The following is a 142,217-nucleotide window of genomic DNA, read 5'->3' as shown; positions in this document are numbered from 1 at the left end:
TTCACCCATAGCAACACTTCATCCATAGCAACGCTTCACCCATAGCAACACTTCACCCATAGCAACGCATCATCCATAGCAACACTTCACCCATAGCAACGCTTCACCCATAGCAACACTTCACCCATAGCAACGCTTCACCCATGGCAACGCTTCAGCCATAGCAACACTTCACCCATAGCAACGCATCATCCATAGCAACACTTCACCCATAGCAACGCTTCACCCATAGCAACACTTCACCCATAGCAACGCTTCACCCATAGCAACGCTTCACCCATAGCAACACTTCACCCATAGCAACGCATCACCCATAGCAACGCTTCACCCATAGCAACGCTTCACCCATAGCAACACTTCACCCATAGCAACGCATCACCCATAGCAACGCATCACCCATAGCAACGCTTCACCCATAGCAGCGCTTCACCCATAGCAACACTTCACCCATAGCAACACTTCACCCATAGCAACGCTTCACCCATAGCAACGCTTCACCCATAGCAACGCATCACACATAGCAACACTTCACTCATAGCAACGCTTCACCCATAGCAACGCTTCACCCATAGCAACGCTTCACCCATAGCAACACTTCACCCATAGCAACGCATCACCCATAGCAACACTTCACCCATAGCAACGCTTCACCCATAGCAACACTTCACCCATAGCAACGCTTCACCCATAGCAACGCTTCACCCATAGCAACACTTCACCCATAGCAACACTTCACCCATAGCAACGCTTCACCCATAGCAACACTTCACCCATAGCAACACTTCACACATAGCAACACTTCACCTATAGCAACACTTCACCCATAGCAACGCTTCACCCATAGCAACGCATTACCCATAGCAACGCTTCACCCATAGCAACGCTTCACCCATAGCAACACTTCACCCATAGCAACGCTTCACCCATAGCAACGCATCACCCATAGCAACGCTTCACCCATAGCAACGCATTACCCATAGCAACGCTTCACCCATAGCAACGCTTCACCCATAGCAACGCTTCACCCATAGCAACACTTCACCCATAGCAACACTTCACCCATAGCAACACTTCACCCATAGCAACGCTTCACCCATAGCAACGCATTACCCATAGCAACGCTTCACCCATAGCAACGCTTCACCCATAGCAACGCTTCACCCATAGCAACACTTCACCCATAGCAACGCTTCACCCATAGCAACACTTCACCCATAGCAACGCTTCACCCATAGCAATACTTCACCCATAGCAACGCTTCACCCATAGCAACGCTTCACCCATAGCAACACTTCACCCATAGCAACGCTTCACCCATAGCAACACTTCACCCATAGCAACGCTTCACCCATAGCAATGCTTCACCCATAGCAATACTTCACCCATAGCAACGCATCACCCATAGCAACGCTTCACACATAGCAATACTTCACCCATAGCAACGCTTCACTCATAGCAACGCATCACCCATAGCAACACTTCACCCATAGCAACGCTTCACCCATAGCAACACTTCACTCATAGCAACGCATCACCCATAGCAACACTTCACCCATAGCAACACTTCACACATAGCAACACTTCACCCATAGCAACGCATCACCCATAGCAACGCTTCACCCATGGCAATACTTCACCCATAGCAACGCTTCACCCATAGCAACGCATCACCCATAGCAACACGTCACCCATAGCAACGCATCACCCATAGCAACGCATCACCCATAGCAACACTTCACACATAGCAACACTTCACACATAGCAACACTTCACCCATAGCAACGCATCACCCATAGCAACGCTTCACCCATGGCAATACTTCACCCATAGCAACGCTTCACCCATAGCAACGCATCACCCATAGCAACGCATCACCCATAGCAACACTTCACTCATAGCAACGCTTCACCCATAGCAACACTTCACACATAGCAACACTTCACCCATAGCAACGCACCACCCATAGCAACGCATCACCCATAGCAACACTTCACTCATAGCAACGCTTCACCCATAGCAACACTTCACCCATAGCAACACTTCACCCATAGCAACGCCTCACCCATAGCAACGCTTCACCCATAGCAACGCTTCACCCATAGCAACACTTCACCCATAGCAACGCCTCACCCATAGCAACGCATCACCCATAGCAACGCATCACCCATAGCAACACTTCACTCATAGCAACGCTTCACCCATAGCAACACTTCACACATAGCAACACTTCACCCATAGCAACGCACCACCCATAGCAACGCTTCACCCTTAGCAACACTTCACCCATAGCAACGCTTCACCCATAGCAACGCTTCACTCATAGCAACACTTCACCCATAGCAACACTTCACCCATAGCAACGCCTCACCCATAGCAACGCTTCACCCATAGCAACGCTTCACACATAGCAACACTTCACTCATAGCAACACTTCACCCATAGCAACGCCTCACCCATAGCAACGCTTCACCCATAGCAACGCTTCACCCATAGCAACACTTCACCCATAGCAACGCCTCACCCATAGCAACGCTTCACCCATAGCAACGCTTCACTCATAGCAACACTTCACTCATAGCAACACTTCACTCATAGCAACACTTCACCCATAGCAACGCCTCACCCATAGCAACGCCTCACCCATAGCAACGCTTCACCCATAGCAACACTTCACCCATAGCAACGCCTCACCCATAGCAACGCTTCACCCATAGCAACGCTTCACACATAGCAACACTTCACTCATAGCAACACTTCACCCATAGCAACGCCTCACCCATAGCAACGCTTCACCCATAGCAACACTTCACACATAGCAACGCTTCACCCATAGCAACGCACCACCCATAGCAACGCTTCACCCATAGCAACGCTTCACCCATAGCAACGCATCACCCTTAGCAATACTTCACCCATAGCAACGCTTCACCCATAGCAACGCTTCACACATAGCAACACTTCACACATAGCAACACTTCACTCATAGCAACACTTCACCCATAGCAACGCTTCACCCATAGCAACGCTTCACACATAGCAACACTTCACTCATAGCAACACTTCACCCATAGCAACGCTTCACCCATAGCAACGCTTCACCCATAGCAACGCTTCACACATAGCAACACTTCACTCATAGCAACACTTCACCCATAGCAACGCCTCACCCATAGCAACGCTTCACCCATAGCAACACTTCACACATAGCAACGCTTCACCCATAGCAACACTTCACCCATAGCAACGCATCACCCTTAGCAATACTTCACCCATAGCAACGCTTCACCCATAGCAACGCTTCACACATAGCAACACTTCACTCATAACAACACTTCACCCATAGCAACGCACCACCCATAGCAACGCTTCACCCATAGCAACGCACCACCCATAGCAACGCACCACCCATAGCAACGCTTCACCCATAGCAACGCTTCACCCATAGCAACGCATCACCCTTAGCAATACTTCACCCATAGCAACGCTTCACCCATAGCAACGCTTCACACATAGCAACGCTTCACACATAGCAACACTTCACCCATAGCAACACTTCACCCATAGCAACGCACCACCCATAGCAACGCTTCACCCATAGCAACGCACCACCCATAGCAACGCTTCACACATAGCAACACTTCACCCATAGCAACGCTTCACCCATAGCAACGCTTCACCCATAGCAACGCTTCACTCATAGAAACACTTCACCCATAGCAACGCCTCACCCATAGCAAACGCTTCACCCATAGCAACACTTCACCCATAGCAACGCACCACCCATAGCAACGCACCACCCATAGCAACGCTTCACACATAGCAACACTTCACCCATAGCAACGCTTCACCCATAGCAACGCTTCACCCATAGCAACGCTTCACCCATAGCAACACTTCACCCATAGCATCGCTTCACCCATAGCAACGCTTCACCCATAGCAACACTTCACCCATAGCAACGCTTCACCCATAGCAACACTTCACCCATAGCAACGCATCACCCATAGCAACGCTTCACCCATAGCAACGCATCACCCATAGCAACGCATCATCCATAGCAACGCATCACCCATAGCAACACTTCACCCATAGCAACGCTTCACCCATAGCCATGCTTCACCCATAGCAACGCTTCACCCATAGCAACGCTTCACCCATAGCAACGCATCACCCATAGCAACACTTCACCCATAGCAACGCTTCACCCATAGCAACGCATCACCCATAGCAACGCTTCACCCATAGCAACACTTCAACAACGCTTTACCCATAGCAATGCTTCACCCATAGCAATACTTCACCCATAGCAACACTTCACCTATAGCAACGCTTCACCCATAGCAATACTTCACCCATAGCAATACTTCACCCATAGCAACGCTTCACCCATAGCAACGCTTCACCCATAGCAATACTTCACCCTTAGCAACGCTTCACCCTTAGCAACGCTTCACCCATAGCAACACTTTACCCATAGCAACACTTCACCCATAGCAACACTTCACCCATAGCAACGCTTCACCCATAGCAACACTTCACCCATAGCAACGCATCACCCATAGCAACACTTCACACATAGCAACACTTCACCTATAGCAACGCTTCACCCATAGCAATACTTCACCCATAGCAATACTTCACCCATAGCAACGCTTCACCCATAGCAACGCTTCACCCATAGCAACGCTTCACCCATAGCAATACTTCACCCATAGCAATACTTCACCCATAGCAACGCTTCACCCATAGCAACGCATCACCCATAGCAACGCTTCACCCATAGCAACGCTTCACCCATGGCAACGCTTCACCCATGGCAACACTTCACCCATAGCAACGCTTCACACATAGCAACGCTTCACCCATAGCAACCCTTCACCCATAGCAACACTTCACCCATAGCAACGCTTCACCCATAGCAACACTTCACCCATAGCAACAAATCACCCATGGGAACGCTTCACCCATAGCAACGCTTCACCCATAGCAACACTTCACCCATAGCAACAAATCACCCATGGCAACGCTTCACCCATAGCAACGCTTCACCCATAGCAATGCTTCACCCATAGCAACGCTTCACCAATAGCAACGCTTCACCCATAGCAACGCATCACCCACAGCAACACTTCACCCATAGCAACGCATCACCCATAGCAACACTTCACCCATAGCAACGCATCACCCATAGCAACACTTCACCCATAGCAACGCTTCACCCATAGCAATACTTCACCCATAGCAACGCGTCACCCATAGCAACGCTTCACCCATAGCAACACTTCACCCATAGCAACACTTCACCCATAGCAACGCTTCACCCATAGCAACGCTTCACCCATAGCAACACTTCACCCATAGCAACACTTCACACATAGCAACACTTCACCTATAGCAACGCTTCACCCATAGCAACGCTTCACCCATAGCAACACTTCACCCATAGCAACGCATTACCCATAGCAACACTTCACCCATAGCAACGCTTCACCCATAGCAACGCTTCACCCATAGCAACACTTCACCCATAGCAACACTTCACCCATAGCAACGCTTCACCCATAGCAACACTTCACCCATAGCAACGCTTCACCCATAGCAATGCTTCACCCATAGCAATGCTTCACCCATAGCAACGCATCACCCATAGCAACGCTTCACACATAGCAATACTTCACCCATAGCAATGCTTCACTCATAGCAACACTTCACCCATAGCAACGCATCACCCATAGCAACACTTCACCCATAGCATTCTTCCGTCTGTAGGGAGGAATGGTGGGAAGCGGTTGGTTGTCACGGACAATGAGGTGGGGACCTCCACAGGGCGGATCCAAACCTGGGGGGGGGGGGTCACAACGTCATGTCTGCGTCATCACCGATGTGTTGAGTCTCCTGGGTTGGGTTTTCGGGGTTGGGTCTCCCGGGTTGGGTCTCCCAGGTTGAGTCTCCCATGTTGCGTCTCCTGGGTTGAGTCTCCTGGGTCAGGGTCTCCTGGGTCGGGTCTTCTAGGGTTGCTTCTAGGGTTGCGCCTCCCGGGTTGAGTCTCCCGGGTTGAGTCTCCCGGGTTGCATCTCCTGGGTTGGGTCTCCCAGGTTGAGTCTCCCATGTTGAGTCTCCCATGTTGCGTCTCCTAGGTTGAGTCTCCTGGGTTGGGTCTCCTGGTTTGGGTCTCCTAGGTCGGGGTCTCCTGGGTCGGGGTCTCCTGGGTCGGGGTCTCCCGGGTTGGGTCTCCTGGGTTGGGTCTCCTGGGTTGAGTCTCCTGGGTTGAGTCTCCTGGGTTGGGTCTCCTGGGTTGGGTCTCCTAGGTCGGGGTCTCCTGGGTCGGGGTCTCCTGGGTCGGGGTCTCCCGGGTTGGGTCTCCTGGGTTGAGTCTCCTGGGTTGGGTCTCCTGGGTTGGGTCTCCTGGGTTGGGTCTCCCGGGTTGCATCTCCTGCGTTGCGCCTTCTGGGTTGGGTCTTCTGTGTTGATTTTTCTGGGTTGGGTCTCCTGCGTTGCACCTCCTGGGTTGCGTCTCCCGGTTTGGGTCCCCCCCGGGTTGGGTCTTCTGGGTTGCGCCTCCCGGGTTGAGTCTCCCGGGTTGCATCTCCTGGGTTGGGTCTCCTGGGTTGAGCCTCCCGGGTTGAGTCTCCCGGGTTGCATCTCCTGGGTTGGGTCTCCTGGGTTGAGCCTCCCGGGTTAAGTTTCCCGGGTTGCATCTCCCAGGTTGGGTCTCCCAGATTGGGTCTCTCGGGTTGAGTCTCCCAGGTTGGGTCTCCCAGATTGTTGAGTCTCCCTCTCTCTGGGGGCAATGTGGATCAGTCTCTCTCTCTGGGGGGGGGGGGGAAGGGACAATGTGGAGCAGTCTCTCTCTCTGGGGGGGTGGCAATGTGAAGCAGTCTCTCTCTCTCGGGGGGGGGGGCAATGTGGAGCAGTCTCTATCTCTGGGGGGGGGGCAATGTGGAGCAGTCTCTATCTCTGAGGGGGAAGCAATGTGGAGCAGTCTCTCGCTCTTTTTGGGGTGGAATGCAGATTAGTCTCTGTCTGGGGGGAATGTGGATCACTCTCTCTCTGGGGGCAATGTGGATCGGTCTCTCTCTCCCTAGGGTCTGATCCACTGAGACACGGTGGCCGATGAGACCCCCAGGCCTTCCTATGGGCCAGTCACTGACAAACAGTGAGTTTGACCTCCGAAAACTGAGTTGTACCAAGCCCAAGGAAAGCAAGCAACCTCCTGGAATGCAACGGCCGAGGACACAAGGATGAAGCACAATGTCCACATTCTGATAAAAAGGCCGAAACAAACCTCGGGTAGACACAAGGCTGCGAACGCAGCACAGCCTCACCCTTTAGGATGACTAAGTGGGGAGACTTGCAAGACAAGGCCGCCACTCAAAGACCCCCTGGAACAGGTAACATCCACCCGAAAGCTACTTACCAAGAGAGTGCCATCAGGCACTCAATGTACCTTAAAAAAGGTGGTTTCTGAAAACACCCAGGGTACCAGATTCAATCCCACAAAGGCAGCAGTGATTGAACCGGAGGGGCCACACGTGGAACCCCTTGGACAACGTACCCACCAGTGAATGAGCCACCAAGGGTCGCGGAAAAAAACAGCCAAGGTTGACATCCGCCCCTCAATGGAGCGAAAAGCAAAGTCTTTCAATCACTCCACGTTGCCAAAAAAACAGCAGGATCCTGGAAGCCGAATACGTACGTGAACGCCAGTCCATCTCCACACCTAGAGATGTAGGCTCTTCAAGTGCGACGGTAATACATCCGAAAGATGACTTCCGTGCCCTCAGCATGGTGGAAGCACCGAACCGACGGGCAATAGTCACTTAGTATCCATTTGTCAACAGCCCTGTCGTGAAGGCCAGTGACTGCAAGCAGGATGAAATGTATGACCTTGCGATAAAAGGTCCTATCGCATTGGCAGCCGCCAAGGAACATCTGCCACCAGTCGCACCAAAGCGGCGTACCAGGGACGCCGGAAACAAACTGGGGCAAGTAGACTTCTCGGATCCCCTCGGCCACTACTCTGTGAGCAGATGATGTAATCAGGCAATCCGCCAGAGCATCCTTGGACGTCCGGTCCGCAGACCAGCATTTTAGTCAAATCATGCGGCGTAGCCCCACCGCAGATACTGATGTACTGGACAGCCAGGGAGCAGTATCTAAGGCCGGATTGCAGACATACGTGAGGTCATGCACCAACTGGTCCGCTGTCATGCAGACCGGGGAATCCTGTTGCTATTCCAAACACGGTGCAGCAATCTTTTCCCATTAAGGGAGCATCGGTGACACCAGGGTCGGGGCCAACAGTGGCCGCAACGCTGACCACAATACCGAGAACAAGGCCACCGCCTCGGTCCTCCTGTCTGCAGGGTCCTTAAAGAACAGGGGTCCCTCGTGTTAATTCCCTGGATATCGAGGGCCCCATCGAAGTAGATGTCCATTTTCAGGGAAACACTCCAAGGGATAACGGACAGCCATGCGATATTTTGGAACGCTGCAGCCGTTCCCAGTTTTAGTATATAACTTACCAAATAAGCTAGGTAGGGAAACCTAGCGGTGCAGGCTGGCCTGTGGGACCCAGAAGAGACCGGCACCTTAACAGATGCCCTCGCCGTATCCACTATTTTATTGGGGTCCCGCAAGTGGTGATAAGTGCTCCGCCAGCACCTTTTTGCGCTGACCCGGACACGGAAGAAGCAAGGGAGCCGTTCCGCACTGTCCGAAAGGGTCCTGGTCCGCATCTTCTGGCATGTCAGAGCAGGAGATATATGTCACAGCAAGACCTGAGTCAGAATCAGAACTTCTCCCAGAAGATGGTGGGGGGAGGGGGCATTTTTTACCCCCTGCGCGCCAGCACAACGCTTCCACCCTGGCAATATAGGATGTGACGAGATCCTTTCTCGCCCAGTTCTGCTCTCCCAACACTCCTCTGCTTCTATTGGATCAGCTTGCAGATTGCAACGTCTGATGGTCCAGTCATCCAAGGTTCCGGGATCCGAATTACAGCTATGTGCCATTCGGACCCATTAAGAACAAACACCAGGCAGGCTGTATGTAAGTTCCAACAGGACTCTTTATTTTCAAGTACACAGCACACTTTTATACAGAATTTTGGAACATCCCACTCCCAACAACCGCTTTTCTATTGGTCAATTGTAAAGTATATGCAGTCTTCACTCAGGTCCTCCTTGACCATGCAAATGAGGACTTGAAATAGTCAACAGGGATTGGTCCAATAGCTTGGATAGAAAGACTTGTGTATTGAGACAGAAGCCCCAGGGGGTAATCAATGTACACAATAACCCGGTCTACTTAATTACTACCTCTGAGAGGTTACATTCCTTTTAGACAATAGAATGCTAATTCAATACAGCTGACAGGCTTCTGACCTTTAGAACAATACAAAGTCTTTTAGCGTAAACACATACATCTTCAAACATACATAATAGATTCAATTAGCCTTCAATCCCCAATTCTAGCCAGACGGACTGTCTCCGACACCCACTCTTAACCTGCAGAACACAATAAAAGGTATTTCACAAGCTGGTTCCACTTAGCATTTCAAAAGCCGGTGTCCTTGCATTGAATGTCCCTCTCCTGTGTAACAGATGTCAAGTAGAAACACTTTAATATCTCAAGATCCATGACATAGGAATTCCAGGATCACTTACAAGGTGTCCATAGGCACTGCAAGTGTAGGGGGACTGGTTGTCACCACAGGGATTGCAGACACACTTGCCTGACCTCCATAGGGACCAAGGCAAGGCACACAAAAAAATCCCACTCACCTAGCTGCTCCGACTGAGGGCCCCCCCCCAGAGGACTCACCGCACCAACCCAGGTAACTGCACAGCGCCGCCGTCCGCTCTCCCCACATGCTGCCCATCTGGTATGGCTGCAGTGTCTTCCCATGGCTGAGGTGTCCTGTGTTGTTCACGCCGTACAGAAAGACCACTTCCACCGCTAGAGACAAAAACTAAGCTGGCGACTACAAGAAAATGGCCGCCAGGTGCCCTTGTATAAAAACTGCGCGGACCACAAGAAAAATAGGGTATTATCCTCCTTCCTGGGAGATTGACTAGGCAGAAAAACAGCATGTTAAGTGTTAAACACTCCACACAGTACAGTACCTCCCAGGGGGCGGTTCCCCCGGGTACATCCCCCACTCTCTGCTCTGCAGCCTCAGTTCGTAAACAAACAGTACACACAAAAGAGAGGTGGGTGCTGTGTCCGTCCATGAACTAAGAAATGGATTTTACGGGTGGGAAAAACACAGCAAACCAACTTCCCCCAAACAAACCAGAGCTCCTCAACGGAGGAACTTCAACCTTAAACAGCTGCCTGCAAAACCTTGTGGCCGAAGGAGGCATCCGAAGATGCACTCACATCCACCTTGTAAAACTTTGAGAAGGTGTGGACTGACGACCAAGTCGCTGCCTTACACACCTATAAAACAGATGCCTGATGGCGGAAAGCCCAAGAGGCACCAATTGCCCTGGTTGAATGCGCCGTAACCGGGAAGGGGGGGGCGCCCGCCCCTTTAGGGCATAGGCCTGAAGCACGACCTGCCTGATCCACCTAGAAGTGGTGGCCGACGAGACCGCCAGACCCTTCTTAGGACCAGACAGCGACACGAACAGTGAATCCGACCTCCGAAACGGAGCCATAGCAGATAGGTACACCGCAGTGCTTGAACCACGTTCAAGGAATGCAAAACAGCCTCCTTTGGGTTCGCCGGCCGAGGACATAAGGATGGAAGGACAATGTCCTCATTAATGTGAAAGGCCGAAACAACCTTAGGAAGGAACAACGGATGTGGCTGCAGCACCACCTTATCCATGTGGATGACCAAGTAAGGAGCCTTGCAAGACAAGGCCGCTAATTCAGAAACCCTTCTGACCAATGTAATTGCCACCAGAAAAACCACCTTCTGGGAAAGAGTCAATAAAGGAATCTCCCTAATGTTCTCAAACGTAGGCTGTTAAAGCACTGAGAGGACTAAATTCAAGTCCCACGGAAGCAATGAAGGACGCACAGGTGGGGGCCACATGCCGAACCCCCTGCACAAACGTACGCACCAGAGAGTGCGCCGCCAAAGGTGGCTAAAGGAAAACAGCCAAGGCCGAAATCTGCTCCTTAATCGTACTTAAGGCGAGAGCCTAATCCACTCCACGCTGTAAAAACAGCAGAATCCGGGACATCACGTATGTTCGAGGGTGCCACTTCAACTCCTCACACATAGAGATGTAGGCCTTTCACGTACGATGGTAAATCTTCCGGGAAGTAGACTTCAGCGCCCACAGCATGGTAGAGATTACCGAATCCGACAGACCCGGTCCCTCAGCACCTGGCTCTCAATAGCCACGCCTTTTAACCACTTCCCGCCCGGTCTATAGGAAATAGACGTCCGGGAAGTGGTTACCAAATCCTGACAGGACGTTCTCGAACGTCCTGCAGGATAATGCCTAGCGCGCGCCCGCGGGGGCGCGCAGCTCGGTGATCGGGGACGGCGTGTGTCCCTCGGACACAGCGCTTCCCCGATCACGGTAAACAGCCAATTTCATTGGCTGTTTACCACGTGATCAGCTGTGTCAAAGACGCAGCTGATCACATGTCAAAACAAACTCGGCGGCGTGCTCCGTGCGCGGCGCCAGAGGCTTGCAGAGCGGGGATCGGGGAAGGCGCGTGTCCCATGGACACAGCGCTTCCCCGATCAGGGTAAACAGCCAATGAAATTGGCTGTTTACCACGTGACCGGCTGTGTCCAATCACAGACGGTCACAAATGTAAACAGACAGGGCAGTTAGTACCTGATCTCTGATCTCTCCTCACACACCGATTTGTGAGGAGAGAGCAGGGATCAGTAAGTGAGATCAGTGTAGTTTGTTACTGTAGTTTACTGTAGCACAACACAGTAGCACAACACAGCCCCCCCTCCCCCCCACCAATAAAGAGGACCTGACACAGCCCACCTGTCAATCAGCCCTCTGTCAATCAGCCCACCATTCAATCAGCCCACCTGTCAATCAGCCAATCTGTCAATCAGCGGTACCACCGCCATCAGTACCACCACCACCCGTACCGCCATCGGTACCGCCGCCACCCATACTGCCACCACCCGTACCGCTGCCACCCTTACCGCCATCTGTACCGCTGCCACCCTTACCGCCATCTGTACCGCTGCCACCCGTACCGCCATCGGTACCCGCCGCCACCTGTACCGCCGCCACCCGTACCACCACCACCCCTACCACCGCCATCGGTACCACCACCCGTACCACAACCATCGGTACCAACACCACTCGTACCACCGCCATCGGTACCACCACACATTCCTGCCACTAATACCTCCATTGATACCGCCACACAGGCTACCAGTACCGCCATCTGTACCACCACCACCCGTACCAACACCACCACCCGTACCACCGACACCGGTACCACCACCCATACCGCCATCGGTACCACCACCCGTGCCACCACCCATACCGCCAACGGTACCACCACCACCACCCAAACCGCCATCGGTACCACCACCACCCGTACCGCCATCGGTACCACCACCACCCGTACCGCCATCGGTACCACCACCACCCGTACCGCCATCGGTACCGGTACCACCACCACCCGTACCAACACCACCACCCGTACCACCGCCATCGGTACCGCCACCACCCGTACCGCCATCGGTACCACCACCACCCGTACCGCCATCGGTACAACCACCATCCGTACCAACACCACCACCTGTACCACCGACATCGGTACCACCACCCATACCGCCAACGGTACCACCACCACCACCACCCAAACCGCCATCGGTACCACCACCACCCGTACCGCCATCGGTACCACCACCACCCGTACCGCCATCGGTACCACCACCACCACCCATACCCGCCACTAATACCTTTATCGGTACCACCACACAGGCCACCAGCAGTACTATTACGCAGGCCCAACAATAAGTACTGCCATACTGCCATAATGTCCAAAAGGCATTACACAACCGAGGAGGCATTTGTCATTATTTCCACCATGTCGGATAACAGCGAGGAGCTCTCATTATCCGATTCTGATTCGGAATACGAGCCAGTGGAGGATACTGGCTCAGAGTCAGAGTCAGAGTATGAGTCCCCGGAGGAAACCGTCCCTCCCAAAAGAATGCGATCGGGACCAAGTTCAGGACCAAGTTCAGGACCAAGTTCAGGACCAAGTTCAGGACCAAGATCAGGACCAAGTTCAGGACCAAGTTCAGGACCAAGTTCAGGACCAAGTTCAGGACCAAGATCAGGACCAAGATCAGGACCAAGATCAGGACCAAGATCAGGACCAAGATCTGCAGATCTGCCCAGCACCAGCAGCGCCATACCCCAGGAAGAGGAGCCCAGTACAAATAATGGCAATACACGCCCAACTCGAAGAATCCTGCCCCAGTCCTACCTTCCCGATGCCCTGGCAAACCCCTTATGGTTGCCTGCCAACTCAGGATCCGCTATCATCCCCCCTTTCACCGCACAGCCAGGTGTGCAGCCCGACACTACAGATTTTTCTCAATTTGATTATTTTTGTTTATTTTTCCCAGAAGATTTTATGCAGAATATAGTGGATCAAACCAATATATATGCATCCCAATTTATTGCCGCCAACCCCAATTCTTCCTACGCCCGCATGTTCCAGTGGCGGCGTCTAACATTGGAAGAATTTAAAATGTTTTTGGGCCTTATGTTCAATATGGGACTTACAAAGAAGAATGAAGGCCATTCATATTGGTCTACACGCCCCATTGAACACATGCCTATATTTTCCTCTGTCATGTCCAGGACAAGATACGACATGATAATGCGTTTTCTCCACTTTAATGACAATTCACAGTGCCCTCCCCGAGATCATCCCCACTACGATAAATTATACAAAATACGCCCCCTAATCAATGCCTTTTCCCAGAGATTTGCAGAAGTTTTCATCCCAGACCAAAACATTTGTGTGGACGAGTCCCTCATCCATTTCACTGGCCGACTGCACTTCAAGCAGTACATCCCAAACAAGAGAGCCAGGTATGGATTAAAATTAAATAAATTATGCGATCGAGCCACTGGATATGTGTTCACATTCAGGATCTACGAAGGCAAAGACTCCCAGCTCCAGCCCCGTGATTGCCCCACATATATTGGAACCAGTGGGAAAATTGTCTGGGAGTTGGCATACCCCCTGTTCGGAAAAGGCTATCATTTATATGTTGATAATTATTATACCAGCCTGCCCCTTTTTCGTCACCTTTACAGCAAGCAAACCCCGGCCTGCGGTACCTTCAAAAAAAACCGGAAGGGATTCCCACAAAATTTGTTGACCAAAAATTTGAAAACTGGAGAATCGTCATTCATGAGGAACGAGGAGGTGTTGGCCATGAAGTGGAGGGACAAGAAAGATGTCCACATCCTCTCTACCATCCACAATGACACCATGGTGGAGATCCAAAGACGACACGGCCCTATTACAAAGCCCGAATGTGTTCACGATTACAATTTGTACATGGGTGGGGTGGATTTAAATGACCAGATGTTACAGCCCTACTTATCAACAAGAAAGTCCTATTTTTGGCACAAAAAAGTTGCGTTTCACTTGTTTCACATGGCCCTTTATAATTCCTTTGTCTGCTACCAAAAAGCCAATCGGCCAACTCAAAACCCACAAATCTCCTACCTCAGATATATCAAGGATATCATTGAAGCTCTCATTTATCAACAAGATCCCGTCCCAGGAAGCATTCGCTCTGATTGTGTGAGTCGTCTTCACGAGCGACACTTTCCCTTTAGCATCCCCCACACAGAATCTGGAAGAAAACGCCAAAAAAAATGCCGTGTATGCAGCAGAGCAGGAATAAGAAGAGACACCACCTGTTACTGTCCTGATTGTCCCTCCCAACCTGGCCTGTGCCTGGGACAGTGCTTCAAAACGTATCATACATCCATCCAATATTAGTTCCCCTTATTATTAACAGACTGCCATTTCCCCATTTGCCTGCTACCATGTAACTACCTTCCATGTTAATTAACTGACCCTGGCCTGTTTACCGACGATGTCTTTGCTTGCCGATTTAAACCACGTTTCTGACCTCCACGTGCACCAACCTCAGCCTGTTTACCGACGATGTCTTTGCTTGCCGATTTAAACCACGTTTCTGACCTCCATGTGTACCAACCTCAGCCTGTTTACCGACGATGCCTCTGCCTGCCGATTTAAACCACGTTTCTGACTTCCACGTGCACCGACCTTGGCCTGTTAATCTACCACGTTTTTGCCTGCCACTTGGACTGATCTTTTGGCCATTTACTTTTAGTACACAGGGGTCTCACATATGTGAGGGGCTTCAGAAAAGCGTTCTGAGTAGAGAAAACCAGTTTTTAGTTTTCTGTGCTCCCAGAACAGGGTCTGGTTGCCCGGAGGCTTCAAAGCGATTTGGGTGGGAGAAGCCTCTACCCCTGTCCCCCTGGCCCTAAGCTTGACGGTCCTTCCTGCTGCCTGGACCAATGCTTTGGCTGTGCTGACCATATTACTGCCTGTAATGACCCATGACATTATGGACCATGTTTCTTCCTGCTGCTTGGACTAATACTTTGGCTGTGTTGATCATATATCTGCCTGCTGCCTCTACTGACTTTGCACAGTATTTCTGCTGGGACACCTCTGCCTGCTACCTGGACCTGTGCTTTTGGCGGTGCTTTGGCTGTGCTTTGGCTGTGCTCTGGCTGTGCTGACAGTTTCTCTGCCTGTACGAACTATGGACAGTATTCCTGCCTGCTGCCTGAATGATTGCTTTTGTTGTCGCTGACCTCATCCCTGTCTGCTGCCTGGACTGATGCTCTCCTCTGTGGACCACTGCACTTCTAAAACCACAGGTAATCTTTTGTTATTTGGTATGTACCTGCTATGTGTTAGATATATGAAGGGCCTTCAAAAATGTGATCGGTAGTCAGAAAATGATATGTGCAATTAATGCTGCTAGAATGCCTGGAAGTGTTACTTAGATGTTGGGCCTCTGTATGTGGTCAGGCTGTGTAAAAGTCCCACACATTTGGTATCGCCATACTCAGGAGGAGTAGCGGAATGCATTTTGGGGTGTCATGTTTGCTATGTATATGCTATGTGTTAGAAATATCTTATAAATGGACAACTTTGTGTAAAAAAAAAGCATTTTCATTTTTTTTCCACCTTTCCCAAAAAATTCTGGAAAAAAATGAACCGTTTAAAAGACTCATAATGCTTCATAGATTATACGTTGGGGTGTTAGCTTTCCAAAATGGGGTCATTTTGTGGGTAATTCCATTGTCCTGGTGTTCCAGGGCCTTCAAAAGTGTAATAGGTTGTCAACTAGTTAGATGTGCAATTTATGCTCCTAAAACCCCTGATGGCGCTCCCTGCATGTTGGGCATCGGTATGTGGCCAGGCAGTGAAAAAGTCTCACACATGGGGTATCGTTTTACTCAGGAGGAGTAGCAGAATGTATTTTGGGGTGTCATTTTTGCTATGTACATGCTATGTGTTGGAAATATCTTATCAATGGACAACTTTGTGTAAAAAATATGCGATTTCATTTTTTTTCCACATATTCCAAAAAATTCTGGAAAAAAATGAACCGTTCAAAAGACTCATTATGCCTCATAGATTATACGTTGGGGTGTTAGCTTTCCAAAATGGGGTCATTTTGTGGGTAATTCCATTGTCCTGGTGTTCCAGGGCCTTCTAAATTGTAATAGGTTGTCAACTAGTTAGATGTGCAATTTATGCTCCTAAAACCCCTGATGGCGCTCCCTGCATGTTGGGCATCGGTATGTGGCCAGGCAGTGAAAAAGTCTCACACATGGGGTATCGTTTTACTCAGGAGGAATAGCAGAATGTATTTTGGGGTGTCATTTGTGGTATGCACATGCTATGTGTTGGAAATATCTTATCAATGGACAACTTTGTGTAAAAAAAATGTGTTTTCATTTTTTTTCCACATATTCCAAAAACTTCTGGAAAAAAATTAACCGTTCAAAAGACTCATTATGCCTCATAGATTATACGTTAGGGTGTTAGCTTTCCAAAATGGGGTCATTTTGTGGGTAATTCCATTGTCCTGGTGTTCCAGGGCCTTCTAAATTGTAATAGGTTGTCAACTAGTTAGATGTGCAATTTATGCTCCTAAAACCCCTGATGGCGCTCCCTGCATGTTGGGCATCGGTATGTGGCCAGGCAGTGAAAAAGTCTCACACATGGGGTATCGTTTTACTCAGGAGGAGCAGCAGAATGTATTTTGGGGTGTCATTTGTGGTATGCACATGCCATGTGAGAGAAATAAGCTATTACAATGAAACTTTTGTGAAATTTTTTAAATAAAAAATAAAAATCTTAATTTTGCAAAGTGTTTTGGGAAAAAATTACAACTTCAAATAACTCACCATGCCTCTTACTAAATACCTTGGGATGTCTACTTTCCAAAAAGGGGTTATTTGGGGGGCATTTGTACTTTCCTGGCTTGTTAGGGTCTCAAGAAATGAGATAGGCCTTCAATACATCAGGTGTGATCATATGTGATAATTTATTATGATTTGCACTATAGCTTGTAGACTCTAAAACTTTCACACAGACCAAATAATTTCCAAAAAATTTGGGTTATTTTTATCAAAGACATGTAGCAGTATAAATTGTGGCCAAAATTTATGAAGAAAAATTAATATTTTGCAAAATTTTATCACAGAAACTAAGAAAAAAACATTTTTTTTCAAAAATTTCGGTCTTTTTTCATTAATAGCGCAAAAAATAAAAAACCCAGAGGTGATCAAATACCACCAAAAGGAAGCTCTATTTGTGGGAAAAAAAGGACAAAAAAATCATTTGGGTACAGTGTTGCATGACTGAGTAATTGTCATTCAAAGTGTGAGAGCCCTGAAAGCTGAAAATTGGTCTGGTAAGGAGAGTGTTTAAGTGCCCAGTATGGAAGTGGTTAAACCAACGACTGTAAAGCAGTATGAAAGATAGGACCCTACGACAGAAGATCCTCTCGCAGTGGCAGGTGCCACGGAACATCTGCCACCAGACGCACCAGATCTGCGTACCAGGGACGGCGAGGCCAATCCGGAGCAATTAGGATTGTTGGAATCCCCTCGGCTTCCATTCTGCATAGCAGACGAGGAAGAAGCTTCAGAGGAGGGAAGGCGTAGATTAGGCGATAGTGACCCCACGGTGCCACCAACGCGTCTGACGTGTCCGCCCACGGGTCTCTTGACCTGGCCACAAACCGTGACACCTTCCGATTTAGTCGGGATGCCAGAAGATCCACGTCTGGAGTGCCCCATTTCAGACTCTGAAACACATCCGGGTGTAACGACCATTCTCCTTGGTCTAGCGTTTGGCGACTTAGGTAGTCCGCCTGCCAGTTCTTTACACCCGGAATGTAAACGGCTGAAAGAGCCGGAACGTTCTGTTTGGCCCACCGGAGGATGTGAGCGACTTCCGCCGCTGCAGCCGAGCTCCTTGTGCCCCCTTGATGATTGACATACACTACAGCCGTGGCGTTGTCCGACTGAATCCACTTTGGGTCGCCAACAGCCGCACCGCAGTTTGCAGTGTCTGTAGTTTCTCCGTGGGAAGAAAAACTCTCATCTCCGAGGAATCCAGGGCCAACCCCAGGTATTCCAGGCGCTGAGACGTTACCAACACCGAATTCTGAACATTTAGCAGCCAACCGAATTCCCGGAGGGTCTGGCAGGCGATAGACACATCCACCTCTAACTCTGAGCTTGAAGAAGATCTCAGGAGAAGATCATCCACGTATCCTACAATAGCGATCCCACGCTGCCTCAGCAGGGCCAGAATCGGAGCGAGCACCTTGGTGAAAACCCTTGGCGCAGAAGCCAGGCCGAAAGGGAGGGCCACAAATTGATGATTTTTGAAATCATCAGCAGCCAAAAGCTGCTCTACCACTCTTATGCGGATGACACACAATTGTACTTTCGCATCTGCAACAAAAAGGATCATCATCTCAATCTAGAGAAATGCCTTTCTTTGATAGAGAACTGGATGACAAAGAGTTATCTTAAACTCAACGGTTCGAAAACAGAACTTTTCCTGTTTCACGCCTATCGAAAGAATCAACCGGCAACAACCTGGACACCTCCGCCCATTCTGGGCAAAATCATCACCCCTAGCACCAAAGTCAAAAGTCTCGGAGTCATCTTCGACACCTACATGACAATGGATGCACAAATAGGGTCAGTAGTCAGCGGATCTCACCATCTGCTGTGCCTACTACGCAGACTTATTCCATTTATTCCCAAAGAAGACATAGCAGTCGTGGTGGGAACAATTGTTAACTCCAGACTTGACTATGCAAATGCCCTCTATCTTGGACTCCCAAAGTACCAAATCACTCGCCTGCAGGTTGTTCAGAATACGGCCGCGCGACTAGTGACTTGGAAAAAACCTTGGGAAGCAATCTCACCCTCACTGAGAAGCCTTCACTGGCTGCCAGTGAAAGACACAATCACTTTCAAAGCACTCTGTCTGAGGCCCCATACACACCATAGAATCTATCCGCAGATAAATCCCATCAAATGGGTTTCTGCGGATAGATCCTATGGTGTGTACACTCCGTCGGATATCTATCCGCAGATAAATCTCCCCTGGAATGGATTTCCAGCAGATAAATATTTGTCGACATGCACAGAATATCTATCTGCTGGAATCCATTCCAACGGATGGATCCGCTCGTCTGTACAGACTTACCGGATCCATCCGTCCAAAGGGATTCCCCGCACGCGCCGTAATGAATAGACGCATGCGTGGAATTCCTTATATGACAGTGTCGCGCCCGTCGCCGCGTCATAATAGCGGCGACGGCGCGACACGTCATCGGCAGAGGATTTCAGCGCGGATTTCAATGCGATGGTGTGTACACGCCATCGCATTGAAATCCTCTGAAATCTTAGAGAGGATTTATCCGCGGATACGGTCCGCTGAACCGTATCTGCGGATAAATTCTATCGTGTGTATGGGGCCTGACGCATAAATGTATTTTGGGAAATGCCCCCAAATATCTATGCGAAAAACTAAAGGCTTACAACCCCGATCGCGTTCTGCGATCCTCCAACCAAAATCTACTCCAAATCCCCAAAACCAGATACAAGTCCAAAGGAGAAAGAAGATTTGCTGTCCAAGGCCCTCGACTTTGGAACACTTTACCAACCTCCATTCGGTTGGAGAACCACTTGGCCTTCAGGAGCAAGATCAAAACCCATCTCTTTTGAGGTCAAAGGAGAAATGGTCAAACAAGCGCCCAGAGGCGATTCAGTTCGCATGTGCAGCGCTATATAAGTTTTTCACTCACTCACTCCCCGACCGCAAAACGCAGAAATCGCTGGTGCTTTGCGCATATGTGGATATGCAAGTACGCATCCATGATATCCAAGGACGCCAGGAAGTCCCCTTGATGGAGTGCCGCTACCACAGAGCGAACCGACTCCATCCTGAACTTTTGACAAAACAGTTGAGGGCATTGAGATCCAGGATTGGATGGACCCCTTCCTTCTTAGGGATTACAAACAGATTGGAGTAAAACCCCTGAAACCGTTCCAGTAAGGGAACCGGCACGATCACCCCCCCTGACCAGCAGATCCTGAACAGCCCTTAACAGGGCCTGTCGACGACCCGGAGGAAGATGGAGGTTGGAAGGAAAAAATTTGTTTGGTGGACAAGAGAAAAACTTTATCTTGTACCCCGAGGAAACTACTTCGCAAACCCACCGGTCATAAAGAAGAGACAGCCACCGAGCCGCGAATTCAAGAAGCCGGCCCCCCACCCGAGAGACGGGCGGGGGCAGACCTTCATGCGGAAGCAGGTTTTTCCGCAGGCTTGTTGAGCTTGCGGAACCAGGGGCACTTCTACCCTTCAGTGGGCGCCTTAGCGCCCTGGGAACGTTTACCTGCAGCACCGTGCGGACACAAAAAATGCTTGGGGGCGGTAACGGAGGCCCCTGCCTATGGCGAGGCTCCATACCTTTACCAGATTGTGGGAGCAGAGTGCTCTTACCTCCCGTGGCATCTTTTATTATGTCATCTAGAGAAGCCCCAAAAAGCCTTTCACCCTTAAAGGGTAAGTCCACCAAGGCCTTCTTAGAAGACTAGTCCGCAGACCAACACTTCAGCCAGACAAGGCGGCACAACACCACCGCGTAGGCCGAGGTCCTGGAGAGCAAGGGAAGCGTATCCAGGGCTGACTCACAGACAAATTATAGGCCCTGCACCAACTGGTCGGCCAGCGCCACACAATCAGGAGGGGCATGATGCTCCTCCAACTCCTGAAGCAACAACTTTGCCCGTTCAGTAAGTTTCTGTGACACTAGAGCCCCGGCCAAGACCGGTCTCACCGCCGACCCCACCACCGTGAACATGGAGCGGGCCACAGCCTCATCTCTCCTATCTGCGGGGTCCTTGAAAGCGGGAGCCCCTTCCACAGGCAAAGTGGTAGCTTTGTTCAGTCTGGACACAGGGGGTCCACTGACGGAGGAGAGGTCCACTTTTTCAGGAAGTCCTCCTCAAAAGGATAACGGACCGCAAAGCATTTTGGAACAGAAAAAACTTTTTGCGGCCGATCCCATTCCTTGTACAAAAACTTTTCCAGATGAGGAACACAAGTAAACACTTTCGCAGTGCGGGCCGGCTTGCGGAACCCAAAAGGGACCGACATCTCTGATGTCTTCGCCAAATCCTCCATTTTCGGAGTATCCCGCACCGCAGTGATAAGAGCTCCCACTAGCGCCCTATCATGCGCTGACCCTGAGGCAGAGTCATACTCACTGTCCGTGTGGACTAGGCCTGCATCCTCTGACACCTCAGAACCAGGGCCGGGAGTAGTAGCAGGGCCCGATTCTGTGTCAGAGGCATCACCCGGAAGAAGGCGGGGGCGCTTTTTACCCCCCTCTGGCCACGCACCACTTCAATCCTGGTAACAAACGCCTCTAGGACTGCCGCCATAGCATCCGCAGAGGCCGCAGGTACAGGGGCACTAAGGGTCAACTCTGGCATGTCTGGGGGAGAAGCATCCGGTTTGGACGCCATGCTGACCCACCCTTTTGCCACCCTTGGAATGCAAGGCAAGACCCACAGGCCACCCTCCCGGCCGCAGCAGAGAACAGGGGACCCCCCAGAGGACTCACCACCCGACCAGGCCTGTACTGCTGCTGTCTGCCCCAGAGCGCTGCTCCGTGCTGTGCCGTCCCTCAGGAAGTTTGCTGGAGTCGTTCGTGCCGATTTATCAGCCACTAGAGGCAAAAACCCATTCGCAAATGGCCACCCACATGCAAAAAGAGCATGTGGGCTACAAGAAAATGGCCGCCGAACTCCAATAAAGGCTCCCCGCGTCGCCAAAATGGCGGCCGCGATTGTAATAAAAAAACACACATACAGCAGCAAAAACACCATGGACATCCCCCCCCCCACACACACGGCAGCAAAACAGCACCCCCTAAGCAGACACAGCCCCCAGCCACTGGATGGAGCCCCCCAGGCAGACCCCCCACCTCACGGCCGACCCCGCCACTCAGAACGTGGGGAAAGGAGGGAGAGAGAAAAGAAGGGCGGACCCCCGATAGACCTCCCCAGGAATGCACCAGCCTGCCAAAGCAAGGGGACTGCTACTTACCTGTCCTGCGACCACCGTCTGGAGGCATCCCGGACAGAACCAACATCCGCGCAGTTACGGCATGGCTGTCGGCCCGGCACACTGTGACACGGACATAGAGCCCGGTCATATGTGTGCCCTGGAGCGTATAGCTCACCGGCCACCCCTGGAGCAACGGGGCATGTCGTGGATGGCCCAGCGCGTAGCTAAAGGCCGGCACACGCTCGATGGTCGAACTTGGGGGGACTACAAGGATCGAGGATCCAGCCTGTCACCCAGTCGGCAGTTGATTGTAGATCTCAGGATTCAAAAATGCAGGAAAACAAAAAGGAAAAGCAAGAGAATTGCAAAGAAAATCCCCAGAGCACATTGGCCCAGAGGAGCCATGTCATTCTCCTTTGCTAGGCAGAAAAAAACTGAGGCTGCAGAGCAGAGAGTGTGGGATGTACCCAGGGAACCGCCCCCTGGGAGGTACTGTACTGTGTGGAGTGTTTAACACTTAACATGCTGTTTTTCTGCCTAGTCAATATCCTAGAAAGGAGGATAATACTGCTGCTGTGTCCGTCCGTGGACGGAGGAGAAATGGCGCCGGGCGCCGCCAAAATGGCCGCCGAAGCGTGGCTGAAAGAAAAGAAACAATGGCTGCGAACATGCTGGGCCTCAGCGCGGAGGCCCCCCCATGGCACCAGACAACCCCCACATGGAGAGCGGACCCAGACACCCAGCACAGCCCCCCGCCAAGACACGGAGCTCCCCAGAGGACCCCCGGTCAGTACACAGCAGGCCCAGCTACCACAGAGCATGGGAAGGAGGGAAGAACAGGGAGAGAAGAAAGGAAGGGCAGGAACCCCCTATTCGACCTCCCCGGAAATGCCCAGCTTGTTCCATCCTGCCAGAGCAGGGGGAACTGCTACTTACCCGTCCTGCGTGGACCAGCTGAACGCATCCCAGACAGAACCAACGTCCGCGCGGTTACGGCATGGCTGTTGGCCCGGCACACATGGACATAGAGCCCGGTCATATGTGTGCCCTGGAGCATATAGCTCACAGGCCACCCCTGGAGCAACGGGGCATGTCGCGTACGGCCCATCGCGTAGCTAAAAAGGCTGGCACGCGCTCGATGGCCGAACTGGGGGGACTACAGGGATCGAGGATCCAGCCTGTCACCCAGTCGGCAGTTGATAGATCTCAGGATCCAAAGTGCAGAAAAAATAAAATAAAAAAATCTTTAAAAATCCCCAGGCCACATGGGCCCAAAGGGAGCCATGTCATTCTCCTGTGCTAGGCAGAAAAAAAAACTGAGGCTGCATGATGCAAGGAGAGGGGTTGTACCTACTGTACAGTTTTGATGTATGTTTAACTCTTAACATGCTTTCCTGCCTAGTCCTCTCCTGAAAGAAAGGCTAATACCCTAATGTCAAGAATAAGACGCTGTGTCCGTCCATGAACGGAAGAGAAAAGTTGACAGTGCCAGTAAATTTCTGGTGTTGGTGTCAGTAAATTTCACTTTGGTAGGTTGACAATCCTGGTGGCCACGTATGTGCAGATTCATGCCAAGACCCCCCACTGTGGTGTGATGCTCCACCTGAAAAAACAGCCCCTCAGCACAAGGAACACCAAAGGGGACAGACTGCCACCTGCACCACCTATCCCAAAGAAACCCACCTGTCCCTGTAGCAGAGTCAGTAGACCCAATTTTCACCCATAATGATGTGTGCCCGCTCCCCGCATGGCCTTCAGGGATTTCACTTGCGCTCCTCTGGATCATTGCCCCCGGACTTGTGGAGCCCCCTGCCAGTGAGTTCACCAGGTATACAATACCCCAGAGATCACTGCTCCCAGGATCCAGCAGCCTTATAGGCCGTCCTGGCTCTTGCAGGTGGGGCCTGCTGGCTGTAGCGACTGATCCGGATGAAGCCCCCACCCCCCAGAAGGGGTGTGAGGAACAGGCCAGGAATTATCCCCATAACACCCCTGAATAAAGCCCATGAAGTCAGTCTTCAGAGAGACAAAGATCCATCCATCACCTAAGAGCTGAGCTGGGAGGGGCTATACCTAGCTGGGGAGTCCCACCTCTTTTGGCCAGTGCTCATTCACCTGAAGCTGGCAGCAAACCCAAGTAGTCATGAATATGAAGCCCCCTGGGCCCTGTGGCGGTATGTAGTGTCAGGGCGGTCAGTGAGTGGTATGTAGTGTCAGGTGCGGTCAGTGAGCGGTATGTAGTGTTAGGGCGGTCAGTGAGCGGTATGTAGTGTCAGGGCGGTCAGTGAGCGGTATGTAGTGTCAGGGAAGTCAGTGAGCGGTATGTAGTGTCCGGGCGGTCAGTGAGCGGTATGTAGTGTCAGGGAGGTCAGTGAGCGGTATGTAGTGTCAGGGAGGTCAGTGAGCGGTGTAACGGCTACCCAGATAGTGAGAGGGTCTCAGCCGTTGGAGAAGTCCTTTTCCCTGGCAAGCTGCGATATGCAGGTCCCGCCGGTATATCCCATCGAACGCCCTTCCAAGAAACGAGACGGGCTACGTTTGCAGAGTCAAGCAGGACTGACTTTTAATGCCACATTTTACCTCCTTATATCTGGTTACAAACTGTACAGAAACAAATGACACCCCCCCCCCACCCAGGGGGCCTTCAATACACATACTTTGAAATAATGACATTCCCTTGAGCCAATCAGTCGCTAGATGTTTTGGCTCCTAACCTTAGCTTGATCAGACAATAGAATTCATTTAACCTTTAAAACAATTATCACTCACACATAATCCCCATCAGCAAACACCTCACAGGAGGCTGTTACCTACACAAAAGAGAGTTCATTAGCTATGCAAAGGGAACATTAGCATTCAGCAGTGAAAGAGACCATTGTCCAATTAACCCTTTGAGCTCAGAATACAATGTGGTACATCCAATTGTGACAAGCCATGCAGTTCCTTGTAGTCCTCCCTGCATGAAGATTATCGATGTCCAGGCCGCATGCATAGGTCCGTTACACTACTCCCCTTTTGTGGAACACTCCGGCAGACCCGGATTGATCCTTTTCGGGTCAACTTGGGGATGTCCGGTCTGCTGTTAAGGTAAAAGTTCCGTTTGCCTGGACAGTCCGTCGGCCTTCCCATTGGCTTACCAGGTCGGTAGCTGATGGTGACGGTGAATAATAGAATTCAGTTCTGGAAGAGTCACTTGCTTTGCTCTCAATGGCTCCCAAAACCTGTTGCTGATGCTCTTGGGACAGATACGGCACCACCTGGATGCAAATCCCATTTAATCTTTTGACAATTTCCGCCTGTTTGTGCATTTCAATGTTCAAGCCACGGGACATCTCATAATACATGACATAGTGTCGGTGCATCTCTGATTTTTCGCTGGCCAACTTGTCACATTCCCATTTTAGACTTTGATATTGTGCCGGATCTACAGTACATGTCGGGGAAGGTAGTCTTACCTGGTTCTCAGCAGCAAGCGGGTTGATTCCAGCAACGCGGGTGGTCACGGGACAAGCAGCAGTAGGTGTAGGTAAATAAGCCGAAGTCAGAGGGCCAATGTCGTTGCCCAGCACCACCTCGGCAGGTAGGTTGTCCATGATACCAACTGTGGTCTTTCCAGACCCGGCTCCCCAGTCTAAGTGCACCCGGGCGGTGGGTACGCGAAATACAGCACCCCCTGCAACCCGGACGGCAACTGTGCGAGTGGACACGTTCTCTGGCTTTACCAGATGTTTTTGAATCAGAGTGATAGTAGTCCCGGAATCTCTTAGGCCTTGTGCTACTTGTCCATTCACCCGTACCTCCTGACGGTGATGCTGACGGTTATCCGGAGAGGCCACTTGTATTGGGTCTGCCTCATACCAAATTCCCAGACATTCCTCAGGGCCCCCCTCGGTCTCCAGGCAGTGGGCCGCAGAGGGACGTGATGGAGTGACCTCTGTGTTGGGTGCTGTGCGTCTCCAGTTGTTATTTGTAGCTCTCAAAGGGCAATAACGAGCAATATGTCCCGTGTCGCTGCAGTGATGGCACGTCACCCTAGGCGAATCTTGGGGGTAGTTGTTAGGCCCCTGAAGACGTGGTGGGACTGGAGCCCGAAACTCTGGGCGTGGGGTGACGGTTGGAGTACGCGGTTCTACCTTCTGAGCCAGCCGCGTAGTACCCTGGCTTACTTTCCTTGTTTCCGCATACTCATCTGCTAGCCGAGCCGCCTCGTTTAAGTTAGCGGGACGGCGATCTCGTACCCAGTCTTGTATGTCTGCGGCCAGGTCTTGGAAGAAATGTTCCATTAGGAACAGCTGCAATACTTCCTCCCCGGTGTTGGCCTTGCACCCTTGGACCCAAAGGGATGCCACCCTTTGTAACTGGTTGGCCCATTCCATGTGGGAGTCCACAGCCTTCTTCTTGGACTCCCGGAAGCGCCGGCGGTAGGCTTCTGGCGTTACGGCATATCGGGTTAGCAGCGCCTTTTTAACTTGCTGATATTGTAAAATATCCTCTGGCGCGAGAGCCCGAAAGGCTTCATTGGCTTTGCCCGACAATTTCCCCGACAAAATAGTGACCCATTGGTCTGGTGGTACCTGGTGTAGTGAGCACTGCCTCTCAAAGTCCGCCAAATATCCATCGATTTCCTCCTCACTTTCTACAAAAGCTTTAAATGCAGTGAACGGTATTTTCTTTCCTGTAGCAGCAGGTGGGGGGGTAGGAACTGCATGTGTAATGGGCTGTTTCGCTCTTACCAGTTCCAGTTCTTGTCCCCTCTTCGTTTGTATCTCTTCCCTTGCTTCCCGGAACAGCTGGTTGATTAGTTCCACGGACGTTTCTGGATACAAGGATAATCTCCGCTGTACAATCCCAGTAATTACATCTTCTTTGCTGACCGGTGCAAGGGGCTCAGTTCCTTCCATGGATCCATCCATTTCGTCCAGCTCCAGCAGGTCAGCTATCAGCTCCCTCCGTGGTCTGTTGCTGGCGCTCCTACCACGACTCTCCAATAGATCTTTTAGTGTGGATCTTTTCAGTCTGGCGTACTGCGACTCCATTCAGCACTTGCTCTTTGGATAAAAGGACCATCCCGCTGCTCCCAACCAATGTAACGGCTACCCACTGGTAGTGAGGGGTCTCAGCCGTTGGAGAAGTCCTTTTCCCTGGCAAGCTGCGATATGCAGGTACCGCCGGTATATCCCATCGAACGCCCTTCCAAGAAACGAGACGGGCTGCGTTTGCAGAGTCAAGCAGGACTGACTTTTAATGCCACATTTTACCTCCTTATATCTGGTTACAAACTGTACAGAAATAAATGACACTTCCCCCCCACCCAGGGGGGGCTTCAATACACATACTTTGAAATAATGACATTCCCTTGAGCCAACAGCCGCTAGACGTTTTGGCTCCTAACCTTAGCTTGATCAGACAATAGAATTCAATTAACCTTTAAAACAATTATCACTCACGCCGGAAGAAGAAGCTTCACCAGAGTTTTGTAATATTTTATCAAATTATTTTAATGAAAAGATAGAAATTATTAGGAATAATATCAAAGTAGTAGATATTGAGGAATATTGTCCCATCTATGAAGGTACAAGATTCTCTAGTTTTGTGGACGTCTCTACTTTAGATATTCTGAATATCCTCAAGTCTCTTAGAGCCTCGTCCTCATCATTTGATCCTTGCATTGCGCAACTAGTGAAGGACGCCGCAGAGACATTAGCCCCCTTTATTGCCGACATTGTAAATACTTCCTTCTCCACTGGAACAGTGCCGGGTATTCTGAAGCGGGCAGTGATTATCCCCCTGCTGAAGAAAGCTAACCTGGCACGCTCCGTGTTGAGCAATAATCGTCCCATTTCAACTCTACCATTTCTGGCAAAAATCATGGAACGAGCCGCAGTGTGGCAAATTCAGCCCCATCTCGAGTCCAATTCCATTCTCGATGATTTTCAATCTGGATTCCGACCAGGAAGAGGTCCTGAAACCGCCTTGACCAAAGTCCAGGATGATCTACTCTGGGCCCTGGACAGAAATGAGGCTTCGGCCTTGGTAATGCTGGATCTGTCGGCAGCATTCGATACCATGGATCATTCTAGACTGCTTGATAGATTAGGGACTGTGGCAGGCATTGATGGTATAGCATTGGCATGGATGACCTCATTTCTGCTGGACAGGGTTCAGAGAGTAAGGCTGGGACTGCACTGCTCTTCTGATAGTCCCCTGTTCTGTGGAGTCCCTCAAGGGTCGGCGTTATCGCCGCTCCTGTTCAACATCTATCTGAGGCCTCTGCTATATATCATCCGCCGCCACAACCTATCTTTTCATGTCTACGCTGACGACACCCAGTTCTACATTCCTCTGCCCAGGGATGGGGGGGCACAGATAACTCTGGCCACCTGCCTGGAGGAAATTCAAGCCTGGATGGGGGCCAATTATCTTATGCTCAATGGCTCCAAGACTGAGTGCATGGTTTTATGCAATCAGCCATGGTCGGGCGGTTTCCCTACCTGGCCGGACTCGTTTTCATCGGTCCCAGTGCCAGTCACCCAGGTCAGGGATTTGGGAATCATCTTGGACGAGAGATTGACGCTACGACCACAGGTAAACCAGGTGGTGAGTTCTTGTCACATCCACTTGAAACTCCTGAGGTCGACTTTTCGCTTCATTGAAGAATCGCATAAGATCTCCATGGTCAATGCCATTATTGGAAGTCGATTAGATTATTGTAATGCTTTGTACCTGGGTTTACCTAATAACATCATGCACAAATTACAGCTTATTCAGAATGCCGCTGCGAGGCTACTCACGGGTGTTGGTCGTCGTGACCACATCACGCCATCGCTGAGAGCCCTGCATTGGCTACCCGTGAAGGAACGGGTTCTGTTTAAGACTGGATGCATGGTGCACAGGGCTACCCATGGCAAGGGGCCAGTGTACCTGCAGGAAAAATTCACCAAGTATGTGCCCAACCGTACCTTAAGGTCGGCTAATTTGGAAACTTTGGTGATTCCTAAATTTCGTAAGAAAAAATGCGGAGGGAGGACGAGTGCGGTCCAGGGAGCACAGTTTTGGAACTCCCTGCCTCTAAAATTAAGGCTTGAGAATGATCTTTTTAAGTTCAGGAAGCTTTTAAAAACTGAGCTTTTCAGTCTAGCCTATGGAATTACATAGGTTTTTATAGTTCTTTGATCTGCTACTATTTTAAATTTGATCTGTTCCGCTGCCTGTGTGTGTTTTTTTGGTTGTTGCTGTATTGTTGTTCTCGGCGCATCGAGGCCTACGGGTAACTGACTGCGTTTTGTACTTTTTTTGTACTTTTAAGAATTTTAATAAATAAATAAATAAATACACATAATCCCCATCAGCAAACACCCCACTGGAGGCTGTTACCTACACAAAAGAGAGTTCATTAGCTATGCAAAGGGAACATTAGCATTCAGCAGTGAAAGAGACCCTTGTCCAATTAACCCTTTGAGCTCAGAATACAATGTGGTACATCCAATTGTGACAAGCCATGCAGTTCCTTGTAGTCCTTCCTGCATGAAGATTATCGATGTCCAGGCAGCATGCATAGGTCCGTTACAAGCGGTATGTAGTGTCAGGGTGGTCAGTGAGCGGTATGTAGTGTCAGGGAGGTCAGTGAGCGGTATGTAGTGTCAGGGAGGTCAGTGAGCGGTATGTAGTGTCAGGGAGGTCAGTGAGCGGTATGTAGTGTCAGGGTGGTCAGTGAGCGGTATGTAGTGTCAGGGTGGTCAGTGAGCGGTATGTAGTGTCAGGGTGGTCAGTGAGCGGTATGTAGTGTCGGGGAGGTAAGTGAGCGGTATGTAGTGTCGGGGAGGTAAGTGAGCGGTATGTAGTGTCGGGGTGGTCAGTGAGCGGTATGTAGTGTCGGGGTGGTCAGTGAGCGGTATGTAGTGTCGGGGTGGTCAGTGAGCGGTATGTAGTGTCGGGGTGGTCAGTGAGCGGTATGTAGTGTCGGGGCGGCCAGTGAGCGGTATGTAGTGTCAGGGAGGTCAGTGAGCGGTATGTAGTGTCGGGGAGGTCAGTGAGCGGTATGTAGTGTCAGGGAGGTCAGTGAGCGGTATGTAGTGTCAGGGAGGTCAGTGAGCGGTATGTAGTGTCAGGGAGGTCAGTGAGCGGTATGTAGTGTCAGGGTGGTCAGTGAGCGGTATGTAGTGTCGGGGAGGTCAGTGAGCGGTATGTAGTGTCGGGGAGGTCAGTGAGCGGTATGTAGTGTCAGGGAGGTCAGTGAGCGGTATGTAGTGTCAGGGAGGTCAGTGAGCGGTATGTAGTGTCAGGGAGGTCAGTGAGCGGTATGTAGTGTCAGGGTGGTCAGTGAGCGGTATGTAGTGTCGGGGAGGTCAGTGAGCGGTATGTATTGTCAGAGGAGGAGTAAAGGCGCCACCACTCGCTCTTCTATGGCTCCTCCACCCTGACCAGGACACAAAGTGAGACGCTCTGGTAAGGCACAGTACCGGGGTAAACCTCTCAGGCAGTGGAATCAGAGGAGGTTACAAGACGGATGATAATCGCTATTATACTCTAAAAAGGATCCTAAAAATCAGTCTGACACCAAAAATGATAAACAGATTTTATTTTATTACAGCAAAGATGCCACAGGCGGGTTCCATGACTCTGCATCAATTACACTCAGTTAGCTGGAGATCATAAACTTCTTATTTTATATAAAACATAAATTCTTTCCATCACACACAAACTATTCCATACAACTATTTACACAGGAAAGCTGGCAATGAAACGCAAAGTATGGAAGGAAAGAAAACATGTGGCGATGATACTGGGACTAGGATGGAAAACATGGAGGGAGGAAGGACAGAGGGAACATGTGGGATGGAGATCTGAGGAAGGGAGGACAGAGGTGTCGGGTCAGATGGAGATCTGAGGAAGGGAGGACAGGGGTGTCGGGTCAGATGGAGATCTGAGGAAGGGGGGACAGAGGGTGTCGGGTCAGATGGAGATCTGAGGAAGGCAGGACAGAGGGGTCGGGTCAGATGGAGATCTAAGGAAGGGAGGACAGAGGTGTCGGGTCAGATGGAGATCTGAGGAAGGGAGGACAGAGGGAACATGTGAGATGGAGATCTGAGGAAGGGAGGACAGAGGTGTCGGGTCAGATGGAGATCTGAGGAAGGCAGGACAGAGGGAACATGTGAGATGGAGATCTGAGGAAGGGAGGACAGAGGTGTCGGGTCAGATGGAGATCTGAGGAAGGGGGGACAGAGGGTGTCGGGTCAGATGGAGATCTGAGGAAGGGAGGACAGAGGGGTCGGGTCAGATGGAGATCTGAGGAATGGAGGACAGAGGGAACATGTGAGATGGAGATCTGAGGAAGGGAGGACAGAGGTGTCGGGTCAGATGGAGATCTGAGGAAGGGAGGACAGAGGGAACATGTGAGATGGAGATCTGAGGAAGGGAGGACAGAGGGGTCGGGTGAGATGGAGATCTGAGGAAGGCAGGACAGGGGTGTCGGGTCAGATGGAGATCTGAGGAAGGCAGGACAGAGGGGTCGGGTGAGATGGAGATCTGAGGAAGGCAGGACAGGGGTGTCGGGTCAGATGGAGATCTGAGGAAGGCAGGACAGGGGTGTCGGGTCAGATGGAGATCTGAGGAAGGCAGGACAGAGGGGTCGGGTCAGATGGAAATCTGAGGAAGGCAGGACAGGGGTGTCGGGTAAGATGGAGATCTGAGGAAGGGAGGACAGAGGAGTCAGGTCAGATGGAAATCTGAGGAAGGCAGGACAGGGGTGTCGGGTCAGATGGAGATCTGAGGAAGGGAGGACAGAGGGGTCGGGTCAGATGGAAATCTGAGGAAGGCAGGACAGAGGTGTCGGGTCAGATGGAGATCTGAGGAAGGCAGGACAGAGGTGTCGGGTCAGATGGAGATCTGAGGAAGGCAGGACAGAGGTGTCGGGTCAGATGGAGATCTGAGGAAGGCAGGACAGAGGTGTCGGGTCAGATGGAGATCCGAGGAAGGGAGGACAGAGGGGTCGGGTCAGATGGAGATCCGAGGAAGGGAGGACAGAGGTGTCGGGTCAGATGGAGATCTGAGGAAGGCAGGACAGGGGTGTCGGGTCAGATGGAGATCTGAGGAAGGCAGGACAGGGGTGTCGGGTCAGATGGAGATCTGAGGAAGGGAGGACAGAGGCGTCGGGTCAGATGGAGATCTGAGGAAGGGAGGACAGAGGCGTCGGGTCAGATGGAGATCTGAGGAAGGGAGGACAGAGGCGTCGGGTCAGATGGAGATCTGAGGAAGGGGAGGACAGAGGTGTCGGGTCAGATGGAGATCTGAGGAAGGCAGGACAGAGGTGTCGGGTCAGATGGAGATCTGAGGAAGGCAGGACAGAGGGAACATGCGAGATGGAGATCTGAGGAAGGCAGGACAGGGGTGTCGGGTCAGATGGAGATCTGAGGAAGGCAGGACAGAGGTGTCGGGTCAGATGGAGATCTGAGGAAGGCAGGACAGAGGTGTCGGGTCAGATGGAGATCTGAGGAAGGCAGGACAGAGGTGTCGGGTCAGATGGAGATCTGAGGAAGGGAGGACAGAGGTGTCGGGTCAGATGGAGATCTGAGGAAGGCAGGACAGAGGGAACATGTGAGATGGAGATCTGAGGAAGGCAGGACAGGGGTGTCGGGTCAGATGGAGATCTGAGGAAGGGGGGACAGAGGGGTCGGGTCAGATGGAGATCTAAGGAAGGGAGGACAGAGGTGTAGGGTCAGATGGAGATCTAAGGAAGGGAGGACAGAGGTGTCGGGTCAGATGGAGATCTGAGGAAGGGAGGACAGAGGTGTCGGGTCAGATGGAGATCTAAGGAAGGGAGGACAGAGGGGGTCGGGTCAGATGGAGATCTGAGGAAGGGAGGACAGAGGTGTCGGGTCAGATGGAGATCTAAGGAAGGGAGGACAGAGGGGGTCGGGTCAGATGGAGATCTGAGGAAGGCAGGACAGAGGTGTCGGGTCAAAGTATAAGAAGCCTCATTGAGTAACGGGTCTAAATATGAACTGTATGTACTGCCCCACACCAACCAATTTGATGAAGAATTTTACACTCCAACACCCTTTCCAGTGCTGGCCTCCATCTGACCGCAGTATGGGCCGTGCGTACAGCCGATGTCATTTGAGAGGAAGCAGTACGGAGCTTTAGGTGAGACTGTCGAAGAATTTCTAAGTAGTGAGAGGAGGAAGAATATTTACAATCCGGCTTTAATCTTATTAGAAAACCAATCTCGTCAGTAATAAGAGACCCCGATGATTTATTTGTGGTAGAAGCGCTGGTTCTGTCCATGCTGCATGAATGGAAGACGGGGTGTTTGCTGAGGGGAGGCCTGAAATCCAGACTGAGGAAATAAAGCAGAGAAAAAACACCAATCAAAGAAATCCTGGAAAAAAAATCAAAAAACATTAAAGTTTAGGCTGGAGAGGTTCCTTACTGTGTGGGGCTGCTGAGGTGGAGTCCCGTGGCTGTACCCTCCAGGAGAAGCAGACCTTGAAGGGTGGGTGTAAGACAAGGCAGACTGCAAAAAAAGCACAAACACATGAAAAGAGATGGTGAGGAGGAGAAAGATGAGAGATGGGGAGGGGGTGAGGAAGAGAGAGACGGAGAGGGGGGTGAGGAAGAGAGACGGAGAGGGGGGTGAGGAAGAGAGACGGAGAGGGGGGTGAGGAAGAGAGACGGAGAGGGGGGGTGAGGAAGAGAGACGGAGAGGGGGGGTGAGGAAGAGAGACGGAGAGGGGGGTGAGGAAGAGAGACGGAGAGGGGGTGAGGAAGAGAGACGGAGAGGGGGGTGAGGAAGAGAGACGGAGAGGGGGTGAGGAAGAGAGACGGAGAGGGGGTGAGGAAGAGAGACGGAGGGGGGTGAGGAAGAGAGACGGAGAGGGGTGAGGAAGAGAGACGGAGAGGGGGTGAGGAAGAGAGACGGAGAGGGGGTGAGGAAGAGAGACGGAGAGGGGGTGAGGAAGAGAGACGGAGAGGGGGTGAGACGGAGAGGGGGTGAGGAAGAGAGACGGAGAGGGGGTGAGACGGAGAGGGGGTGAGGAAGAGAGACGGAGAGGGGGTGAGGATGAGAGACGGAGAGGGGTGAGGAAGAGAGACGGAGAGGGGTGAGGAAGAGAGACGGAGAGGGGTGAAGAGTGAGAAGAAAGATGAAGAGAGATGAGGAGAAAGATGAAAAGGGGGGGAGGGGGAAGAAAGATGAAAAGGGGGGGAGGGGGAAGAAAGATGAAGAGGGGAGGTGTCAGGAAGAGAAAGAGCAATTCCAATTTTTGCTTTATCTGTACATCACATTCATGGCCGGTTGGGTTATGGTGCGACCTTCCGGTGACTTGACACTGGTTAGAGGAGTGGAGCGATATCTCTGTGTCCCGTGATGTACGGCAAGAAAAGGATTTGGCAGGTAAACCAAGAATCCTAATTTCTTAATCGTACATCACTGGAAACGAGGGGTCTTCATATTCATAACTACTTGAGATGTCCCTAAAGAAAAAGGGAACCCTACTACAGAGACACCTGCAAGACCTTCGACCCAAAACTGGTGTCCACAGAGCCACGAACATCTACCTGGTGGACCTTGGTAAACGTGTGCAGAGAAGGCCGGGTAGAAGCCTTACAAACTTGAATAACAGAAGCTCGGTGCTATAGGCCAGGAAGCAAAGACACTCCTCCATTAGGAGGGGAGGAACCTTGCTCTTGAGGTCATAGGCCTGAAAAACGAGATGACAAATCCACCTAGAAATAGTGAGGAGTAACCCAACCCTTGCAAGGGCATTGAGGTAGAACAGGGACTCGGACTCCTGAAAGAAAACCGTAGACTTCAGAGAAATCCGGACAACGTTCAATGAGTGAAGAAGAACCTTCTACTAGGGATGAGGAAAAAAGAGGACCACACAATGTCCTGATTCAGGTGGAACAAGGAAACCACCTTTGGTGAAAAGAGATGCCCAAGGCCTCTGCACCACCTTATACTTGTGAAGAATCAGGAAAGACAACATTACGGAGTAAGAAGCACCAAAAGAATCTTTCACAGAGGCTCCAATGGAAAAGTCTGTAGAACAGACAAGGCCAAATGAGATCCCCCCCTCCCCTCCCCGGGTGATCGATATAGGTCTCAGAAATTTGCCCAAAATCAGACTCAGTGAGACAAAACCAGTGAGCCAATCACACAAGCAGGAAATAAGTCAGGTGCTTCACCTGCAGGGCTCTAACGAGGAAAGTGGCAGGGTCCGCATCCCTTTAGACCCGGATTTCCCTTTAGAAGTATCTCACCGAAAATGACATTTGTGTTGCAGGGGATGCCCAAAAACTGAATAACATTCCTGGGGGGGCGTTCTGTATACTATTTGTGTACAGAAGCCTCCAGGTGGCCATATTGGATTTCACAGAAAATTACAGGGGCTGCAGAGTGAAAAGGAAAGGTCGTTTTTAATAACAATTACAATATGACTTGTGTAGCGATTGTATACAATAAAATTTAAATAACAACCATGTTATACTTATCTTCTCTGTGCAAGGATTTTGCACAGAGTGACCCCGATCCTTTTTTTCTGGGGTCCCCCAGCGGCGCTCCTGGCTCTTTCTCTTCATCGAGTGCCCCCCATGTAGAGCTGGTTTCCATGGGGGCACTCGTGGGGGTAAACAGCAGGACTCGTCCCTGACCCTCGGGTCAGTTGATTTGATAGACAGCAGCGGGAGCCAATGAGGACCAGAGATCTTAATGCATAGAATAAAAGGTCCCAATCTTTTTTTAACATACGAGGAAGAAGCTGCAGGGGAGGAAAGGCATAGAGATCAGGGACAACTGATGCCAAGGAGTCACCACGGCATCCACCCCAAAATGCCTGAGGATCCCTGGTCCAGGACACAAACCCGTCCAGCTTGTTGCGGAATATTTACGCCAAGAGATCTTCATCTCCACTTCAACATCTCCAAGTGAAGGGCCCATTCTCCTGGATTCAGTTGTGGAAGGCAAAGGAAGTCCTACCGGGCAATTTTCCACCCCAAGAATGTGTACAGAGGGGGCCAGAACATGAAGCCCAGGACAAGATCAGATCCACTTCTTGTGCAGCCCAACGTCTTGATGGTTGATGTATGCTACCACCATGGCATTGTCCGACCGCACCCAGACAGGGAGACCCCCAAGGTAGACAGAGCAGTGTAGGAGAGCCAGCCAAATCACTAAGAAAGGCAATAGACATCCCCTCACCGAGTGGGGGCGTCCCTTTACTATGAAGTGGATCTGCCTCTGAACCCCAAAGACATGGGATTCCAGTTCTTCTTCTCAAGGAACTGGAATGTAGGCTTCCACTCAAAGCTTTCTGCTTACAAAAGGAGGTCTTGGATTACAAAGGGGGAACCAGTTTCTGATTTGTTAATTTTGTCTTCTTCTAGACTTGAGTAAGAGCATTCAGTTCCTCAAAGTCACCTTCTGAATGAAGGCATTAAACGGGCAGGCTCTCAAGTTGCTTCTCGAAGAGAAATTCTACCAACCAGCACTTGAACCATTGGATCCTACTCATATGGGACAGACATGGTGCCCAACCTGGAAAGCTGCCATATGGAGCCTTCCAACGGCCTCTCAGAAAATCCTCCAGGAATCGCCAAATGGCAGGATCCCCTGAGTTCCGATTCTCTGAAACAAAGCCTATGCTTTGCCCAAACTTTGAGGGCTTGACAGACTCCCACCTTCAGCTGCAGAGCTACTCCTACAAGATGAAAGGACCCCTTACTGGTTCCTGACCGGCTCACGCAGATATACTGCAACAGAATGGCTCTCCTGGGTGAAATCCTGTATAAATATATGGCTTCACCCAGAAGAGCCACCAGAGGGCATGTGAGCGCCACCAGAGAACTTGATGCGCGTGGCCGGCGGGCGCGATCGCGTGCACGAGCAGGAGCACAGGGTTTGTGTGAGTGTAAACACACAAATGCCCATGCTGTCTGAGGAGAGGACAGATCGTGTCTTCCTACAAAAACGATCTGTCATTTCCTATAGTCAGTCCCCTTCCCCCCCACAGTTAGAACACACAATAGAGAACACAGTTAACCCCATTGATTGCCCACTAGTGTTAACCCCTTCCCTTGTGAGCCCAATGAGCATACATTAGTTCCTACAAATAAGGACGCACATGAAAAGATCTGGGATTTGTAGACTGCCACCATCTAGTGTCTATGTGAGAGAAGGACTTGTAAGCTGTTGTCCTTTGCATCTGAAACGGCCCGGACCCCGAGACTCCTCCTGAAAAGACTCATCCAAAGAAGACTCTCAAACCTCAACATCTGTCTACTCATCCAGAAGATGTTCCTCCGGCACCTCATAACCCACAAAAGGAGGGGGAGGGGAAGAAAAGCACCCACATCTACACCCCAGGCATCCCAATCCAGTTCTGCCCTGGACTTCTATAACACCATGCCAGTGAGGTCACCAGATACTGGTTACCCCAGAGATGGCTGTCTGCAGAATTCAATGCCAAACTGCAACAGGCCATCCCTGTTCTTGCATGCAGGGTCAAGGTACCGTCCCTCCGGGGCCACCAGAGCTGTAGGTGACCGATCAGGATTAAGCCTTTCCCTTTCCCCAGCAAGGGTATGCAGAATAGGCCATGAAAACAGGGGGACTAACAGAGGAACATCCATCACTTTGGGATCCAAAAACTGCAGGAATCACGCCTTTTTTAGTCAGTGTCCATTCACCTGAAGGTGGCAGCATAACCCAAGTAGTCGTGAATATCTAAGACACCCGGTACCCTGAGGTGTAGGGTTAGAGAAGATGGACACAGGAGGTGGAAGGGGGGATGATAGAGACGTAAGGAGAAGAAAGATGAAGATAGACGGGAGAGGTGAAGAAGAGAGGAGAGAGACGAAGGGCAGAGGGGAGGAGAGAGACGAAGGGCAGAGGGGAGGAGAGAGACGAAGGGCAGAGGGGAGGAGAGAGACGAAGGGCAGAGGGGAGGAGAGAGACGAAGGGCAGAGGGGAGGAGAGAGACGAAGGGCAGAGGGGAGGAGAGAGACGAAGGGCAGAGGGGAGGAGAGAGACGAAGGGCAGAGGGGAGGAGAGAGACGAAGGGCAGAGGGGAGGAGAGAGACGAAGGGCAGAGGGGAGGAGAGAGACGAAAGGGAGGAGAGAGACGAAGGGTAGACGGGAGGAGAGCGACGAAGGGTAGACGGGAGGAGAGCGACGAAGGGTAGACGGGAGGAGAGCGACGAAGGGTAGACGGGAGGAGAGAGACGAAGGGTAGACGGGAGGAGAGAGACGAAGGGTAGACGGGAGGAGAGAGACGAAGGGTAGACGGGAGGAGAGAGACGAAGGGTAGACGGGAGGAGAGAGACGGAGGGTAGACGGGAGGAGAGACACGAAGGGCAGAGGGGAGGAGAGAGACGAAGGGTAGACGGGAGGAGAGAGACGAAGGGTAGACGGGAGAAGAGAGACGAAGGGTAGAGGGGAGGAGAGCGACGAAGGGTAGACGGGAGGAGAGCGACGAAGGGTAGACGGGAGGAGAGCGGCGAAGGGTAGACGGGAGGAGAGAGGCGAAGGGTAGACGGGAGGAGAGAGACGAAGGGCAGAGGGGAGGAGAGAGACGAAGGGCAGACGGGAGGAGAGAGACGAAGGGTAGACGGGAGGAGAGAGACGAAAGGGAGGAGAGAGACGAAGGGTAGACGGGAGGAGAGCGACGAAGGGTAGACGGGAGGAGAGCGACGAAGGGTAGACGGGAGGAGAGCGACGAAGGGTAGAGGGGAAGAGAGACGAAGGGTAGACGGGAGGAGAGAGACGAAGGGTAGACGGGAGGAGAGAGACGAAGGGTAGACGGGAGGAGAGAGACGAAGGGTAGACGGGAGGAGAGAGACGGAGGGTAGACGGGAGGAGAGACACGAAGGGCAGAGGGGAGGAGAGAGACGAAGGGTAGACGGGAGGAGAGAGACGAAGGGTAGACGGGAGAAGAGAGACGAAGGGTAGAGGGGAGGAGAGCGACGAAGGGTAGACGGGAGGAGAGCGACGAAGGGTAGACGGGAGGAGAGAGACGAAGGGTAGAGGGGAGGAGAGAGGCGAAGGGTAGACGGGAGGAGAGAGGCGAAGGGTAGACGGGAGGAGAGAGACGAAGGGCAGAGGGGAGGAGAGAGACGAAGGGCAGACGGGAGGAGAGAGACGAAGGGTAGACGGGAGGAGAGAGACGAAGGGTAGACGGGAGGAGAGAGACGAAGGGTAGACGGGAGGAGAGAGACGAAGGGTAGACGGGAGGAGAGAGACGAAGGGTAGACGGGAGGAGAGAGACGGAGGGTAGACGGGAGGAGAGAGACGAAGGGCAGACGGATGGGAGGAGAGAGACGAAGGGCAGACGGGAGGAGAGAGACGAAGGGTAGACGGGAGGAGAGAGACGAAGGGTAGACGGGAGGAGAGAGACGAAGGGTAGACGGGAGAAGAGAGACGAAGGGTAGACGGGGAGGAGAGAGACGGAGGGTAGACGGGAGGAGAGAGACGAAGGGTAGACGGGAGGAGAGAGACGAAGGGTAGACGGGAGGAGAGCGACGAAGGGTAGACGGGAGGAGAGCGACGAAGGGTAGATGGGAGGAGAGCGACGAAGGGTAGACGGGAGGAGAGCGACGAAGGGTAGACGGGAGGAGAGAGACGAAGGGTAGAGACGGAGGGTAGACGGTAGGAGAGAGATGAGGATAGGTGTGAGAAGAGAGATGAGGATAGGTGTGAGAGGTGAGAAGAGAGATGAGGATAGATCAGAGAGGTGAAGAAGAGAGATGAGCATATGTAGGAGAGATGAGGAGAAGAGAGATAAGAATAGGTAGGAGAGGTGACAAGAGAGATGAGGATAGACCAGAGAGATGAGGATTGGTAGGAAGAGAGATGAGAGAAGGAGGAGACGAGTACAGGGAAAACACCTGCGGGTGGCGTGTCGATTGGCTTTTGCAGAATCTTACCTTGGCAGTTTGCATGGGCACAGCTATCTGAGGTGCGGTGAGGAGAGTCTGGGTGGGGTGCAGAGCCTGGGGGTGCATAGGGCGGAGGGTAGACTACAATAAAACAGAAGCTGGTCAGGGCACATCCTCATCCAGACATCCTTCACAAGTATGAAAAAGCTATGAATAAAATATGACTCCGCCCTGTGAGGACGGCGATGTACCCCCCCCCCCCCCGCGTACTATCCTCCAGCATTTTCCAATGGCTGTGCTTATCACTGGGGGAAACAGAGATGTGCCCTCCCTATCTCATCAATATCCCCTACTACTGACCTCAGACCAAACGACTACCACCACCCCGGGGCAATCCTCCTCCGGCAGGAAACCCATTGGGGTTTGTGGAGATAATACACTGCACTCAATGTCTTAGTTTATCTGTTCATTTCCACCACAAAGGTTCCAGTGAAACCCCCCGAGATGTCACCACAGGATGGATGTGTAGGATAAGGCCAAGGGTCATGTGACCCCCCCTAGTGCTACTTGTGTGCCACCAAGTGTATACCCCACCATGCCACCAATACACTTGTTGGCTAACAACCTGCGCATACCTGACCAATGCCAGACAGTTGTCTTGTTACCTTGTAAGATCCGAGAGAAGTGAAGCTCACCCATATGAGATCATGAGCTTACTGGACCTTACAGACACCTGATGGAGTATTACCAGGACCCTTCACTGGAGACACCTGATGAAGTATTACCAGGACCCTTCACTGGAGACACCTGATGAAGAATTTCCAGGAAACTTCACTGGAGACACCTGACAAAGTATTACCAGGACCCTTCACTGGAGACACATGATGGACCCTTCACTGGAGACACCTGATGGACCCTTCACTGGACCCGATGGAGTATTACCAGGACCCTTCACTGGAGACACCTGATGGAGTATTACCAGGACCCTTCACTGGAGACACCTGATGGAGTATTACCAGGAAACTTCACTGGAGACACCTGATGGATCCTTCACTGGACCTGATGAAGCATTACCAGGACCCTTCACTGGAGACACCTGATGGACCCTTCACTGGAGACACCTGATGGAGTATTACCAGGACCCTTCACTGGAGACACCTGATGGACCCTTCACTGGAGACACCTGATGGAGTATTACCAGGACCCTTCACTGGAGACACCTGATGGACCCTTCACTGGAGACACCTGATGAAGTATTACCAGGACCCTTCACTGGAGACACCTGATGGACCCTTCACTGGAGACACCTGATGGAGTATTACCAGGACCCTTCACTGGAGACACCTGATGAAGTATTACCAGGACCCTTCACTGGAGACACCTGATGAAGTATTACCAGGACCCTTCACTGGAGACACCTGATGAAGTATTACCAGGACCCTTCACTGGAGACACCTGATGGAGTATTACCAGGACCCTTCACTGGAAACACCTGATCAAGTATTACCAGGAAACTTTAAGGGAGACATCTGATGAAGTATTACCAGGACCCTTCACTGGAGACACCTGATAAAGTATTACCAGGACCCTTCACTGGAGACACCTGATGGACCCTTCACTGGAGACACCTGATGAAGTATTACCAGGACCCTTCACTGGAGACACCTGATGGACCCTTCACTGGAGACACCTGATGGAGTATTACCAGGACCCTTCACTGGAGACACCTGACGAAGTATTACCAGGAGCCTTCACTGGAGACACCTGATAAAGTATTACCAGGAGCCTTCACTGGAGACACCTGACAAAGTATTACCAGGAGCCTTCACTGGAGACACCTGACAAAGTATTACCAGGACCCTTCACTGGAGACACCTGATGGAGTATTACCAGGAGCCTTCACTGGAGACACCTGATGAAGTATTACCAGGACAGTTCACTATAGGCACCTGATGAAGTATTGACAGGAGCCTTCACTGGAGACATCTAATGGACCCTTCACTGGACCTGATGAAGCATTACCAGGACCCTTCACTAGAGACACCTGATGAAGTATTATCAGGACAGTTCACTAGAGACACCTGATAAAGTATTGACAGGAGCCTTCACTGAAGAAACCTGACAAAGTATTACCAGGAGCCTTCACTGAAGAAACCTGACAAAGTATTACCAGGAGCCTTCACTGGAGACACCTGATGAAGTATTATCAGGACAGTTCACTATAGGCACCTGATGAAGTATTACCGGGACCCTTCACTAGAGACACCTGATAAAGTATTGACAGGACACTTCACTGGAGACATCTGATGGACCCTTCACTGGACCTGATGAAGCATTACCAGGGCCCTTCACTGGAGACACCTGATGGAGTATTACAGCACACTTCACTAGAGACACCCGAACTCCATCATTTGGAAGGGGGGTTTACATACTTTTAGCCATATAATGGGTGCGATGGTCAGGTGACACCATACTTCGGATCATATAATGGTTACGATGGTCATGTGACACCATACTTTGGATCATATAATGGGTACGATGGTCAGGTGACCCCATACTTTGGATCATATAATGGTTACGATGGTCAGGTGACCCCATACTCTTGGCCATATAATGGGTACGATGGTCAGGTGACCCCATACTTTGGATCATATAATGGTTACGATGGTCAGGTGACCCCATACTCTTGGCCATATAATGGTTACGATGGTCATGTGACCCCATACATTGGATCATATAATGGGTACGATGGTCATGTGACCCCATACTTTGGATCATATAATGGTTACGATGGTCATGTGACCCCATACTTTGGATCATATAATGGTTACGATGGTCAGGTGACCCCATACTCTTGGCCATATAATGGGTACGATGGTCAGGTGACCCCATACTTTGGATCATATAATGGGTGCGATGGTCATGTGACCCCATACTCTTGGCCATATAATGGGTACGATGGTCATGTGACCCCATACTCTTGGCCATATAATAGTTACGATGGTCATGTGACCCCATACATTGTATCATATAATGGGTACGATGGTCATGTGACCCCATACATTGGATCATATAATGGGTACGATGGTCATGTGACCCCATACTTTGGATCATATAATGGGTACGATGGTCAGGTGACCCCATACTTTGGATCATATAATGGGTACGATGGTTATGTGACCCCATACTTTGGATCATATAATGGGTGCGATGGTCATGTGACCCCATACTCTTGGCCATATAATAGTTACGATGGTCATGTGACCCCATACTTTGGATCATATAATGGGTACGATGGTTATGTGACCCCATACTTTGGATCATATAATGGTTACGATGGTCAGGTGACCCCATACTTTGGATCATATAATGGGTACGATGGTTATGTGACCCCATACTTTGGATCATATAATGGGTGCGATGGTCAGGTGACCCCATACTTTGGATCATATAATGGGTGCGATGGTCAGGTGACCCCATACTCTTGGCCATATAATGGGAGCGATGGTCATGTGACCCCATACTTTGGATCATATAATGGGTACGATGGTCATGTGACCCCATACTTTGGATCATATAATGGGTACGATGGTCAGGTGACCCCATACTTTGGATCATATAATGGGTACGATGGTCAGGTGACCCCATACTCTTGGCCATATAATGGGAGCGATGGTCAGGTGACCCCATACTTTGGATCATATAATGGGTACGATGGTCATGTGACCCCATACTTTGGATCATATAATGGGTACGATGGTCAGGTGACCCCATACTTTGGATCATATAATGGGTACGATGGTCAGGTGACCCCATACTCTTGGCCATATAATGGGAGCGATGGTCAGGTGACCCCATACTTTGGATCATATAATGGGTACGATGGTCATGTGACCCCATACTTTGGATCATATAATGGGTGCGATGGTCATGTGACCCCATACTTTGGATCATATAATGGGTGCGATGGTCATGTGACCCCATACTTTGGATCATATAATGGGTACGATGGTCATGTGACCCCATACTCTTGGCCATATAGTGGTTACGATGGTCATGTGACCCCATACTTTGGATCATATAATGGGTGCGATGGTCATGTGACCCCATACTCTTGGCCATATAGTGAATATATATTCATATTGAATTGTGATTATTGGTCACCTGCTGGGGGCCACAGTTCAGCCAAGACATGAACAGATATGGGCTACTCACAGAGTCGGTGAAGCCAGACTGCTGGTTGGCGTGTTCAAGCTGCTTCTGGAGAGGAATGCCGCTGCTGGGAGGGATGAACCCTGAGGAGGAGGAGGAGGACACAGAGGGGAACAGTCAGCCTGATTTCTGCATGCAGCAGTACAAAGAATGAAATCACACATTCGCAGGGCGAGATACTAAACACAAAACAGATCTTTCCATACACTCTGCTGCTCGTGTTCTGGAGTCAGGGAGATCAGAGTCTGAGGGATCGGAGCTAGGGGATCGGAGTCTAAGTGAGCAGGGTCCAGGGGATTTGCCTTTAAGGGATCAGAGTCTGAGGGACAGGTCGATGAGATCATATTTTAAAGGATCAGGAGTATAAGATTTTGGAGTCTAGTAGATTAAAGAAATGAGATTCTAAGAGAGACTGAAGTCTCAGGGCTGGGATTCTAAGAGAGACTGGAGTCTCAGGGCTGGGATTCTAAGAGAGACTGGAGTCTCAGGGCTGGGATTCTAAGAGAGACTGGAGTCTCGGGGCTGAGATTCTAAGAGACTGAAGTCTCAGGGCTGGGATTCTAAGAGAGACTGGAGTCTCAGGGCTGGGATTCTAAGAGAGACTGGAGTCTCAGGGCTGGGATTCTAAGAGACTGGAGTCTCGGGGCTCAAGTCTGCAGGATCAGAGACTACGGGCCTCAAGTCTGCAGGATCGGAGACTACGGGCCTCAAGTCTGCAGGATCGGAGACTACGGGCCTCAAGTCTGCAGGATCGGAGACTACGGGCCTCAAGTCTGCAGGATCGGAGACTACGGGCCTCAAGTCTGCAGGATCGGAGACTACGGGCCTCAAGTCTGCAGGATCGGAGACTAAGGGATGAGAATATAAGGGGAACAAAATCTAGGGATCAAAGTCTCAAGGATTGGAGTCTAAGGTAATGGGCTCTAACAGATCAAAGGGATCAGAGCTTAAGAAATCAAAGTCCAGGAGACGGAGGTCCAGCGGATCAGAGTCTAAGGCCGGGTACACACGACCAAACATGTATGGTGAAAGCGGTCCGTCGGGCCGTTTTCACCATACATGTCTGCCAGAGGGCTTCTGTACGATGGTTGTACACACCATCGTACAGAAGTCCGCGCGTAAACAATACGCGGGGCGTGTCCGCGGTGTCGCCGCGCCGATGACGCGGTGTCGCCGCGACAATGACGCGGCGACGTGGGCGGCCCGCCTTTAAAATGCTTCCACGCATGCGTCGAAGTCATTCGATGCATGCGAGGGACGGCAGGCGCCTGGACATGTACGGTAGGTCTGTACTAGGGGTGCAAAGGATCGTCATTGATCCGTGATCCGAACCGAAAAAGATTGATCCGAACCGCACACACGTGATCCGAGGATTGTTTTCTAAAAAAAATAAAATAATTTGCGCATGTTCAGTCCACACACAGCGTGGTCATGGCAAACGGTAATGCTTGAATGCCCCGCGTCATTTAAATCCCCTGTATGGGAGCATTTTGGCTTCCATGTCAAATATAATGATGCAGGAAAGAGGTTAGTGGATAAAACCGTGACGGTGTGTAGGCACTGTGGCACAAGAATGCCATATGACAGTGGGAGCACATCAAGTATTGTCACTAGGGGTGCAACTGATCCTCACTGATCCGTACGGATCAGCACCTTCGGGTCGGGACACACGGAGATCCACGGGCCTCCCGGTCCATAGGAAAGGCCGCGGCTTCGGCCTAGCTACCGAAGCGGCGGCCATCGAGGTCCACCCGGTGCGGGGGATGCAGGCTGCTCCTGGGAAGTTTGTGGGCACTTGAGCTCAATATGTCATTGACTCCTAACAGCCCAGCGATGAGCTCCATGCTGCACCTTGAGAAATCCACACGGGGAGCCGCTGCCGCCGCCGCACCGGGCGTCCTGCTGCTTGCCAGAGAAGAGAGAGGAGGCGATCGGGGGGATCTGTATGGACTGAGCACGTAGGGGGGATTTTCACTAGACACTCAGCCCGCCGATCAATGACACTAAAGGGATCTGATGATTGGGATAGTTCAGGTCACAGTAGGGAACTGGTGACACCACTTTCGTACATGGGGCTGCGACTTCCACTTGGCTGCACATATAAGTATTGCGAGATGCAGTTATTTCAACACAAAACAGAGCTTATACGCTTAAATACAGTATTTGTAAATCCGACGGACTGTTTAAATGTGAAAATCAGAGGTGTTCTGTCACATTAGCAATAAACAGTCTGTCGGATTTCCAAACACTGTATTTAAGCACATAAGCCCCGTTTTGTGTTGAGAAGAACTGTGAAATCTAAAACTCTGGTGGGTGTAACAAGATTTGTCTTTTTTTTTTTTGCTGATCCGAAAATGATCCGATCCGTGACTCCTGATCCGAGGATCGATCCGATCCGTGAGTTTTTTGATCCGTTGCACCCCTAGTCTGTACTGACGACCGTACATGTCCGAGCGGGCAGGATTCCAGCGGACTGTTTTAAAACAAGTCCAGGAATATTTATCCGCTGGGAAAAGGCCCGGCGGGCAAATGTTTGCTGGAATTCGGCCCGCTCGCGCCCACACACGACCAAACATGTCTGCTGAAACTGGCCCGCGGACCAGTTTCAGCAGACATGTTTGGTCGTGAGTATGGGGCCTAAGAGATCTTAGTCTGGGAGACGGGGGTCCAGGGGATCAGAGCCTAAGAAGTCGAAGTCTGGGAGACGGAAGTCCAGGGGATCAGAGCTTAAGAAGTCGAAGTCTGGGAGATGGGAGTCCAGGGGATCAGAGCTTAAGAAGTCGAAGTCTGGGAGACGGAAGTCCAGGGGATCAGAGCTTAAGAAGTCGAAGTCTGGGAGATGGGAGTCCAGGGGATCAGAGTCTAAGAGATCTAAGTCTGGGAGACGGGAGTCCAGGGGATCAGAGCCTAAGAAGTCGAAGTCTGGGAGACGGAAGTCCAGGGGATCAGAGCTTAAGAAGTCGAAGTCTGGGAGATGGGAGTCCAGGGGATCAGAGTCTAAGAGATCTAAGTCTGGGAGACAGGAGTCCAGGGGATCAGAGCTTAAGAGATCGAAGTCTGGGAGACGGGGGTCCAGGGGATCAGAGCTTAAGAGATCGAAGTCTGGGAGACGGAAGTCCAGGGGATCAGAGCTTAAGAGATCGAAGTCTGAGAGACGGTGGTCCAGGGGATCAGAGTCGAAGAGATCGAAGTCTGGGGTCCAGGGGATCAGAGCTTAAGAGATCGAAGTCTGGGGAGACGGAGGTCCAGGGGATCAGGGCTTAAGAGATCGAAGTCTGGGGAGACGGAGGTCCAGGGGATCAGAGCTTAAGAGATCGAAGTCTGGGGAGACGGAGGTCCAGGGGATCAGAGCTTAAGAGATCGAAGTCTGGGGAGACGGAGGTCCAGGGGATCAGAGCTTAAGAGATCGAAGTCTGGGAGACGGAGGTCCAGGGGATCAGAGTCGAAGAGATCGAAGTCTGGGGTCCAGGGGATCAGAGTCTAAGAGATCATAGTCTGGGAGACGGGGGTCCAGGGGATCAAAGTCGAAGAGATCGAAGTTTGGGGTCCAGGGGATCAGAGTCGAAGAGATCGAAGTCTGGGAGACAGAGGTCCAGGGGATCAGAGTCTAGGAAGTCAAAGTCTGGGAGACGGGAGTCCAGGGGATCAGAGTCTAAGAGATCGAAGTCTGGGGTCCAGGGGATCAGAGTCTAAGAGATCAGAGTCTAAGAGATCATAGTCTGGGAGACAGGGGTCCAGGGGATCAAAGTCGAAGAGATCGAAGTTTGGGGTCCAGGGGATCAGAGTCTAAGATCGAAGTCGCGGAGACGGGGGTCCAGGGGATCAGAGCCTAAGAAGTCGAAGTCTGGGAGACGAGAGTCCAGGGGATCAGAGTCTAAGAGACCTCCGTCAATGGCAATGAGACTGAGAATGAATGGCACGGGCATTGAGGCTGGGGATGGGGGTCTTGATGCATAGAAAGTGAGACGTTCGAACCTGCATGAGCTCCAGTATAATGGCCGTGGACCGCATATCCTTGCTGCTGGTGGGACAAGTACTGCATGGTGGGGAAAGCAGAAGGACCTACAAGAGAAAAGGATCGGAATTAGAATAGCGGAATACAATTCACAGAGTTTTCCATGTCAGCTGAAAGCCGTTCTGACCTCTGATAGGCTGGCTGCCTGTATAGCTGACCGCTCCAGCCTGGGCTGCTCCAAAGCTGTGCTGTGACTGGCTGACGGTATAGGGGCTGTGACCTGATTGGCTGGTCTGGTACTGGCCGTGTTCTGCCGCAGTGGGACTGAAGGACGGCTGTGTCGAATAATGACGGCCCTGGGAGGAAGTTAGAGCAATGAGATGAAATTCTGAGGCAGAGGACTATGACAACAACCACCACCACCACAACAACCAACCACAACCACCATCACCCAACCAACAACAACCACCCAACAACCAACAACCACAACCCAACAACAACAACCACAACCAACCAACCAACCAACCAACCAACAACAACCACCACCACCAACCAACCGCAACAATAACAACCACAACCACCAACCAACCACCACCCAACAAACAACAACCACAACCACCAACCAACCACCACCCAACAAACAACAACCACAACCACCCCCACCACCAACCAACCGCAACAATAACAACCACAACCACCAACCAACAACAACCACCACCACCACAACCCAACAACAACCACCACCACCACAACCCAACAACAACCACCACCACCACCAACCACAACAACCAACAACCACCACCACCCAACAACAACCACCACCACCAACCACAACAATAACAATAACAACCACCAACCAACCACCACCACCACCAACCAACCACCACCGCCAACCAACCACCACCAACCAACCACCACCACCGCCAACCAACCACCACCGCCAACCAACCACCACCCAACAACAACCACCACCACCACCACCCAACAACAACCACCACCACCAACCACAACAATAACAATCACAACCACCAACCAACCACCACCCAACAAACAACCACCACCACCACCACCAAACAAACAACCAGCACCACCACCACCAAACAACCACCAACCAACCACCACCGCCAACCAACCACCACCGCCGCCAACCAACCACCACCACCGCCGCCAACCAACCACCACCACCGCCAACCACCAACAACACCACCAACCAACAACAACCACCACCAAACAACAACCACCACCAAACAACAACAGAACAGAAAACGATACTCACAGTTATAATGGGAGGACCAAACATCTGCTTGGCCCGATCGGCCATAAGAGAGCTGTGCCGAGAATGACCTCCAGGGCTCCCTGTAAAAAGAAGGATAGAAGAAGAGGACATTCAGGAGGTTCATTTCTACACACCCTTACAAGACCATTCCTCCCTCACATCCAACACCATGGAGATCTCCAGAGATCTACTGAGGCTACAGCAACATGGACCACTGGCTCCTATACTCAGCCTAGTCCTCAGGAGGACAATCGGAGATGGGGGCAGTCAGGAAAAGGACACCTTGTGATGTATACTAGAACTTGGGGTGTCAATTCCTGTGTGTGGTTAGGACTGGTCTTGTGTGATGTGACTTCCTGTGTGTGGTTAGGACTGGTCTTGTGAGATGTCACTTCCTGTGTGTGGTTAGGACTGGTCCTGTGCGATGTCACTTCCTGTGTGTGGTTAGGACTGGTCCTGTGCGATGTCACTTCCTGTGTGTGGTTAGGACTGGTCCTGTGCGATGTCACTTCCTGTGTGTGGTTAGGACTGGTCCTGTGCGATGTCACTTCCTGTGTGTGGTTAGGACTGGTCCTGTGCGATGTCACTTCCTGTGTGTGGTTAGGACTGGTCCTGTGCGATGTCACTTCCTGTGTGTGGTTAGGACTGGTCCTGTGCGATGTCACTTCCTGTGTGTGGTTAGGACTGGTCCTGTGCGATGTCACTTCCTGTGTGTGGTTAGGACTGGTCCTGTGCGATGTCACTTCCTGTGTGTGGTTAGGACTGGTTTTGTGCGATGTCACTTCCTGTGTGTGGTTAGGACTGGTCCTGTGCGATGTCACTTCCTGTGTGTGGTTAGGACTGGTCCTGTGCGATGTCACTTCCTGTGTGTGGTTAGGACTGGTCCTGTGCGATGTCACTTCCTGTGTGTGGTTAGGACTGGTCCTGTGCGATGTCACTTCCTGTGTGTGGTTAGGACTGGTCCTGTGCGATGTCACTTCCTGTGTGTGGTTAGGACTGGTCCTGTGCGATGTCACTTCCTGTGTGTGGTTAGGACTGGTCCTGTGTGTGATGTCACTTCCTGTGTGTGGTTAGGACTGGTCCTGTGTGATGTCACTTCCTGTGTGTGGTTAGGACTGGTCCTGTGTGTGATGTCACTTCCTGTGTGTGGTTAGGACTGGTCCTGTGCGATGTCACTTCCTGTGTGTGGTTAGGACTGGTCCTGTGCCATGTCACTTCCTGTGTGTGGTTAGGACTGGTCCTGTGTGATGTCACTTCCTGTGTGTGGTTAGGACTGGTCCTGTGTGATGTCACTTCCTGTGTGTGGTTAGGACTGGTCCTGTGTGATGTCACTTCCTGTGTGTGGTTAGGACTGGTCCTGTGTGATGTCACTTCCTGTGTGTGGTTAGGACTGGTCCTGTGCGATGTCGTAGCAGAGATAAGACCCTCCTCATACACTGTACATCAGGAAGATCAATGTCATGTGACAGGCTGTCCAGGAGACATCTTACCCTGCATGTTGAGGAGATGAGCCCCGGCGTGCATTACCATGCCCTGCGGGTAGTTGGCAGATGTCAGAGTGCCGAGGTCACTGCGGGAGGAAGAGAGACAATACAGAGTCTGAGCACACACACAATGCCAACCCTCGGGATGTACGGCGCGAGGAGGAGGAAGAGAAAGAGGAGGAGAAAGAGAAGGAAGAAGAAGGAAGAAGGAAGAAGGAGGAAGGAGGAAGAAGGAGGAAGAAGGAAGAAGGAAGAAGGAAGGAAGAAGGAAGAAGGAAGGAAGAAGAAGGAAGAAGGAAGAAGAAGGAAGAAGGAAGGAAGAAGGAAGGAAGAAGGAAGAAGGAGGAAGAAGAAGGAAGAAGAAGGAAGAAGGAAGGAAGAAGGAAGGAAGAAGGAAGAAGGAAGAAGGAAGAAGGAAGAAGAAGGAAGAAGAAGAAGGAAGAAGAAGGAAGAAGGAAGGAAGAAGGAAGGAAGAAGGAAGAAGGAAGAAGGAAGAAGGAAGAAGAAGGAAGAAGGAAGAAGGAAGAAGGAAGAAGAAGAAGGAAGAAGGAAGAAGGAAGAAGAAGGAAGAAGGAAGGAAGAAGGAAGGAAGAAGGAAGAAGGAAGAAGAAGAAGAAGAAGAAGAAGAAAGAAGAAGATAAATCCACTTACCTGCCGAGGTCCTTCAAATACTGCGTGCAAGTGTCCCTAGAAGAAGGCAAAGAGGGTCACCCCAAATATTCATCACCGCACGACGCAACTCCCCTCCAATCACACAGAACTCCCCTCCAATCACCGCGCGCAACTCCCCCCCAATCACAGAGAACTCCCCTCCAATCACTGCACGCAACTCCCCTCCAATCACCGCGCGCAACTCCCCCCCAATCACAGAGAACTCCCCTCCAATCACTGCACGCAACTCCCCCCCAATCACAGAGAACTCCCCTCCAATCACTGCACGCAACTCCCCCCCAATCACAGAGAACTCCCCTCCAATCACTGCACGCAACTCCCCTCCAATCACAGAGAACTCCCGGCCTCATCTACCGTGTGTGTGGGCCCCGCCCGGCCTCATCTACCGTGTGTGTGGGCCCCGCCCGGCCTCATCTACCGTGTGTGGGCCTCATCTCCCGTGCATGGGCTCTGTGTAGCCTCACCTTTGCTCCTTCCTTCTCCTCTTTTCCTCTTCATGGAGAACCTTCTTCAGCTGTAGGAAGAGTTGATGTTTTTCCTCCTGTAACTTGTTCAGCTTCTCCTGGAGCTTCATGATCTGTAAAAGGAGTGCGGAGTTCAGAGAAATACGGGACCATGAGGACCTCCGGGGAAAGGGAGGAGCCGCTCCAGGTGGGAACCCAGACCAACATCCTCCGGGGGAAAGGGAGGAGCCGCTCCAGGTGGGAACCCAGACCAACATCCTCGGGGGAAAGGGAGGAGCCGCTCCAGGTGGGAACCCAGACCAACATCCTCGGGGGAAAGGGAGGAGCCGCTCCAGGTGGGAACCCAGACCAACATCCTCCGGGGGGAAGGGAGGAGCCGCTCCAGGTGGGAACCCAGACCAACATCCTCCGGGGGAAAGGGAGGAGCCGCTCCAGGTGGGAACCCAGACCAACATCCTCGGGGGAAAGGGAGGAGCCGCTCCAGGTGGGAACCCAGACCAACATCCTCGGGGGGAAGGGAGGAGCCGCTCCAGGTGGGAACCCAGACCAACATCCTCCGGGGGAAGGGAGGAGCCGCTCCAGGTGGGAACCCAGACCAACATCCTCGGGGGAAAGGGAGGAGCCGCTCCAGGTGGGAACCCAGACCAACAACCTCGGGGGAAAGGGAGGAGCCGCTCCAGGTGGGAACCCAGACCAACATCCTCCGGGGGAAGGGAGGAGCCGCTCCAGGTGGGAACCCAGACCAACATCCTCGGGGGAAAGGGAGGAGCCGCTCCAGGTGGGAACCCAGACCAACATCCTCCGGGGGAAAGGGAGGAGCCGCTCCAGGTGGGAACCCAGACCAACATCCTCGGGGGAAAGGGAGGAGCCGCTCCAGGTGGGAACCCAGACCAACATCCTCGGGGGAAAGGGAGGAGCCGCTCCAGGTGGGAACCCAGACCAACATCCTCCGGGGGAAGGGAGGAGCCGCTCCAGGTGGGAACCCAGACCAACATCCTCCGGGGGAAAGGGAGGAGCCGCTCCAGGTGGGAACCCAGACCAACATCCTCGGGGGAAAGGGAGGAGCCGCTCCAGGTGGGAACCCAGACCAACATCCTCGGGGGGAAGGGAGGAGCCGCTCCAGGTGGGAACCCAGACCAACATCCTCCGGGGGAAGGGAGGAGCCGCTCCAGGTGGGAACCCAGACCAACATCCTCGGGGGAAAGGGAGGAGCCGCTCCAGGTGGGAACCCAGACCAACATCCTCGGGGGAAAGGGAGGAGCCGCTCCAGGTGGGAACCCAGACCAACATCCTCCGGGGGAAGGGAGGAGCCGCTCCAGGTGGGAACCCAGACCAACATCCTCGGGGGAAAGGGAGGAGCCGCTCCAGGTGGGAACCCAGACCAACATCCTCGGGGGAAAGGGAGGAGCCGCTCCAGGTGGGAACCCAGACCAACATCCTCCGGGGGAAGGGAGGAGCCGCTCCAGGTGGGAACCCAGACCAACATCCTCGGGGAAAGGGAGGAGCCGCTCCAGGTGGGAACCCAGACCAACATCCTCGGGGGAAAGGGAGGAGCCGCTCCAGGTGGGAACCCAGACCAACATCCTCCGGGGGAAGGGAGGAGCCGCTCCAGGTGGGAACCCAGACCAACATCCTCGGGGGAAAGGGAGGAGCCGCTCCAGGTGGGAACCCAGACCAACATCCTCCGCTGCAGACAAATAGGACTAAGCACTAGTTTCCGTGCGAAACGCGTCAGCGCTTTACTTTGCTGGGACTTGTAGTGCGGTCCTTCTAATAAAGGCTACAATTTGTCCAGAGACAACCTTTGTTCCTCCTCTTTCCTGCCCTCGCCCCTCATTGGACGATACCATTGGACGGATAGAAACGTTTACCTGTTCCCGGGTCTCCTCCAGGGACATCCTCTCCTCCATTTCCTTCTTCCTCCTCCTCTCTTGTTCATCTCGCATCTTCTGCTCCATCATCTTGTCCACCTCCTCCTCCTCTGTGGAAAACACAAGACAGAGATGGACCTCGCCTGCAGATTGGATAGAATGTGTGGGCCCTTCCATCCGCCAATAGGGAGCCTTACCTTGTCGCTTGCGTTCCCGCTCCATCATAACGTGCCGATGGAGGGCGCGGGCCATGGTGTTGGTCAGCTTGGGTCTCTCCAGAAGAGCCGGCATGATGAAGAGCACACTACGAGAGGGAACAAGAATCAAAGCAGCCAGTCAGAGGAGACATTTCATCTAGGGACCCAACATGGAAGATCACTGCCAACATGGAAGAACACTGAGGTCTGAAGACCAAGGACCCAACATGGAAGATCACCGAGGCCTGAAGACCCAACATGGAAGAACACTGAGGTCTGAAGACCAAGGACCCAACATGGAAGATCACCGAGGTCTGAAGACCCAACATGGAAGAACACTGAGGTCTGAAGACCAAGGACCCAACATGGAAGATCACCGAGGTCTGAAGACCCAACATGGAAGATCACCGAGGTCTGAAGACCCAACATGGAAGATCACCGAGGTCTGAAGACCCAACATGGAAGATCACCGAGGTCTGAAGACCCAACATGGAAGATCACTGAGGTCTGAAGAACCCAACATGGAAGATCACTGAGGTCTGAAGACCATAGAAGAAGATTGGGGGAGGAGTGACAGTTGGGGCCCTCTGATGGGGGGAGGAGTGACAGTTGGGGCCCTCTGATTGGGGGGAGGAGTGACAGTTGGGGCCCTCTGATTGGGGGGAGGAGTGACAGTTGGGGCCCTCTGATTGGGGGAGGAGTGACAGTTGGGGCCCTCTGATTGGGGGAGGAGTGACAGTTGGGGCCCTCTGATTGGGGGAGGAGTGACAGTTGGGGCCCTCTGATTGGGGGAGGAGTGACAGTTGGGGCCCTCTGATTGGGGGAGGAGTGACAGTTGGGGCCCTCTGATTGGGGGAGGAGTGACAGTTGGGGCCCTCTGATTGGGGGAGGAGTGACAGTTGGGGCCCTCTGATTAAGGGAGGAGTGACAGTTGGGGCCCTCTGATTGGGGGAGGAGTGACAGTTGGGGCCCTCTGATTGGGGGAGGAGTGACAGTTGGGGCCCTCTGATTGGGGGAGAAGTGACAGTTGGGGCCCTCTGATTGGGGGAGGAGTGACAGTTGGGGCCCTCTGATTGGGGGAGGAGTGACAGTTGGGGCCCTCTGATTGGGGGAGGAGTGACAGTTGGGGCCCTCTGATTGGGGAGGAGTGACAGTTGGGGCCCTCTGATTGGGGGAGGAGTGACAGTTGGGGCCCTCTGATTGGGGGAGGAGTGACAGTTGGGGCCCTCTGATTGGGGGAGGAGTGACAGTTGGGGCCCTCTGATTGGGGGGAGGAGTGACAGTTGGGGCCCTCTGATTGGGGGAGGAGTGACAGTTGGGGCCCTCTGATTGGGGGAGGAGTGACAGTTGGGGCCCTCTGATTGGGGGGAGGAGTGACAGTTGGGGCCCTCTGATTGGGGGAGGAGTGACAGTTGGGGCCCTCTGATTGGGGGGAGGAGTGACAGTTGGGGCCCTCTGATGGGGGGAGGAGTGACAGTTGGGGCCCTCTGATTGGGGGAGGAGTGACAGTTGGGGCCCTCTGATTGGGGGAGGAGTGACAGTTGGGGCCCTCTGATTGGGGGAGGAGTGACAGTTGGGGCCCTCTGATTGGGGGAGGAGTGACATTTGGGGCCCTCTGATTGGGGGAGGAGTGACAGTTGGGGCCCTCTGATTGGGGGAGGAGTGACAGTTGGGGCCCTCTGATTGGGGGAGAAGTGACAGTTGGGGCCCTCTGATTGGGGGAGGAGTGACAGTTGGGCCCTCTGATTGGGGGAGGAGTGACAGTTGGGGCCCTCTGATTGGGGGAGGAGTGACAGTTGGGGCCCTCTGATTGGGGGAGGAGTGACAGTTGGGGCCCTCTGATTGGGGGAGGAGTGACAGTTGGGGCCCTCTGATTGGGGGGAGGAGTGACAGTTGGGCCCTCTGATTGGGGGAGGAGTGACAGTTGGGCCCTCTGATTGGGGGAGGAGTGACAGTTGGGGCCCTCTGATTGGGGGAGGAGTGACATTTGGGGCCCTCTGATTGGGGGGAGGAGTGACAGTTGGGGCCCTCTGATTGGGGGAGGAGTGACAGTTGGGGCCCTCTGATTGGGGGAGGAGTGACAGTTGGGGCCCCTCTGATTGGGGGAGGAGTGACAGTTGGGGCCCCTCTGATTGGGGGAGGAGTGACAGTTGGGGCCCCTCTGATTGGGGGAGGAGTGACAGTTGGGGCCCTCTGATTGGGGGAGGAGTGACATTTGGGGCCCTCTGATTGGGGGAGGAGTGACAGTTGGGGCCCCTCTGATTGGGGGAGGAGTGACAGTTGGGCCCCTCTGATTGGGGGAGGAGTGACATTTGGGGCCCTCTGATTGGGGGAGGAGTGACAGTTGGGGCCCCTCTGATTGGGGGAGGAGTGACAGTTGGGCCCCTCTGATTGGGGGAGGAGTGACAGTTGGGCCCCTCTGATTGGGGGAGGGGTGACAGTTGGGGCCCTCTGATTGGGGGAGGAGTGACAGTTGGGGCCCCTCTGATTGGGGGAGGAGTGACAGTTGGGGCCCCTCTGATTGGGGGAGGGGTGACAGTTGGGGCCCCTCTGATTGGGGGAGGGGTGACAGTTGGGGCCCCTCTGATTGGGGGAGGAGTGACAGTTGGGGCCCCTCTGATTGGGGGAGGAGTGACAGTTGGGCCCTCTGATTGGGGGAGGAGTGACAGTTGGGCCCCTCTGATTGGGGGAGGAGTGACAGTTGGGGCCCCTCTGATTGGGGGAGGAGTGACAGTTGGGGCCCTCTGATTGGGGGAGGAGTGACAGTTGGGCCCCTCTGATTGGGGGAGGAGTGACAGTTGGGGCCCTCTGATTGGGGGAGGAGTGACAGTTGGGGCCCTCTGATTGGGGGAGGAGTGACAGTTGGGGCCCTCTGGGGGAGGAGTGACAGTTGGGGCCCTCTGATTGGGGGAGGAGTGACAGTTGGGGCCCTCTGATTGGGGGAGGAGTGACAGTTGGGGCCCTCTGGGGGAGGAGTGACAGTTGGGCCCCTCTGATTAGGGGAGGAGTGACAGTTGGGGCCCTCTGATTGGGGGAGGAGTGACAGTTGGGGCCCTCTGATTGGGGGAGGAGTGACAGTTGGGGCCCCTCTGATTGGGGGAGGAGTGACAGTTGGGGCCCTCTGATTGGGGGAGGAGTGACAGTTGGGGCCCTCTGATTGGGGGAGGAGTGACAGTTGGGGCCCTCTGGGGGAGGAGTGACAGTTGGGGCCCTCTGATTGGGGGAGGAGTGACAGTTGGGGCCCTCTGATTGGGGGAGGAGTGACAGTTGGGGCCCTCTGATTGGGGGAGGAGTGACAGTTGGGGCCCTCTGATTGGGGGAGGAGTGACAGTTGGGGCCCTCTGGGGGAGGAGTGACAGTTGGGCCCCTCTGATTAGGGGAGGAGTGACAGTTGGGGCCCTCTGATTGGGGGAGGAGTGACAGTTGGGGCCCTCTGATTGGGGGAGGAGTGACAGTTGGGGCCCTCTGATTGGGGGGAGGAGTGACAGTTGGGGCCCCTCTGATTGGGGGAGGGGTGACATTTGGGGCCCTCATGTTATGGGGAGGAGCCCCCCGGTTGGGGGCGGACTCCGGTGGAGGGAGGGGTCACCTGTCTCCGGTGTCTCTCGGTTCCGGTGCGCTCAGAAGGCGGGAAGCTCCTCTCCCGATTCTCCGTACCTCTCACTTCCGGCGGCGCTCCGATACACCCGCGTCACTTCCGGGAACCACCAACCACACTTCCACTACGTCACGTCCGGCGTTCATAAGCCCGACTTCCGCCAACCGTAGCGACGCTTCCGCCCTCCGCGCCCTGAACTTCCGGCGTAGCCTGTCAGACTCGTCTCCCTGGTGACGTCGTAAAGCGCCGGGGCTGCGGCCGTAAAGCGGCTGTCATGGCGGAGCTTCATCCCCGCACCGGCAAGCTGGTGATCCTGAGCAACCAGAACCGGACCGCCACCCGAAAACAGCCGGCCCAGGAGTTCAACCAAGGCCTGGTCCTGAGCGGGAGGCCGCTGTGCCCCGGAGAGGTCTTCACCGTCCGCCTGGACCGCAAGGTGTGTGTGAGGAGGGGGGTCCCTGGGGGACGGGTACCAAACAACAGATCCACCCCCGCCCTGTGTGACTCCTCCCCCCTCCACTGTACTGACCCTCCCCCTACTGATTCCCCCCCCCCACACTTTACTATTCTAAAAGGTGAGGGGTCCTTGGGGGACGGGTACCAAACGGATCCACCCCTGCCATGTATGACTCCTCCCCCCTCCACTCTACTGACCCTCCCCCTACTGATTCCCCCACCCCCACACACTTTACTGTCCTAGGTGGTGGGGTCCCTGGGGGACGGGTACCAAACAACGGATCCACCCCCGCCCTGTGTGACTCCTCCCCCCTCCACTGTACTGACCCTCCCCCTACTGATCCCCCCCCACACTTTACTATCCTAAAAGGTGGGGGGCTCCCTGGGGGACGGGTACCAAACAACGGATCCACCCCCGCCCTGTGTGACTCCTCCCCCCTCCACTCTACTGACCCTCCCCCTACTGATCCCCCCCCCACACGTTACTTTCCTAAAAGGTGGGGGTGTCCCTGGGGGACGGGTACCAAACAACGGATCCACCCCCGCCCTGTGTGACTCCTCCCCCCTCCACTGTACTGACCCTCCCCCTACTGATTCCCCCCCCCACACTTTACTATCCTAAAGGGTGGGGGTGTCCCTGGGGGACGGGTACCAAACAACGGATCCACCCCCGCCCTGTGTGACTCCTCCCCCCTCCACTGTACTGATTCCCCCCCCCCACACTTTACTATCCTAAAAGGTGGGGGTGTCCCTGGGGGACGGGTACCAAACAATGGATCCACCCCCGCCCTGTGTTACTCCTCCCCCCACACTTTACTGATCCCCACCCACACTTTACTATCCTAAAATGTGGGGGGGTCCCTCGGGGACGGGTACCAAACTGATCCACCCCCGCCCTGTGTGACTCCTCCCCCCACACTCTACTGAGTTCTGATTTGCCACCTCATAGTAGAGACTAATCAATGAGATCAGATTTGCTAGCTCAGGGGAGGGACTAATTATTTGGACAAGCCAGGAAGTTTTGATCTGCCACCTTGGGGGAGGAACTATTCAATGGGGAAAAAATCATGTCTGCCCCCCTCAGAGGAGGGACTAAGCAATTGGTGAAAAGTCAATGAGATTGGATCTTCCACCTTGGGGGGGGGGGGGTGGTACTAAGCATTGGGGGGGGGGGGAGCTATTGAGAGCAGATCTGACACCTCCTCAGGGGAGGGGCTAAGCAATGAGGGCAAGGTTAATCAGATCTGGCAATTCGGGGGAGGAACTATGTATTGGGGGGGGGGGGAAGCCAACGAGATTAAATTTGACACCTCGGGAGGGGCTAATCATTGGGGGGGGCAATGAGATTATATCTGATGCCTCAGGGGAGGGATTAATCTTTGGGAAATAACCAATAAGACCAACTTGGGAACATTCTGTTCCTCAGTTCCCATCAATCCCCCCCCATGTATCCAATCACATTGACTATCTTTTGTCCCCCCCTTTTGTGGTGTCTCCCCCCCCCTTTTGTGGTGTCTCCCCCCCCCTTTTGTGCTGTCTCCCCCCCTTTTGTGGTGTCTCCCCCCCCTTTTGTGGTGTCTCCCTTCCCCCTGTACAATCACTGGTATGTCTCTGCTGTCTCCCCCCCCCCCCCTTTGTGGTGTCTCCCCCCCCCCCCTTTGTGGTGTCTCCCCCCCCCTTTGTGGTGTGCCCCTTCCCCCCCCCTGTACAATCACTGGTATGTTTCTGCTGTCTCCCCCCCCCCCTCTGTGGTGTCTCCCTTCCCCCCCCTTGTACAATCACTGGTATGTTTCTGCTGTCTCCCCCCCCCTTTGTGGTGTCTCCCCCCCCCCCCCTTTGTGGTGTGCCCCTTCCCCCCCCCTGTACAATCACTGGTATGTTTCTGCTGTCTCCCCCCCAGATGAACTCATGGAGCGGCTCTATGGAGATCGGCCTGACCTCACAAGACCCCTCCCTCCTGGACTTCCCCAGCAGTGCCACGGGTCTGAAGGGCGGTTCCTGGATTGTGTCGGGGTGTTCGGTGCTGGAGGACGGGCGTTCCATCATGGAGGAGTACGGACAAGATCTGGACCAATTGGGTGAGGGGGATCGGGTGGGAGTTCAGCGCACTCTGTCTGGAGAGCTCCACCTATGGGTGAACGGAAGAGACTGCGGAGTCGCCGCCAGCGGGATCCCCCCAGGAGTGTGGGCCGTGGTGGACCTGTACGGGAAATGCACTCAGATCACCGCCCTGTCCTGCCAGCCTCCCCCGCATGAGAACGACGAGGAGGAGGAGGAGGAGGAAGAGGAAGAGGAGGAGAACAGTGCAGGTGAGGAACCCCCTCCCCCTTTATTGGATCTCTTCAGAGGTCACCCCCCCAAATATCGTGTGAGGGGATTGGCTACTCATCTTCACACCATTGTATGGAAGTACCGCCCATAAATCTGGCCCCTCCTCCCGTTACTTCCATTGCACCGGAAAAACACGCCCCCTCTTCTATCCCCTGAGGGGCCAACTGCATGTAGCTACAGGTCCTGTCTGATCAGACCACGCCCCCTGATCACATGACTGACCCCCCCTCCCCCGCCTTGTGTCTGATCACATGACTGTCCCGCCATCCTTCTCTCCCACCCCCCTTCATTCTCTGTATGTCTCTCCCCGCTCCTCTTCCCCTCTGCCCTCTCTCCCACACCCCCCTTTCACTTTGGTCTCCTCCCACATACCCCACCCCTTTCACTTTGTTCTCCTCCCACAACCCCCCCCCTTTCACTTTGGTCTCCTCCCACACCCCCCCCCCTTTCACTTTGGTCTCCTCCCACAACCCCCCCTTTCACTTTGGTCTCCTCCCACAACCCCCCCTTTCACTTTGGTCTCCTCCCACACCCCCCACCCTTTCACTTTGGTCTCCTCCCACAACCCCCCCTTTCACTTTGGTCTCCTCCCACACCCCCCACCCTTTCACTTTGGTCTCCTCCCACACCCCCCCTTTCACTTTGGTCTCCTCCCACACCCCCCCCTTTCACTTTGGTCTCCTCCCACAACCCCCCCTTTCACTTTGGTCTCCTCCCACAACCCCCCCTTTCACTTTGGTCTCCTCCCACACCCCCCACCCTTTCACTTTGGTCTCCTCCCACACCCCCCCTTTTCACTTTGGTCTCCTCCCACACCCCCCACCCTTTCACTTTGGTCTCCTCCCACACCCCACCCTTTCACTTTGGTCTCCTCCCACCCCCCCTTTCACTTTGGTCTCCTCCCACACCCCCCCTTTTCACTTTGGTCTCCTCCCACACCCCACCCTTTCACTTTGGTCTCCTCCCACACCCCACCCTTTCACTTTGGTCTCCTCCCACACCCCCCCCCCCCCTTTCACTTTGGTTTCTTTTTTTTTGTTTCTTTCTTTTTTCTCTCTCCCCCCCCCCCCTTTCACTTTGGTCTCCCTGCTCCTTTTCTCCTCTGCCCTCTCCCCCTCCTTTCACCTTGGTCTCCTCCCTCCTCTTCTCCCCCCCCTTTTTTACCTCGGTCTCCTCCCTCTTCTCCTCTGCTCCCCCCCCCCCCCTTTCACCTCGGTCTCCTCCCTCCTCTGCTCCCCCCCTTTCACCTCGGTCTCCTCCTTCCTCTGCTCCCCCCCCCTTTCACTTTGGTCTCCCTGCTCCTTTTCTCCTCTGCCCTCTCCCCCCCCCCCCTTTTCACCTCGGTCGCCCCCATCTTCTCCTCTGCCCTCTCCCCCCCCCCCCCCCTTTCACCTCGGTCTCCCCCCCCCCCCTTTTTCACCTCGGTCTCCTCCCCCCCCCCCCTTTTTCACCTCGGTCTCCTCCCCCCCCCCCTTTTTCACCTCGGTCTCCTCCCTCCTCTTATCCTCTCCCCCCCCCCCTTTTCTCCTTCTCTCCCATTGTCTAGGTTCCCTGGTCTCTGCTGGACATCCTCGTCCTGACAAGTTCCCCAGTAGTCTGGACACAGAGAACGGTCAGTTTTGGGGTGCGGGGAACACAAATAATTGTCAGTTTTGGCACAATGTGTGGGGGGGGGGGCATGTACTGGTGGTGTGGGAAAGGAAGGGTGGGTGCTCTGTCATTGTCGGGGGGGGGGGGGTGCTCTGTCATTGTCGGGGGGGGGGGTGCTCTGTCATTGTCGGAGGTTTGGTTTTGCACTATTAATCATTAAATTGTGATCTCAATTTCTCCTTCATATAAGAAGTGCAGAGAGTCTGCCGAGATCATCACACTATTGTCTGTGCCGGGAGATCAATGGAATGAACTTCTGTCTGTAGATGAGGGACGTTTAACCACTTGGAGACAAAACCTTTTTCTGACTTGTTCCTTACAAAGATAAAATCAGTATTTTTTTTTATAGAAAATTACTCGGGAGGGGGGTGTTGCTTTGTCACGTCGGGGAGGGGGGTTGCTCTAGGGGGGGGTTGCTCTGTCTGGGAGGGGGGTTGCTCTGGGGGGGAGGGGGGTGTTGCTCTGTCACGCTGCGGGAGGGGGGCTTGCTCTGTTGCGAGAGGGGGGGGCGTTTCTCTATGACGGAGGGGATGTCCATCTAACGGTCGGAGTTCACACACTCTCTCTCTGCGTTCTCCAGGGTTGCCCGGCACGGAGCTCCCGGCTGTGGTCAGTAACGCCATCTTGTCGGCTTATCACGGGAGTCTCCTGAGCGTCAATCTGGGGTCTCCTCCCCCTTCCGCTGACCAGTCTCCGCCCACCTCCAATGACGCTCTTCTCTTCCATGAGAAGTGCGGCACGCTCATCAAGCTCAGTAACGGCAACAAGACGGCGGAGAGGAGGCGGCCTCTGGACGAGTTCAACAATGGCGTGGTGATGACCAACAGGCCTCTGAAGGACGGGGAGATGTTTGAGGTGAGGGGGGGGGCGCCGCTCGCTTGTTTGGTTTTTCCTGGTCTGCCGCGCTGTGCCGAGATTCAATGTCCTTCCCGTCCACAGATCCGCATCGATAAGCTGGTGGATAAATGGTCGGGGTCCATTGAAATCGGGGTCACCACCCACAATCCCAACAGCCTGGAGTACCCTGCAACCATGACCAACCTGAGATCAGGTGAGAGACTTCTCTGTCCTCTACTAGGACTGCCCCCAGGGGGAGGGCCATTTCCTGACCCCTCCCTTAAGGTCTTCTGATTCTCTCCCCCCCCCCCCCAAATGGATGGCAGGCTCCTCCTGGGCCTGAGGGGGGGGTATCCTTCTCTGACCCCTCCCTTAAGGTCTTCTGACCCCCCCCCCAATGGATGGCAGGCTCCTCCTGGGCCTGAGGGGGGGTATCCTTCTCTGACCCCTCTTCTAATGTATGACGGCCTGCAGGGCCTGGGCCACCCTAACGCCCCTATCTCCATATCCCGATGTCCTCCTCCAGTTACTGTGTCTGATCTGGTGGTTTTCATTGTTCTTCTCCTGGCAGGGACCATCATGATGAGCGGCTGTGGGATTCTGACTAACGGGAAGGGGACACGGAGGGAGTACTGCGAGTTCAGTCTGGACGAGCTACAGGTCAGGAACCAATCCGTGTGTCTTTATTGTTATGACCTATGACCTGGGGATGATCTGTGCATGTATGGCGTGTTCAGCTCCTCCAAGAAGACACGTCTGCAAGGTTATTAAGGTTGTATATATATTTGATATCATTTGTTGTATTCTTTTAGCTATGACTAAGCACTAGTCTCCGTGCGAAACGCGTCGGCAGTCGGGTTTTATTTTATGTTGCTGTGACTTGTAGTGCTGTCCTTTTTTTAAAGTGCGGCTGTCCAGAAACAATTTTTGTTCCTACGTCTGCAAGGTTGCCCGGGGGCTGGGGAGTAGGCCCTTACTGTCTATGAGAAAGTCCCTCTGGGTGTCTGGGGAGTAGGCCCCTACTGTCTAGGAGAAAATCCCTCTGGGTGTCTGGGGAGGAGGCCCCTACTGTCTTGGAGAAAGCCCCTCTGGGTGTCTGGGGAGGAGGCCCCTACTGTCTTGGAGAAAGCCCCTCTTAGTGCCAGGGGAGGAGGCCTCTACTGTCTATGAGAAAGTCCATCCCGGTGTCTGGGAAAGAGGCCCCTACTGTTTAGGAGAAAGTCCCTCTGGGTGTCTGGGGAGGAGCCCCTACTGTCTAGGAGAAAGTCCCTCTGGGTGTCTGGGGAGGAGGCCTCTACTGTTTAGGAGAAAGTCCCTCTGGGTGTCTGGGGAGGAGGCCTCTACTGTCTAGGAGAAAGTCCCTCTGGGTGTCTGGGGAGGAGGCCTCTACTGTTTAGGAGAAAGTCCCTCTGGGTGTCTGGGGAGGAGGTCTCTACTGTCTAGGAGAAAGTCCCTCTGTGTGTCTGGGGAGGAGGCCTCTGCGGTTTAGGAGAAAGTCCCTCTGGCTGTCTGGGGAGGAGGCCTCTACTGTCTAGGAGAAAGTCCCTCTGGGTGTCTGGGGAGGAGGCCCCTACTGTCTAGGAGAAAGTCCCTCTGGGTGTCTGGGGAGGAGGCCTCTACTGTTTAGGAGAAAGTCCCTCTGTGTGTCTGGGGAGGAGGCCTCTGCGGTTTAGGAGAAAGTCCCTCTGGCTGTCTGGGGAGGAGGCCTCTACTGTCTATGAGAAAGTCCATCCTGGTGTCTGGGAAGGAGGCCCCTACTGTCTATGAGAAAGTCCATCCCGGTGTCTGGGAAGAAGGCCCCTACTGTTTAGGAGAAAGCCCCTCTTAGTACCAGAGAAGGAGGCCTCTACTGTCTATGAGAAAGTCCCTCCTGATGTCTGGGGAGGAGGCCTCTACTGTCTATGAGAAAGTCCATCCCGGTGTCTGGGAAGGAGGCCCAACTGTTTAGGAGAAAGTCCCTCTGGGTGTCTGGGAAGATGGCCCCTACTGTTTAGGAGAAAGTCCCTCTGGGTGTCTGGGGAGAAGGCCCCTACTGTCTAGGAGAAAGTCCCTCTGGGTGTCTGGGGAGGAGGCCCCTACTGTCTAGGAGAAAGTCCCTCTGGGTGTCTGGGGAGGAGGCCCCTACTGTTTAGGAGAAAGTCCCTCCTGGTGTCTGGGGAGGAGGCCCCTACTGTTTAGGAGAAAGTCCCTCCCGATGTCTGGGGAGGAGGCCCCTACTGTTTAGGAGAGAGTCCCTCCCGATGTCTGGGGAGGAGGCCCCTACTGTCTAGGAGAAAGTCCTTCCCGATGTATGGGGAGGAGGCCCTTGTCACACTGGTGTTTCAGAGGAAGGTCCCGGTGTCTGAGAATCAGGTCCCCAATGGCTATCTTCTCTTACCCGTGGGGGGAGGGTGAACTTTGACCCCTGATATCGGGGAGGAGGAAGACTTTGTGTTGTATCCATCATTAATGGTGATTCTTCTTCTCTTACCAGGAGGGCGACCACATCGGACTCACCAGGAAATCCAGTGGAGCTCTCCACTTCTACATCAATGGCATGGACCAAGGTGAGACCCTCTACTTCTCTATGTACTGTTGTGGGGGAGGGGCTCAGTATAATTGCGGCCGCGATTTTACTGTTCAAATCGCGGCCGCCATGTTGGCGGCGCCGGGCGTCTTTATTAGAGTTCGGCAGCCAGTTTTTTTTTTTTTTTTTTGTATCCCACATGCTCTTTTTGCATGTCGGTGGCCATTTTGGAATTGGTTTTTGCCTCTATTGGCTAAAATAACGTCGCAAACGGTTCCAGCACACTTCCTGAGGGACGGCACAGCACGGAGCAGCGCTCTGGGACGGACAGCAGCATACAGGCCTGGTCGGGTGGTGAGTCCTCTGGGGGGTCCCCTGTTCTCTTCTGCGGCCGGGAGGGTTGCCTGTGGGTCTTGCCTTGCAGTCCAAGGGCGGCAATTGGGTGGGTCAGCATGGTGTCAGAACCGGATGCTTGTCCCCCAGACATGCCGGAGTTAACCCTTAGTGCCCCTGTACCTGCGGCCTCTGGATGCTATGACGGCAGTCCTTGAGGCATTTGTTGCCAGGATTGAAGTGGCGCGTGGCCAGAGGAGGGGTAAAAAGCGCCCCCTCCCCCCACCTTCTTCTGGGGATGCCTCTGACATGGAATCGGGCCCAGCTACTGGGGGCTCCCGCTTTCAAGGACCCCGCAGATAGGAGAGCTGAGGCTGTGGCCCGCTCCATGTTCATGGTGGTGGGGTCGGCGGTGAGACCGGTCTTGGCCGGGGCTCTAGTGTCACAGACACTTACTGAACGGGCAAAGTTGTTGCTTCAGGAGTTGGAGGAGCATGATGCCTCTCCAGACTGTGTGGCGCTGGCCGAGCAGTTGGTGCAGGGCCTAAAATTTGTCTGTGAGTCAGCCCTGGATACGCTTCCCTTGCTCTCCAGGGCCTCGGCCTACGCGGTGGTGTTGCGCCGCCTTGTCTGGCAGAAGTGCTGGTCTGCGGACCAGTCTTCTAAGAAGGCCTTGGTGGACTTGCCCTTTAAGGGTTAGCGGCTTTTTGGGGCTTCTCTAGATGACATCATAAAAGATGCCACGGGAGGTAAGAGCACTCTGCTCCCACAATCGGGGAAAGATAAGGAGCTTCGCCGTAGGCAAGGGCCCTCCTTTATCGCCCCCAAGCGGTTTTTCGTCCACCCGGTGCGGCAGGAAAACGTTTCCAGGGTGCTAAGGCGCCCGCTGAAGGGCAGAAGCGCCCCTGGTTCCGCAAGCCCAACAAGCCTGCTTCCGCATGAAGGTCTGCCCCCGCCCGTCTCTCGGTTGGGGGGCCAGCTTCGCGAATTTGCGGCTCGGGGGAGGTCTCTTCTTTCCGACCGGTGGGTTTGCGAAGTAGTTTCCTCGGGATACAAGATATAGACTTTCTCTCTTGTCCGCCAAACAGATTTTTTCCTTCCAACCTCCTCCGGAACGTCGGGAGGCCCTGTCAGGGGCTGTTCAGGATCTGCTGGTCAGGGGGGTGGTTGTGCCGGTTCCCTCACAGGAACGGTTTCAGGGGTTTTTCTCCAATCTGTTTGTGGTCCCCAAGAAGGAAGGGGTCCGTCCAATCCTGGACCTCAAGGCCCTCAACTGTTTTGTCAAAGTGCAAAAGTTCATGATGGAGTCGGTTCGCTCTGTAGTGGCGGCGCTCCATCAGGGGGATTTTCTGGCGTCCTTGGATAACATGGACGCGTACCTGCATATCCCCATATGCGGGAAGCACCAGAGATTTCTGCGTTTTGTGATCGGAGAGGACCACTTTCAATTTGTAGCCCTCCCTTTCGGTGCCACAGGTTTTCACCAAGGTGCTCGCTCCGATTCTGGCCCTGCTGAGGCAGCGCGGGATCGCTATTGTAGGATACCTGGACGACCTTCTCCTGAGAGCTTCTTCAGGGTCAGAGTTAGAGATGAACGTGTCTATCACCTGCCAGACCCTCCGGGAATTCGGTTGGCTGCTGAATGTCCAGAAGTCAGTGTTGGTACCGTCTCAGCGTCTGGAATGCCTGGGGTTGGTCCTGGATTCCTCGGAGGCGAGAGTTTTCCTTCCCACGGAGAAACTACAGACACTGCAAACTGCGGTGTAGCGGTTGGCGACCCAGAAGTGGTTGTTTCGCTTTTGCATGCGAGTTCTGGGTCTGATGGTGGCCTCTTTCGAGGCGGTTCCGTATGGCCAATTCCACACTCGAGTGTTACAGAGAGAAATTCTGTCGCGTTGGGACAAGCTCCCGTCTTCTCTGGATTACCAAGTCCGGTTGAGCCGCCTGGTCAGGTCCTCCCTGGTGTGGTGGCTGACAGCTCCGGTACTTGGGGCCGGGAAATTGTTTCTGCCGTGTCATTGGACGGTGGTCACGACGGATGCCAGTCTCTCTGGCTGGGGAGGAGTCTGGGGTGTTCAGTCAGCCCAGGGGCGCTGGCCTCGGGAAGAGTCTCACCTGCCAATCAATGTCCTGGAACTCCGGCCGATCAGGCTGTGCCTCTCCAAGTGGTCTCTGGGTCTGCAGGGCCGACCGGTCAGGATCCAGTCCAACAACGCCACGGCTGTGGCGTATGTCAATCATCAGGGGGGCACACAGAGCTTGGCGGCAGGAAGTCGCTCACATTCTCCGGTGGACCGAAAAGTATGTTCCGGCTCTGTCGGCCGTGTACATTCTGGGGGTACAGAACTGTCAGGCGGTCTTCCTAAGTCGCTAAACGCTAGACCAAGGAGAATGGTCGCTACACCCGAAGGTGTTTCAGAGCCTGTGTCTAAAATAGGGCACTCCAGACGTGGATCTTCTGGCGTCCCGTCTCAATCGGAAGGTGCCACGGTTCGTGACCAGGTCAAGAGACCCGTGGGCGGATGCGTCAGACGCTTTTGTGGCATCGTAGGGTCAATACTGCCTAATCTACGCCTTCCCTCCTCTGAAGCTTCTTCCTCGCCTGCTGCGCAAAGTGGAAGCCGAGGGGATACCAACAATCCTAATTGCTCCGGATTGGCCTCGCCGCCCCTGGTACGCAGATCTGGTGCGTCTGGTGGCAGACGTTCCTTGGCGCCTGCCACTGCGAGGGGATCTTCTGTCGCAGGGTCCTATCTTCCACCCTGCTTTACAGTCGTTGGCTTTAATGGCGTGGCTGTTGAGATCCAGGTGCTGAAGGATCGAGGTCTGTCAGGCTCGGTGATCTCTACCATGCTACGAGCGCGGAAGTCTACTTTACGGAAGATTTACCATCGTACGTGGAAAGCCTACATCTCTGTGTGAGGAGATGAATTGGCACCCCCGTACATACGTGATGTCCCGGATTCTGCTGTTCTTACAGCGTGGAGTGGATCAGGCTCTCGCCTTGAGTACGGTGAAGAGTCAGATTTCGGCCTTGGCTGTTTACTTTCAGCGACCCTTGGCGTCGCACTCCTTGGTGCGCACGTTTGTGCAGGGGGTCCGCCATGTGGCCCCTCCTGTGCGTCCTCCACTGCCTCCGTGGGACTTGAATTTAGTCCTCTCGGTGCTTCAACATTCTCCGTTTGAGGACATTCGGAAAATCCCCTTGTTGACTCAGAAGGTGGTTTTTCTGGTGGCAATTACATCGGTCAGACGGGTTTCTGAACTGGCGGCCTTGTCTTGCAAGGCTCCTTACTTGGTCATCCATGAGGATAGTGGTGCTGCGGCCGCAGCCTTCTTTTCTCCCAATGGTCGTTTCGGCTTTTCACATTAATGAGGATATTGTTCTTCCATCCTTATGTCCTCAGCCGAAGAACCCAAAGGAGGCCACTTTACATTCCCTGGACGTGGTTCGGGCCCTACGGGTGTACTTGTTTTCTACGGCTCGGTTTCGGAGGTCGGACTCACTGTTCGTGTCGGTGACTGGTCCTAAGAAGGATCTGGCGGTCTCGTCGGCCACCATTTCTAGGTGGATCAGACAGGTCGTGCTCCAGGCCTATGCCCTAAAGGGGCGGGCGCCTCCCTTTCCGGTTACGGCGCATTCGACCAGGGCGATTGGTGCCTCTTGGGCTTTCCGCCATCAAGCGTCTGTTTTACAGATGTGTAAGGCAGCGACCTGGTCGTCAGTCCACACCTTCTCAAAGTTTTACAAGGTGGATGTGAGTGCATCTTCGGATGCCTCCTTTGGCCGCTGGTGTTACAGGCGGCAGTTTAAGGTTGGAGTTCCTCCGTTGAGTAACTCCGGTTTGTTTGGGGTGAAGTTTGGTTTGCTGTGTTTTCCCACCCCTCGATTTTTGACACTGCTTGGGGACGTCCCTAAGGTCAATGCTGCTGTGTCCGTCCATGAACGGAAGAGAAAATAGGATTTTTGTACTCACCGTAAAATCCATTTCTCTCAGTTCATAGACGGACACAGCACCCACCCCTCCTTGGTTTGTACTGCTTGTTACGAACTGAGGCTGCTAGAGCACGATGTGGGTTATACCCAGGGAACCACGCCCCCTGGGAGGAGCTGCACTGTGTGGAGTGTTTAACACTTAACATGCTGTTTTTTCTGCCTAGCCAATCTCCTAAAAGGGAGGATAATACCCTAAGGCAGGGGTCTCAAACTGGCGGCCCTCCAGATGTTGCGAAACTACAAGTCCCATGATGCATTGCAAGGCTGACAGTTACTAGCATGTCTCCCACAGGCAAAGGCATGATGGGACTTGTAGTTTCGGAACAGCTGGAGGGCCGCCAGTTTGAGACCCCTGCCCTAAGGTCAATTGCTGCTGTGTCCGTCCATGAACTCGGAGAAAGGGATTTTACGGTGAGTACAAAAATCCTATTTTTATGGGCAGCTTACTGGCTGGAATGTTACCAGCTGATCGGAGAAAAGCCAACATGGAACCAATATTCAGAATAGTGTCTAGACAATTACCTGGAAACTAAAAACGCAGTGAGCGCAAGCGTCGTGAGAGGCCCCTGACGTCCGTGAGCGCAAGCGTCGTGAGCGGCCCCTGACGACCATGTGGGACTCTCCAGTCACAGTAAATGTAGGTTTTATTGGTGTTTGTCTTCTAGGTGTGGCCTCCTGTCAGACCCCTCCGGTGGTTTATGGAGTTGTGGATCTCTACGGCATGGCTGTCAAAGTGACCATTGTCCACAATCACAACCACGCTGATCGACTGCGGAGGAATAACGCCATTCTAAGGGCGAGATCACCCGATGCCGGACGCCAGAGCTCCAATACCCCCGATCCCGGGCAGCTGCTCTTCCACTCCAACTGTGGACAGAAGGCTTCAATCATCAGCGGGGGGCGCACTGCCCTGAGACCTCAGTATGTACCAGTGTGGAGGCTGGACTCCTCTCTCGTGTTCTGTCTCCAGACTCCTCTCTCTCATGTTGTCTCTGGACTCCTCTCTTGTGTTCTGTCTCTGGTCTCCTCTCCCGTCTCTCTCCTCTCCCGTCTTTCATCTCTTATGTTCGGTCTCTGGTCTCCTCTCCCGTCTCTCTCGTCTCTCATGTTCTGTCTCTGGTCTCCTCTCCCGTCTCTCTCGTCTCTCATGTTCTGTCTCTGGTCTCCTCTCTCCCGTCTCTCGTGTTCTGTCTCTGGTCTCCTCTCCCGTCTCTCATGTTCTGTCTCTGGTCTCCTCTCCCGTCTCTCATCTCTCATGTTCTGTCTCTGGTCTCCTCTCTCGTCTCTCATGTTCTGTCTCTGGTCTCCTCTCTCGTCTCTCATGTTCTGTCTCTGGTCTCCTCTCCCGTCTCTCTCGTGTTATGTCTCTGGTCTCCTCTCCCGTCTCTCTCTCATCTCTCATGTTCTGTCTCTGGTCTCCTCTCCCGTCTCTCTCATCTATCGTGTTCTGTCTCTGGTCTCCTCTCCCGTCTCTCTCGTGTTCTGTCTCTGGTCTCCTCTCCCGTCTCTCTCATGTTCTGTCTCTGGTCTCCTCTCCCGTCTCTCTCGTGTTCTGTCTCTGGTCTCCTCTCCCGTCTCTCTCGTGTTCTGTCTCTGGTCTCCTCTCCCGTCTCTCTCGTGTTCTGTCTCTGGTCTCCTCTCCCGTCTCTCTCGTGTTCTGTCTCTGGTCTCCTCTCCCGTCTCTCTCGTGTTCTGTCTCTGGTCTCCTCTCCCGTCTCTCTCGTGTTCTGTCTCTGGTCTGGTCTCCTCTCCCGTCTCTCTCGTGTTCTGTCTCTGGTCTGGTCTCCTCTCCCGTCTCTCGTGTTCTGTCTCTGGTCTCCTCTCCCGTCTCTCGTGTTCTGTCTCTGGTCTCCTCTCCCGTCTCTCGTGTTCTGTCTCTGGTCTCCTCTCCCGTCTCTCGTGTTCTGTCTCTGGTCTCCTCTCCCGTCTCTCATGTTCTGTCTCTGGTCTCCTCTCCCGTCTCTCTCGTCTCTCTCATGTTCTGTCTCTGGTCTCCTCTCCCGTCTCTCTCGTCTCTCTCATGTTCTGTCTCTGGTCTCCTCTCCCGTCTCTCTCGTCTCTCTCATGTTCTGTCTCTGGTCTCCTCTCCCGTCTCTCTCGTCTCTCTCATGTTCTGTCTCTGGTCTCCTCTCCCGTCTCTCTCGTCTCTCTCATGTTCTGTCTCTGGTCTCCTCTCCCGTCTCTCTCATGTTCTGTCTCTGGTCTCCTCTCCCGTCTCTCTCATCTCTCGTGTTCTGTCTCTGGTCTCCTCTCCCGTCTCTCTCGTGTTCTGTCTCTGGTATCCTCTCTCGTGCTCTGTCTCTGGTCTCCTCTCCCGTCTCTCATGTTCTGTCTCTGGTCTCCTCTCCCGTCTCTCGTGTTCTGTCTCTGGTCTCCTCTCCCGTCTCTCGTGTTCTGTCTCTGGTCTCCTCTCCCGTCTCTCGTGTTCTGTCTCTGGTCTCCTCTCCCGTCTCTCGTGTTCTGTCTCTGGTCTCCTCTCCCGTCTCTCATGTTCTGTCTCTGGTCTCCTCTCCCGTCTCTCATGTTCTGTCTCTGGTCTCCTCTCCCGTCTCTCATGTTCTGTCTCTGGTCTCCTCTCCCGTCTCTCTCGTCTCTCTCATGTTCTGTCTCTGGTCTCCTCTCCCGTCTCTCTCGTCTCTCTCATGTTCTGTCTCTGGTCTCCTCTCCCGTCTCTCTCGTCTCTCTCATGTTCTGTCTCTGGTCTCCTCTCCCGTCTCTCTCGTCTCTCTCATGTTCTGTCTCTGGTCTCCTCTCCCGTCTCTCTCGTCTCTCTCATGTTCTGTCTCTGGTCTCCTCTCCCGTCTCTCTCATGTTCTGTCTCTGGTCTCCTCTCCCGTCTCTCTCATCTCTCGTGTTCTGTCTCTGGTCTCCTCTCCCGTCTCTCTCGTGTTCTGTCTCTGGTATCCTCTCTCGTGCTCTGTCTCTGGTCTCCTCTCCCGTCTCTCATGTTCTGTCTCTGGTCTCCTCTCCCGTCTCTCATCTCTCATGTTCTGTCTCTGGTCTCCTCTCTCGTCTCTCATGTTCTGTCTCTGGTCTCCTCTCCCGTCTCTCTCGTGTTCTGTCTCTGGTCTCCTCTCCCGTCTCTCTCTCATCTCTCATGTTCTGTCTCTGGTCTCCTCTCCCGTCTCTCTCATCTATCGTGTTCTGTCTCTGGTCTCCTCTCCCGTCTCTCTCGTGTTCTGTCTCTGGTCTCCTCTCCCGTCTCTCTCATGTTCTGTCTCTGGTCTCCTCTCCCGTCTCTCTCGTGTTCTGTCTCTGGTCTCCTCTCCCGTCTCTCTCTCATCTCTCGTGTTCTGTCTCTGGTCTCCTCTCCCGTCTCTCTCGTGTTCTCTCTGGTCTCCTCTCCCGTCTCTCTCGTGTTCTGTCTCTGGTCTCCTCTCCCGTCTCGCTCGTGTTCTGTCTCTGGTCTCCTCTCCCGTCTCTCTCGTGTTCTGTCTCTGGTATCCTCTCTCGTGCTCTGTCTCTGGTCTCCTCTCCCGTCTCTCTCGTGTTCTGTCTCTGGTCTCCTCTCCCGTCTCTCTCGTGTTCTGTCTCTGGTCTCCTCTCCCATCTCTCTCTCATCTCTCATGTTCTGTCTCTGGTCTCCTCTCCCGTCTCTCTCGTGTTCTCTCTGGTCTCCTCTCCCGTCTCTCTCGTGTTCTCTCTGGTCTCCTCTCCCGTCTCGCTCGTGTTCTGTCTCTGGTCTCCTCTCCCGTCTCGCTCGTGTTCTGTCTCTGGTCTCCTCTCCCGTCTCTCTCTCATCTCTCATGTTCTGTCTCTGGTCTCCTCTCCCGTCTCTCTCGTGTTCTCTCTGGTCTCCTCTCCCGTCTCTCTCGTGTTCTCTCTGGTCTCCTCTCCCGTCTCTCTCGTGTTCTCTCTGGTCTCCTCTCCCGTCTCGCTCGTGTTCTGTCTCTGGTCTCCTCTCCCGTCTCTCTCTCATCTCTCATGTTCTGTCTCTGGTCTCCTCTCCCGTCTCTCTCGTGTTCTCTCTGGTCTCCTCTCCCGTCTCTCTCTCATCTCTCATGTTCTGTCTCTGGTCTCCTCTCTCCCGTCTCTCATGTTCTGTCTCTGGTCTCCTCTCTCCCGTCTCTCATGTTCTGTCTCTGGTCTCCTCTCCTGTCTCTCTCGTCTCTCATGTTCTGTCTCTGGTCTCCTTTCCCGTCTCTCTCGTCTCTCTCTCGTCTCTCATGTTCTGTCTCTGGTCTCCTTTCCCGTCTCTCTCGTCTCTCTCTCTCTCTCTCTCTCTCTCTCATGTTCTGTCTCTGGTCTCCTCTCCCGTCTCTCTCGTCTCTCATGTTCTGTCTCTGGTCTCCTCTCCCGTCTCTCATGTTCTGTCTCTGGTCTCCTCTCTCCCGTCTCTCATGTTCTGTCTCTGGTCTCCTCTCCTGTGTCTCTCGTCTCTCATGTTCTGTCTCTGGTCTCCTTTCCCGTCTCTCATGTTCTGTCTCTGCTCTCCTTTCCCGTCTCTCTCGTCTCTCTCTCTCTCTCTCTCTCTCTCTCTCTCTCTCTCATGTTCTGTCTCTGGTCTCCTCTCCCGTCTCTCTCGTCTCTCATGTTCTGTCTCTGGTCTCCTCTCCCGTCTCTCATGTTCTGTCTCTGGTCTCCTCTCTCCCGTCTCTCATGTTCTGTCTCTGGTCTCCTCTCCTGTCTCTCTCGTCTCTCATGTTCTGTCTCTGGTCTCCTTTCCCGTCTCTCTCATGTTCTGTCTCTGGTCTCCTCTCCCGTCTCTCTCATGTTCTGTCTCTGGTCTCCTCTCCCGTCTCTCTCATGTTCTGTCTCTGGTCTCCTCTCCCGTCTCTCATGTTCTGTCTCTGGTCTCCTCTCCCGTCTCTCATGTTCTGTCTCTGGTCTCCTCTCCCGTCTCTCTCATGTTCTGTCTCTGGTCTCCTCTCCCGTCTCTCATGTTCTGTCTCTGGTCTCCTCTCCCGTCTCTCTCATGTTCTGTCTCTGGTCTCCTCTTCCGTCTCTCTCATGTTCTGTCTCTGGTCTCCTCTCCCGTCTCTCTCATGTTCTGTCTCTGGTCTCCTCTCCCGTCTCTCTCATGTTCTGTCTCTGGTCTCCTCTCCCGTCTCTCCCGTCTCTCTCATGTTCTGTCTCTGGTCTCCTCTCCCGTCTCTCTCATGTTCTGTCTCTGGTCTCCTCTCCCGTCTCTCTCATGTTCTGTCTCTGGTCTCCTCTCCCGTCTCTCTCATGTTCTGTCTCTGGTCCCCTCTCCCGTCTCTCTCATGTTCTGTCTCTGGTCTCCTCTCCCGTCTCTCATGTTCTGTCTCTGGTCTCCTCTCCCGTCTCTCATGTTCTGTCTCTGGTCTCCTCTCCCGTCTCTCATGTTCTGTCTCTGGTCTCCTCTCCCGTCTCTCCCGTCTCTCTCATGTTCTGTCTCTGGTCTCCTCTCCCGTCTCTCTCATGTTCTGTCTCTGGTCTCCTCTCCCGTCTCTCTCATGTTCTGTCTCTGGTCTCCTCTCCCGTCTCTCTCATGTTCTGTCTCTGGTCTCCTCTCCCGTCTCTCTCATGTTCTGTCTCTGGTCCCCTCTCCCGTCTCTCTCATGTTCTGTCTCTGGTCTCCTCTCCCGTCTCTCATGTTCTGTCTCTGGTCTCCTCTCCCGTCTCTCATGTTCTGTCTCTGGTCTCCTCTCCCGTCTCTCATGTTCTGTCTCTGGTCTCCTCTCCCGTCTCTCCCGTCTCTCTCATGTTCTGTCTCTGGTCTCCTCTTCCGTCTCTCTCATGTTCTGTCTCTGGTCTCCTCTCCCGTCTCTCATGTTCTGTCTCTGGTCTCCTCTCCCGTCTCTCCCGTCTCTCTCATGTTCTGTCTCTGGTCTCCTCTCCCGTCTCTCTCATGTTCTGTCTCTGGTCCCCTCTCCCGTCTCTCTCATGTTCTGTCTCTGGTCTCCTCTCCCGTCTCTCATGTTCTGTCTCTGGTCTCCTCTCCCGTCTCTCGTGTTCTGTCTCTGGTCTCCTCTCCCGTCTCTCATGTTCTGTCTCTGGTCTCCTCTCCCGTCTCTCTCATGTTCTGTCTCTGGTCTCCTCTCCCGTCTCTCTCTCTCGTCTCTCTCGTGTTCTGTCTCTGGTCTCCTCTCCCGTCTCTCTGGTCTCCTCTCCCGTCTCTCTCATGTTCTGTCTCTGGTCTCCTCTCCCGTCTCTCTAGTCTCTCATGTTCTGTCTCTGGTCTCCTCTCCCGTCTCTCTAGTCTCTCTCGTTCTGTCTCTGGTCTCCTCTCCCGTCTCTCTAGTCTCTCATGTTCTGTCTCTGGTCCCCTCTCCCGTCTCTCTCATGTTCTGTCTCTGGTCTCCTCTCCCGTCTCTCATGTTCTGTCTCTGGTCTCCTCTCCCGTCTCTCATGTTCTGTCTCTGGTCTCCTCTCCCGTCTCTCATGTTCTGTCTCTGGTCTCCTCTCCCGTCTCTCCCGTCTCTCTCATGTTCTGTCTCTGGTCTCCTCTCCCGTCTCTCTCATGTTCTGTCTCTGGTCTCCTCTCCCGTCTCTCTCATGTTCTGTCTCTGGTCTCCTCTCCCGTCTCTCTCATGTTCTGTCTCTGGTCTCCTCTCCCGTCTCTCTCATGTTCTGTCTCTGGTCTCCTCTCCCGTCTCTCTCATGTTCTGTCTCTGGTCTCCTCTCCCGTCTCTCATGTTCTGTCTCTGGTCTCCTCTCCCGTCTCTCATGTTCTGTCTCTGGTCTCCTCTCCCGTCTCTCATGTTCTGTCTCTGGTCTCCTCTCCCGTCTCTCCCGTCTCTCTCATGTTCTGTCTCTGGTCTCCTCTCCCGTCTCTCTCATGTTCTGTCTCTGGTCTCCTCTCCCGTCTCTCCCGTCTCTCTCATGTTCTGTCTCTGGTCTCCTCTTCCGTCTCTCTCATGTTCTGTCTCTGGTCTCCTCTCCCGTCTCTCTCATGTTCTGTCTCTGGTCTCCTCTCCCGTCTCTCTCATGTTCTGTCTCTGGTCTCCTCTCCCGTCTCTCTCATGTTCTGTCTCTGGTCTCCTCTCCCGTCTCTCTCATGTTCTGTCTCTGGTCTCCTCTCCCGTCTCTCATGTTCTGTCTCTGGTCTCCTCTCCCGTCTCTCATGTTCTGTCTCTGGTCTCCTCTCCCGTCTCTCATGTTCTGTCTCTGGTCTCCTCTCCCGTCTCTCCCGTCTCTCATGTTCTGTCTCTGGTCTCCTCTCCCGTCTCTCTCATGTTCTGTCTCTGGTCTCCTCTTCCGTCTCTCTCATGTTCTGTCTCTGGTCTCCTCTCCCGTCTCTCTCATGTTCTGTCTCTGGTCTCCTCTCCCGTCTCTCTCATGTTCTGTCTCTGGTCCCCTCTCCCGTCTCTCTCATGTTCTGTCTCTGGTCTCCTCTCCCGTCTCTCATGTTCTGTCTCTGGTCTCCTCTCCCGTCTCTCATGTTCTGTCTCTGGTCTCCTCTCCCGTCTCTCGTGTTCTGTCTCTGGTCTCCTCTCCCGTCTCTCGTGTTCTGTCTCTGGTCTCCTCTCCCGTCTCTCTCTCTCGTCTCTCTCGTGTTCTGTCTCTGGTCTCCTCTCCCGTCTCTCTGGTCTCCTCTCCCGTCTCTCTCATGTTCTGTCTCTGGTCTCCTCTCCCGTCTCTCTAGTCTCTCTCGTTCTGTCTCTGGTCTCCTCACCCATCTCTCAAGTTCTGTCTCTGGTCTCTTCTCCCGTCTCTCTCATGTTCTGTCTCTGGTCTCCTCTCCCGCAGTGCCACCGATGACTTCAACCACGGGGTGGTCCTCAGTAATCGGCCATTGCACAACAATGAGGTCTTCCAGGTGCGAATAGACAAGATGGTGGATAAGTGGGCGGGATCCATTGAGATCGGGGTCACCACCCATAACCCAGCCTACCTACAGCTGCCGTCCACCATGACCAACCTCCGATCAGGTGAGAACCCCTCCCCCCCATAGCCCATAATACATTCACCTTCTGTAGAACGTGTCTGAAGCTCCTCTGACCCATCTAGGTACCTGGATGATGACCGGAAATGGAGTCATGCACAATGGGACCACCATTCTGGATGAATACGGCCACAACCTGGACCGGCTCAAGGTCAGTTCAAAGTTTGAAGCTTTCTTGGGGAACAGAAATCTGGGCCGACATGTTGGGGGTTGGAGTGGTCCATGTTGGGTGTTGTGTACATGGAGAATGAGGGGCAGTTTGCTGAGACCCGCTTCCTAGATCTACACTTGCTGAGACCTCTATGCTTTGCCCTCAGGCAGGTGACACAGTCGGAGTGGTGCGCAGAGAAGATGGTACTTTGAATTTCTTTGTCAATGGAGTGGCGCAGGGCGTGGCAGCGTGGAACGTCCCACCTAATGTCTTCGCTGTGGTGGATCTCTACGGTCAGGCAGCACAGGCCACAATACTGGATGAATCGGGTGAGTGTTCCCTCAAAGCCGCATCTCTGAGATGGTCTAATACTGGAAAGGGCACCATAGATTTCCCTGCCAGTCATTGCTTCTCTGAAAGGAGATCTGAGCAGCATGTGTCCCTTTCCTCAAGTCGGCACGGTGCCCCTCGTGTGGTTTGGGCACGGTGCCCCTGGGATAGCCCAATAGTGAATGGAGATGGGACACCATAGATTTCCCTGCCAGTCATCGCTTCTCTGAAGGAGCTCTGAGCAGAATGTGTCCCTTTCCTCAAGTCGGCACAGTGCCCCTGGGATAGCCCAATAGTGACTGGAGAAGGGACACCCTAGACTTCCCTGCCAATCAGGACTTGGCATGGCTCCTCTGAAGGAGATCTGAGCAGCATGGTGCCCCCTTCCTGCTGGAGTTGGTATGGTGCCCCTGGTGTGGTGTCCATATGGTACCCCTGGGGTAGCCTATTACTAACTGCTGAGAAGAGACCCCCTAGATATCCCTGCCAATCAGGACTTGGCATGGCTCCTCTGAGGAGATGTCAGCATGTGCCCCTGGAGTTGGCATGGTGTCCCTGGGATAGCCTAATACTATATCTAGCAGCATGGTGCCCCCTGGGCTCAGTGTGGTGCCCCCTGGGCTCAGTGTGGTGCCCCCTGGGCTCAGTGTGGTGCCCCCTGGGCTCAGTGTGGTGCCCCTGGGCTCAGTGTGGTGCCCCTGGGCTCAGCACGATGCCCCTCAGATAGCCTAATGCTGACTGCTGAGAAGGGATACCCAGGATGTCCCCATCAATCAGGACTTGTCATGACTCCTCTAAAGGAAATCTGGCCCCTGGGATAGCCTAATACTCCCTGCTAAGAAGGGACACCCTAGATTTCCCTGCCAATCAGAACATGCCATGACTCCTCTGACCTCATGAGGATATGTCAGTAATGGTCATTATGTGCCCTGAGCAGCCAATGAGGTGTGAGAAGGGTCCCCCCCCCCCTTCTAATAATCTCTTGGTGTTCCTTCCTGTGTTTGGGCCCCTTCCTGTGTTGTTCCTCCTGTGTTGCCCCCCCTCCTGTGTCCCGAGCACCGAATGTGACTGTCGGGCATCTTTCTATCCTCAGATGCTCTTCCTCTGGCGGGAGAAGAAGAAGACGTCCTCGCTCTGACCCCGGGAACTCCTTGCGCTCTCCAGTCTCTGTCTGACCTGCGCTTCCATCACCTCCATGGTAGTAATGCCCTGATCACCAACGGGGGGCGCACCGCCCTGAGGAACAATTCTCGCAGTGAATTCAATGACGCCATTGTCATGTCTAATAGGTAAGTGCCGGGCAGTAAGTGACCCCCTCAGCTGCCGTGTCCTCCTGTGATGGATGTGGGAACACACGGGGCCCCATGTTATTGGGGTGTTCTGGTACACAGAGGGGGATGTGAGATCACGGTATAGTGTGTGAATGGGGGGACTCCGGAGAGCTCCAGGAGGGAATTGGGTGGGGGCATTATAAGGGGTTTTCTTTATCGTTACATCACGGGACACAGAGCGGCATTCATTACTATATGGGTTATATGGAGTACCTTCAGGTGATGGACACTGGCAATCTCAAACAGGAAATGCCCCTCCCTATATAACCCCCTCCCATAGGAGGAGTACCTCAGTTTTTACGCCAGTGTCTTAGGTGTTGGTCATGGTTTAGCTTGCCTCCGCATCCTTGGGATTAGGTGAGCTAACCGGTTCTGTCCAAAGGCCTCAGCGCTAAAGTGGTCAGTAACCGGGCCCCAAACCCTTGGGGTATAGCCCATAATGCTTTTCTTTTTAGAGAGCTGGACCCTGGGCCCAGAACTTGGAAACCTTTGGGGGCCTAATGTTTCTGTTGCCAGGGTGCTATATGGGCCCAGGACAGTGGATCCTTCATAGGAACCCAGGGCCTGAAGGTCTAGACATCCCCACGGAGATGGGGGAAGATTGGGCCTCTTGCTTGGCAAAGTCCTGCGGCATGGAGCAGGTAAGTGAGGGGAAAACTTGCGGAACTTGGTTCTTAGCAGGTTTTTTCTGGGGGGTCACAGGGGACATGCCTAAAGTTATGCGCTGCATCTGGCAAACTAGTCACATATCTTAATGATAGGATGGCTCTGTGTATTATTCCCCATAAGAAGTGACCTCCCTGGTAGTGTTGGAAAAGCATTGAGTGGGGCCTGTGTGTGTGTGTATGTGTTCAGAGAGCTGTGCTTACCTGCAAGCCTCCAGGCGATGCTCCATTGGTTCTTCCTCCTCAAAGCCTGCAAAGCAGGCAAACGCTGGCCTCCTCGTGGAGAGGACTCCCTTCCCCCCCCCCCCCCGTCGGCGCGCGCGCGCGCGTCCCCGTGTTATAGGCGCAATTCGCGCCGTTAAGCTGAGGGGGGAAGGGCGGGTCAGTTGCTTAAGGAAGGGGCGGCCCTTCCTTTTTCGTTCCATCAGCTCATTCTAGGTTGGAACTGAGGAGGAAAAGACCAGAGCGGCAGCACGGGGCGCCGAGGACACACAGTGGCCAGAAAAGATATTACAGTCTTCATAAGACTGTCTTCAAGCCTAGAATTGGGCTGTTCTTTTCTATCTCAATAGTTTTTTTCTTGGCAATACTACTAAGGGGGACAGAATGCTTTTTCTTTCCTGGATTTGAAAAAAAAAAAAAAAAAAAAAAATTGAAAAAAAAAAAAAATCCATCAAGGGGAGAGAAGGCATTTTTTATCCCCCAAACAGGTGTTTGGGCAATTAACTATTTATAGTTCCAAGTACCGATAAGTTAGCAGGTGTACCTCGGTATTGTACCATGGCATCCGGGTCAGAGGGTACAAGAGGTGGGGATTCCCCCAGAGAGTCTGAGGTCTCGGACAAGGTTATGCCGCTGCTTTCCCCAGAGGGAGCCTTGGGGCCATCGGGATCTGGGGCTGGAGCTGGCTCGGGTCAGTCCAACCCTAAGGGCCCTTTCACACTGGGGCATTTTTCAAGCGCTTTAGCGTTAAAAAAAGCGCCTGTAAAACGCCTGAAAGAAGCTGCATCTGCAATCCCAATGTGAAAGCCTGAGTGCTTTCACACTGAGGCGCTGAGCTGGCAGGGCGTCAAAAAAAGTCCTGCATGCAGCTTCTTTGCAGCGCTTTAGGAGCGGTTAATACACCGCTCCTAAAGCCCCCTTCCCATTGAGGAAGCTTTTTTTAACGCCAAAGCGCCTCAGTGTGAAAGGGGTCTTAGCAGCGCTTTACCAGCGTTTTTCGGGCGCTGGCAGTGTGAAAGGCCTCTGAAAGCACTTGGGCTTTCACATTGGGATTGCAGATGAGGCTTCTTTCGGGCGCTTTACAGGCTTTTTTTAAACGCCAAAGCGCCTAAAAAACGCCCGAAAAACGCCCCAGTGTGAAAGGGGTCTAAGATGGTCACGGACGAGGTATTACTCACCTCTTTAAAAGAGATGGAAAAAAGAATGGGAAAAATGATAGCCACGGCTATGCGGGGCAGAAAACGGAATAGAACTCCGTCGCCCGAGCATGGACCCTCAGAAGAGGAGGTCCTTTCCTCAGGGGAATTGGACGACCTCTTGGACAAGGACCAAGTAGGTTCAGGGATCGAAGATCCGGATACAGAGGAGTCTGGAGCAGTCTCCCAAGGGGAGAGCTGGTGGGTTCAAGCCTTAACGGACTTGGTCCATAGTGCATTCAACTTGCCAGTACCAGATCTCCAAGTATCGACGGTTTCAGCTTTGGGCTCACTGAGGGCGCCTCAAAGCAATGCTGTGTTTCCGATCCATCCTCTATTAGAGGGAGTTTTGTTCCAAGATTGGAGCAAGCCAGATAAGATCTTTGTACCACCAAAGAGATTCTCTGCCTTATATCCTATGGAAGATAAATTTTCCAAGAAATGGGCTACTCCTGCAGTGGACGCAGCCATCTCATGTATTAACAAATCGTTAACATGCCCTGTAGAAAACATACAGGTATTCAAGGATCCAGTTGATAAGCGCTTGGAAGCATTACTTAAGAACTCCTTCACTACGGCAGGGGCAGTAGTACAGCCAGCTGTGGCTGCGATTGGGGTTGCTCAAGCATTATCGGATCAGACTAAGCAGATGCTTAAACTTATTCCTGCCCAGCAGGCAGAAGAATTTTCGGATGTCCCTAAGGCCATATGTTTTACGGTAGACGCAATTAAGGATTCTATCCAGCAAGCGTCACGTTTATCGTTATCCCTTATCCATATGAGAAGACTCTTATGGTTAAAGAGCTGGGAGGCCGAGCCCCCATGCAAGAAGCTCCTGGTAGGGTTTCCCTTCCATGGAGGACGACTCTTCGGAGAAGACCTGGATAAATACATTCAGACCATTTCAAGCGGCAAAAGCACTCTTTTTCCAACTAAAAGGAAGTTTCAGGGGCCTGCGTTTAAACGACAGCACTCCCCTGGGCAGGGGCCCTCTAATGCCAAACAGTATCGACGGCCTCCTGCGAAAGCAAACTTCAGCTTCAACAGCAAATCGCAGGGACAGGCTGCTAGAGGCAGAAAGCAGTGGTTTCGCAAACCAGCAAAACCAGCCCCCAAGCCGACCTTATGAAGGGGCGCCCCCACCCACGAAGGTGGGGGGAAGGCTGCGTCTCTTTTCAGAGGTTTGGGAAGCCAGCATTCCCGACAAGTGGGTACGGTCTTCCGTGGCCACGGGATACAAATTAGACTTCCTAAGGTTTCCTCCTCCTCATTTTCAGGAGTCAAGGATTCCAAATGATCCGGAGAAGGGAGCCGCATTAGTGACGGCATTAAATCATCTACTCTCCCAGGAAGTAATAGTAGAGGTACCAGTCCAAGAACAAGGGCTGGGTTTCTACTCCAACCTATTCATCATCCCAAAGTCCAATGGAGATCTCAGGCCAATTTTGGACCTAAAGATGGTAAATGCATACCTAAAGGTCCGCTCATTTCGGATGGAATCCGTGCGGTCAGCAGCTGCCACACTCCAAAAGGACGACTTCATGGCGTCCATAGACATAAAGGATGCCTACCTTCATGTTCCCATTTATCAGCCACATCAAAGATATCTACGCTTTATGGTGGCTTCGCGTCATTTCCAATTCGTGGCGCTTCCCTTCGGGTTGGCTACGGCCCCCCGGGTGTTCACGAAGGTCCTAGCTCCAATCCTAGCCAAACTAAGGATCCAAGGGGTCACGATCCTAGCATACCTGGACGACCTCCTAGTCATAGATCACTCGTCTCCTGGCTTGGAGTGAGCAGTGGCCCTCACGGTCCAATACCTCGAGAGGTTCGGCTGGGTCCTAAATCGAGAAAAGTCAGCATTCCAGCCCACAAGGCAGTTGGAATATCTCGGCATGAGGTTAGACACAGAACAACAAAGGGTGTTTCTACCTCTGATGAATGTCAAAGCCATCAAGGAATTAATCCTACTGGTTCTAAGCAAGAAGGAACCGACTATTCGCCTGTGTATGAGGTTACTAGGCAAGATGGTGGCCACATTCGAGGCGGTACCGTACGCCCAGAGCCACACTCGCATCCTGCAGGCAGCCATCCTGTCAGCATGGAGCAGAAGACCACAGGCCTTGGATATCCCGTTGCCGCTCTCATCAAGAGTCCGACAAAGTCTGTGTTGGTGGTTAGACCCTCAGAATCTACTGAGGGGGAAGTCTTTCAGCCCAGTGGCTTGGAAGATAGTAACCACAGATGCCAGCCTGACAGGCTGGGGAGCAATTTTGGATGGTTGCACTCGCCAAGGTACTTGGGCAAAGCCAGAGAGGCAGTTGCCCATCAACATCTTGGAGCTCAGATCTGCTCGACTAGCCCTCAGGGCTTGGACGTCAAAATTGCAGGGGTTCCCGGTGAGAATTCAATCAGACAATGCCACGGCCGTGGCATACATAAATCACCAAGGGGGAACCAGGAGTCAAGCCGCTCAGAGAGAGGTGAGCTTGATTCTCCAATGGGCAGAGGCTCATGTGCCCTGCATATCGGCAATATTTATTCCAGGAGTGGACAACTTTCAGGCGGACTTCTTAAGCCGCCAGACTCTATTGCCGGGGGAATGGTCTCTGCATCCACAAATCTTTCAAGCACTCTGCCAAAGATGGGGAGTGCCGGACGTGGATATCATGGCATCGAGACTCAACAAGAAACTAGACAGGTTCATATCCCGCTCAAGGGATCCGATGGCCTGCGGAACCGATGCGCTGGTTTGCCCTTGTCATCAGTTCAAACTTCTTTATGCATTTCCCCCGCTCCAGTTACTACCCCGCCTGCTGCGCAGGATCAGGGTGGAGCACATACCAGTCATCCTGGTAGCTCCAGCATGGCCCAGAAGGGCATGGTACTCACTCATCCTAAAGATGGTAGTGGGAGACCCTTGGACTCTTCCTCTACGGCCAGACCTTCCTCTACGGCCAGACCTGCTATCGCAAGGTCCGATCCTCCACCCTGCCTTACGGCATCTAAATTTGACGGCCTGGAAGCTGAATCCCTGATTCTCAGGGGTAGAGGTCTGTCTCAGAAGGTAATCTCTACCCTAATCAGAGCCAGGAAACCGGTCTCTAGGGTGATTTATTACAGGGTCTGGAGGGCCTATGTAGGCTGGTGTGAGTCCAAGCGATGGCTTTCTCGCAAATTTACCATCGATAAGAGTATTAAGTTTTCTCCAGCTAGGAGTGGATAAAGGACTGGCATTAAGCACAATCAAAGGACAGATTTCAGCTTTGTCAGTGTGGTTTCAGCGGCCGCTGGCCACCCACTCGCTGGTTAAGACCTTCCTTCAAGGGGTCTTACGTATTAAACCTCCGGTTAAATCCCCGCTTTGTCCGTGGGATTTAAATCTTGTTCTGTCAAGTTTACAGAAACAACCTTTTGAGCCGTTGGCTGAAATTCCTTTGGTTTTACTGACAAGGAAGTTAGTATTTTTGGTCGCCATAGTTTCCGCAAGAAGAGTATCGGAACTGGCGGCCTTATCCTGTAAGGAACCATATCTTATTTTTCATAAGGACAAGGTCGTTCTCCGCCCTCATCCTTCCTTCTTACCGAAGGTCATATCCAGTTTTCATCTAAACCAGGATTTGGTATTACCATCCTTCTTTCCTAAACCTACTTCCAGAAAGGAAGGGTTGCTGCATACCTTGGATGTTGTCAGGGCCATGAAGGCCTATATTAAAGCTACAGAGAAGATCCGGAAAACAGATGTGCTGTTCATTCTACCGGATGGGCCCAAGAAGGGGCAGGCAGCTGCAAAGTCCACCATCTCGAGGTGGATTAAGCAGTTAATCACTCAGGCCTACGGCTTGAAAGGGTTGCCTCCTCCAGTATCATTAAAGGCTCATTCTACCGTGTTTCCCCGAAAATAAGCCCAGGTCTTATATTCATTTTGGCAACCAAAAACACAGTAGGGCTTATTTTCGGGGTAGGGCTTGCTATTTAATGTGCTGTCTTCTCTACCCCTCTCCCTCCCTGCCTGACAGGATTTCCCTGTGTGAAGTAAAGTAAGTAAAGTAAAGTAAAGTGGTCGTGGGCTGCTAGATCCCCCTCTATTACAGTAGTATATAAGGGGAAAGGTGTGTTTCTGTAATCTATTGTTTCAGGTACCTTAGTATACTGCTGCTCTGGTCTTCCATAGCCTGCCTGAGCTTGCTTCCACGATCCGAGCATTGCAGAGGGAGGGGGCCCGAGATCCCCCACTGACAGGCAGCAGATGGAGATCTGAGTGTCGCTCTGGGCTTCCATAGCCCGCCTGAGCTCTCTTTCACAATCAGAGCATTGAAGAGGGAGGGGGTCGAGTTCCCCCACTAACAGGCAGGAGAAGAGGAGGAGACAACTAGTTCAAGCTAGGTCTTATTTTCGGGATAGGGCTTATATTGCAGCCCTCCTGGAAAACCAAGGTAGGTCTTATTTTCAGGGTAGGTCTTACTTTTGGGGAAACACGGTACTAGGGCCATGGGCGCCTCCTGGGCAGCACATCACCAGATCTCTATGGCTCAAGTTTGCAAGGCGGCAACCTGGTCTTCTGTCCACACGTTTACAAAATTCTACCAGTTGGACATAAGAAGGAACACAGATACAGCCTTTGGGCAGGCAGTGCTGCAGGCTGCAGTTTGAGACCCTCGGATTCCGGGGGCTCCCCTTTTTTGAGTTAAATTTAAAATTTAAAATTATTTTTCTCAACTAAGTTGGATTTATTATGATTTGAGTATATCTCTAAATTAAATCCTTTTGTCTTGGAGATGTTCTCCCTCCCCTCATTGTAAGCATTGCTTTGGGACATCCCATATAGTAATGAATGCCGCTCTGTGTCCCGTGATGTACGAGAAAGAAAAAGGGATTTTTAATACAGCTTACCTGTAAAATCTTTTTCTTGGAGTACATCACGGGACACAGAGCTCCCACCCCTCTTTTGGGGACCATTTTGGGAGGCATACTGCTTGCTACAAAACTGAGGTACTCCTATGGGAGGGGGTTATATAGGGAGGGGCATTTCCTGTTTCAAGATTGCCAGTGTCTATCACCTGAAGGTACTCCCATATAACCCACATAGTAATGAATGCCGCTCTGTGTCCCGTGATGTACTCCAAGAAAAAGATTTTACAGGTAAGCTGTATTAAAAATCTCTTTTTCTTCCCCCCCCCCCCCCCCCCCCCCCATACATCCCGTGCCATGCAGCATTCTTTGTAGGTGGTAATTCTACTTTTCTTATTTGCTTTAATGATGTGCTAATCGCTTCTCTCTCTTTCAGGCCTTTGAAGGACGGGGAACTCTTTGAGATTGTTATACAGAAGATGGTGGATCGTTGGTCGGGATCTATAGAGGCAGGTGAGGAGGATGTAGATGGAAGAGCGGGCCTCTTATATGGTATGATGGGGGTATAATCTCATTTCTTTACTCCATAATGTTTCATTTCTATGTTGTGATAGGTCTGAGGTCATCTATGGACCTGTTTCTGGAGTCTCTATGTGATGTGATTGGTCTGAGGTCATCTATGGACCTGTTTCTGGAGTCTCTGCATTGTGTTGGGTCTGAGGTCATCTATGGACCTGTTTCTGGAGTCTTTGTATGTTGTGTTGGGTCTGAGGTCATCTATGGACCTGTTTCTGGAGTCTCTGCATTGTGTTGGGTCTGAGGTCATCTATGGACCTGTTTCTGGAGTCTCTGCATTGTGTTGGGTCTGAGGTCATCTATGGACCTGTTTCTGGAGTCTCTGCATTGTGTTGGGTCTGAGGTCATCTATGGACCTGTTTCTGGAGTCTCTGCATTGTGTTGGGTCTGAGGTCATCTATGGACCTGTTTCTGGAGTCTCTGTATGTTGTGTTGGGTCTGAGGTCATCTATGGACCTGTCTCTGGAGTCTCTGCATTGTGTTGGGTCTGAGGTCATCTATGGACCTGTTTCTGGAGTCTCTGCATTGTGTTGGGTCTGAGGTCATCTATGGACCTGTTTCTGGAGTCTCTGCATTGTGTTGGGTCTGAGGTCATCTATGGACCTGTTTCTGGAGTCTCTGTATGTTGTGTTGGGTCTGAGGTCATCTATGGACCTGTTTCTGGATCTCTGCATTGTGTTGGGTCTGAGGTCATCTATGGACCTGTTTCTGGAGTCTCTGTATGTTGTGTTGGGTCTGAGGTCATCTATGGACCTGTTTCTGGAGTCTCTGCATTGTGTTGGGTCTGAGGTCATCTATGGACCTGTTTCTGGAGTCTCTGTATGTTGTGTTGGGTCTGAGGTCATCTATGGACCTGTTTCTGGAGTCTCTGTATGTTGTGTTGGGTCTGAGGTCATCTATGGACCTGTTTCTGGAGTCTCTGCATTGTGTTGGGTCTGAGGTCATCTATCGACCTGTTTCTGGAGTCTCTGCATTGTGTTGGGTCTGAGGTCATCTATGGACCTGTTTCTGGAGTCTCTGTATGTTGTGTTGGGTCTGAGGTCATCTATGGACCTGTTTCTGGAGTCTCTATTACCTCATTTCCACTGAGCGGAACAGTTTGGGTCAATGGTTTGGAAGGGTTAAAATGGTCCTGCCTAGAGGTAGACTGATATGGGTTTTTTCTCTGGCCGATACCGATATTTAGAAATTAGGGGGGGCGATATATGATGCAGATATGTATGGCCAATATTTTAGCCCGATTTAAAAAAAAATATATATATATATAATATATTAAAAAAAAAAAAAATACCTCGCCTACTCCACACACACTTGATGTCCTCAGTACAGATGGCACTGGTAACTGACAGATGTCACTATTGGCACTAGCAGGTGGCATTGGTTTGGAACTGACAGATGGCACTTGTTTGGGACAGATGGCGGTTGGCACTGGTGGGTGGCACTTGCAGCTTTCACACAAAGCCGAGTGTAACTGTGTGAAACTAACAGAGGAGAGAGAGAGAAAGGAGCTGTCAGCTCGATGTCGGGGGTGGGACGGACCCAGCAGCTAAATTACACCAGCCAATGATTGGGTTGCTTTAAAAAGGGGGTGGGGCCACATACACATAGTGGCCCGCCCAGATACCATCCCCTTGGCTGGTGTAATATAGCTGCTGGGTCAGAGAGAGGGGAGGAGAGGGAGACTGTCAGCTCAATGTCGGGGATGGGCGTGACCCAGAAGCTATATTTCACCAGCCAAGGGGATGGTATCTGGGCGGGCCACCGCTGCTCCTGCTGTGCCCCCTCTGGTCCTGCTGTGCCCCCTCTGGTCCTGCTGCTCCTGCTGTGCCCCCTCTGGTCCTGCTGCTCCTGCTGTGCACCCTCTGGTCCTGCCGCCGCTGCTCCTGCTGTGCCCCCTCTGGTCCTGATGCCGCCGCTGCTCCTGCTGTGCCCCCTCTGGTCCTGATGCCGCCGCTGCTCCTGCTGTGCCCCCTCTGGTCCTGATGCCGCCGCTGCTCCTGCTGTGCCCCCTCTGGTCCTGATGCCGCCGCTGCTCCTGCTGTGCCCCCTCTGGTCCTGACGCTGTCCTTTTTGGTCCTTACACACTGATTTCTCTTTCGTTCATAGACGGACACAGCCTTCATTGACCTTAGGGTTATGCTTCTTCCTACCAGGAGATTTAGGCAGAATTCTACAGCACTTAAGGTGTTAAAAACTTTCCTTCATGCCGCTCCTCCCAGGGGGCGTGGCTCCCCCAGGCATAACCCACACCCTGCTTTAGCAGCCTCAGTTTGTTTTCTGCCTAACGACAGGAGGTCAAGGCTATCTCTGGAGTTCCTGGACTCTGGAGTTTTTTTCTGGCGATTTTTCTCGCTTTTTTTATTATTTTGTTCCTGCATTTTTGAATCCTGCGATTCTTCTATCAACAGCCGACTGGGTGACAGGCTGGGTCCTCGACTCTTGTAGTCCCCCCATGTTCGGCCTTCGAGCGTGTGCCGGCCCTCAGCTCAGCTTTGGGACGTCCACGACAGGCCCCATTGCTCCAGGGGCGGCCGGGGAACTTTGGTTCTAGGGCACACATATGACCGGTCTCTATGGCTTTGTCACAGTGTGTCTGGCCGACAGCCATGCCGTTTACGGACGTTGGTTCTGTCTGGGATACCTCCAGCCGGGTAGTCGCAGGACAGGTAAGTAGTGGCCCCTTACTCAGGTAAGTGGTCTGGCTGGTGGTTTCCCTGGGGAGGTCGACTGAGGGTCCGCCCTGCTTTCCTCTCTCCCCTTCCTCTCCCTCCTTCCCCTGACTGGGTAGTGGCTGTGAAGGGGGGCCTCCTGGGTTTTCTTTGTTACCACCGGGGCCCGTGTGTTGTAGGGGGACTGTGTTGTTACTCTGGGGGGTGCTGCTGTGTGCTGCTGTGTTCTATGAGGTAATTTTTACCTCAGACAGCGGCCGTCTTGGAAATCTCCTTGGTAACGCTGTGATTCTTTTCTGAGGTAACAAAGCAGTCAGTGCTGCTGTGTTCTATGAGGTAATTTTTACCTCAGATGGTGGCCATCTTGGAAATCTCCTTGGTAACGATGTGATTCTTCCCTGAGACACAGCCTCTGGTCAGTTTTAGTGCTGTTACAGTTTTAGTGCTGTGAATCTTCCATGAGGTGAATACACATCACAGTCAGCACATCAGAGCACACCTGAGGTTTTTCAGCTCCCTCTGCAGCTGGGTGGGGTGGTGAATACCGGGGGCCCCCATGCTCTGCAATAGCAGCAAGGAGGTGACCAGTGGTTTTTTTTTTTGTCCTGCCTTGCAGGGTGGGTGACTCAGCGCTGACACTATGGAACTCAAGCTATGCCTGTGTTAACCCTTAATGCCCCTTCCCCTGCCACATCTGTTATGTTGGCTGTACTGGGTTTCTTGCCAGGTTTGAAGCAGCTAGTGCCCGGATGGGGGGTAAAAAAGCGCCCCCTCCCTGAAGCCTGCTTCTGGGGATGACACAGAATCGCTGTTTTTTTCTGGTTCTGTTATGTCAGAGGCTGCGGGTTTTAACCCTTATGGATAGTGAGGATGACTCTGCTGCAGTCAGTTGCTGGCAAGAATTTGTTGGAGCTCTTGTTTCTGCGGTGCGTGAGGCTCTAAAAATTGAGGATGTGGCGGAGACACCTCCGTGTCAGTACCAGCAGACTACCACGCATCGCTGAAGTGTTTCCTTGTGTTCCTTATTTGGACTATATGTTATACAAGGAATGGGATGCACCGCAAAAAGTTTGTCAAAAAACTTTGCAACCCGTTACCCCCTTGAGGGGGGCTTTAAAAAAAAAAAAAAAAAAAAAAAAAGTAGGTCTCTCCTCCGCCAGTGGACCCCCCTGTGTCCAGACTGCGCAAGGCCACCACATTGCCTGTGGAAGGGGCTCCTGCATTTCAGGATCCCGCTGATAGGAGAGTGGAGGCCGTGGCCCGCTCCCTATTCACGGTGGTGGGTTCGGCGGTGAGGCCGGCTCTGGCAGGCCCCGACTAAAAGGGCGAAGCTCCTGCTGCAGGAGCTGGAAGAAGGACCTCTAAGGTGGCCTTGGTGATCACCGTTAAGGGTGAACGGTCCTTTTGGGTCTTCCCTGACTGGCATCATTGAGGATGCCACAGGTGGTAAGCGCATGCTGTTCCCACGGTTTGGGAAGGGCTAGGGACCTCGCCCTGTGCAAGGACCCTCCTTGCCTACCTCCGAGCGTTTTTTTCGCTCGCCCTGTGCGGTGGGGGTAGGTCTACATGGTGCTTGAATCCCCGCTGCGGGGTAGCAGCGCACCGGATACCGCATGCCTAACAAGTCTGCGGACATACCTGCTTCCGCCTGAAGGTCTGCTCCCGCCCGTGTCTCGGGTGGGAGACTGGCTTCGCATTGCGAAGTGTTTTCCTTGGGGTACAAGATTGAGTTTCTCTCTTGTCTGCCAAACAGGTTTTTTCCCTCCGGCTTCTGGCCTCCTCCGGTTCGCCGGTTGACTCCGTCAGGGGCTGTCCAGGATCTTCTGGTCAGGGGAGTGATTGTGCCAGTTCCCTCGTTGGAACGGTCTCGGGGTTTTACTCCATTCTGTTTGTGTCCCCATGGAGGATGGGGCCCGGTCGATCCTGGGCCTCAAGTCCCTCGTTTTGTTTTTGTCAGGTTTTTCTGGCATCCTTGGATGTCATGAACGTGTACCTGCATATCCTCAAACCACCAGAGATTCTGTGCTTTGCGGTCGGGGGGGGCCATTTTCAATGGTGTCCTTCCCATTCGGCGGGTTTTCGCCAAGGTGCTCGTACCGATACTGGCCCGGCTGTGACAGCGGGGGTTTGTTATCATGGGATGTCTGGACGACATTCTCCTACGAGCTTCTTCGAGCTCTGCATTGGTGGAGCCGTGTCTATCACGTGTCAGGCTCTCCGAGTGTTCGGCTGGTTTCTGGATTGTCCTGAAATCAGGGTTGATTCCGTCTCAGGGATACCTGAGACTGGTCCTGGATTCCTCCGGGGCGGGAGTGTTTTTCTCCTAGCGGAAAAACTTCAGACTCTGCTATCTGCTGTGCAGCAGTTGCCGACCCAGAAGCGGTCATCTCTGCGATTCTGCAGGAAGGTTCTGGGTCAGTTGGTAGCCTCTTTCGAGGCGGTTCCGTATGCCCAATTCCACGCCAGGGTACTACGGAGGGAACTGCTGTCACGATGGGACTAGCTTCCGTCATCTCTGGATTACCAGATTCAGTTGAGTCATCTGATCATGTCTCCCCTGGTATGGTGGCTGGCGTTTCCGGTGCTTCGGGCCGGAAAGTCATTTTTCTGCAGGCCACTGGACAGTGGTCACGACGGATGCCAGCCTCTCCGGTTGGGGAGGGGCGCTTGGGGCACCCAGTCAGCCCAGGGGCACTGGACTCAGGTGGAGTCCTGCCTACTGATCAACGTTCTGGAGCTCCGAGCAATCAAGCTTTGCCTTACCAGGTGATCCCTGGATCTACAGGGCCGACCGGTCAGGATCCTGTCCGATAACACCACGTCCGTGGCGTAGGTTGATCATCAGGGAGGCACACGGAGTTCTGTTGCAGCGACGGGAGTCGCGCGCATCCTTTCGGTGGGCCGAAGGGTCCGTTCCGGCTCTATCGGCCGGGTACATTCCGGGAATACGGAATTGGCTAGCCGACTACCTAAGTCGCACTGCACTGGGCCAAGGAGAGTGGTCTCTCCACCCGCAGGTGTTTCGGGGTCTGTGCCGAAAGTGGGGCACTCCGGACGTGGACCTTCTAGCGTCCCGTCTCTATATCGGTAGGTGCCACGGTTCGTGGCCAGGTTTAAGGACCCGTGGGCGGACGCGTCAGGCGCGTTGGTGGCTCCTTGGGGTCGCTGTCGCCTACTTTACACCTTCCCTCCTCGGAAGCTTCTTCCTCGCCTGCTGCGCAGAGTAGAAGCTGTAGGGATTCTATCGGTCCAGATTGGCCGCGTCGCTTCTGGTACGCGGACCAGGTGCGTCTGCTGGCAGACGCCCCCTAGCGTCTTCCCCTGGGAATTGATTTTCTGTTACAGGGTCCAATCTTCCACCCTGTTTCACAGCCACCGGCCTTAGCGGCGTGGCTGTTGAGAGCCAGGGGCTTAAGGACCGAGGCCTATTGGGCTCGGTGGTCTCTACCGTGCTGCCTGCACGGAGGTCTACCTCACGTAGGTTTTTTCCTCATACATGGAAGGCCTACTTCTCTGTGTGTGGGGAGATGAACTGGCACTCTCGTACATGCGTTGTGTACAGGATTCTGCTGTCTTTGCAGCAGGGAGTGGTTCAGGCTCTCGCCTTACGTACGGTTAGGAGCCAGATTTCTGCTCTGGCTGTTTTTTACTTGCAGCGACCCTTGGCATAGCACTCCTGGGTGCGTGCGTTGGGTCAGGGGGTCTGGCAGGTGGCCCCTCCGGTGCGCCCTCCATTACCCCCATGGGACTTGAATTTAGTCCTTTCAGTGCTTCGGGATGCTCCCTTTGAGGACATTCGGGAGGTTTTTTGTTTTATTGTCACAAAAGGTGATTTTATTTCTGGTAGCAATTACCTCGATCAGACGGGTGTCTGTCTGTTCTGGTGGCCTTGTCTTGCAAGGCTCCCTGCTTGGTCATCCGTAAGGACGAGGTGGTGCTGCGGCCGCAGCCGTTTTTTCTCCCTAAGGTCGTTTCGGCTTTTCACTTGGATGTGGACATTGTTCTTCCATCCTTGTGTCCTCAGCCGAAGAACCCGAAGGAGGCCACTTTACATTCTTTGGATGTGGTTCGGGCCCTTCGAGTTTACTTGTCGGCGACAGCTCCGTTCCGGATGTCGGACTCGCTGTTCGTGTCTGTGTCCGGTCCCAGTAAGGGCCTGGCAGTTTCGTCGGCCACCATTTCCAGGTGGATCCGACGGATTGTGCTTCAGGCCTACGCCCTGAAGGGGCGGGCGCCTCCCTTTCGGGTCACGGCGCATTCGACCAGGGCGATCGGGGCCTCTTGGGCTTCCGACACCAAGCCTCTGTGTTACTGGTGTGTAAGGCTGCGACCTGGTCGTCGGTCCACGCTTTTTCAAAGTTTTATATGGTGGATGTGAGTGCATCTTCGGATGCCTCCATTGGCCGCAGGGTGTTACAGGCGGCAGTTTAAGGTTGGAGTTCCTCCGTTGAGTAACTCCGGTTTTTGTTTGGGGTGTAACCTGTTTTTGCTGTGTTATTTTTCCCACCCCTCGAATTTTTTTGACACTGCTTGGGGACGTCCCTAAGGTCAATGAAGGCTGTGTCCGTCTATGAACGAAAGAGAAAAAAGGATTTTTGTACTCACCGTAAAATCCATTTCTCTGAGTTCATAGACGGACACAGCACCCACCCCTCCTTTGTTTGTACTGCTTGTTACGAACTGAGGCTGCTAAAGCAGGGTGTGGGTTATGCCTGGGGGAGCCACGCCCCCTGGGAGGAGCAGCATGAAGGAAAGTTTTTAACACCTTAAGTGCTGTAGAATTCTGCCTAAATCTCCTGGTAGGAAGAAGCATAACCCTAAGGTCAATGAAGGCTGTGTCCGTCTATGAACTCAGAGAAATGGATTTTACGGTGAGTACAAAAATCCTTTTTTTTCCTCCTCTGGTCCTCATTTTGAACCCTCTCCTGTCCTAACCATCTTTCTCCATCTATCTTTCTCTCTCAGGAGTGACTTGTATTCGCCCTGAGGATTTGGAATTTCCCAACACCATGACTGACATTGACTACGACACATGGATGCTGAGGTAGGACCCCTGTGGGGACTATGATGGAGGACTCCTCCGGGGACCCTGGGCTTTGTTTGTTTTATGGTGTTGCTCTGGAGTAAACACTACAAGCTGTTATTCCGAAGAGCCTCCTGTGCTCCTCTCTGATTTGGTTTCTCTGTTACTGAGGCCTGACTTCATGGCTGAGCTGCACCCCCCGCCATCCCAGTCTCCAGTGTCAGACCAGTACAGCCTCTCTGGTTGGACAGACTGGTGGTAGTTGGTGCTTATCCATTAAATCTGGAAGCAGCAGAAACTTGAGCAGAGGGGAGCACAGGAAGGGTCCTTCTGATCCGGGGCGGGGCCTGTATTTTGTCACGTCTTCTTCTTTCAGAAGAACTTTGGCTCCATGAATGTTGATGGAAGGCCCACCGATGGTCCCAACCCTTCCTCTGTTCTTGACAATGGCACAGCCCCCTTGGCCCCCAAAAGAGGATGGAAGACCCCATGATGGTCCCAACCCTTCCTCTGTTCTTGACAATGGCACAGCCCCCTTGGCCCCCAAAAGAGGATGGAAGACCCCATAATGGTCCCAACCCTTCCTCTGTTCTTGCAAAGGCACAGCCCCCTTGGCCCCCAAAAGAGGATGGAAGGCCCCACGATGGTCCAAACCCTTCCTCTGTTCTTGCAAAGGCACCGCCCCCTTGGCCCCCAAAAGAGGATGGAAGACCCCATGATGGTCCCAACCCTTCCTCTGTTCTTGCAAAGGCACAGCCCCCTTGGCCCCCAAAAGAGGAGGGAAGGCCCCACGATGGTCCCAACCCTTCCTCTGTTCTTGCAAAGGCACAGCCCCCTTGGCCCCCAAAAGAGGATGGAAGACCCCATGATTGTCCCAACCCTTCCTCTGTTCTTGCAAAGGCACAGCCCCCTTGGCCCCCAAAAGAGGATGGAAGACCCCATGATTGTCCCAACCCTTCCTCTGTTCTTGCAAAGGCACAGCCCCCTTGGCCCCAAAAAGAGGATGGAAGACCCCATAATGGTCCCAACCTTTCCTCTGTTCTTGCAAAGGCACAGCCCCCTTGGCCCCCAAAAGAGGATGGAAGACCCCATGATGGTCCCAACCTTTCCTCTGTTCTTGCAAAGGCACAGCCCCCTCGGCCCCCAAAAGAGGATGGAAGACCCCATGATTGTCCCAACCCTTCCTCTGTTCTTGCAAAGGCACAGCTCCCTTGGCCCCCAAAAGAGGATGGAAGACCCCATGATGGTCCCAACCCTTCCTCTGTTCTTGCAAAGGCACAGCCCCCTTGGCCCCCAAAAGAGGATGGAAGACCCCATAATGGTCCCAACCTTTCCTCTGTTCTTGCAAAGGCACAGCCCCCTTGGCCCCCAAAAGAGGATGGAAGACCCCATGATGGTCCCAACCCTTCCTCTGTTCTTGACAATGGCACAGCCCCCTTGGCCCCCAAAAGAGGATGGAAGACCCCATAATGGTCCCAACCTTTCCTCTGTTCTTGACAATGGCACAGCCCCCTTGGCCCCCAAAAGAGGATGGAAGACCCCATAATGGTCCCAACCTTTCCTCAGTTTTTTTTTCCCACTGCCCAGAAGGTGATTGATGGCCCTGTGAGGGTCCTAACCCTTTCTCTGATTATTCTAGTGGCACAGCCATCATGCAGGATGGCAACACTCTGAGGACCAACTATGGATGTGATCTGGATTCTTTGGGATCGGCGTCCCGTATCGGAATGATGAAGACGACCAGGGGAGACCTTCACTATTATATTGATGGTGTGGACCAGGGCGTGGCCTGTACAGGACTTCCTTCTGAAAGGGGTGAGCTCCACCCACAATGCACTGCTGCCCCTCCCTCCCCACCCACCCACTGTCATTAACCCTTGGCTCTCCTCTGCAGATATCTTTGCTGTGGTGGACCTGTATGGACAGTGTGTCCAGGTGTCCCTGACTGGCGGTAGCGGTCTTATTGATAACAGCTTATCGGCCAGTCACGTGACAGATAAATCCTTCCCTACTCCTTCACCAGGTAAGTTGGCAGTACGTACCGCTCCTCACACAGGGTGTCAGGTGTGTGTGGCTCCTGCCACAGGTTTTTCTTTCTCGTACATCACGGGACACAGAGCGGCATATTCATTACTATGTGGGTTATATGGAGTACCTTCAGGTGATGGACACTGGCAATCTCAAACAGGAAGTCCCCTCCCTATATAACCCCCTCCCATAGGAGGAGTACCTCAGTTTTTACGCCAGTGTCTTAGGGGTTGGTCATGGATTAGCTTTGCCTCCACATCCTTGGGATCAAGGCAGGCTAACCGGATCTGTCCAAGGGCCTCAGTGCTAAAGTGGACAGTATCCGGACCCCAAAGCCATGGGGTTTTGCCCATAACGCTTCTCTTTTTAGAGAGCTGGACCCTGGTCCCAGGACTTAGAACCTTTTTGGTACCTAAAGCTCCTGTTTGCCAGGGTGCTATATGGGCCCAGGACAGTGGCTCCTTCATAGGAACCCAGGGCCTGAAGGTCTAGACGCCACCCACGGAGATGGGGGAAGATTGGACCTCTTGCTGTGCAAAAGTCCTGCGGCATGGAGCAGGTAAGTAAGGGGGAGCTTGCGGAACTTGGTTCGCGGCAGGTTCCCTGGGGGGGGACATGCCTGAGTATGCTCTGCATTGGCAAGTGAGTCACTATGTCTATGACAGAGACAGGATGATTCTATGTTTTTTCCCCCATAGATGTGACCTCCCTGTTATGTATTGCTTTGGATAGGCAGTGGCTGCTGGCGCTAGGTGTGGGAATACTGTGACCTAAAGGGGGGCTGTTTCCCATGCTAAGGAGGAGGTCTGTGACCTACCTGAGGGCTTACCTGGCTGGGTGCTGCGCAGCTCCGTTCTCCTCCATGTGCGATGGGCCCCCCCCCCTGCCGACGGGTGCACGCGCGCCCGAGATATAGACGCTATTTCGTGCCATTGGCTGGAGGGGGGGCGGGTCCTGTGGGCAGCGAATGACAATAAAGGGAAGGGGCGGCCCTTCCACAAGCTGCCAAGCTCAGTATCGTTCTGAGCTAAGGAGAGGAGGAGGACGCAGGCAGAGCGCGCTGAGACACCCGGTGGCGGAAGGAAAAAATTGCAGTCTTTTTAAATAGACTGTCAAACCTACAGATAGGTTTTCTTTTTTCCTTTTTTCAGCAGATGGCTATTGGCAATACTTTAAAAGAGACAGAGTATTTTTTCCTATTCTTAAAAAAAGAAAAAAAAAGAAAAAGAGAGTTAAAGGAAGGAACATTCTGATCTCCCTTCTCGGTTTGGGCGTTAGTTGCTACCGTTCCCAAACCGGTAAATTCCCTTTAAGCTACTCAGTGGCTGGGTGATAGCAGGTATACCTCAGTATTGTACCATGGCTTCTGGGTCAGAGGTTACAAAGGGTGGGGATTCCCCTGCAAATTCCGAGGGCTCGGATACGGCTATGCCGCTGCTTTCCCCACAGGACATATCAGGGCACGCCTTGGTGGGACCTTCTGGGGGATCTGGTGCTGGGGCTGGTTCAGGTCAGTCCAACCCGGGTTTGTTACTGAGAGGGTGCTTGCTGTTTCTTTAGGAGAACTAGAGAAAAGAGTGGCAAAGATGATAGCTAAGGCTATACCGGGTAGAAAGCGGACTAGGTCTCCGTCACCCAAACAGGAACCCTCAGACACAGAGATCCTTTCCCTAGGGGAATTGGATAAACTTGACGTTTTGGACCAGGGTGGTTCAGAGATCGAGGATCCGGATGCTGAGGAGCCTGGTTCAGCCTCCCAAGGGGAGAGTTTGTGGGTGCAAGCCTTAACGGACATGGTCCATGGGGCATTTAAGTTACCCGTACCAGAACCTCAAGTATCGGCGGTTTCAGCTTTAGGCTCATTAAGGGCGCCTCAAAGCAACGCAATTTTTGCGGTCCATTCTCTACTAGAGGATGTTATATATCAGGATTGGGCCAAACCAGATAGAATCTTTTTACCACCTAAAAAATTCTCTGTCTTATATCCAATGGAGGAAAAATTCTCCAAGAGGTGGGCGCCCCCGGCTGTGGATGCAGCCATCTCCTGTGTGAACAAATCTTTAACTTGTCCTGTAGAGAACTTGCAGGTGTTTAAGGATCCGGTTGATAAGCGCTTGGAAACACTACTTAAGGCCTCCTTTACTTCGGCAGGGGCAGTAGTACAGCCCGCTGTGGCTGCGATTGGGGTCGCTCAAGCATTATCGGATCAAGCCAAGCAGATGCTTAAACTTATCCCTGCCCAGCAGGCAGAGGAGTTTTCGGATGTGCCCAGGGCTATACACTTTACGGTGGATGCTATCAAAGATTCTATCCAGCAAGCCTCACGTTTTATCGTTATTTCTAATCCATATGAGAAGACTCTTATGGTTGAAGAATTGGGAGGCAGAGCCCCCGTGCAAAAAACTTCTGGTAGGGTTCCCCTTCCATGGAGGACGACTCTTCGGAGAAGATCTGGATAAATACATTCAGACCATATCAAGCGGCAAAAGTACTCTTTTACCAGTCAAGAAGAAATTCCGGGGGCCTGCGTTTAAACGACAGCCCTCCCCTGGGCAGGGGCCCTCTAATACCAAGCAGTATCGACGGCCTCCTGCAAGATCAAACTTTTAACAATAGGCCGCAGGGACAGGCCGCTGGGGGCAAGAAGCAGTGGTATCGCAAGCCAGCGAAGCCAGCCCCCAAGTCGGCCTTATGAAGGGGCGCCCCCACCCACGATGGTAGGGGGCAGACTGCGTCTCTTTGCAGAGGTTTGGGAGGCCAATATTCCCGACAGATGGGTACGGTCTTCCGTGGCCACAGGCTACAAGCTAGAATTTCTAAGATTTCCTCCTCCTCATTATCAGGAGTCAAGGGTACCAAGCGATCCTGTGAAAGGAGCCGCATTAATGGCGGCATTGAGTCATCTACTATGCCAGGGAGTGATAGTAGAAGTACCAGTCTGGGAACAGGGACTAGGTTTCTACTCCAATCTGTTTATCATCCCAAAGCCCAACGGCGCTGTCAGGCCAATTTTGGACTTAAAGGGAGTAAATGCGTACCTAAGGGTCCGCTCATTCCGGATGGAATCTATTCGGTCAGCAGCCGCCGTGCTCCTGAAAGACGACTTCAATAAAGGATGCTTACCTTCATGTGCCAATTTTTCAGCCACATCAAGTATTTCTACGCTTTTCGGTGGCTCAGCGTCATTTCCAATTTGTGGCGCTCCCCTTCGGGTTGGCTACGGCCCCCCGGGTATTTACGAAGGTCCTAGCCCCAATCCTAGCCAATCTAAGGACCCAAGGGGTCACGGTCCTAGCTTACCTGGACGACCTCCTGGTCATAGATCACTCGTCTCCTTGCCTGGAACGAGCAGTGGCCCTCACGGTTCAGTACCTCGAGAGGTTCGGCTGGGTCCTAAATCGAGAAAAATCAGCATTCCAGCCCACAAGGCAGTTGGAATATCTCGGCATGAGGTTAGACACAGAACAACAGAAGGTGTTCCTACCCCTATTAAAGGTCAAGGCCATCAAGGAGCTAATACAAATAGTTCTAAGAAAGAAAAGGCCAACTGTTCGCCTATGTATGCGACTACTAGGCAAGATGGTGGCCACATTCGAGGCGGTTCCGTACTCTCAGAGCCACACTCGCATCCTGCAGGCAGCCATCCTGTCAGCATGGAGCAAGAGGCCTCAGGCCTTAGAAATTCCTTTGCCACTCTCACCAAGAGTGCGGCAAAGTCTATCTTGGTGGTTAAACCCTCAGAATCTCCTGAAGGGAAAGACTTTCAGTCCTGTGACCTGGAAGATAGTAACCACAGACGCCAGCCTGATGGGCTGGGGAGCAATTTTGGATGGTTGCACTCGCCAGGGTACTTGGGCAACGGCGGAGAAGCAGTTGCCCATCAACATCTTGGAGCTCAGAGCTGCTCGACTAGCCCTCAGGGCTTGGATGTCCAAATTGCAGGGGTTCCCGGTGAGAATACAATCGGACAATGCCACGGCCGTGGCATATTTAAATCACCAAGGGGGAACCAAGAGTCAAGCCGCTCAAAGGGAGGTGAGCTTGATTCTCCTGTGGGCAGAGGCTCATGTGCCCTGCATATCGGCTATATTCATTCCCGGAGTGGACAACCTACAGGCGGACTTCTTAAGTTGCCAGACTCTGTTGCCGGGGGAGTGGTCTCTGCATCCACAGGTCTTTCAGACACTCTGCCAGAAATGGGGAGTGCTGGACGTGGATATCATGGCATCGAGACTGAACAAGAAGCTAGACAGGTTCATGTCCCGCACAAGGGATCCCAGAGCCTGCGGAAACGATGCGTTAGTTTGCCCTTGGCATCAGTTCAAACTTCTTTATGCATTTCCCCCGCTCCAGTTACTACCCCGCCTGCTGCGCAGGATCAGGGTGGAGCACATACCAGTTATCCTGGTAGCTCCAGCATGGCCCAGAAGGGCATGGTACTCACTAATCCTGAAGATGGCAGTGGGCGACCCTTGGACTCTTCCTCTACGGCCAGACCTGCTCTCGCAAGGCCCGATCCTCCACCCTGCCTTACGGCATCTAAATTTGACGGCCTGGAAGCTGAATCCCTGATTCTCAGGGGTAGAGGTCTGTCTCAGAAAGTAATCTCTACCCTAATCAGAGCCAGGAAACGGGTCTCTAGGGTGATTTATTACAGGGTCTGGAAGGCCTATGTAGGCTGGTGTGAGTCCAAGCGATGGCTTTCTCGCAAGTTTACCATCGATAGAGTATTAAGTTTTCTCCAGCTAGGAGTGGATAAAGGATTGGCATTAAGCACAATCAAAGGATAGATTCAGCTTTGTCAGTATGGTTTCAGCGGCCGCTGGCCACCCACTCGCTGGTTAAGACCTTCCTTCAAGGGGTCTTGCGTATTAATCCTCCAGTTAAATCCCTGCTTTGTCCGTGGGATTTAAATCTTGTTCTGTCAAGTTTACAGAAACAACCGTTTGAGCCGTTGGCTGAAATTCCTTTGGTTTTACTGACAAGGAAGTTAGTATTTTTGGTCGCCATAGTTTCCGCCAGAAGAGTATCGGAACTGGCAGCCTTATCCTGTAAGGAACCATATCTTATTTTACATAAGGACAAGGTCGTTCTCCGCCCTCATCCTTCCTTCCTACCGAAGGTTATATCCAGTTTTCATCTGAACCAGGATTTGGTATTACCATCCTTCTTCCCTAAACCTACTTCCAGAAAGGAAGGGTTGCTGCATACCTTGGATATTGTCAGGGCCATGAAGGCCTATCTTAAAGCTACAGAGAAGTTTCGGAAAACAGATGTGCTGTTCATATTACCGGATGGGCCCAAGAAGGGGCAGGCAGCTGCAAAGTCCACCATCTCGAGGTGGATTAAGCAATTAATCACTCAGGCCTACGGCTTGAAAGGGTTGCCTCCTCCAGTATCATTAAAGGCTCATTCTACTAGGGCCATGGGCGCCTCCTGGGCAGCACACCACCAGATCTCTATGGCTCAAGTTTGCAAGGCGGCAACCTGGTCTTCTGTCCACACGTTTACAAAATTCTACCAGTTGGACATAAGAAGGAACACAGATACAGCCTTTGGGCAGGCAGTGCTGCAGGCTGTGATTTAAGACCCTCAGAACCGGGGGCACCCTTAATTTAAATTTATTTTCTTGACTAAGTTGGATTTATTATTATTTGAGTGTACCTCTAATTTAAATCCTTTTGTCTTGGAAAGATGTCTCCCTCCCCTCATTAAAGCATTGCTTTGGGACATTCCGTATAGTAATGAATATGCCGCTCTGTGTCCCGTGATGTACGAGAAAGAAAAAGGGATTTTTAATACAGCTTACCTGTAAAATCCTTTTCTTGGAGTACATCACGGGACACAGAGCTCCCACCCCTCTTATGGGGACCATTTTGGGAGGCATACTGCTTGCTACAAATCACCTGAAGGTACTCCATATAACCCACATAGTAATGAATATGCCGCTCTGTGTCCCGTGATGTACTCCAAGAAAAGGATTTTACAGGTAAGCTGTATTAAAAATCCCTTTTTTGGAAAGCGTGCGGCTCCTCCTGCGGGGTGTGTTGGGTGCGTGCGATTTGGTCCTGCGTGGTGTTGGGCGCGTGCGACTCCTCCGACGGGGTGTCAGGCTTGTGTGGCTCCTCCCACGGGGTTTTTTTTTTTTTGAGCACGTACGGCTTCTCCCGCGGGGTGTGCGGCTCACGTTTAGAGCTCAGTCACAGCTGTATACTCTGTCCCCGCCCCCATGTGACAGGGCTGGGTGCCTAAATGACCAATCCCAAAGGATCAACACCGTCATGTGAGAGGAAAGGGATCACATGCTGTTTTATACTTTGAAGTTCTGGTCTCCTGATGACTTGGAGGGGGAGGTGTTACTTTTCCAGCCCCATCAGACTCTGTAATATAAACTGTCTGTGTTCTCCGGCAGTGCCCAGCGTGTCGCACCGGTTCCATATTATGTGCGGGAAGAACGTGACGGTGTTATGTGATGGGAGTCGGGCGGAGAGATGTGCCGGATATGGCGATGGGATCGTCTTCAGCAATCATGAACTCCTCCCTGGTGAGGTGTTTGAGGTGAGAGGGGGAGAGACAATGGGGGGCAGCAGAAGGGAGAGGGGGACGAGGAGGGAGACAGGGCAGAGGGGGGTGAGAAAGGGTGATGGAGAGATGAGGGAGGCAAACACAAGAGACAGACAAGGGAGAGAGAGGATGAAGGACAGACTTGGGGGGAGGGGGAGGCGTAGACATCAGAGAAAATATGGCAGTACAGGCGTCACAAAAGGTGGGCAGGAGAGAGAGAGAGAGACACGGGTGGACGGAGAGGAGGGAGAGTCGGGTAGAGGACAGGATGGGTGGACGGAGAGAAGTCAGGGGTGGGTGGACACAGAAGGAAGAGGCTGGTGGGGGAGAGAAAGGAATAGTAGTGGTCAGGTAGATGGGAAGGCAGAGATAAGGGGGGGGGTAGGTGACATTTTGTTTCTCCTTCTTGTTATATTGTCTTGTCTCTCTTCCAGGTGAAAGTGGAAAGGCTGGATCCGCGCTGGTCAGGATCCTGCTCCGTGGGGGTCACCTCCATCCCTCCTCATGATGCCCCCTTCCTGGGTGGTGGGCTACCAACAAGGGCTCTAGATCTTCGCTCGCGGGTCACGTGGCTGGTCTCCGGGTCTGAGGTTTTGAGGAACGGACAGCGGCTCAGAGACAACTACTGCAGCAGCCTGGAGAGGATCCGGGTATGGTGGCAGATGGGGAGATTTGTGGGACACAGACCTGCAAATGGGAAATGGTGTTGGAATACAAAGATGAGGTTGGGAGACGGTGGTTGGATATGAAGGAGAGGTTGGGGGATGGTGGTTGGATATGAAGGAGAAGCTTGATTATGTCCTTGACTCTCCCTGTGCCCTTCCATGTATTTATGACTCTTCGGCCGGGTACACACGAACAAACATGTATGGTGAAAGCGGTCCGTCGGACCGTTTTCACCATACATGTCTGCCAGAGGGCTTCTGTACGATGGTTGTACACACCATCGTACAGAAGTCCGCGCGTAAACAATACGCGGGGCGTGTCCGCGGTGTCGCCGCGTCGATGACGCGGTGTCGCCGCGACAATGACGCAGCGACGTGGGCGGCCCGCCTTTAAAATGCTTCCACGCATGCGTCGAAGTCATTCGACGCATGCGAGGGACGGCGGGCGCCTGGACATGTACGGTAGGTCTGTACTGACGACCGTACATGTCCGAGCGGGCAGGATTCCAGCGGACTGTTTTAAAACAAGTCCAGGAATATTTGTCTGCTGGGAAAAGGCCCGGCGGGCAAATGTTTGCTGGAATTCGGCCCGCTCGCGCCCACACACGACCGAACATGTCTGCTGAAACTGGCCCGCGGACCAGTTTCAGCAGACATGTTTGGTCGTGAGTATGGGGCCTCACTGTGCCCTTCCATGTATTTATGACTCTCCCTGTGCCCTTCCATGTATTTATGACTCTCCCTGTGCCCTTCCATGTATTTATGACTCTCCCTGTGCCCTTCCATGTATTTATGACTCTCCCTGTGCCCTTCCATGTATTTATGACTCTCCCTGTGCCCTTCCATGTATTTATGACTCTTCCTGTGCCCTTCCATGTATTTATGACTCTCCCTGTGCCCTTCCATGTATTTATGACTCTCCCTGTGCCCTTCCATGTATTTATGACTCTCCCTGTGCCCTTCCATGTATTTATGACTCTTCCTGTGCCCTTCCATGTATTTATGACTCTCCCTGTGCCCTTCCATGTATTTATGACTCTCCCTGTGCCCTTCCATGTATTTATGACTCTTCCTGTGCCCTTCCATGTATTTATGACTCTCCCTGTGCCCTTCCATGTATTTATGACTCTCCCTGTGCCCTTCCATGTATTTATGACTCTCCCTGTGCCCTTCCATGTATTTATGACTCTCCCTGTGCCCTTCCATGTATTTATGACTCTCCCTGTGCCCTTCCATGTATTTATGACTCTTCCTGTGCCCTTCCATGTATTTATGACTCTCCCTGTGCCCTTCCATGTATTTATGACTCTCCCTGTGCCCTTCCATGTATTTATGACTCTTCCTGTGCCCTTCCATGTATTTATGACTCTTCCTGTGCCCTTCCATGTATTTATGACTCTCCCTGTGCCCTTCCATGTATTTATGACTCTTCCTGTGCCCTTCCATGTATTTATGACTCTTCCTGTGCCCTTCCATGTATTTATGACTCTTCCTGTGCCCTTCCATGTATTTATGACTCTTCCTGTGCCCTTCCATGTATTTATGACTCTGCCTGTGTCCTTCCATGTATTTATGACTCTCCCTGTGTCCTCCATGTTGTACAGGTTGGCTGCAGGCTGGGAGTACGGCATGACAGCGGTGACACAATGCATATTCTAATCAATGGAGAGGACATGGGACCAGCAGCCAGTGGCATTCCAAAGGTGAGGTGAAAACCTCCACTCCATACATACAATGCCCCTAGCAGTGGAGTCAGGAGTCACTCTGAACACACAGACCTGTCCTCACCATTCAGAGACATGGCTGATGATCTCTTTCTCTCCAGGGTGTCCATGCTGTCCTGGATTTGCACGGCTGTGTTAGCGCTGTATCCGTCGTCAGTTCCTCGGTCATAGAGGAATCCGATGCCACCAAACCACCGTCTGTTACATCTGAGAGTGAAGAGGAGGAGGACGTTGAGCATCATGTGAGTGACAACCCCGTGCCCGCTGTACAGGCCGCCCTCCTCCTGAAGGGTGACACAAGGGTGATAATCTCTTCCTGTTATTTACAGAGTGACCCTGTCCCGGCCCTCCAGCCCCACTCCTTACATTTTATGGGGAATCATGGGAAGAACATACTACTGTCACATGGGAACCGAACGGCGGCACGTGTGTCCAGCTACAACCAAGGCATCGTGGTCCTGGCCCAGCCTCTTCCTCGTCTCTTCCTCTTCCAGGTCCGTGGGATGACCTCTGATGATGAGAATGACCGGGATGTATGATGGGGGGTGTATGATGGGGGGTGTATGATGGGGGGTGTATGATGGGGGGTGTATGATGGGGGGTGTATGACGTGTATGATGGGGGGTGTATGTGGTGGTATCCTCATCCTGGAGACAAGGTGGTGTATGAGATGTATGACGTGTATGATGGGGGGTGTATGTGGTGGTATCTTAATTTTGGAGACAAGGTGGTGTATGAGATGTATATTGAGTGATAAGAAGTGAAATGGGATGTTGGCAGTGTCTTGGGGTGGTGTATGAGATGAGGGTTGGGGAGGGGGTGGTGTATGAGGGTCGGGGGGGGGGGGGGTGGTGTGGGGTGGTCAGGGGGGTGTGGGTCGGGTGGTGTATGAGGGTCGGGGGGTCGGACGGGGGTTGTGTGGGGGTCGGGGGGGTGTATGGGGGTCGGGCGGGGGGTGTATGGGGGCCGGGGTTGTGTATGGTGGTCGGGGTGGTGTACGTTGGTGTTATAATTTGGTGAGAACCTATCCTCTATCGATTTAGGTGCGGATAGACCAGCTCTCCTCGCGGTGGACATCTTCACTCTCCTTGGGAGTCGTCGGCGTTTCACCGGAGAGGCTCAACTTCCCAGCTACAGCCGCCGCCATCAAGAGGAGCGCCTGGATCTTCCAGCGCAGCGCCGTCCTCTGCAACGGAACCAAGGTATCCCCAGCGTTCTACATAGCCGAGGGGGTCCCCTGCTTTGTACGGAGCCGAGGGGGTCCCCGGCTTTGTAAGGAGCCGAGGGGGTCCCCAGTATTGTACGGAGCGGAGGGGGTCCCCAGTATTGTACGGAGCGGAGGGGGTCCCCAGTATTGTACGAAGCCGAGGGGGTCCCCAGTATTGTACGAAGCCGAGGGGGTCCCCAGTATTGTACGGAGCCGAGGGGTGCCCGGCGTTGTGGGAATCCTCTGTGCTGACCAATGATTGAGAGGGAGAACGTTTTCCATTTCAGATAAGCATGCCACATCCCTTCCTCAGCATTTCAATGGGTGGAGTTCTTTGCACATAGAGCCTCCACCAATCAGATCGTTTCTCGGAGGTCTTCATCATTCTAAATTATCAGCAGTAACGGAGTCACCCCTTCCATCCCAGGCCCAGATTTCCCACGGGGCCTCACCTGCTGCCCCACCCATCCCAACAATAAGCACCGCCCACTTTCATATAACAGTCTGTGCTGCCCAATCAATTCCTTATATTTGGCAGTTGAATTGCAGGGGCGGTGCTTAGTGTTGGGAGGGGTGGAGCTGTGGATTCCCCATATAGGGCCCCATCTTGGCATCTCCAGGGGCCCAAGGGGACAGATTGAAGGACGGCTCACCACACAGGGCCCTCGTCATGTTGGGAATATTTCCGGCCTGGGCAGAAAGCCGACTGCTGCGCTACAGTAGGATGTTAGGAATTGTTCAGACGTTTGTTGTGGTCCGAGCACCCCTGCCTGACAGCAAAGCCTGGGCCTCCATTACCACAGCGGATATCCCTGCTCCCCACAGCCAACACTGGAGCCTTGTGGGGGGAGGAGCGGAGAGGTGAGTCGGTGGTAGTAGTGTGGGGGAGGGGAGGTGGATGGAATGGAATGGGATGTGTCCTCATATTATGATCTCATTATTCTGACACTATGATGTCATGTTCTCCTCAGATCCGGGAAGGTTATGGACCCAATCTTGACCTGTGTCCGGAGGGGACGTGCCTGGGCCTCCTGGTGGACTCCTCAGGTGGGCTGCACCTCTATATCAATGGATTGGATCAGGGGGTCGGAGTCCCGGACCTACCAGAGCTGTCTTACGTCATAGTGGACCTGTACGGGCAGTGCGAGCAGGTCAGTGTCCCTGGTCTGATGGGTGTGATGGTTGTGGGTGGTCTCTCCCTGGTACAATGGGTGTGATGATGGTGGGTGGTCTGTCCCTGGTACAATGGGTGTGATGGTGGGTGGTCTGTCCCTGGTCCAATGGGTGTGATGATGGGTGGTCTGTCCCTGGTACAATGGGTGTGATGATGGTGGGTGGTCTCTCCCTGGTACAATGGGTGTGATGATGGGTGGTCTCTCCCTGGTACAATGGGTGTGATGATGGGTGGTCTGTCCCTGGTCCAATGGGTGTGATGATGGTGGGTGGTCTGTCCCTGGTCCAATGGGTGTGATGATGGGTGGTCTGTCCCTGGTACAATGGGTGTGATGATGATGGGTGGTCTGTCCCTGGTACAATGGGTGTGATGATGGTGGTGGTCTGTCCCTGGTCCAATGGGTGTGATGATGGTGGGTGGTCTGTCCCTGGTACAATGGGTGTGATGATGGGTGGTCTGTCCCTGGTACAATGGGTGTGTTGATGGGTGGTCTGTCCCTGGTACAATGGGTGTGATGATGGGTGGTCTGTCCCTGGTCCAATGGGTGTGATGATGGTGGGTGGTCTGTCCCTGGTCCAATGGGTGTGATGATGGGTGGTCTGTCCCTGGTACAATGGGTGTGATGATGATGGGTGGTCTCTCCCTGGTCCAATGGGTGTGATGATGGGGTGGTCTCTCCCTGGTACAATGGGTGTAATGGTGGGTGGTCTGTCCCTGGTCCAATGGGTGTGATGATGATGGTGGGTGGTCTGTCCCTGGTACAATGGGTGTGATGATGATGGGTGGTCTGTCCCTGGTACAATGGGTGTGATGATGGGTGGTCTGTCCCCTGGTACAATGGGTGTGATGATGGGTGGTCTGTCCCTGGTCCAATGGGTGTGGTGATGATGATGGGTGGTCTGTCCCTGGTCCAATGGGTGTGATGATGATGGGTGGTCTGTCCCTGGTACAATGGGTGTGATGGTGGGTGGTCTGTCCCTGGTCCAATGGGTGTGATGATGGTGGGTGGTCTGTCCCTGGTACAATGGGTGTGATGATGGGTGGTCTGTCCCTGGTACAATGGGTGTGATGATGGTGGGTGGTCTCTCCCTGGTACAATGGGTGTGATGGTGGGTGGTCTCTCCCTGGTACAATGGGTGTGATGATGGGTGGTCTGTCCCTGGTCCAATGGGTGTGATGATGGTGGGTGGTCTCTCCCTGGTACAATGGGTGTGATGATAGGTGGTCTCTCCCTGGTACAATGGGTGTGATGATGGGTGGTCTGTCCCTGGTACAATGGGTGAGATGGTGGGTGGTCTCTCCCTGGTACAATGGGTGTGATGATGGGTGGTCTCTCCCTGGTACAATGGGTGTGATGATGGTGGGTGGTCTGTCCCTGGTCCAATGGGTGTGATGATGATGGGTGGTCTGTCCCTGATACAATGGGTGTGATGATGGTGGGTGGTCTGTCCCTGGTACAATGGGTGTGATGATGGTGGGTGGTCTCTCCCTCGTCCAATGGGTGTGATGATGGGTGGTCTGTCCCTGGTACAATGGGTGTGATGATGGTGGGTGGTCTCTCCCTGGTCCAATGGATGTGATGATGGGTGGTCTCTCCCTCGTCCAATGGGTGTGATGATGGGTGGTCTGTCCCTGGTACAATGGGTGTGATGATGATGGGTGGTCTGTCCCTGGTACAATGGGTGTGATGGTGGGTGGTCTGTCCCTGGTACAATGGGTGTGATGATGATGGGTGGTCTGTCCCTGGTACAATGGGTGTGATGATGGGTGGTCTGTCCCTGGTACAATGGGTGTGATGATGGGTGGTCTGTCCCTGGTCCAATGGGTGTGATGATGGTGGGTGGTCTGTCCCTGGTACAATGGGTGTGATGATGGTGGGTGGTCTGTCTCTGGTCCAATGGGTGTAATGATGGTGGGTGGTCTGTCCCTGGTACAATGGGTGTGATGGTGGGTGGTCTGTCCCTGGTACAATGGGTGTGATGATGGTGGGTGGTCTGTCCCTGGTACAATGGGTGTGATGATGGTGATGGGTGGTCTCTCCCTGGTACAATGGGTGTGATGATGGTGATGGGTGGTCTCTCCCTGGTACAATGGGTGTAATGGTGGGTGGTCTGTCTCTGGTACAATGGGTGTGATGGTGGGTGGTCTGTCCCTGGTACAATGGGTGTGATGATGGTGATGGGTGGTCTGTCCCTGGTACAATGGGTGTGATGGTGATGGGTGGTCTCTCCCTGGTACAATGGGTGTGATGATGGGTGGTCTGTCCCTGGTACAATGGGTGTGATGGTGGGTGGTCTGTCCCTGGTCCAATGGGTGTGATGATGATGGTGGGTGGTCTGTCCCTGGTACAATGGGTGTGATGATGGTGGGTGGTCTGTCCCTGGTACAATGGGTGTGATGATGGGTGGTCTCTCCCTGGTACAATGGGTGTGATGATGGTGGGTGGTCTGTCCCTGGTACAATGGGTGTGATGATGGTGGGTGGTCTGTCCCTGGTACAATGGGTGTGATGATGGTGGGTGGTCTCTCCCTGGTCCAATGGGTCTGATGATGGGTGGTCTGTCCCTGGTACAATGGGTGAGATGATGGTGGGTGGTCTGTCCCTGGTCCAATGGGTGTGATGGTGGGTGGTCTGTCCCTGGTACAATGGGTGTGATGATGGTGGGTGGTCTCTCCCTGGTACAATGGGTGTGATGATGGGTGGTCTGTCCCTGGTACAATGGGTGTGATGATGGGTGGTCTGTCCCTGGTACAATGGGTCTGATGATGGGTGGTCTCTCCCTGGTACAATGGGTGTGATGATGGGTGGTCTGTCCCTGGTACAATGGGTGTGATGATGGTGGGTGGTCTGTCCCTGGTACAATGGGTGTGATGATGGGTGGTCTCTCCCTGGTACAATGGGTGTGATGATGGGTGGTCTCTCCCTGGTACAATGGGTGTGATGATGGGTGGTCTCTCCCTGGTACAATGGGTGTGATGATGGGTGGTCTCTCCCTGGTACAATGGGTGTGATGATGATGGGTGGTCTGTCCCTGGTACAATGGGTGTGATGATGGTGGGTGGTCTGTCCCTGGTACAATGGGTGTGATGATGGTGGGTGGTCTGTCACTGGTACAATGGGTGTGATGATGGTGGGTGGTCTGTCCCTGGTACAATGGGTGTGATGATGGTGGGTGGTCTGTCACTGGTACAATGGGTGTGATAATGGTGGGTGGTCTCTCCCTGGTACAATGGGTGTGATGATGGGTGGTCTCTCCCTGGTACAATGGGTGTGATGATGGGTGGTCTGTCCCTGGTACAATGGGTGTGATGATGGGTGGTCTGTCCCTGGTACAATGGGTGTGATGATGGGTGGTCTCTCCCTGGTACAATGGGTGTGATGATGGGTGGTCTCTCCCTGGTACAATGGGTGTGATGATGGGTGGTCTGTCCCTGGTACAATGGGTGTGATGATGATGGGTGGTCTGTCCCTGGTACAATGGGTGTGATGATGGTGGGTGGTCTGTCCCTGGTACAATGGGTGTGATGATGGTGGGTGGTCTCTCCCTGGTACAATGGGTGTGATGATGGTGGGTGGTCTGTCCCTGGTACAATGGGTGTGATGATGGTGGGTGGTCTGTCCCTGGTACAATGGGTGTGATGATGGTGGGTGGTCTCTCCCTGGTCCAATGGGTCTGATGATGGGTGGTCTGTCCCTGGTACAATGGGTGAGATGATGATGGGTGGTCTGTCCCTGGTCCAATGGGTGTGATGGTGGGTGGTCTGTCCCTGGTACAATGGGTGTGATGATGGTGGGTGGTCTGTCCCTGGTACAATGGGTGTGATGATGATGGGTGGGTCTGTCCCTGGTACAATGGGTGTGATGATGGGTGGTCTGTCCCTGGTACAATGGGTGTGATGATGGTGGGTGGTCTGTCCCTGGTACAATGGGTGTGATGATGATGGGTGGTCTCTCCCTGGTACAATGGGTGTGATGGTGGGTGGTCTGTCCCTGGTACAATGGGTGTGATGATGATGGGTGGTCTCTCCCTGGTACAATGGGTGTGATGATGGGTGGTTTGTCCCTGGTACAATGGGTGTGATGGTGGGTGGTCTCTCCCTGGTACAATGGATGTGATGATGGGTGGTCTGTCCCTGGTCCAATGGGTGTGATGGTGGGTGGTCTGTCCCTGGTCCAATGGGTGTGATGGTGGGTGGTCTGTCCCTGGTACAATGGGTGTGATGATGGTGGGTGGTCTGTCCCTGGTACAATGGGTGTGATGGTGGGTGGTCTGTCCCTGGTACAATGGGTGTGAGGATGGGTGGTCTGTCCCTGGTACAATGGGTGTGATGATGGTGGGTGGTCTCTCCCTGGTCCAATGGGTGTGATGGTGGGTGGTCTCTCCCTGGTACAATGGGTGTGATGATGGGTGGTCTCTCCCTGGTACAATGGGTGTGATGATGGGTGGTCTGTCCCTGGTCCAATGGGTGTGATGATGGTGGGTGGTCTGTCCCTGGTACAATGGGTGTGATGATGATGGGTGGTCTGTCCCTGGTCCAATGGGTGTGATGATGGGTGGTCTGTCTCTGGTACAATGGGTGTGATGATGATGGGTGGTCTGTCCCTGGTACAATGGGTGTGATGATGGTGGTGGTCTGTCCCTGGTCCAATGGGTGTGATGATGGTGGGTGGTCTGTCCCTGGTCCAATGGGTGTGATGATGGGGTGGTCTCTCCCTGGTACAATGGGTGTAATGGTGGGTGGTCTGTCCCTGGTCCAATGGGTGTGATGATGATGGTGGGTGGTCTGTCCCTGGTACAATGGGTGTGATGATGGTGATGGGTGGTCTCTCCCTGGTACAATGGGTGTAATGGTGGGTGGTCTGTCCCTGGTCCAATGGGTGTGATGATGGGTGGTCTGTCCCTGGTACAATGGGTGTGATGATGATGGGTGGTCTGTCCCTGGTACAATGGGTGTGATGATGGGTGGTCTGTCCCTGGTACAATGGGTGTGATGATGGGTGGTCTGTCCCTGGTCCAATGGGTGTGGTGATGATGATGGGTGGTCTGTCCCTGGTCCAATGGGTGTGATGATGATGGGTGGTCTGTCCCTGGTACAATGGGTGTGATGGTGGGTGGTCTGTCCCTGGTCCAATGGGTGTGATGATGGTGGGTGGTCTGTCCCTGGTACAATGGGTGTGATGATGGTGGGTGGTCTCTCCCTGGTACAATGGGTGTGATGATGGGTGGTCTGTCCCTGGTACAATGGGTGTGATGATGGGTGGTCTGTCCCTGGTACAATGGGTGTGATGGTGGTGGGTGGTCTGTCCCTGGTACAATGGGTGTGATGATGATGGGTGGTCTGTCTCTGGTACAATGGGTGTGATGATGGTGGGTGGTCTCTCCCTGGTACAATGGGTGTGATGATGGGTGGTCTGTCCCTGGTACAATGGGTGTGATGGTGGGTGGTGGTCTGTCCCTGGTACAATGGGTGTGATGATGGTGGGTGGTCTCTCCCTGGTACAATGGGTGTGATGATGATGATGGGTGGTCTGTCCCTGGTACAATGGGTGTGATGGTGGGTGGTCTCTCCCTGGTACAATGGGTGTGATGATGGTGGGTGGTCTCTCCCTGGTACAATGGGTGTGATGATGGGTGGTCTGTCCCTGGTACAATGGGTGTGATGGTGGGTGGTCTCTCCCTGGTACAATGGGTGTGATGATGGTGGGTGGTCTGTCCCTGGTACAATGGGTGTGATGATGGTGGGTGGTCTGTCCCTGGTACAATGGGTGTGATGATGGTGGGTGGTCTGTCTCTGGTCCAATGGGTGTAATGATGGTGGGTGGTCTGTCCCTGGTACAATGGGTGTGATGGTGGGTGGTCTGTCCCTGGTACAATGGGTGTGATGATGGTGATGGGTGGTCTCTCCCTGGTACAATGGGTGTGATGATGGTGATGGGTGGTCTCTCCCTGGTACAATGGGTGTGATGATGGGTGGTCTGTCCCTGGTCCAATGGGTGTGATGATGGGTGGTCTCTCCCTGGTACAATGGGTGTGATGATGATGGGTGGTCTCTCCCTGGTACAATGGGTGTGATGATGGGTGGTCTGTCTCTGGTACAATGGGTGTGATGGTGGGTGGTCTGTCCCTGGTACAATGGGTGTGATGATGGTGATGGGTGGTCTGTCCCTGGTACAATGGGTGTGATGGTGATGGGTGGTCTCTCCCTGGTACAATGGGTGTGATGATGGGTGGTCTGTCTCTGGTACAATGGGTGTGATGATGGTGATGGGTGGTCTGTCCCTGGTACAATGGGTGTGATGATGGTGATGGGTGGTCTGTCCCTGGTACAATGGGTGTGATGGTGGGTGGTCTGTCCCTGGTACAATGGGTGTAATGGTGGGTGGTCTGTCCCTGGTCCAATGGGTGTGATGATGATGGTGGGTGGTCTGTCCCTGGTACAATGGGTGTGATGATGATGGGTGGTCTGTCCCTGGTACAATGGGTGTGATGATGGGTGGTCTGTCCCTGGTACAATGGGTGTGATGGTGGGTGGTCTGTCCCTGGTACAATGGGTGTGATGATGGTGGGTGGTCTGTCCCTGGTCCAATGGGTGTGATGATGGTGGGTGGTCTGTCCCTGGTACAATGGGTGTGATGATGGTGGGTGGTCTGTCCCTGGTACAATGGGTGTGATGATGGTGGGTGGTCTCTCCCTGGTCCAATGGGTGTGATGATGGTGGGTGGTCTGTCCCTGGTACAATGGGTGTGATGATGATGATGGTGGGTGGTCTGTCCCTGGTCCAATGGGTGTGATGATGATGGGTGGTCTCTCCCTGGTCCAATGGGTGTGATGATGATGGGTGGTCTCTCCCTGGTACAATGGGTGTGATGATGGGTGGTCTGTCCCTGGTACAATGGGTGTGATGATGGTGGGTGGTCTGTCCCTGGTACAATGGGTGTGATGATGGGTGGTCTGTCCCTGGTACAATGGGTGTGATGATGGGTGGTCTGTCCCTGGTACAATGGGTCTGATGATGGGTGGTCTGTCCCTGGTACAATGGGTCTGATGATGGGTGGTCTCTCCCTGGTACAATGGGTGTGATGATGATGGGTGGTCTGTCCCTGGTACAATGGGTGTGATGGTGGGTGGTCTGTCCCTGGTACAATGGGTGTGATGATGGTGGGTGGTCTCTCCCTGGTACAATGGGTGTGATGATGGGTGGTCTCTCCCTGGTACAATGGGTGTGATGGTGGGTGGTCTGTCCCTGGTACAATGGGTGTGATGATGGGTGGTCTGTCCCTGGTACAATGGGTGTGATGATGGGTGGTCTGTCCCTGGTCCAATGGGTGTGATGATGGGTGGTCTCTCCCTGGTCCAATGGGTCTGATGATGGGTGGTCTGTCCCTGGTACAATGGGTGAGATGATGATGGGTGGTCTGTCCCTGGTCCAATGGGTGTGATGGTGGGTGGTCTGTCCCTGGTCCAATGGGTGTGATGATGGTGGGTGGTCTCTCCCTGGTACAATGGGTGTGATGATGGGTGGTCTGTCCCTGGTACAATGGGTGTGATGATGGGTGGTCTGTCCCTGGTACAATGGGTGTGATGATGATGGGTGGTCTCTCCCTGGTACAATGGGTGTGATGGTGGGTGGTCTGTCCCTGGTACAATGGGTGTGATGATGGTGGGTGGTCTCTCCCTGGTACAATGGGTGTGATGGTGGGTGGTCTGTCCCTGGTACAATGGGTGTGATGATGATGGGTGGTCTCTCCCTGGTACAATGGGTGTGATGGTGGGTGGTCTGTCCCTGGTACAATGGGTGTGATGATGATGGGTGGTCTCTCCCTGGTACAATGGGTGTGATGGTGGGTGGTCTGTCCCTGGTACAATGGGTGTGATGGTGGGTGGTCTCTCCCTGGTACAATGGGTGTGATGGTGGGTGGTCTGTCCCTGGTACAATGGGTGTGATGATGATGGGTGGTCTCTCCCTGGTACAATGGGTGTGATGGTGGGTGGTCTCTCCCTGGTACAATGGGTGTGATGGTGGGTGGTCTGTCCCTGGTACAATGGGTGTGATGGTGGGTGGTCTGTCCCTGGTACAATGGGTGTGATGATGGTGGGTGGTCTCTCCCTGGTACAATGGATGTGATGATGGGTGGTCTGTCCCTGGTCCAATGGGTGTGATGGTGGGTGGTCTGTCCCTGGTCCAATGGGTGTGATGGTGGGTGGTCTGTCCCTGGTACAATGGGTGTGATGATGGTGGGTGGTCTCTCCCTGGTCCAATGGGTGTGATGATGGGTGGTCTGTCCCTGGTACAATGGGTGTGAGGATGGGTGGTCTGTCCCTGGTACAATGGGTGTGATGATGGTGGGTGGTCTGTCCCTGGTACAATGGGTGTGATGATGGGTGGTCTCTCCCTGGTACAATGGGTGTGATGATGGGTGGTCTGTCCCTGGTCCAATGGGTGTGATGATGGTGGGTGGTCTGTCCCTGGTACAATGGGTGTGATGATGATGGGTGGTCTGTCCCTGGTCCAATGGGTGTGATGATGGGTGGTCTGTCCCTGGTACAATGGGTGTGATGATGATGGGTGGTCTGTCCCTGGTACAATGGGTGTGATGATGGTGGTGGTCTGTCCCTGGTCCAATGGGTGTGATGATGGTGGGTGGTCTGTCCCTGGTCCAATGGGTGTGATGATGGGGTGGTCTCTCCCTGGTACAATGGGTGTAATGGTGGGTGGTCTGTCCCTGGTCCAATGGGTGTGATGATGATGGTGGGTGGTCTGTCCCTGGTACAATGGGTGTGATGATGATGGGTGGTCTGTCCCTGGTACAATGGGTGTGATGATGGGTGGTCTGTCCCCTGGTACAATGGGTGTGATGATGGGTGGTCTGTCCCTGGTCCAATGGGTGTGGTGATGATGATGGGTGGTCTGTCCCTGGTCCAATGGGTGTGATGATGATGGGTGGTCTGTCCCTGGTACAATGGGTGTGATGGTGGGTGGTCTGTCCCTGGTCCAATGGGTGTGATGATGGTGGGTGGTCTGTCCCTGGTACAATGGGTGTGATGATGGTGGGTGGTCTCTCCCTGGTACAATGGGTGTGATGATGGGTGGTCTGTCCCTGGTACAATGGGTGTGATGATGATGGGTGGTCTGTCTCTGGTACAATGGGTGTGATGATGGTGGGTGGTCTCTCCCTGGTACAATGGGTGTGATGATGGGTGGTCTGTCCCTGGTACAATGGGTGTGATGATGGTGGGTGGTCTCTCCCTGGTACAATGGGTGCGATGGTGGGTGGTCTGTCCCTGGTACAATGGGTGTGATGATGATGATGGGTGGTCTGTCCCTGGTACAATGGGTGTGATGGTGGGTGGTCTCTCCCTGGTACAATGGGTGTGATGATGGTGGGTGGTCTCTCCCTGGTACAATGGGTGTGATGATGGGTGGTCTGTCCCTGGTACAATGGGTGTGATGATGGTGGGTGGTCTCTCCCTGGTACAATGGGTGTGATGATGATGATGGGTGGTCTGTCCCTGGTACAATGGGTGTGATGGTGGGTGGTCTCTCCCTGGTACAATGGGTGTGATGATGGTGGGTGGTCTCTCCCTGGTACGATGGGTGGTCTGTCCCTGGTACAATGGGTGTGATGATGGGTGGTCTGTCCCTGGTACAATGGGTGTGATGATGGGTGGTCTGTCCCTGGTACAATGGGTGTGATGATGGGTGGTCTGTCCCTGGTACAATGGGTGAGATGGTGGGTGGTCTCTCCCTGGTACAATGGGTGTGATGATGGTGGGTGGTCTGTCCCTGGTCCAATGGGTGTGATGATGATGGGTGGTCTGTCCCTGTGATGATGGTGGGTGGTCTGTCCCTGGTACAATGGGTGTGATGATGGTGGGTGGTCTCTCCCTCGTCCAATGGGTGTGATGATGGGTGGTCTGTCCCTGGTACAATGGGTGTGATGATGATGGGTGGTCTGTCCCTGGTACAATGGGTGTGATGATGGGTGGTCTGTCCCTGGTACAATGGGTGTGATGATGGTGGGTGGTCTGTCCCTGGTCCAATGGGTGTGATGATGGTGGGTGGTCTCTCCCTGGTCCAATGGATGTGATGATGGGTGGTCTCTCCCTCGTCCAATGGGTGTGATGATGGGTGGTCTGTCCCTGGTACAATGGGTGTGATGATGATGGGTGGTCTGTCCCTGGTACAATGGGTGTGATGATGGGTGGTCTGTCCCTGGTACAATGGGTGTGATGATGGTGGGTGGTCTGTCTCTGGTACAATGGGTGTGATGATGGTGATGGGTGGTCTCTCCCTGGTACAATGGGTGTGATGATGGGTGGTCTGTCCCTGGTCCAATGGGTGTGATGATGGGTGGTCTCTCCCTGGTACAATGGGTGTAATGGTGGGTGGTCTGTCTCTGGTACAATGGGTGTGATGGTGGGTGGTCTGTCCCTGGTACAATGGGTGTGATGATGGTGATGGGTGGTCTGTCCCTGGTACAATGGGTGTGATGGTGATGGGTGGTCTCTCCCTGGTACAATGGGTGTGATGATGGTGGGTGGTCTGTCCCTGGTACAATGGGTGTGATGATGGTGGGTGGTCTGTCCCTGGTACAATGGGTGTGATGATGGGTGGTCTGTCCCTGGTACAATGGGTGTGATGATGGGTGGTCTGTCCCTGGTACAATGGGTGTGATGATGATGGGTGGTCTCTCCCTGGTACAATGGGTGTGATGGTGGGTGGTCTGTCCCTGGTACAATGGGTGTGATGATGGTGATGGGTGGTCTGTCCCTGGTACAATGGGTGTGATGATGGTGATGGGTGGTCTCTCCCTGGTACAATGGGTGTGATGATGGGTGGTCTGTCCCTGGTACAATGGGTGTGATGGTTGTGGGTGGTCTGTCCCTGGTACAATGGGTGTAATGGTGGGTGGTCTGTCCCTGGTACAATGGGTGTGATGATGATGGGTGGTCTGTCCCTGGTACAATGGGTGTGATGATGGGTGGTCTGTCCCTGGTACAATGGGTGTGATGATGGGTGGTCTGTCCCTGGTACAATGGGTGTGATGATGGTGGGTGGTCTGTCCCTGGTCCAATGGGTGTGATGATGGTGGGTGGTCTGTCCCTGGTACAATGGGTGTGATGATGATGATGGTGGGTGGTCTGTCCCTGGTCCAATGGGTGTGATGATGATGGGTGGTCTGTCCCTGGTACAATGGGTGTGATGATGGGTGGTCTGTCCCTGGTACAATGGGTGTGATGATGGTGGGTGGTCTGTCCCTGGTACAATGGGTGTGATGATGGGTGGTCTGTCCCTGGTACAATGGGTGTGATGATGGGTGGTCTGTCCCTGGTACAATGGGTGTGATGATGGGTGGTCTGTCCCTGGTACAATGGGTGTGATGATGGGTGGTCTCTCCCTGGTACAATGGGTCTGATGATGGGTGGTCTCTCCCTGGTACAATGGGTGTGATGATGGTGGGTGGTCTGTCCCTGGTACAATGGGTGTGATGATGGGTGGTCTCTCCCTGGTACAATGGGTGTGATGATGGGTGGTCTGTCCCTGGTACAATGGGTGTGATGATGGTGGGTGGTCTCTCCCTGGTACAATGGGTGTGATGATGGTGGGTGGTCTCTCCCTGGTACAATGGGTGTGATGATGATGATGATGATGGTGGGTGGTCTGTCCCTGGTCCAATGGGTGTGATGATGATGGGTGGTCTGTCCCTGGTACAATGGGTGTGATGATGGGTGGTCTCTCCCTGGTACAATGGGTGTGATGATGGGTGGTCTCTCCCTGGTACAATGGGTGTGATGATGGGTGGTCTCTCCCTGGTACAATGGGTGTGATGATGATGGGTGGTCTGTCCCTGGTACAATGGGTGTGATGATGGTGGGTGGTCTCTCCCTGGTACAATGGGTGTGATGATGGTGGGTGGTCTGTCCCTGGTACAATGGGTCTGATGATGGGTGGTCTCTCCCTGGTACAATGGGTGTGATGATGGTGGGTGGTCTGTCCCTGGTACAATGGGTGTGATGATGGGTGGTCTCTCCCTGGTACAATGGGTGTGATGATGGGTGGTCTGTCCCTGGTACAATGGGTGTGATGATGGGTGGTCTCTCCCTGGTACAATGGGTGTGATGATGGGTGGTCTGTCCCTGGTACAATGGGTGTGATGATGGTGGGTGGTCTCTCCCTTGTACAATGGGTGTGATGATGGTGGGTGGTCTGTCCCTGGTACAATGGGTGTGATGATGGTGGGTGGTCTGTCCCTGGTACAATGGGTGTGATGATGGTGGGTGGTCTCTCCCTGGTACAATGGGTGTGATGATGGGTGGTCTGTCCCTGGTACAATGGGTGTGATTATGGGTGGTCTGTCCCTGGTACAATGGGTGTGATGATGATGGGTGGTCTGTCCCTGGTACAATGGGTGTGATGATGATGGGTGGTCTCTCCCTGGTACAATGGGTGTGATGGTGGGTGGTCTGTCCCTGGTACAATGGGTGTGATGATGATGGGTGGTCTCTCCCTGGTACAATGGGTGTGATGATGGGTGGTTTGTCCCTGGTACAATGGGTGTGATGATGGTGGGTGGTTTGTCCCTGGTACAATGGGTGTGATGGTGGGTGGTCTCTCCCTGGTACAATGGATGTGATGATGGGTGGTCTGTCCCTGGTCCAATGGGTGTGATGGTGGGTGGTCTGTCCCTGGTCCAATGGGTGTGATGGTGGTGGGTGGTCTGTCCCTGGTACAATGGGTGTGATGGTGATGGGTGGTCTGTCCCTGGTACAATGGGTGTGATAATGGTGGGTGGTCTGTCCCTGGTACAATGGGTGTGATGATGGGTGGTCTGTCCCTGGTACAATGGGTGTGATGATGGGTGGTCTCTCCCTGGTACAATGGGTGTGATGATGGTGGGTGGTCTGTCCCTGGTACAATGGGTGTGATGGTGGGTGGTCTGTCCCTGGTACAATGGGTGTGATGATGATGGGTGGTCTCTCCCTGGTCCAATGGGTGTGATGATGGTGGGTGGTCTGTCCCTGGTACAATGGGTGTGATGATGGGTGGTCTGTCCCTGGTACAATGGGTGTGATGATGGGGTGGTCTGTCCCTGGTACAATGGGTGTGATGATGGGTGGTCTGTCCCTGGTACAATGGGTGAGATGGTGGGTGGTCTGTCCCTGGTACAATGGGTGTGATGATGGTGGGTGGTCTGTCCCTGGTACAATGGGTGTGATGATGGTGGGTGGTCTCTCCCTGGTACAATGGGTGTGATGATGATGGTGGGTGGTCTGTCCCTGGTACAATGGGTGAGATGATTGTGGGTGGTCTGTCCCTGGTACAATGGGTGAGATGGTGGGTAGTCTGTCCCTGGTACAATGGGTGTGATGATGATGGGTGGTCTGTCCCTGGTACAATGGGTGTGATGATGTGGGTAGTCTGTCCCTGGTACAATGGGTGTGATGATGATGGGTAATCTCTCCCTGGTACAATGGGTGTGATGATGGTGGGTGGTCTCTCCCTGGTACAATGGGTGTGATGATGGTGGGTGGTTTGTCCCTGGTACAATGGGTGTGATGGTGGGTGGTCTCTCCCTGGTACAATGGATGTGATGGTGGGTGGTCTGTCCCTGGTCCAATGGGTGTGATGGTGGGTGGTCTGTCCCTGGTACAATGGGTGTGATGATGGTGATGGGTGGTCTCTCCCTGGTACAATGGGTGTGATGATGGTGGGTGGTCTGTCCCTGGTACAATGGGTGTGATGGTGGGTGGTCTGTCCCTGGTACAATGGGTGTGATGGTGGGTGGTCTGTCCCTGGTACAATGGGTGTGATGATGATGGGTGGTCTCTCCCTGGTCCAATGGGTGTGATGATGGGTGGTCTGTCCCTGGTACAATGGGTGTGATGATGATGGGTGGTCTCTCCCTGGTACAATGGGTGTGATGATGGTGGGTGGTCTGTCCCTGGTACAATGGGTGTGATGATGGTGGGTGGTCTGTCCCTGGTACAATGGGTGTGATGATGATGGGTGGTCTGTCCCTGGTACAATGGGTGAGATGGTGGGTGGTCTGTCCCTGGTACAATGGGTGTGATGATGGTGGTCTGTCCCTGGTACAATGGGTGTGATGATGGTGGGTGGTCTCTCCCTGGTACAATGGGTGTGATGATGATGGTGGGTGGTCTGTCCCTGGTACAATGGGTGAGATGATGGTGGGTGGTCTGTCCCTGGTACAATGGGTGAGATGGTGGGTAGTCTGTCCCTGGTACAATGGGTGTGATGATGGGTGGTCTCTCCCTGGTCCAATGGGTGTGATGATGATGGGTGGTCTGTCCCTGGTACAATGGGTGTGATGATGTGGGTAGTCTGTCCCTGGTACAATGGGTGTGATGATGATGGGTAATCTCTCCCTGGTACAATGGGTGTGATGATGGTGGGTGGTCTGTCCCTGGTCCAATGGGTGTGATGGTGGGTGGTATAGTGTGGGGGGGGTGGGGGTGGCCTGTGCTCTCTGGGTATAACTGGCTGAGGGTCTTTCTTTGCAGATCTCCATAGTGACGGGGGAGGCGCAGGGGGCGGAGTCTGATACTCACGAAGGCCATCTTCCTGGAGAGCGGGAGAAGGCGGACATGGTGGACGGTAGGTTTCCCCTGCAGACATGGTGGACGGTAGGTTCCCCCTCACCCCCCCCCCCTCATTGTTCTGTATTGTGTGCGGAGTGCCCCCCACTGACCAGGCTTTGTATATAGGAGTGAAGGAAAGTCTATGCTGGGCCCCTCCGGATCCCCTCACCCTGCTGAGCTGTGAATACCTCGCTCTGTGTATGAGGTTCAAGGAGTTTCTACTGCTTCCAGGTGAGGACCCCTGACTTCCCCCTCCAGGGGGCGCCTCATAAAGAGCAGACCATGAATTCTCTGCTAAGTCACAATTCTCTCCCTCCTGTAGATGGATATTTCATGGAGGACCCCAAACTGAGCGTCTGTCACTGCGACTCGTGTCACAAACTGCGAGGAGACGAGATGTACCGCAAACGTGGCGACCCACCCCGGGAATACGCAGAGCCCAATGGCTGGTGCAGCTTCCCGCTCCGGTATGTGTGACCCCTCCCACCCCTACTCTCCTATTGCTAGCCACTCCCCCATCAATCTCTGACCCCACCCCTTTTCTGCTACTGCTAGCCACTCCCCCACCGATCTCTGACCCTGCTCTGATGTGTGTGACCCCCTCCCACCCCAACTCTGTTATGGCTGGCCACGCCCCCATCAATCTCTGACCCCCTCCAACTCTTACTCTGTTATGGCTGACCACTCCCCCAGCAATCTTTGACCCTGCTCCTGTATGTGTGACCCCTCCCACCCTGCTAAGGCTGGCCACTCCCCCACCAATCTCTGACCCTCCTCCAGTATGTGTGACTCCCACCCCTACTCTGTTATATCTGGCCACTCCCCCCTCCGATCTCTACCCCTGTTCTGGTATGGCTGACTCCTCCCATCCCTTCCTCCCGTGGTATGGCGGACCCCTCCCATCCCTTCCCCCTCCCCCAGTATGACTGACCCCTCCCCATTTGTGTTATGTTATACAGCTCCTCCTCTGACCCCGCCTTCTTTCTCTGGCAGGCTCAGTCCTCGGCTCTCCTGTACACAGTATAAGAAGTGGCATATCGCCTACCAGGGCAGTAGTGCGGGAGGAGTTCGCCGGACGCTGGACCGAGGGGAACTGTTGCCAGGTACGTGCAATGGGGGGGGGGGGGACACTGCTGGGGGGGGGGATTATTTCTCTTCCGTTCATGGACGGACATAGCATCCTTTGACCTTAGGGTTATATCCGCTTCCTTCAGGAGATTTAGGCAGAAAAAAAGCACTTTAAGTGTTAACAACACTTTCCTTAGTGCAGCTCCTCCCAGTGGGTGTGGCCCCCCGGTTATTGCCCACACCCTGCTTTTGCAGCCTCAGTTTGTTTTCTGCCTAACGACAGGAGAGGTCAGGCACTTCTGGAGTTCCTGGACTCTGGAGTTTTTTTTCTTGCGATTTTTCTCGCTTTTTATTTTGTTCCTGCATTTTTGATTCCTGCGATTCTTCTATCAACAGCCGACTGGGTGACAGGCTGGGTCCTCGGCCCTTGTAGTCCCCCCAGGTTCGGCCTTCGAGCGTGTGCCGGCCCTCAGCTCAGCTCTGGGTCGTCCACGACAGGCCCGTTGCTCCAGGGGCGGCCGGGGAACTTCGGTTCTAGGGCACACATATGACCGGTCTCTATTGCTTTGTCACAGTGTGTCTGGCCGACAGCCATGCCGTTTACGGACGTTGGTTCTGTCTGGGATACCTCCAGCCGGTAGTCGCAGGAAGGGTAAGTAGTGGCCCCTTACTCAGGTAAGTGGTCTGGCTGGAATTTTCCCTGGGGAGGTCGACTGAGGGCTTGCCCTGCTTTCCTCTCTCCCTCCTTTCCCTTTTGGGTAGCGGCTGTGAGGGGGGGGTTTTCAGGGGTCTCTTTATTACACCGGGGCCTGTGTGTAGCGGGGGCTGTGTGTGTTCACTGCTGGGCCATTTTGTGTGTGTGCTGTGCTGTAATGCTGTGTCACTGTCTTTTTAAATGCGCAACGGCCGCCATTTTGCCGTAGTCGCGCTTTCTATGGCTCGGCGGCCATTTTCCTGTGGTCCTATGGCGTTTTTTGCATATATGGCAGCCATCTTGGATTTCGTTTGGCCTCGTGTGGCCGTTTTAGCGCTCAGGAAGACCGCAAATCTCTCTGAGGGGACAGACAGCAGCGCGGCCGGCTTCTCAGCTCGCGCTGCACCGGGCGGGGTGGTGAGTTCCCTGGGGGCCCCCATACTCTGTGTAACGGCCGGGAGGTGACCGTGGGTGTTTTCTGCTTTGCAGCGGGGTGACACAGCGGTGGGGCACTATGGAGCCTGGGCATGTTCTTCTTCCCCACACATGCCTGAGTTAACCCTTGATGCCCCTCCCCCCCTGCCACATCTGTTGAGGCAATGTCTGCTGCCCTGGAGGTTTTTTCTCACCAGGTTTGAAGCAACTGGTGCCCGGATTGGGGGGTAAAAAGCACCCCCTCCCTGAGCCTGCTTCTGGGGATGCCTCTGACACAGAACCATGCCCGGGTATTGCCCATGCCTCTGGTTCTGTAGTGTCAGAGGATGCGGGCTTGACCCACGCGGACAGTGAGGATGACTGTTCAGGGTCAACTACTGACAAGGGATTTGTTGGCGCTCTTATTTCTGCGGTGCGTGAAACTCAGAGAGGTTTTGGCGGAGGCACCAGATGTGCCCGTCCCTTTTGGGTTCCGCAAACCGCCGCGCGTTACAAATGTGTTTCCTTGTGTTCCTTATTTGGACAATTTATTGTACAAGGAATGGGATACACCGCAGAAAGTTTCTGCTTTGAGGAGGACTTTGTGAAAGAATGGGTCTCTCCTCCTTCTGGGGACCTCCCGTGTCCAGATTGAGCAAAGCCACCACGTTACGTGGAAGGGACTCCTGCCTTTATGGACCCTGCTGATAGGAGGGTGGAGGCTGTGGCCCGCTCCCTATTCGATGTAGTGGGTTCGGCGGTGAGGCCGGTTTTGGCCGGGACTCTGGTGTCACAGACTCTGACTGAAAGGGCGAAGCTCCTGCTGCAGGAGCTGGAGGAACAGGATGCTTCTGAGACCTGTAAGGACCTGGCTGAACGGTTGGTTCAGGGTCTGATGTTCGTCTGTGAGTCGGTTCTGGATACACTCCCCTTGCTTTCCAGCCTAACAAGCCTGCGGACAAACCTGATTCCGCATGTAGGTCTGCCCCCGCCCGTGTCTCGGGTGGGGGGCCGGCTTCGCAAATTTGCGGCTCGGTGGAGGGCTCTTCTTTCCAACCTCCAGATTCCTCGAACGCCGGCTGGCTCTGGCTGTCCAGGATCTGCTGGTCAGGGGGGTGGTTGTGCCGGTTCCCTCACAGGAACGGTTTCAGGGGTTTTACTCCAATCTGTTTGTAGTCCCCAAGAAGGACGGGGTCCGTCCAATCCTGGACCTCAAGGCCCTCAACTGTTTTGTCAAGGTACAAAAATTCAGGATGGAGTCGATTCGCTCGGTAATAGCAGCACTCCACCAGGGGGACTTCATGGCGTCCTTGGATATCATGGATGCGTACCTACATGTTCCAATATGCACAAAGCACCAAAGATTTTTGCGTTTCTGCGGAGAGGACCACTTTCAGTTTGTGGCCCTCCCGTTCGGCTTGGTGTCGGCACCACAGGTTTTCACCAAGGTGCTCGCCCCGATTCTGGCCCTGCTGAGACAGCGAGGGATCGCTATCGTGCGATATCTGGACGACCTTCTCCTGCGAGCTTCCTCAGGCTCAGAGTTAGAGGAGGACGTGTCTATCACGTGTCAGACTCTCCAAGAGTTCGGCTGGCTTCTGAATATCCAGACGTCAGTGTTCCGTCCCAGAGACTGGAATACCTGGGGCTAGTCCTGGATTCCGCAGAGGCGAGAGTGTTCCTCCCATCGGAGAAACTGAAGACCCTGCAATCTGCGGTGCAGCAGTTGTCGGCCCAGAAGTGGTCATCTCTTTGATTCTGCATGAGAGTTCTGGGTCTGATGGTGGCCTCCTTCGAGGCGGTTCCGTATGCCCGATTCCACACCCGGGTGCTACAGAGGGACTGCTGTCACGTTGGGACAAGCTCCCGTCATCTCTGGATTACCAGATTCAGATGAGTCAACTGGTCAAGTCTTCCCTGGTGTGGTGGCTGACATCTCCGGTGCTTCGGACCGGGAAGTCGTTTCTGCCGTGCCATTGGACAGTGGTCACGACGGATGCCAGCCTCTCCGGTTGGGGGGGGGGCGTTTGGGGCACCCAGTCAGCCCAGGGGCGCTGGACTCAGGAGTCCCGCCTTCCAATCACCTTCCAATCAATGTACTGGAGCTCCGAGCAATCAAGCTGTGGTGACCGACTGGTCAGGATCCAGTCCGACAACGCCACGGCCGCCCCTGGTATGTGGACCTGGTGCGTCTGATGGCAGACCTCCCTTGGGGTCTACCCCTGAGAGAAGATCTTCTGTCGCAGGGTCCGATCTTCCACCCTGCTTTACAGTCGCTGGCTTTAACGGCGTGGCTGTTCTGAGCCAGGTACTGAAGGACCAGGGCCTGTCAGGCTCGGTGGTCTCTACTGTGCTACGAGCACGGAAGTCTACTTCACGGAGTATTTACCATCGTACTTGAAAGGCATACATCTCTGTGTGAGGAGATGAAGTGGCACCTTCATACATACGTGGTGTCCCGGATTCTGCTGTTCTTACAGCGTGGAGTGGATCAGGCTCTCCCCGTGAGTAAGGTTAAGGGTCAGATTTTGGCTCTAGCTGTTTACTTTCAGTGACCCTTGGTGCGTACGTTTGTTCAGGGGGTCCTGTGCGTCCTCCACTGCCCCCATGGGACCTGAATTTAGTCCTCTCGGTGCTTCAAGAAGCTCCTTTTGAGGACATTCAGAAGATTTCTTTGACTCTGTCCCAGAAGGTGTTTTTTCTGGTAGCAATTGCCTCGATCAGACGGGTGTCTGAACTGGCGGCCTTGTCTTGCAAGGCTCCCTACTTGGTCATCCACAGGGATAAGGTGGTTCTGCAGCCGCAGCCGTCTTTTCTTCCAAAGGTCGTTTCGGCTTTTCACATTAATGAGGACATTGTTCTTCCATCCTTATGTCCTCGGATTCACTGTTCGCGTCGGTGACTGGTCCTACGAAGGGTCGGCGGTCTCGTCGTGGTGCAGACAGGTCGTGCTCCAGGCCTATGCCCTAAAGGGGCGGGCGCCTCCCTTTCAGGTTACGGCACATTCGACCAGGGCGATCGGTGCCTCTTGGGCTTTCCGCCATCAAGCGTCTGTGTTACAGGTGTGTAAGGCGGTGACCTGGTCCTCAGTCCACACCTTCTCAAAGTTTTACAAGGTGGATGTGAGTGCATCTTCGGATGCCTCCTTTGGCCGCAAGGTTTTACAGGCGGCAGTTTAAGGTTGAAGTTCCTCCGTTGAGGAACTCTGGTTTGTTTGGGGTGAAGTTTGGTTTGCTGTGTTTTTTTCCCACCCCTCGATTTTTTGACACTGCTTGGGGGCGTCCCTAAGGTCAATGCTGCTGTGTCCGTCCATGAACGGAAGAGAAAATAGGATTTTTGTACTCACCGTTAAATCCATTTCTCTGAGTTCATGGACGGACACAGCACCCACCCCTCCTTTGTTTGTACTGCTTGTCTACGAACTGAAGCTGCTAGAGCAGGGTGTGGGTTATACCCGGGGAACCACGCCCCCTGGGAGGAGCTGTACTGAGGAAAGTGTTTTAACACTTAAAGTGCTGTTTTCTGCCTAGTCTCTCCTGGAAGGAAGTGGATATAATACCCTAAGGTCAATTGCTGCTGTGTCCGTCCATGAACTCAGAGAAAAAATCCTATTTTCCCCCTCTGGAGATGGTTCACGATCTTCACTCCTAGACTCGTGTTCTGTAGTTCAGGAGTTGTCCGCCTTTTGTAGGAGAGTCCCTGATCTGATGGTGGCCTCCTTCAAGCTAGTCCCACTTTTACCGAGCTTCACTCCAGATCCCTTCAGAGTTGTGAGACAGATCCGTCCAGTCCCGGGACAGATAAATTCATCTGGTGTCCCTGGCTTGGTGGCTGAGAATCTGCACGATGGGTGGCGACCCGTTGCACCGGGAGAAGTCCTGGACATCTGGGCAGCACATGAATATTAGGTGGTTGGTGGAATCTTGTATCCTGATTACCATCCTGGAGGTCGGGGGATGGGGCTTTCTTCCCCAGGATCCTCCTGTATCCTCCTCTGAATGAAGCCCATATATTTATCTTTGTCCTACGAAGTATATAGCGTATACAACCTCTGCAGGCTCCTCCTCCTGTATCCTATCCTGTATAAAGTCCATATCTCATGTTCTGTCCTCTGCAGGCTCCTCTTGTATCCTCACCACCGTGCCCATGAAGTCCGATCCTCAGAATGGTTTCCCAGCCTCTGAGCCCAACGTCTTACAGAGCCGCGAGGTGCAGAGCGTTGTATTGTCTCCAACCCTGCGATACGCCGGCCTGCCCGACTTCTGCCCTAAAGTACAGTGAGTATTACATTCTGTATAATAGAAGGTGTCTGGAGGTAATTCAGGGGGTGTATCTGTGCACCAATACAACGTGCCTGTGTAACATTTATTTACATCCTCTTCCTGTCGCGTGAGACTGGTTGAGCGTGGTGGGTGGACAAGGAGCTGATGTGGGACATTTTGAATGGATGGGGTACTGATAGCTTATTGGTAGTGTTGGATGGACAGGGTGCTAATGGGTTGTTGCGAGTGCTGGGTGGATGGGGTGTCGATTGAGCTGTTGGATGGATTTTGGTGATGTTGAAAGAATGGGGTGTTAATGGATTGTAGGAAGTGATAGATAGGTGGAATGATGATAGGGTGTTGGGAGAGTTGGGTGGATGGGGTGTCGGGAGTGTTGGGCGGATAGGAGAGTTGGACAGATGGGGTGGTTGGGAGTGTCGGACGGATGGGGTGGTTGGGAGTGTTGGACGGATGGGGTGGTTGGGAGTGTTGGACGGATGGGGTGGTTGGGAGTGTTGGACGGATGGGGTGGTTGGGAGTGTTGGACGGATGGAGTGGTTGGGAGTGTTGGACGGATGGGGTGGTTGGGAGTGTTGGACGGATGGGGTGGTTGGGAGTGTTGGACGGATGGGGTGGTTGGGAGTGTTGGACGGATGGTGTGGTTGGGAGTGTTGGACGGATGGTGTGGTTGGGAGTGTTGGACGGATGGGGTGGTTGGGAGTGTTGGGCGGATGGGGTGGTTGGGAGTGTTGGGCGGATGGGGTGGTTGGGAGTGTTGGGCGGATGGGGTGGTTGGGAGTGTCGGACGGATGGGGTGGTTGAGAGTGTTGGGCGGATGGGGTGGTTGGGAGTGTTGGGCGGATGGGGTGGTTGGGAGTGTTGGGCGGATGGGGTGGTTGGGAGTGTTGGACGGATGGGGTGGTTGGGAGTGTTGGACGGATGGGGTGTTGGACAGATGGGGTGGTTGGGAGTGTTGGACGGATGGGGTGGTTGGGAGTGTTGGACGGATGGGGTGGTTGGGAGTGTTGGACGGATGGGGTGTTGGACAGATGGGGTGGTTGGGAGTGTTGGACGGATGGGGTGGTTGGGAGTGTTGGACGGATGGGGTGGTTGGGAGTGTTGGACGGATTGGGTGGTTGGGAGTGTCGGACGGATGGGGTGTCAGGAGAGTTGGGTGGATGGGGTGGTTGGACGGATGGGGTGTTGGGAGTGTTGGACGGATGGGGTGGTTGGGAGTGTCGGACGGATGGGGTGTCGGGAGTGTTGGACGGATGGGGTGGTTGGACGGATGGGGTGTTGGGAGTGTTGGACGGATGGGGTGGTTGGGAGTGTTGGACGGATGGGGTGGATGGGAGTGTTGGGCGGATGGGGTGGTTGGGAGTGTTGGGCGGATGGGGTGGTTGGGAGTGTTGGGCGGATGGGGTGTCGGGAGTGTTGGGCGGATGGGGTGGTTGGGAGTGTTGGGCGGATGGGGTGGTTGGGAGTGTTGGGCGGATGGGGTGGATGGGAGTGTTGGACGGATGGGGTGTTGGGAGTGTTGGACGGATGGGGTGGTTGGACGGATGGGGTGGTTGGGAGTGTTGGACGGATGGGGTGGTTGGACGGATGGGGTGGTTGGGAGTGTTGGACGGATGGGGTGGTTGGACGGATGGGGTGTCGGGAGTGTTGGGCGGATGGGGTGGTTGGGAGTGTTGGGTGGATGGGAGTGTTGGACGGATGGGGTGTCGGGAGTGTTGGGCGGATGGGGTGGTTGGGAGTGTTGGGCGGATGGGGTGGATGGGAGTGTTGGACGGATGGGGTGGTTGGGAGTGTTGGGCGGATGGGGTGGATGGGAGTGTTGGACGGATGGGGTGGTTGGGAGTGTTGGGCGGATGGGGTGGATGGGAGTGTTGGACGGATGGGGTGGTTGGGAGTGTTGGACGGATGGGGTGGTTGGGAGTGTCGGACGGATGGGGTGGTTGGGAGTGTCGGACGGATGGGGTGTCGGGAGTGTTGGACGGATGGGGTGGTTGGACGGATGGGGTGTTGGGAGTGTTGGACGGATGGGGTGGTTGGGAGTGTTGGACGGATGGGGTGGTTGGGAGTGTTGGACGGATGGGGTGGTTGGGAGTGTTGGACGGATGGGGTGGTTGGGAGTGTTGGACGGATGGGGTGTCGGGAGTGTTGGACGGATGGGGTGGTTGGACGGATGGGGTGGTTGGGAGTGTTGGACGGATGGGGTGGTTGGACGGATGGGGTGTTGGGAGTGTTGGACGGATGGGGTGGTTGGGAGTGTTGGACGGATGGGGTGTTGGGAGTGTTGGACAGATGGGGTGGTTGGACGGATGGGGTGGTTGGACGGATGGGGTGGTTGGACGGATGGGGTGTTGGGAGTGTTGGACGGATGGGGTGGTTGGGAGTGTTGGACGGATGGGGTGGTTGGGAGTGTTGGACGGATGGGGTGGTTGGGAGTGTTGGACGGATGGGGTGGTTGGACGGATGGGGTGTTGGGAGTGTTGGACGGATGGGGTGTTGGGAGTGTTGGACGGATGGGGTGTTGGGAGTGTTGGACGGATGGGGTGGTTGGGAGTGTTGGACGGATGGGGTGGTTGGACGGATGGGGTGGTTGGGAGTGTCGGGCGGACGGGGTGGTTGGGAGTGTGATGGGGTTGATATATTTGGGGTTCCTCTCCTGACCTTTGTGTTGGGACCCCTTTTGGTGACTCTTCTTCTTCTTTTCCAGATTCCGGGACCCGCGCTCTCAGCGTGTATTCGGGGCCCAGGTGGCTCTACAAATTTGTGTACGGCCGGGATCTTACAAGATGGGCCCCCCTTCCTCGGGGGCTTCAGAACTCCTGGATCCCAGAATTCCCAGCTCTGAGGTGGAGTGGATCACGAAGGAAAAGGGGGCCACCATTTTGAGGGGTCTTCTGGTGCGAGTTGAATAAACTTTGAACTTCTGTTCCGCTAACAGCACAGGAGGACAGCGGACAGGAATCTGTGCCACATCGGGGGAGTCTGTTACACATCCTCAGTGACCCCTCTGCTCCTCCCCCTTTCTGAACTTTCTCTGCTCCTCCCCCTTTCTGAACTTTCTCTGCCCCTCCCCCTTTCTGAACTTTCTCTGCTCCTCCCCCTTCTGACCTTTCTCTGCCCCTCCCCCTTTCTGACCTCTCTCTGCTCCTCCCCCCTTTCTGACCTCTCTCTCTCTCTCTCTCTCTCTCTCTCTCTCTCTCTCTCTCTCTGCTCCTCCCCCCTTTCTGACCTCTCTCTCTGCTCCTCCCCCCTTTCTGACCTCTCTGCTCCTCCCCCCCCTTTTTTTTTTCCCTGAGCTCCACCCTTCCTCTGCTCCCCCCCCCTCAGTCACCCATCCCCCATATCTCCATGTGTTTCCAGATTGTTTACATCCCCCTTTAATTTATTGACAGAATGAAGCTTCTGGCGGGTGGCTTGCAATGTGAACGGGGACCCTCCTTGTGTCTCCAACATTCCGGGCTCCTCCCTCAGCAGGCTCCGCCCTCCCCAGGCCCCCTTATTTAAGCTGCTTTTCTCTTGATTTGTACATTGAGTTTATTTTTTTTAATACATAAAATCTTGTACAGAAGACGTCGCCTCTGATGAGTTTTGTGGATGTGACTGAGCGGGGGAAGGGCAGAGTTCTGTCCTCGTGGTGGTGGGGGGGGGGGGTGGAAGCCGCTGAACCCACCAATGAAGGGAAGACGAAACGCGGCGGGGCGGAGCCTTGTATTATATGTGTGGAGCTGTATATGTGAAATAGTAGTACTCTTGTGCTATCTGTACTGGACACTGGGGGGCGCTGCTGCCATCGCCTTAAAGTCTGCCTTACACAGAAAAAAATGCAAATATGGAAAGTGATGGTGAAGCGCTGTGAACTAATAATAGAAGGGGGGTCTCAATACCTAACAAGTAGGTAACCCTAAAGTGAAATACGTAAATAAATAGATACTAGGTGACTATAACAGGGAAAGAAAGGTGAATAAACAACATATAATGTGACCATAAAGTGACACGAATGTACCAGGCTGGATAAATCGGAGACACGAGCACCAAAATAACTGTGTACAAAAACAATGTATAACAAAAATGTGTGAAAAAAGTCTATTTAACCACTTCCAGACCTCAGGTGTTTTTCAGATTTGGTGTTTGCAAGACTAAAACTGTTTTTTCTGCTAGAAAATTACTTTAAACCCCCAAACATTATATATTTTAGAGAATAAAATGGCGGTCATTCCAATACTTTTTGTCACACCGTATTTGCGCAGCGGTCTTACAAGCGCACTTTTTTTGGAAAAAATTCACTTTTTTTAATTAAAAAATAGGACAACAATAAATTTGGCCCAATTTTTTTATATATTGTGAAAGATAATGTTACGCCGAGTAAAATGATACCCAACATGTCACGCTTACAAATTGCGCCCGCTCGTGGCATGGCGTCAAACTTTTACCCTTAAAAATCTCGATAGGCGATGTTTAAAAAACTCTACAGGTTTCATTTTTTGAGCTACAGAGTAGGCCTAGGGCTAAAATTATTGCTCTCGCTCTAACGATCGCGGCGATACCTCACTTGTGTGGTTTGAACACCGTTTTCATATGCGGGCGCTACTCGCGTATGCGTTCGCTTCTGCACGCGAGCTCGTCGGGACGGGGCGCTTTAAGAATTCGCTGCCAAGGGACGCTGAAAATAAACAGCCAGAGCAGAAATCTGACTCTTGATCGTGCTCAAGGCAAGAGCCTGGTCCACTCCCCGCTGTAGGAACAGCAGGATCTGGGACACCACGTAAGTACGGGGGTGCCACTTCATCTCCTCACACATAGAGATGTATGCTTTCCATGTACGATGGTAAATTTTTCGAGAAGTGGACTTCCGTGCACGCAGCATGGTAGAGATTACCGGGCCCGACAGGCCCCGGTCCTTCAGTACCTGGTTCTCAACAGCCACGCCGTTAAAGCCAGTGACCGTAAAGCAGGATGGAAGATCGGGCCCTGAGACAGGAGATCTTCCCTCAGAGGCAGGCGCCAGGGGGCGTCTGCCACCAGACGTACCAGGTCCGCGTACCAAGAGCGACGCGGCCAATCTGGGGCGATCAGGATCGTTGGAATCCCTTCGGCTTCCACCCTGCGCAGCAGGCGGGGTAGGAGCCTTAGAGGAGGGAAGGCGTAAATCAGGTGATATTGACCCCAGGGAGCCACCAACGCGTCTGACGCGTCTGCCCACGGGTCCCTTGACCTGGCCACAAACCGTGGCACCTTCCGATTGAGACGGGACGCCAGAAGGTCTACGTCTGGAGTGCCCCATTTTTGGCACAGGATCTGAAACACCTCCGGGTGGAGAGACCACTCCCCTTGATCCAGAGTCGTGCGACTCAGGAAGTCGGCTTGCCAATTCAGAACTCCCGGAATGTATACCGCCGACAGGGCCGGAACGGACCTTTCGGCCCACCGAAGTATGTGAGCGACCTCCGTCGCCGCGGCCGAGCTCCTTGTGCCGCCCTGATGATTGACGTACGCCACGGCCGTGGCGTTGTCGGACTGGATCCTGACAGGACGGCCCTGTAGCTCCAGCGACCACCTGACAAGGCACAGCTTGATTGCTCGGAGCTCCAGGATATTGATCGGCAGGCGGGACTCCTCCCGAGTCCAGCGCCCCTGGGCTGACTGGGTGCCCCAGACGCCCCCCCCAGCCGAAGAGGCTGGCATCCGTCGTGACCACTGTCTAGCGGCACGGAAGAAAAGACTTCCCGGACCGAAGAACCGGAGACGTCAGCCACCATGCCAGGGAAGACTTGGCCAGATGGCTCAACCGAATCTGGCGATCCAGAGAAGATGGGACCCTGTCCCATCGTGACAGAATCTCCTTCTGTAGTACCCTGGTGTGGAATTGGGCATACAGAACCGCCTCGAAGGAGGCCACCATCAGACCCAGAACCCGCATGCAGAAGCGAAGAGATGACCACTTCTGGGTCAACAACTGTCTCACTGCAGATTGCAGGGTCCGCAGTTTTTGCGATGGGAGGAACACTTTTGTCTCCCCCGAATCCAAAACCAGCCCCAGGTGTTCCAGCCTCTGGGACGGAACCAACACTGATTTTCTGAGATTCAGAAAAACCAGCCGAACTCCTGCAGAGTCCGACACGTGATGGACACGTCCTCCTCTAACTCTGAGCCTGAAGAAGCTCTCAGGAGAAGGTCGTCCAGGTATCCCACGATAGCGATCCCTCGCTGCCGTAGCAAGGCCAGGATCGGGGCGAGCACCTTGGTGAACACCCGCCCGAACGGGAGGGCCACGAATTGATAGTGGTCCTCCCCGATCGCAAAGCGCAGATACCTTTTGTGGCTTGTGCCAACGGGAACATGCAGGTATGCGTCCATGATGTCTAAGGACGCCATGAAGTCCCCCTGGTGGAGGGACGCTATGATAGAACGGACCGACTCCACCCTGAATCGCTGCACCTTGACAAAGGAGTTGAGGGCCTTTAGGTCCAGGATAGGGCGAACCCCTCCCTTCTTGGGGACCACGAACAGATTGGAGTAGAACCCCCGAAACCGTTCCAGCGAGGGGACCGGCACAACCACCCCCCTGTCCAGAAGATCCTGGACAGCCCCGGACAGGGCTAGCCGACGATCCGGAGGAAGCTGGAGGTTGGATGGAAAAAATCTGTTTGGGGGACAAGAAAGGAACTCTATCTTGTACCCCGAGGCGACCACCTCGCAAACCCAACGGTCGGATAGAAGAGAATTCCACCGATCCACGAAGTCGTGAAGCCGTCCCCCCACCCGAGACGCGGGCGGGGGCAGACCTTCATGCGGAAGCAGGCTTGTCCGCAGGCTTGTTCGGTTTTTTGAACCAGGGGCGCTTACGCCCGGCAGCAAGGGCTTTTGCACCTTGCGGACCTTTTCCAGCCGCACGAAAAAAAACGCTTAGGGGGTAGTAAAAGTAGGACCTTGCTTGCGGCGAGGTTCCCTACCCTTCCCCGACTGAGGGAGCAAGGTGCTCTTACCTCCAGTGGCATCCTTAATGATGTCATCCAGGGATGCCCCCAAAAGCCGTCCGCCCTTAAAAGGCAAATCTATCAAGGCCTTTTTTGAGGACTGGTCAGCCGACCAGCACTTCAGCCATATAAGGCGGCGCAGAACCACTGCGTAGACAGAAGCCCTGGAAAGCAAAGGAATCTAATCCATATCCGCCTCGCAGAGAAACTTCTGACCCTGAATCAACTGCTCAGCCAGGTCCCTAGAGGACTCGGAAGCACCCTAGACCTCCAGATTCTGCAGCAGGAGCTTCGCCCTTTCAGTTAGCGTCTGAGCAACCAGGGCGCCGGCCAGAGCCGGCCTTACCGCCGAACCCACCACCGAGAACAGGGAGCGGGCCACGGCCTCCACTCTCCTATCAGCGGGGTCCTTGAAAGCAGGAGCCCCCTCCACAGGCAACATAGTAGCCTTACTCAGTCTGGACACAGGAGGGTCCACCGACGGAGGAGTGACCCACTTTTTTTTTTTTTTTTTTTTAAAAGTCCTCCTCCAGGGGGTAACGGTAGCAAAGCTTTTAGGAATAGTAAAAGCCTTTTGCGGTGTATCCCATTCCTTATACAACAAATTGTCCAAATAAGGAACACAGGGGAATACCTTAGCGGTACGCGGTGGTTTGCGGAATCCAAAAGGGACTGACACCGCTGGTGTCTCCGCCACATCCTCTAAATGAAGAGTCTCACGCACCGCAGTAATAAGAGCTCCAACAAAATCCTTATCAGCAGACTCCGCAGCAGAGTCATCCTCGCTGTCCATGTGGGTTAAGCCCGCATCCTCTGACATGACAGAACCAGAAGCATCAGATTCTGTGTCAGAGATATCCCCAGAAACAGCCTCCGGGGGGGGGCGCTTTTTTACCCCCCAACCGAGCACTGGCTGCTCCAAACCTGGTGAGAAAAAGACTCCAGGACAGCCGACACCGATTCAACAGATGTGGCAGGGGAAGGGGCGCTTAAGGGTTAATTCCGGCATTGTGAGGAATGAGGGGCCTGATTCAGGCTCCATATTGCAGCTGCCGTGTCACCCCCACTGCCAATGGCAGGAAAAAAGTCCCCCACAGGTCACCTCCCGGCCGCTAGAGCACAGTATGGGGCCCCCTGAGACTCACCACCCTCTGGTACAGCGCGGTCTGTGAAGGCAAGTGTGTGCTGAGGAGAAGCTGCAGCGCTGCGTCTGTCCCCTCAGATGATTCGCGGTCTTTTTTCCCCGCCGAAACGGCCACTAGAGGCCGAACTAGTGCTGAAAACGGCGCCGGCCACAAGAAAATGGCCGCCGAATAATACAAGCGCGGCTCCGGCAAAATGGCCGCCGTTGCGCAGTTTTAAAAAGACAGTGTACCCAAAAATGACAGTACACCAAAACAGCACACAGCACACACAAAAATGCCCAGAATGTTCACCACAGTCCCCTGCAGTGACACAGAACAGCCCCAGCCATACCTGAGTGAAAAAATATGAGCCCCAGGGAAAAAAACCCCCTGCACAGCCGTCACCCAAAGGGGGAAGGAGGGAGAGGAATAAGGGAGAGAGGAAAGCAGGGAAAAACCCTCAGTCGACCTCCCAAGGGAAAACATTCCAGCCAGACCACTTACCTGAGTAAGGGGCCACTACTTACCTGTCCTGCGACTACCCGGCTGGAGGTATCCCAGACAGAACCAACGTCCGCGAACGGCATGGTTGTCAGCCAGACACACTGTGACAAAGCCATAGAGACCGGTCATATGTGTGCCCTAGAACCGAAGTTCCCCGGCCGCCCCTGGAGCAATGGGGCCTGTCGTGGACGTCCCAAAGCTGAGCTGAGGGCCGGCACACGCTCGAAGGCCGAACATGGGGGGACTACAAGGGTCGAGGACCCAGCCTGTCACCCAGTCGGCTGTTGATAGAAGAATCGCAGGATTCAAAAATAAAATAAAAAAGCGAGGAAAAACTCGCAAAAAGCAAAAAAATTTGCAAGAAAAAACTCCAGAGTCCAGGACTCCAGAGAGAGCCTGACTCTCCTGACGGTTAGGCAGAAACAAACTGAGGCTGCTGAAGCAGAGTGGGGGTTATGCCTGGGGGAGCCACGCCCCCTGGGAGGAGCGGCATGAAGGAAAGTTTTTAACACCTTAAGTGCTGTAGAATTCTGCCTAAATCTCCTGGTAGGAAGAAGCATAACCCTAAGGTCAAAGGATGCTGTGTCCGTCTATGAACTCAGAGAAATGGATTTTACGGTGAGTACAAAAATCCTTTTTTTTTGTTTTCTTATTTTTTTTTATTTATTTTATTACTTTTTACACTGAAAAAAAAAAAATGATCACTTTTATTCCTATTATAAGGAATGTAAACATCCCTTGTAATAGAAAAAAGCATGACAGGTCCTCTTAAATATGAGATCCGGGGGTCAAAAAGACGTCACATCTCATATTTGGGCTTAAATGCAAAAAAAATTGGAAATGTAATTTTTTCAAATGACAAAAAAAAAAAATTGTCTCTTTAAGAGGCTGGGCAGGACTGACGTTTTGACGTCACTTCCGCCCAGCAGAGCTATGGGGACGGGTGAAGGAGATTTTTCCTTCAGTCTCGTCCCCGCTCAGCTGCTGAACACATCCGATCCCCTCCGCCGCTACCGACGGCTACGGTAAGCGGCGGGAGGGGGGGGGCCCCCTCTCCCGCCACAGATAACGGCGATCTCGCGGCGAATCCGCCGCAGAGACCGCCGTTATCGTGTGCCAGACCGCGCACACTAAAGATCGATACCTCGGTTGTGGCAGCAGCTGCTGCCGTTACCGAGATATCAATCTTTAAAAAATGGACGTACATCGTCGTGCGCAGGTCTGGAAGTGGTTAAAATAGTGACGTCCCAGAAGACAGTCCAGTGTGAAAGTAGGCAGACTTCGGGGGGCACACCTCTTGTGGTACTAGATGCTCACCTCAGAGCCATAGCACGGATGTCTCCCTAGGGGGTGCAGTCACACGGATTGAGGTTGAGGTGAAGGGGGCTCCTCATCACATATTCATACAATAATAAATGGATAATCGCATAATCCTGTGGGAACCTTGGAGGTGATATATCGCATATACACGCACTCACATTGAGGCTGGGGATAGTGGACCCGTCTCCACCAACACCGCGTTCTTATCCGGAACTGGAGGATCACTGACTCTCACTTCCACCTCCTCTGTATCTTCCACCTTCTCTGTATCTTCCACCTTCTCTGTATCTTCCACCTCCTCTGTATCATCTGTATCTTCCACCTCCTCTGTATCATCTGTATCTTCCACCTCCTCTGTATCTTCCACCTCCTCTGTATCTTCCACCTTCTCTGTATCGTCCACCTTCTCTGTATCGTCCACCTTCTCTGTATCGTCCACCTTCTCTGTATCGTCCACCTTCTCTGTATCGTCCACCTTCTCTGTATCGTCCACCTTCTCTGTATCGTCCACCTTCTCTGTATCGTCCACCTTCTCTGTATCGTCCACCTTCTCTGTATCGTCCACCTTCTCTGTATCGTCCACCTTCTCTGTATCGTCCACCTTCTCTGTATCGTCCACCTTCTCTGTATCGTCCACCTTCTCTGTATCGTCCACCTTCTCTGTATCGTCCACCTTCTCTGTATCGTCCACCTTCTCTGTATCGTCCACCTTCTCTGTATCGTCCACCTTCTCTGTATCGTCCACCTTCTCTGTATCGTCCACCTTCTCTGTATCGTCCACCTTCTCTGTATCTCCCACCTCCTGTCCGTAGGATCAGCCGGTGCTCAGGGGGTACAAGATGGAAGAAAAGAGAGGAAGGCCCATGGTGCCGTATCTCATGGAATTTATTACAAGTAGCAGCAAAGTAAAAACTCACATTTAAAATTGGGGCAGAAGCAAAACACCTACGAGCGGCTGGCTGACTCGGGTGAGTCGCCTGGTCAGGTCCTCCCTGGTGTGGTTGCTGACATCTCCGGTACTTCAGACCGGAAAATCGTTTCTGCCGTGCCATTGGACAGTGATCACGGCAGGTGCCAGCCTCTCCAGCTGGGGGGTGTCCAGTGAGCCCAAGGGTGTTGGACTCAGGAGTCCCGCCTTCCAATCAATGTCCTGGAGCTCCGAGCGATCAGGCTGTGCCTCTCCAAGTGGTCTCTGCACGGCCTCCCGGTCAGAATCCACTCAGACAACGCCACGGCCGTGGCATACGTCAATCATCAGGGGGGCACTCGAAGCTCGGCTGCAGCGGCGGAAGTCGCGCACATGCTCCGGTGGGCCAAAAGTTATGTTCCGGCTCTGTCGGCGGTGCTGAACTGGCAACCCGACTACCTAAGTCGCCAAACGCTAGACCAAGGAGAATGGTCGCTACACCCGGAGGTGTTTCAGAGTCTGTGCCAAAAATGGGGCACTCCAGACGTGGACCTTCTAGCGTCCCGTCTCAATCGGAAGGTGTCAAGGTTCGTGGCCAGGTCAAGGGACACGTTGGTGGCGCCATGAGGGGGGGGGTCACTATCGCCTAATATACGCCTTCCCTCCTCTAAAGCTTCTTCCTCGCCTGCTGCGCACAGTGGGACCCGAGGGGATACCAACAATCCTGATCTCTCCAGATTGGCCTCGCCATCCCTGGTACGCGGGTCTGGTGGCAGACGTCCCTTGGCGCCTGCCTCTGCGAGAGGATCTTCTGTCGCAGGGTCCTATCTTTCATCCTGCTTTACAGTCGTTGGCTTTAACGGCGTGGCTGTTGAGAGCCAAGTGCTGAGGGACTGAGGTCTGTCGGGCTCGGTGATCTCTACCATGCTGTGTGCACGGAAGTCTACTTCACGGAAGATTTACCACCGTACGTGGAGGGCCTACATCTCTGTGTGTGAGGAGATGAATTGGCACCCTCGTACATACGTGATGTCCCGGATTCTGCTGTTCTTACCGCGTGGAGTGGATCAGGCTCTCGCCTTGAGTACGGTTAGGAGTCAGATTTCGGCCTTGGCTGTTTACTTTCAGCGACCCTTGGCGTCACACTCCTTGGCGGCGCACTCTCTGGTGAGTACGTTTGTGCAGGGGGTTCGACATGTGGCCCCTCCTGTGCGCCCCCCACTGCCCCCATGGGACCTGAATTTTGTCCTCTCGGTGCTTTAACATTCTCCGTTTGAGGACATTCGGAAGATTCCCTTGTTGACTCTCTCAGAAGGTGGTTTTTCTGGTGGCAATTACATCGGTCAGACGGGTTTCTGAACTGGCGGTCTTGTCTTGCAAGGCCCCTTACTTGGTCATCCATAAGGATAAGGTGGTGCTGCGACCGCAGCCGTCTTTTCTCCCAAAGGTCGTTTCGGCTTTTCACATTAATGAGGACATTGTTCTTCCATCCTTGTGTCCTCAGCCGAAGAACCCGAAGGAGGCCACTTTACATTCCTTGGACGTGGTTCGGGCCCTACGGGTGTACTTGTCTGCTACGGCTCAGTTTCGGAAGTCGGACTCACTGTTCGTGTCGGTGACTGGTCCTAAGAAAGGCCTGGCGGTCTCCTCGGCCACCATTTCTAGGTGGATCAGACAGGTCGTGCCCCATGCCTATGCCCTAAAGGGGCGGGCGCCCCCCTTTCAGGTCACGGCGCATTCGACCAGGGCGATCGGTGCCT

At 53.4% G+C, this 142,217-nt stretch overlaps 2 protein-coding genes across 5 annotated transcripts; one reads left to right on the top strand and one right to left on the bottom strand.

Annotated features, from left to right (window-relative positions):
• Positions 1-33,525: 33,525 nt before the first annotated feature.
• On the bottom strand, positions 33,526-58,371 carry GPS2 (G protein pathway suppressor 2). 3 transcript variants are annotated; one of them, XM_040334223.1, is made up of 13 exons: positions 58,298-58,371; positions 54,641-54,747; positions 54,444-54,553; positions 52,573-52,685; positions 52,088-52,123; positions 51,443-51,522; positions 49,953-50,032; positions 48,864-49,032; positions 48,697-48,783; positions 44,725-44,804; positions 40,558-40,650; positions 34,067-34,150; positions 33,526-33,973 (listed from the first exon to the last, which is right to left on the bottom strand). In XM_040334223.1, exons 2-13 carry the CDS (start codon positions 54,732-54,734, stop codon positions 33,890-33,892), a joined length of 1,110 nt encoding a protein of 369 aa, XP_040190157.1. In that variant the 5' UTR covers positions 54,735-54,747; positions 58,298-58,371; the 3' UTR covers positions 33,526-33,889. The 3 variants fall into 3 exon arrangements, with proteins under 3 accessions (XP_040190157.1, XP_040190156.1, XP_040190159.1); XM_040334222.1 differs by having other exon boundaries at positions 58,230-58,357; XM_040334225.1 differs by lacking the exon at positions 40,558-40,650 and having other exon boundaries at positions 58,230-58,357.
• Positions 58,372-58,441: 70 nt separating this feature from the next.
• On the top strand, positions 58,442-132,709 carry NEURL4 (neuralized E3 ubiquitin protein ligase 4). 2 transcript variants are annotated; one of them, XM_040334221.1, is made up of 29 exons: positions 58,442-58,674; positions 60,595-61,003; positions 62,572-62,637; positions 63,256-63,530; positions 63,615-63,726; positions 64,084-64,172; positions 65,986-66,058; positions 71,014-71,269; positions 78,002-78,183; positions 78,263-78,348; positions 78,515-78,677; positions 79,772-79,967; positions 87,380-87,456; positions 95,154-95,232; positions 96,851-97,026; positions 97,106-97,234; positions 103,652-103,797; positions 104,238-104,453; positions 106,073-106,171; positions 106,294-106,434; positions 106,522-106,686; positions 107,236-107,394; positions 108,371-108,550; positions 123,098-123,191; positions 123,302-123,406; positions 123,498-123,642; positions 124,169-124,278; positions 129,469-129,628; positions 132,336-132,709. In XM_040334221.1, exons 1-29 carry the CDS (start codon positions 58,513-58,515, stop codon positions 132,538-132,540), a joined length of 4,455 nt encoding a protein of 1,484 aa, XP_040190155.1. In that variant the 5' UTR covers positions 58,442-58,512; the 3' UTR covers positions 132,541-132,709. The 2 variants fall into 2 exon arrangements, with proteins under 2 accessions (XP_040190155.1, XP_040190154.1); XM_040334220.1 differs by having other exon boundaries at positions 70,990-71,269.
• The last annotated feature ends 9,508 nt before the right edge of the window (positions 132,710-142,217 follow it).

Source organism: Rana temporaria (assembly GCF_905171775.1).
Source record: "Rana temporaria chromosome 3 unlocalized genomic scaffold, aRanTem1.1 chr3b, whole genome shotgun sequence".
Taxonomy (NCBI): Eukaryota; Metazoa; Chordata; class Amphibia; order Anura; family Ranidae; genus Rana; species Rana temporaria.
Note: the sequence above shows the minus strand (reverse complement) of the source record. Positions and strands in the feature narration are given on the sequence as shown.

Excerpts from the sequence above, each read along its gene's own strand:
- GPS2 (XM_040334223.1), bottom strand. The coding sequence starts at position 54,734 with ATGCCGGCTCTTCTGGAGAGACCCAAGCTGACCAACACCATGGCCCGC. Across the intron at positions 54,554-54,640 it reads GCGGGAACGCAAGCGACAAG|AGGAGGAGGAGGTGGACAAG; the intron begins GTAAGGCTCCCT and ends TGTTTTCCACAG. Across the intron at positions 50,033-51,442 it reads TCATCTCCTCAACATGCAGG|GGAGCCCTGGAGGTCATTCT; the intron begins GTAAGATGTCTC and ends TTCTTTTTACAG.
- NEURL4 (XM_040334220.1), top strand. The coding sequence starts at position 58,513 with ATGGCGGAGCTTCATCCCCGCACCGGCAAGCTGGTGATCCTGAGCAAC. Across the intron at positions 62,638-63,255 it reads TAGTCTGGACACAGAGAACG|GGTTGCCCGGCACGGAGCTC; the intron begins GTCAGTTTTGGG and ends TGCGTTCTCCAG. Across the intron at positions 79,968-87,379 it reads GCCATTGTCATGTCTAATAG|GCCTTTGAAGGACGGGGAAC; the intron begins GTAAGTGCCGGG and ends TCTCTCTTTCAG.